A 123,643-nucleotide genomic window follows, 5' to 3' on the forward strand; every position below is an offset into this window, starting at 1 on the left:
CGCTCTTCTCCACGCCCCAAGCATAGCTAAATCATCCTTTGCTTTTCTGCCCCAGCTTATCCCAACGCTCTCCTGTCCTGGCCGGGCTGCGGAACATGCAGTCCCGCCGTGGCTCCCGCTGCACCAGCCGGAGATGGGACATGGCAGGTACAACATCCCGAACCGAGGCCAGTCTGGAGACGTAGCCCTGGTCCCCCTGGGCCAATCCAACCATGAGTAATCTCCGAGCAGCTGCGGTTGAGGTGCCTGTGTGCCGGGATCCAGCCTGCCCGCCCAGGCACCGCCTGCACCCCCTGGACCCGGCGCAGCCAGTCACTGCGCTGGCACGTCCTGCTGCTCCGCGCATTCCTCTCCTGCTGTAACATTCTGGGAGAAAACCACCCCTGGGCGACACAGGGCTTCGGGACAGGGTGCTCGGGATTTACAGCTCTCGAGAAACCTCCAGATTTAAACCTTCTAAAGGAGAGCTTTACCCCTCATTTTTAAACCTCAACCTTGGACCCGAACTGACCTTCTGAAAAACCCAGACAAACCCCTCTTTCTTTATTCATAATGACTAAAGCCCCTGTAAAAACAGCCTCTCCTCGGTGAGTGTTTGCTTACGGCGGGGTGGGTGGGGAGCCCGTCCCTGAGGGAGGCAGCGTGGGTGCGGAGGCTGCACGTTGGGGCCGACCTGCTCCCCGTGCCGATGCCCCCACCTTACCCTGCCCGCTCCCGCCGCTCCCCAGCCTGCACTTTGCTCCTGGCCACGCAAACCCCGCGGTACCGCCTGTGCGGAAAGCCAAGCTGCTATAATAAAAGCAGAGCCAGCAAACCCACACACAGCTTGGGAGTGCTGGATGGGGCAGGACACCCCGAGCATCCCTGCCCGCCGGCACCTCCTGCGGGCCAGGGACCCACGCTCCCACCCGCAGCCAGCAGAGGCACCTCGGAAGAGGGGCAAGCACTTAACTGGGGACAAATCCAGTCCTGATGCACCCTCAGCCTGGACAGGAGAGGGGATGGAGTGGTCCTGCTGTGAACCGCACGTGCACCAGAGCAGGTGACATCCCTCCTCCCAGTCTCCCATGGCAAATCCATCCCTGCAAAAGGCCCAGCTGTGTTAATGAGGCAGTTTCGTTAACCAGCCAGGGGCCTGGGTTGGACCCAGAGGCCACCCCAGCGCTGCACAGCCCTCCTGGTGAGTCCTGCCAGGTTGTGAACTGGTGCCCACAGCATCACCCCAAGTCGCAAGAGGGACGAGCCTGGGCAGGTGCACGGGTCTCTGGGGACACGCAGCACCCATCCTGCAGCATGGGGCTCCTCAGCCCCACCGAGGCTTCCAGCCGCCATCCAGGGAGGGCTCTGCTGATAGGAGAAACATGGGGGACACCCACAGCAAGGGTTTGGGGTGCTCGCACCAGTGCTCGACCTCCAAAGAGGCAACACAGTTCCATCTCACCAGGCTTTCTCCTCCAGCACAAGGCTGCCCTCGCCGGCAGGAGCAGCTCTGCCCTGCCCACAGCCTGGACGAAATGGACTGGGATAGAGATAAGGCAGCACAAAACTTGGAGGAATTAGACGAATAATCACAGAGTTCCTCAGCTTTAATGGCTACCCAGAATTAGTTACTTTCTTATGGGAATTTTCTTGGCTCTGCTCCCTTTTCTCTAGGCTTTTCACTTTGTTCCTATGAAGTGCCTAGACAGAAATATTACCAGCTTTCATGGCAAAAACTTATTTTAAATCTTTTTATTTCAACAGCCCGAGAGAAGGGGAAAGGGTGAACAAGAGGTTCGCAGAAAATATACTTTTTTCTCTCAAAATTTTTTCTCTCCATTAAAAAAAAATCTTCTTTCCTCAAAACCAGTTTCGCAAAGATCTTTCAACTGGCCCTAATCAATAGGGTTGGGTGGGGTTGTTTGTTTTTTTTTTATCATTACCTTGGCAGAACCTTTTCTTTAAAAGCTTAATTAAAGACATCCCTGCTGTCCCCTGGTTGCTCCTCTCCTGCTGCCTTGGTCGGTGAGGGGCTCGCGGGTGCCCTGGCCAGGGGTGTGGGACAGCCCAGCCCAGCCCAGCCTGGCCGGTACCTGCCCTCCACCTCCTCTGCTGCCGCCATGGGGCAGCCAGCTCCTGCACAGCTGGGGCTGCCGGCCAGCTGAGACCATTTACACCTCCTCCAGAAGGACGGTCCCTGGCCAAAGCGCCACGATGGATGCCCCAGAGGGAGCAGGCGGGGGGCAAGGAGGGGACACCCCTGCTCACAGCCGTGGGGACGCGGGGAAATTCCCCGGTCCCGTGGCCCCCAGCTGCCCTGAACCCCTCCCCGGCGGGGCCGGGGGCCACTGACCATTTCTCTGCTGGTTATTAGATTGTTCACGGCTCTCAGGTTTGTTTGAATAAGCCCTTTTGTTCGCTGGTGCTTTCCCACGTCCCTTCGTTCGCCAGGCAGTCGCGTGTCCCGAGTCAAAGAGGAGCCCTGGCTGCCAGTCCCCAAAGAAAGTTTTCTTCGGAGCAAGACATCTGCGTCGGAGGGAACCTGCCAACATCTGCCACACTTTCCCCCTTTTCAAGAGCCTTTCTTTCCCTCTTAAAAAGTGCAGGAACAGATGTTAAAAGTTGTTTTCTTTCTCCAGGGTGTGAAGTGTAGACAAATAGCAAAAAAGAGAACTCCAAGCAGCGCTAACCCCTTTCTCTTTCCCTTTCTTTTTTTTTTGGAAAGCCCAGTGAAAAAGGGAGGCTTTGTTTATGAAGGAGAATCCCCTTTTCAATGAAACCTGGCAGTGGGCAATGCAAAAGGAAAGCGGGAATTTGCAGAAAGCTCCCTTTAATGCTCATTTGCATTGGCCTGTTGGGTCCTGACAATCCCCAGCACAGATGTCAGCCTTCCCCCAAAGCCAGGGCAGCTCTCCCGCCCACCCCCCCGCCGCCTCCAAAATAAAGGCCTTTGCCCTGACTGAGAGGTGTAAAATAACTGTTTACAGCAAAAGCTGCTCTTCTTTTTCACGGCCGTGCTGTCTTACAAATGAACCTTGAAATGAGCTCGCCCAGAGCAGACGCCAGCGCGCAAGCCAAGGCTCTCGCCCCCCGAGCCCGCGGGCTCAGCTGCCCTGGGTGGGTTGGGCACGATGGACCCTGGCTGGGAACTGGGGGCCACCATGCTGTTCTTGGCCCCCCATCACACCTGGCTGTCCACTGCCTCCCCACCAGCCCCCCCTGCCTGCTTGCTCCATGGAAGCTGCTTTGCCGGGAGAGCCTGTGCGTGACCCTCTTGCTGAGCATCCCCCTCGCCAGGGAGCTTGGCAGCGCCTCACAGAGCGAGAAAAGCTGGAGGGAGGGTAAGGCAGAAGCAGCAAGTCCAGGCCGAGGAAGAAAAGGAGGGCGAGGGAGGAGGTGCCACCACCACAGAGACCAGAGAGACCTTTCCTGCTGGAGCTGGGGCCGGCCAGCCCCTGGGCCACCAACATGGGGGACACACACAGCACCCTGCAGCCGTGCCCGGCTGGGGAGGGATGCCAACGGGCACAGGAGGTGTTTTTCAGATCTTTTAGGCAGTTCTGCATTTGCTGACACCTCTGCCATGCTGGGTTGGGCCAGGAGAAGTCTCAGGCTTCCCCCTGCTGCCCTACCTGCCTTGGGAAGGTGCCTCTTCCTGCGCAAGGTGCTGGTGGAGTGGTGTTTGCAGGGGAACGGTGGACTTCTCCTCTTCCCCACCCACTGCCCAAGCCAAACCCGGCTAGAAGCTGTGTGCCCAGGTGATGGGCAGACGTTTCCAGCACCAGCAAAGTGCCCAGAGCCGGGGGTGCGCCCACTCCATGCCCCCCTACCCTGTGCGGGGCAGAGCCCTGCCCCAGCCCCCCACTGCCTCCTGCGCCCCAAGCTGATGGAGTCAGTGGCAATACGGATGCCTCGGCTACGCCTTCCTCAAATACCAGCAACACTCTACTTCCCCGGCTGGGCTGGAAAAAGCTTGAAAAACCAAAGGAGTCTTCGCTTGTGCGCAGCCAGGGCTGGCCAGCACGAGGGGCTCCTGCATGGAGCAGTGGGACCTCCTTTCGCTGCCTGGGCAGGGAACACACCTGAGCCGGGGAGCCCATCCCTGCTCCCTTTTCCTGGCACAAAGGACACGTTATTAACCTTCCCCTCCCAAACCCTCCTCTCCCAGTGCAACAACCACACCAGCCCGAATCAGGCCCTGGCCAAGTAGGACGCTTATAAAACCAGGTAACTGCACCCCAAAACCACCTCCGCCTGCAAGATGCCACGTCTGTGGACACCACTTCACAGCGAGCCCCGGCAACTGGGCGTACAGACATGCTGCAAGTATGTTTGCATTTATACGCAGGCAAACACCCACCCACGCGTCGTTGAAGCAAGGGACGCAATGTCCTCGCTTTTATCTCCGGGGTACATCCCCACCCACGGCCGGGGAGGGGGGGAGAGGGCTCCGCAGCCGCGGTGCTGGGAAATCCCACTGACAGAGATCGGGCCGGCTCGCGGTGCTTCTGAACCGCTGCAGCCGCTTCCTCTCCACTTCAATAAGGTGACACATTCGACACCAACCCAAAGGGCTTCACCTGGGGGACTCAACAGGCCACTGCCAAATCCTGCTCATTAGCAAAGCAACCGTCAGAAAGCAAAAGCACGGTCATGAAAAACGCCCTCATACTCTCCCCCTCCAGACCCCCCAGACCAGGCAGAAGTGAGGAAGCATAAAAGTGCATTCTCACCCTGTGCCAAGTCTCCTCCAAAGGCCCGGCTGCTCCTGCACCAGCATTTCAGAGGAGCCAACACAAAAACACCCTTCCCCCCAAAGCCACCCAAGCCTCCCTGCAGCACGGGGCAGGGGGGAAATCAAAGGAGTAAAAACCTATAGGACTAACTCACCTCTAGGTTCGTTTGCATCTGCAACAGCCTCTAAGTTTAATATTAAATTCTACATATCAGCCAAAAACTAGAAGAGTTGCATATTTCCTACATCCATTTGTGTGCAACAGAGCATTTGGGTTCCCAAGAGGTAAATAAAGTTCCCGTGTTTTCCCTAGAGGATTTCTACAATGGAAACAATGCTCCTACGGGCGTCTGCTGTCAACAGTTTTTAATCGATGATCATTACCTTGTAATAATAATTCCTGGGAGCAGGAACTCCTCGCTCAAGTACACTATTATTAAATTAAGAGGCTGCTTCAAAGATGCAAAATGGCCGGGGCTTGGGTTTAGCAGGTAAAAAGAGGAGACAGAGGGGAAAAAAAGATGGGTAGAAGGCACTTTCCCAGGTGTAACTCAACCGCTTCCCGGCTATTGTTTCCCTCCCTGGGAATCTGTGCAAATTGAGCAAGGAGCCATGCAAGCTGCTCAGAGCGGGCCCATTTTCCTTCCCTTCTTCCCTAACAAAAGATCCCTGCAAAGCCCGGCGTCAGAGGCTGGACATCTGTCGCCGTTTGGGGGGGCCGGCGTGGTCATTGAAAAGAAGCAGTGACCTGTCAGCTTTGATTGATGGCCACAAACCTCCGGGCTCGACCCCTCGTGTGGGAAAAGAAGTCCCGCCAAGGAAAGTCCCCTTTCACATGCTAATTCTGGGTTATAAATACAGCAGAGGAGCAGCCGAGCAGCAAAGAGCCCGTGGGGGAACAACGGGAGCGACCCACTGCCCGAGTGCCTCCTTCCCTTCCCGACCCGTCCTCCCGGCGCGTGGGGCGGGCGGCCTGGATTACAATGACGGCCACAGCCACCCACAAGCTGGCCAGCACCAAGGAGGAGAGAAAGGTAGGTCCCCTCCGACGGCAGCCCCATGCGTGGCACCTGAACCCCGAGTGCCAGGGCTACGGGCGCTGGCTGATGCTGGGATAAAGAAAGGGGACAGTTTTTTTTCTATATATATAGAGGTGCTTTCTCTGAATTTTAGCCGTGTGGGTGGTTTTTCTGCTTCTTTTCTCCGCCTTAGAAAGGCTTCTCTGTGTTTCATTGGGGTAAGCTCTGCTTAAAATAGAGTGGAAGTGAGAGAACTGGGAGCTGATACCATCTAAGGGACATCAGGCCATGACCAGAGCTGGAGACAGAGCACTCTCCAGCCGTGCCTTGTCCCTGCTGAGCATCCCCTCACCCTGCACCGGCTTCCCGCAGGGGATGGGGCACTCTGCCCTCGCTAAACTGCAGCAGGGAGAGGAAGGAAAAAAAAAAAAAAAATCAGCTGCAATTTTTCCTCCTCTTTTTCTTTTCTCTGCCAGTTAAGGAAACCCCTCATTGAGCGGAAGCGAAGGGAAAGGATTAATAACTGCTTGGACCAGCTGAAGGAGACCGTTGTGGGTGCGTTTCACCTGGATGTAAGTGCTCATTTTTATGCTGCTTTTTGTCCTTTTGCTGGTGGGGGATTGGTTTTTTTTTGAGGGGGGTGTCTCTCTCTTTTGGGAAACTGGGCATGGTACAAACCCTTCATTGCCTCTAACCGCTGCCCTCTTTCCTTATCAGCAGTCTAAACTGGAAAAAGCAGACATCCTCGAAATGACGGTGAAGCACCTCCAGAACATCCAGAGCAACAAGCTGATGGGTGAGTGCCCGGTCGGGGCAGGATGCTGACAGCAGGGCAGGATGCTGACAGCAGGTTTAATCCACTGGCAGCTTGGCAAAAGCATCTTTCAAACCTGCTGAGGCCCGGGCTGCTGGGGTTTGGCTTTCTCCACTAGATGGGGAGATGGAGCTGGGCACTGCTCAACCCACAGAAGGACTTTTCTTTTCCTTCCGGAGCCGCTTTCTGATTTTTGGTCTAGTTTTGCCCTTGGCAGTGGGCAGCAGGACACAGGGGCTGCCTGCCTGGGTGGCTCATGTCCTGCACCACCTTCCCCCTGTGCCCTGCAGGCGACTCATAGAATCATAGAATCATCTAGGTTGGAAGGGTCCTTTAAGGTCGTCGAATCCAACCATCAACCTGACACTGCCAAAGCCACCACTAAACCACGTCCCTAAGCACCATGTCTACCCATTTTTTAAATACCTCCAGGGATGGGGATTCCACCACTCCCCTGGTTGGATTCACCTTATAGTAAACTCCAGTCAGCCCATAGTCAGCCCAGTCAACGAGCCCCCCGGGAGACCATGCCTGGTGAATGCTTTTCAGCAGGAACGTGCCGGGTGGCTTTTACTCGCTCACCAACTCCCCTCGTCTCCTCTCCAACACAGCCGACTCCAAAGTGGGTCTGGAAGCCCAGCAGAGGTACAGCACCGGGTACATCCAGTGCATGCACGAGGTGCACAACCTCCTCCTCACCTGCGAGTGGATGGACAAGACCCTTGGGGCGCGCCTTCTAAACCACCTGCTGAAATCCTTACCCAGGTCTGGAGAAGACACATGCAAAGTGGCATTGAGGTCTTCAAGCCCATCTCAGCAGCCTCTCTTGACCCCCAAGAGCCCCCTGAGCCCGAAGGGGAGCACTCGGGGCACACACCCCTCACAGGAGCGCTTCTACCCAGCGGAGAACAAGCAGGCTTTGAAAAATTCCTTCCAGCTGCCGTCGCTGGCAGTTTTCAGCCAGGTCGATGCTGCGCCTCCCAGACAGGTCCTGCAGCCAAATTTTTCCCATAACAACCCTACAATGGGGTCATTAGATATGTGGAGACCGTGGTAAAGTGTATTTTAAAATGTTTATCCTAACCTTAGACACTCTTACGTATGTATCTTATAGATATGTTTCTTTAAAACACTTGTGGAGCAAGTCTGTTCCTGTAGGTGTACTAAAGACCAGGGTACTTCAAGCCGAAGTAAACCTATGTGTAGCCTGCATTGTAGAAGGCTGCTATTATTTTTTATTTATTTAATACACCTAAATTATTGTATAGACACCTCTCATGCTCTTTAGTGTATATTAATTATGTAGCTTTCTTGTCTTACATTCTTAAAATAATTAACTTCCTATTAATAAAAATGCAAGGCAACAAGCAGTGACTCTCTCTGGCATCAAGCTTACCTCCCAGATCTCACGTACGCCACTGAGATCACTTCGTTGGAAAAATGGCCGATCCCTTCTGCTTTTTATTTTTGTCATTATCCCTGTGCAGCTGTCGGAGATTCCAGTTCAGATTCTTGTAAAAATGCTGCAGTGGTTAGAAAAAAAAAGAGAGAGAAAGGGAGAGACTTGGTGGCTGTGCTGTTCCCAGCCGCCAGGACATCCTGACACGGCTGTTAAACTAGTGACCTACGTGTATATATGTATCTTACATATAGTTAAATTTAGGGATTATTTTTTTTGTTTGTAACTAAAAGTTCTAAATAAACATTTGGAAGGTAACGACTGATACTTCTCCCAGCCTCGTCCTGTCTGCTCTGAATAAACAATAACTGGGGATCTGCTTTTGTTTTCTTCTTTCACAAATGTTTTTTCCTAAACGCAGTTGAAAGAGATGGTTTGGGTTTTGCCCCTGATGCTTTGTAGAAAAAGCAGTGTGCACCACGCACACAGGCAGGATCCCCCGGCTCGCAGTAACACTTAAAAAGTTATGAAAGAAATCAGGAGTTGGGTTTATCAGCCTGGATCAATGCTTTGGCTTTTACTTATAAAGGAATCGCAGAGAGAATCTAAAGGGCAGAAGGTGAAATTCCCTGCAAATTGGACCAGGGAGACTGGGACAAATCTGCTCGGCTTGTTGACAACATTTGGTCCCAGTTTTTCATCTCAAAGGCAGTTAAAAGTTCTTCACAGTTCAAATAAAAGAGCAAGGAGCTCTTAAACAAACACCGCGCATACTAATTAATGGACCCCCAGTTCAGAGGGGCTCATTATGCAGCGAGATCTATTTGATGATGTGCCGAAGGAGTGAAAACCATCACCCTCTGAGTTTAGCATCTTTTTCTGTGAAGCTCTCCCTTTCATCCAGCCCTCTTGAAAAGTCATTAGGAGCGGGGGCATACAGGTGGCAGGAGAAACAACTGGCCTACACATGGTTGCCCGGAGGCAAGGCAGGTTTCTTCGGCCGTGGGGTCAGAAGGCAGGTAACAACACGGAATTGTACAGATCTTACCACAACCTCCGCTTCCATCCTCTGCCTGAAAATTAGGACGTCCCCCTTTACTGATGGGAAACTCTGAAGTGACCACCAGTCCAGAAGATACATCCAAATCATCCTACCACAAAAATCCAGATGAGGATGGGAGCTGGGGCCACCTGGGCACCTGGGGCCACGGAAAACCTGGGAGTCCTGGTGGAAAACAGGATTACCATGAGCCAGCAATGTGCCCTTGTGGCCGAAAAGGCCAATGGCATCCTGGGGTGCATCAAGAAGAGTGTGGCCAGCAGGTTGACTCGTTCTCTTCTGCCTCTTCTGCCCTCTATTCTGCCTTGGTGAGGCTGCATCTGGAGTGCTGAGTCCAGTTCTGGGCTCCGCGGCTCAAGAAGGACAGGGAACTGCTGGAGAGGGTACAGCAAAGGGCTACCAAGATGATTAGGGGACTGGAGCACCTCTCTTATGAGGAAAGGCTGAGGGACTTGGGTCTTTTTAGTCTGGAAAAAAAACAACTGAGGGGGGATCTTATCAACGCTTATAAATACTTAAAGGGTGTGTGTCAGGAGGATGGGGCCAGGCTCTTTTCAGTGGTGCCCAGGGACAGGACAAGAGGTAATGGGCACAAACTTGAGCATAGGAAGTTCCATCTCAACATGAGGAGGAACGTCTTTCCTTTGAGGGTGGCAGAGCCCTGGCACAGGCTGCCCAGAGAGGTGGTGGAGTCTCCATCTCTGGAGACATTCCAAACCCGCCTGGACGCGTTCCTGTGCAGCCTGCTCTGGGTGACCCTGCTCTGGCAGGGGGTTGGACTAGATGGTCTCCAGAGGTCCCTTCCAACACCCACCATTCTGTGATTCTGTGAAATGCAGCAAAGCACACAGAATACTCCCAGGGAAAACATTCAGGCAAAGCAAACCGCAAAATCCTGGAAGAGGAAAGACACTAAAGACCTTCCCAGTTTATGATCAGGCATATTGCTGAGTTTAGATAAAGCCCCCGTGCCACACAAGCCCCCATGGCTGGACCCACCAGAGGAACCTCCACTGCCCAGTGCTGGGGTCTGCACACCAGCGGGGCAGGCAGGAGGAGCAGATGGAGCCTGAAGTTTTCATTAACTTCTAGATGGTGTCAGTAATGCATCTCATGGCACTTGTGGCCACCTTATTGTTACACTGGGAGAGGCTGCGATGAAAATGTTTCGCTATAGTTCAACAGCATCAACTTAAAAACATACTTTCCCCCAGGAGCTGTAACTCCCCAGTGACTATAATTACCAGCTATGGTTACCGTGCTGAAAAGAGATCAGTCGGAAATATGTATTTCTCACCATTTCTGCTTGTTTACTTTGTGTGTTTGAGAATACTTTGTGGTTAGGGAGTTTTATTTTTTCCTGTTTCTGATCAGTAAGGGTTTTTTTCCTGTTGTGGGTGTGGAGGGAAGGGTCACATCGCAGCTGGTGAGAGAGTTTTAAAAATAGAAAAGTGAGACTGCAATAGTTGGCCAACAATCTCCAGGAACAGTTTTAGTACGAGACACTCATTTTTCATTGCCTTGACTTCAAACCAATGGTGACCTTTTATATGATCTCCCTGTCACGTATCCAACTAATGCTGCAGGAATCCGCTGCGAGTCACTGGTTTTCAGTGAAGAAAACATTTCTTCAGAAAGGCAGGAGGTTACTCATAGCGCTTCATATACACAAATTGCAGTTATTACGTGTGTTTGACAAAGGAACTCTGTATTTACTTCAAACCCACCCGGTTTTATCAAAACCAGGGCTGTACAAGAGCAGTAATACTTTGCTCTTCAATATAGGCACCTCTCCATTGACAACTGAAAAACGCATTGCCACCCACAGCCATCTCCTCCCCAGGAAAAAGGAGGCATAGAGAAGCTCCCCCAGCCAGCTGGCCAATGCAGAGGAGATAGCACTGTCCTCATAAATCAGTGTTTGGAGCTGCACCGTCACGCACATTATGGACACAGCAGCAGGATCCGTACAGATGCTATTTTCACATCTGCAGCAGGTGCCAGCGGCTGCGTCTCACGGCTGCTGGGGGTGCCACAGCGCAGCCCAGGGCTCGGTCCCCCAGCGCCTTCAAGAGTGCTCCACCACTGCCAGCTGGGACTGCACGCCCGGGGCACCGGGGGTTTGGAGGCACAGACGGCGGGGATGCTGCACACCCAGGTCTTCACCTGATGTGCAGGCTGGAAACGGCCAAGGCAGGCACCCAGACCAGATTCCTCGGCATGGGCACGGCCAGACAGACCTGTTTGCCAGCAGCGGTCACAAGATGCATCCCATCTCGCCCAGCACACACAGGGCTGGGACAGCCTGGTGCAGATCTGGGCTTTGTCCCCTGCCAAACGGCTGCTCCAGGCACATAGCTGTGAACAGAGCATTAAAAAGCAGAGGCCAGCTGCTATGTATACAGGGATGTAGGGAAGGCTGGACCCGAGGCTCGGGACCCTCGCACGCCTTTAACACAAAGCAATTACAGATTTATATAATAATGTAAACCCAGGTGGACAAAGTACTCACGTGCATATCAGCTCCTGCAGTCCCAGACCAGCTCTCACGGAAACCAACAGAACTCTCACTTATTTCTCAGAAAACGGGAGCAAATCCTTTCCCATTAGGAAAGTACAGAGGCTCATGGGTATGTAAGAGAACTGAAGGCCCTGCCACGATGTCTTCTCCCAGACACATGCAACCCTCGGGGCCTCCGAGCATCCCTGCCTTTTCTCTCACTCCTCCTCCCACCCCAAGGGCACTGGAGCAATGTTTTTCTGACCCACAGTCCCAGTCACCCACAGCTACCAGGCCAAAACGCTTTAGGGATTTAGGACTGGTGCTGAGCTCCTGCAAATCACTACCCAAGAGGGCTGAGCATGCTGCTTAAAAAGGGAACATGAGCCAAATTTCCAGCTGACCTCTTTGTTGAGTGCTCACTTTGGCAAAGATGAAACTCCGGGCTGCCGGCACAACCTCTCCAGGAACCATGGAGGGGCTCCTGGTCCTCCACATTCACAAGCGAGCAGTCTTGCAAAACCCCACACAAAATCAATTCTGGGGCTATGCATTTTCAAGCTGATTTGAACCACACTGCGGTGGCTGCGAGTGCTTGTAGCTCGCTAGCAAAGTGCTCCTTTTGAGGGGGGGGGGGGAAGCGAAAACAAACCCACCGACAGCACAACACCAAAGGCTTCACTTTCCCTTTGTACATGCCATCAGCCCACAGCTTCCAGTAGATACATTCCTGTCTTGACAGGGACACGCTCATTTTTCATCTCATGAGAAGTAATGTTGTGTTGAGAACCTAACCCAAAGTCTGTCACATTTTTCAGAGCTTTCACATAGCCATGAATAACGCAGCAGAAGCTGCAGCCAGCCCTGGGTCTGATGTGCGCTGATGAGATGTTTCATTTATAAACGGCAGCCCTGGTGAGAACATGGTTTCCTGCTCGAGGCGTCACCGCAGACCTACCAGAGCCTGGGAACTCGCTCTGCTTCTGAGATTCTCCTAACAGTCCCCGCATTAGGTGTCACAAATCCTACCACACATTTGGAGTTAAAAAGTACGTTAGAGCATTTTCATCAAGTTTTCTAGGGCTGACACCACCAAGGAAATGGACTTCTGCAATCGATGCCACATCTGCTGCCAGAGAGAGATCTGGTCCTCTAGCAAGAGCTCAAAGGGGCTCTTCTTTGGGGCTGGAGGACTGTCCCTTCTGCTCTGCAAACAGCAAACGCCCTCCAGGAGGGCAGGGAATGATGCCTCCTCTCCAGGGTCTCCTTCCCGAGGGGGCCAGGGGAAACAGCAGGGCAGAGGCTCTGTGGCTGTGGGAAAGCCACTCAGCAGGGAATGGTTTCGCTGGGGTAAGAGGAAGGATGGAGAAACCACTGCCGAGCTACCCCTTCCTTCACTAGGAGCTTCCTAAAATCCTCCCCTCTCTCCATCTGCCCCTGCCCAGCTCCCCTTGTCCTGAAGCCTACCCAAGCAGAAGTCTCCTGTGGAACGACTTCTCGCTCAAATGAGCATTAACAACACAATCTCGTTTTAAACCCGAAGCCCTGAAACTTTCTCTGTGTAACAGGCCTAAATAGTTCAGCTGTAAATTTGTTTGCAGAGAGGAAAAGCTTGGTGCTGCCCCATCAGAAATGCTGTCCTGTGCTGTAAGGGGCCACTTTTTCATAGCCGTCTAATAAAGCACTCGCCTCTTCGCTTTTATCCTCCATGGATACAGACATTCACGGCAGCTCTGGCAGGCTCCTGGCACTCCGTGTGTATTTAAAAGCACAGGACTTAGTCAGCTGCATGAAACAGGGCTTTACACAAACCATGCAGACATTGCCACAGTCCTGCGCAGGCTCCGTCGGGACCCCGCTCGCACTGACAGCCCGGCCACCGGCAGCTGGGCTTTGCACAGCATCCCGACGGGATTATCCAGGGACCCAGCCAGCCCCTGAGGAGCCATCTGCCACAGCCCCGGCACCCCCGGCCCCCGAGACAACACACTGCCACTCCCCCCACTTTAGCTGAGATGTTGGTGTTTTCCGAAGCCCCGGTGCTCACCAGGAGATGCATTCCCATAGGGAGGTGGAGTTCATACCATTCTGGGCCATGGGCATCATTTTTGGTGGCTGCTGAAGGGAATGGAGCAAACCCTGCTGGAATCACCTTCCTGTCCCTGTATGTCCCTCACCCTTCACTACAGGCTCCTACAGTAAAAATGTTTTTCAGTTGAAAAACTGTAAAGCCAGAAGCAAGCCCCACACAACCACAAAACTACAAGACGAGACATACCTCAGAGTGGCTCTGGAAGCCACTCCTTTTAGCCCCAGACAGCCAGTGGATGGAGCATGGATCACGCCAGGGAGCAGGTGATGTTCTGGAGCACAACCTGCAAGCAAAACTGAGCTCAGCAAAAAGCTTAGCTTTCCCCCAGCAACATCTCCATATGGTCACAGCACCTCCCACTGCTCAAGCTGTTTCTGTCTACCTCCTATGGACTGAGAAGGGAGAAAGAGAGAAATAAGCGTTTACACACAGTTCAGAAGAGCAGCTCTTGGGCAGGATGGTGCAGTGAGCCAGGAGAGCCATGGCTGAGCTCCTCAGGACAGAGCAGCTCCCACAGCAAGGGCAGAGCATCCCTGTGCAGGAGCCAGGACTTTCCCAGGTCCCACTGGGGCTGTGGGAAGAACTGCTCAGGAGCAACCACAAAACCTCAAACCTCTCTGCCCCCTGCCCTTCCCCTGCCCTACCCTAGCTAGCCTACGTGAGTATCAAAGTACAAAGCCAAGCACTTTAAGATATGCACTCTTCCCACTGGAGTGGCTGTGAGAACGAGCAATCCACACGGGATAGCGATCACATCACCTCATGCACTCCTGAAAAGTGCTGAGATATTATTTTGATAGGTGTGATGGAAGAACCGTCCAGACCATCGAACACAACAGAAGCAATACCCGGACAGACAGGTTCTCGAAACCAGACACGTTGCTGTCAAAATCCTCTGGGGAAAAGGAGACCAATGCCTCCCGGGGTTTCCCATAGTTTGACACTGCACACACATATGAGCACACACCTATTAGAAGACCTCTGCTGCTGTCCAAGGCTTTGTCTTCCCTTGTCCATAAGAATCCATGAGCAAACAGTGCTTTCCAATACAGACCTGAGATGCTAGAGGAAATCCCCAAGCCTACCAGTACAGCTTATCTCACCCACGGCTTTGGACTCGGTGTCGATTTCTCCGTGGTTTTTCAGAGCAGACACAGTTACAGCAGCCTAGTGCAGGGCAGCAGCTAAGCATGGCCCCACGAGACAGCTGATCGTGTTCTAAGCCCAACTCCCACCTCCACTTGCTCCGCACCTGAATTTTTCCACTCTCCTACCTGGGGGTGATGATCGTATCCATCTCGGAGATCTCTAGATGAAAAGCACTAGCAAGATGCCAGGGATTGCACACATTAAAGAGATGAGGCAGGACTTGAAAAGCACCTCTCCAACCAACTGTCATATGAATCACTTCTCCACTGTCTTCCCAACTCCAGCACTTGCTTCTTCAAAGTCCCTCCATACAAACATACCCTTGCTACCACTGGAGCCTTCCCCACCCTGTCCCAGCCCTTCTGCTGCTCTTGGCCTTGTCTGATCCACGCTCCCCACCAGACTGGCATCACCTACCTGCCTTCCTACCCTTCTTCCCTTGTCTTGGAAATGGCACGGTCAACCCAGGTCTTGCTATCTCATCAAAACTGCCCAGCTCACAGGATGCACAGCATCAGTCCCGTCTGAAGTCACCCTGCCGGCCGAAGTGCGTGTTCCCCGCCAGATCAGGCAATGTTTGTCCTCCTGCAGCTGATATAAAGGCAACATGAAAGCATGACGCTGTACCTGGGAAGATTAATTTGTGGATGGAAGATGCCTTGTTTTTGCAGAGTGACCCTTTGTTTCTTTCACAAGGAATTTTTTTCCAGCCCTGGCCCCTTATCAACAGGCTGGGTGGCGATGTCCGTATCAGAGCAGCGGGCTCTGCTCAGCATCTCTGCCCCTTCCTGCTGGAGGTGGTGAATCATCCGGAAAGCGTGTGAGTTGAGGTGATACCTCCAGATGGGCAAGAAGAAGCACGGAAACCTTGGCATTAATCCTGAAAAGAGCCGTTGTCTGTTCCAGCTGCTCCTCTGACAGCAGCAGGGAAACTGGCACTGCTGTGAGCACTGCGCCAGCCTGTTACATCGCAATACCCAGGTCAGTGGTAGCTGAAGGACAGAGCCCAAAGGCTCTGAACTTGGAGATGCTCCTGGGGGTATTCCTTGGCACCGTGCAGCTCCTGGCCGGGTTGCTCAGGCCGGCTTCGGTGCGGCCGGAGCACAGTGCCTGGCAGCTGAGCACGTCAGCCAGTGGTGCTGCCGGCAGCGAGGCAGGCTGGCACACCTCACCGCCCAACAAAACGCTTCCAACAAACAAGCCCATCGCCTCCCACAACCTGATCTTCTCCGGTGGAGGTGCTTTTACAACAGGAGAGGGTGGCAGGGACTTCCCGAGGGATCCCAGGATGGCTGCAATTACATTCCAGACCACAGCAACCCCAGGGAAACGCCAGCATCTGTCCTGATAGAGGTCTCAGCAGACAGAGATGGAGGAAGAAAACCATTTTGGCCATTCCCTGAAACACCTAATGTATAGAACAGCAGCCTGTGTTCTTCCTGATGGCCCATACTGACCCTACTGCAAAGGGTCACAAAAGGAACACTTAGACCTTACCCCGGCAGAGTGGAGCCTGCAAACACTTCAGCACAGGCCCTGTTGCAGTTGTAGGTGTAGGACACAAGTGTGATGACCTGTGGTCCCTGGAGAGCTACACTTCAACACCCACTTGAGGCTGCTACTCACCCGGGGGCTCAAGGTCACATAAGCTCAAGGGCAGTGTCTATATCAGCAAATGACTGTGTGTGATAGAGGAGACCGGTTGGCTGAAGCAGTTGGTTTTGAGGCTCCTACATCTCTCATTTATGCAGCTAAAGGATGTTACTTCCAGCTAGACTTAGTCACCTGGATCAAACCCCTGGACATGCACGAAGTTCACAGCTGTCCAGAGGGCCAGCTGCTGCTTCCGACCACCACATCCTCCCCCACAGCTGGAGAACATCTGGTGCAAGCTCAGAGCAGAACTTCTGATCTAGTTTCCATCAAAATGAGCCCAGTTTGTGTGCACAAAAACTGCACCGCCAGCTGACAGTGTGCAGAGAGTGAGGACAATTAGGAAATTTGCTTCAAAACCACACAAGTGCTCCAAAATGAAACGCCAGCAGAATTGGAGCCTATGATCTCTCAACTCCCACTGGTTGTGGAGAGAAATATGGCTACCCCAGATGGAGCCTAAAATGTTTCCATAAACTTTTGGTTCCACAGCTTTAATCCTACCCCCTCAGGGGGGATTTTACACACCTTTCACCTTTCATCCAGCTGTCTGTGTCTATATCCAGCTCCTGGCAGGCAGATCAGAGAGGCCTCGCCCAGCGCGCAGGCAGCTCTCCTTCCCTAAATGCAGGGCAGGCGTGCTCCAGCTGCCTGCAGAAAGCCGGCCCGCAGCACTCCTGGGGATCAGGAAGCAAGTCTGAGCGGGAAAGGATCTGCCTGCCACGGGCACACCCCTCTACCTGAAGGGCCACTGGGCTAACAGTCCCGAGATGCTTTTGGGTAGCGCCTACCTGTCCTCAGCCGGACGGGGTCCCATCGCGAGCAGGGGGTTTCTGCTCCACACCGGGTACCTCCGCAACCACTCGTGTGGTCGGGGTGGATCCTGACAGAGGACAGGGAGCTTGAGGTAGGTGTCAGGAAAGCACTCACGTCAGAGGAGCAAACGCAGGCTGTGAGGTCTCCCTCGGATGGACCAACTGGTGCCAGCTTGAGAGGACAGAATTCTACATTTATGCGGGATTCTGCCTGAAATGGGAAATACTACTTTCATCAGTCAAAGAGGAAATGCAGAGAGAAAAATGAACAACCAGGAGGGCAGGTACACAAGCCGTATGTTTTAGGACAAAAGCAGGCTCGCTCCAGTGCCCACATGTCTCTGCCACCCCCAGCCAGAGGTCCCAAGTCCTTCCACAGCTGGGACGTGAACCACAACAAGGTGGACAACATCTAGCTGCTTAGAGATATGGTTTAGTGATGGTTTTTGTCAGAGTTAGGTTGATGGTTGGACTCAATGATCTGAAAGGCCCCTTCCAACCTAGGCAATTCCATGATTCTATGATACCTCCCGAAAGGTGAGATGTCCTTGTCCCAGCCGTGCTTTCATAGCTTCGTCAATACCCTTTTCAGCCTTGTCGCCTCTTCACAGAGGCGGAGCAGATTCTGTCTGCCTTAGAGCCATGAAACATCTGTGGCCGAATCGAGTCCCCGGGGGTCTGCAGTGCTGCGTGGTGCAGGGCTGACCTGGTGGTGGTCTCTCGCCACTGGAACGCTGCTGCCGCCTATTAAAATTCCTTCAAATAGATGTGAAAAGCACCTCTCAAAAAGACATGAAGGCAAAACATGCTGATAATAAGGGACATAGCTCAACAACCAACATATTTTATTTGGCCCACCATATGTGTGTGTCTCTGTGTGTGTGCGTGTGTATATACGTATAGGTGTAAGTGCAGGCATGTGTGTGCACACCTATATACCATAAAGAAATAGCTGTCGGAATACTTGGGAAACAGAAAGATCAGGAGGCAGCAAAGCATGAGGAGACTAAAGCCACTACACAGAATAATTGCTTCTCCAAGAGCCTCCCTATGTTTTTCCACAATAAAGTCACCAAGACCGAGGGCAGAAGAACTAGCCCAAAGCAGCGGTGAAACCTGTGGCAGTAGAGCAGAGAGAGACAACCACAGGCGGAGGAATAAGTGGAGCATAAGGCGAGCAGCAAATCGCCCCGTACACGTTGCCATCAGAGTCCTGCCGTGGCATTTTTTGCTGTGTCCTGGCTTCCCAGGTATTCAGAGGAGTCAGAGATCAGCTCCTGGTGCGCCACTCAGCCCAGCACGGAGACAGTGAACCTGAGGCAGGTGGGAAGACAGGGCAGATCTCATTTTGGGCTTCCAAAGACTTACTGCACTCACAGGCAGGATGAAATGGCTTCGAGATTATGCAGCTTGTTTGCTGTGGAGAGGGGGCCTTGCCTCTTTTGAAGGAACATTTCACCGGTGCGAGAGCAGGAGAACTGCCATTTTCAGGAACAAGAAAAATAAAAATGCTAATTATTTCCATGCTCCCCTCCTTCTCCAGCACCCTCCAAACCATCAGCTCCTCCTCAGCGCCCCCCTCTCCCCAGCTCAAAAAAAAAAAAAAAAAACGTAATTTCAAGAGGTTGCTTTGCCCTGGCCATTCCTAGCGATAGGGCACGGAGTGTATACATTAAATGGAGGAGACGCTGCATTCCTGCGGGGGAGATAAGGAGGCGAAGGGGAGGAATGCTCTCCCCTGCGTGTCTGTGCACGACCCAGACCCAAACAGAAGCAACATGGGACTGGCGGCTCCCCAGCAGATGACTCTCAAAGCGCTTGAATGTAAGTCAAGGTGGCAAAAACGATCAGCCAAAAGGCTTGCAGACCTCCAGGAGACGGTGTGAGACCACGGCACAACGCTGTCTGAGGGCTCCTTGCACGCTTAAGGACCTGGGTTTCACAGAGAGCTCAGCTTGGGTGTCGGGTGCTGAAATATCTGGCTCTGGGGCACTCTCAAGAGAAACCCCCAACCTCAAGGTATGGGCACGTGAGCATGGGTCAACACACATGCACACGGTGTGTTCCCTGACGAATACTCTGCACCCAATGATGGGAAGCACACCACGCATTCCTGCTTCCAGACATGAGCAGGGATTGGCCATGCCTTACCCACAATGCAATGAATACTGGCTTAGGAAGCAAAGACCGTCGCCCTTCATCTCGAGATGCGGTGTATTGGCTGCCAATCTATTGATATGCATCCAGCTCCTCTCACCTGCACTTAACCAGTCCTGCTGGTGCAGCTATACTGGCAAAACTCCCCACCACAGCAAAATCCACCAGGGGAATCAACACATCAGACAAGCAAAATCAAGCTTCGTTTAGCCTGCGCTTTTATGCTGGTATAACTGGTAGGGATTTTGCAGTGAAGCAGACTAATTAAAATCAATGAAACAAACAAACAAACCAACCTTTGCCACCAACGTCCTGCACTGACAGCGTGGGGCTGTTTGGTCTGGGGCTCCTCTGCAAACAGGTACAAAGGACCATTTCAATGGCCAGTGAAAAACTCCCATCTCTGGGGAGAAAAACAGATGCAGAAGGTGCTTTGGCTGAGGTAAGCGATCAAAAATACTGCAGGCAGCTGGAAATGGAGAAAGACAGAGAAGCAGAGGAGAGCTCTTAGCATGAGTCTCTGCCCACCATTACTCTGGGACTGATGTATTTGATCTCCGGCCTGGACACCCGTCTCTAACAGCCAGGTTAGAGACAGGAATTTCCCCTGTTGGCACCATTGCTTGAAATACTTGTTACAACACAAGAGCGTCAGAATCACTTTAGATGAGTGCGGGAGCCCCCCTGACACTGCATCCCGCCCCATGGCCCAGGGGAAGAGCAGAGGGGTGAGCACAGAGCTGTTATTCCACAGCACACCACCACCCCCCTTACTTTTTCTTTTTTTTTAATGGTTTCCATTTGCAGATTGCCTAATTATAATCCCTGTATAGTGAAATCAGAATTAAGCAGGGACAAAAAACAAAAAATGAAGATTATGGAGACTTGAATTTCAGAGACCTAATGCGGAGGTTCCTATTTTAAGTCCGGTCAGATTTAGGGCTGCCAATCAAAGGGTCACATTTGCCTTCAAAGGCTGCTGTGCTATGAGGCATTTCCTGATGCTAAGCACCCTGATTTAGCTGCCCATTGCGGCGGCAGGCAGAGACCAATCACTCCGACATATCAAATACCCAGCAGCTCACTCCCCTTGTCTGGGGGATACATAAAAAAACATATTTGCCCTAACCTCATTTTCCAAGTGATTCTGCAGCCTCAAAGCGAAGGAGATGTTCTCCAGAAGAGCTTGCCCCTGGGGTGCATCGCCATCCCAGGGCGACGCAGCCATGGCACTGGTCTCTGCCCATCAGTGAGGACACTTATGTGGTGAGGGCCTGTATTTCATTTCCATGGTCTCCACTCTCTTCAGTGGAGGTTTTCTGATGAGCCAGCACAGCTAAGAGGGAGGAGATGGGTGAGCACAGACACGAGGTCCCTGCAGGGATGTCCCCAGGAAGGAGGAGCTCTGCCTGGGGCAGCCGCAGCATCGACAGAGCAGCCGGGGTGGAGATCTCCCCCATGCTTCCCCTCCACTCCCGTCACCTTGCCAAAGCTTTTACAATTACTTTTATGAGTTCCCTCAAGGGAATAAAAAGATTAAGGCATGAGTAAGGAAACCAGAGGCATGCGGAGTCTGGTCGCAGCGCAGGGGCTGGCTCAGGCTCCCACCTGCACTCGGGGGCTGCTTTGATGCCTGCAGCACGCAGGAACGCCTATTTTGACTCCTGGGGACCATTTTCTCCAGCAATTTTGCCACACCTTGTGCTCCCACCATGTTATCCTCCTTCACAGATCTGTCCCCGGACAGGAGCATATCTCACCTCATCTGCCCAGGGACTGCAAGCTCTTCTCAGCTCACATCACCAGTAGCTACTCATAGGGGGAAAAGCCATTTTCAAGAGTTGAGTTTTGGCACCCCAACCCTTCCCCAGGTCAGGGGAATTTGGGATTCTGACCTGGTCCAAAGTCTGCACAACAAACACGTTTACCAGACCCATGATTCCTCAGCTGCCCACAACAACTCAGCCCATGGGGAGCCTTTACTTGCTTTCTGGGTGGTTTCTTCAGTTGTGTTACAGGAAGACAGATTTGCAAAAAAAAAAAAGGAGGTGAAGTGTCTTCTGGAGGAGACGTAGCGCAGGCAGGACAGGGGAGGAGAAATTCTGCGCTGACCTCTCTGAAAGACCTCCTTTCGCATGTAATTTTGGCATGGATGACAACCAAACCTGCTGCGGGAGGCCAAAAATCATACATGTCCATCACTCCTGTGGGAAAAACAAGGATGGGAATGACCACCATCAACGAAGACTTCCCCATAACGGTTGTGCTCCACTTAGAAACAACCTGCTCTGAGCGACCCCACATCCCAACCCCAGAAGACGGGAGTCAGAAATCTCAGACGCCGAGATATTGACCATGAGCAGCCCTTTCCAAACTGGAATGGGAGGGCTCAACCAGTCTGTGAAGCCCTACAGTCCAGCTCCTTGTGCCTGCACGGACGGCCCACTGGAAAGCCTCGGCATGGGCAGGGTTTGCAACACCTCCCTGCTGGTAGGAGAGCACAGCGAGGGGCTCATCCACAGCGGGAACCCGTGGGGAACGTCCTGAGGGGGGGAGTGTTTCGGTGCAGTATGACAATCTATATTTACAGGAATACAATATCCATAAAAATACACCGGGGACTCGCCCAGTTGGCGGAAACGTGGCAGCTCCTGCAATTGCGCTCGACATACAAGAGATGGGATGCCAGCTAACACCTGCCTTGTGTTTGTACAACACCGCAGTACAACAGCTGCTGCATGGCCCCTGCATCCCAGACCGCTCGGAAGGTAAATATACCGCGTATAGGATAACCCAAAATTGCTTGGCAGCTAGGGCAAACGCCTGATGCTATTGCTGGGCTCTGAAAAGGACGAGGGGTTTTTATCAGTGCAGACCAGGTTCTCTGGGAGGCAGGCACCGAAACACTGATGCCCATGGGTATTTTCTACTCTGAAAACTGCATCTCTTCCTTCTTCCCTTCAGGTCAGTGTGTTATTTGCAAAAGCCTAGTGAGACCCTGAAATCACACTTGAACGAGCTCTAGGAAACAAACCTCCAGCTGACAGCTTGGCTGCAAGCACCAATTGCAAGAGCAATCGCTGCCTCTAAAAGCTGAGCAAAGCCAAATTTCAGCCCAGGTGAGCTGCTGTGAGGCAGCGCGGGCACAGAATGTGTTGGGTTGGAAGGGACCTTTAAAGGCCATCTAGTCCAACCCCCCTGCAGTGAGCAGGGACATCTTCAACTAGATCAGGTTGCTCAGAGCCTCATCAGGCCTGGCCTTGAATGTCTCCAGGGATGGGGCCTCCACCACCTCTCTGGGCAACCTGGGCCAGTGCCTCACCACCCTCAGTGTAAAGAACTTCTTCCTAATGTCTAATCTAAACCCGCCCTGCTCTAGTTTAAACCATTGCCCCTCGTCCTATCGCTACATGCCCTTGCAAACAGCCCCTCTCCATCTCTCCTGTAGGCCCCCTTTAGGTACTGGAAGGGGCTCTAAGGTCTCCCCGGAGCCTTCTCTTCTCCAGGCTGAACAACCCCAGCTCTCTCAGCCTGTCCTCGTAGCAGAGGTGCTCCAGCACTTTGATCGTCTTCATGGCCTCCTCTGGACCCACTCCAACAGGTCCATGTCCTTCTTGTGCTGAGGGCTCCAGAGCTGGACACAGTACTCCAGGTGGGGTCTCACCAGAGCGGAGCAGAGGGGGCCACAGGCATAGCAGGGGCCAGAGCATACGTGGCCCTGGCTGGTACCTCTGTACAGAGCAGGACCTGGCGGCTGCAGGCTGGGGAGAGGGATTGCGTGCAGATGCCATTCTGGTTTATGATCTGGAGAAAGGAGAAACAGAGTCATTCAAGAGCAGAGCAGCCCTTCGGTGTCCTGAGGGAGAACACAGTCCCGCACCACCACGCAGGACAGCAGGGCCCTGCCCTCAGCTCTGCTGCTGGTTTCTTCTGGAGTAACTCATCTTCCCTTTGCTCGTCTCCTGCATCTGCAGCCCTTTCGCCACCTCCCTGGTGCAGCCGGGCTGGCACTGCCCCCCCGTCGTCCCCGCTCCTGCATGAGGCGGGGAGTACTTTGCCCCGTTCTCCTTGAGAGTGCAAGCGAGAGGTTATCTCACATAACCCCAAACAAAAGCTCGCAAACTTTCCCCTGGGTATTTTTAACTGCTGTTTGAATGATCGGTTTCTCCCCTGGCCTCCTTTGCAGCCTGCATCAGGTGTGAAAGGCAGTCATGCCAAGCAGGCTTTGGACCATCACGGGGCTGGCTTTTACGAAGTACTTAAGCAAATGAAGAGCAATAGAGAGAAATGTCCCAGGTTTGCTCCGAGCAAGCCAGATTCTGACAAATTACAGCGCAGAGCACTTAGTCCACACAAAGTCCTGCTAAATTTAGTGCAGCTAGACTCACTGAAACACCAGGTAGAAGAAGATTCACAAGTGAATACACAGCCCTGGGAGGCGTGACGGATCCTGCCCGCATTTCCATGGGACAAGAGCTAATTTAAAGTCAGAGCTGATGCATGAATATTTCAAGAGGATCTGCTGATTCCGGTGTGCACCTTTAGTGTGGTTTCAGGAGACAGATTTCACCAAGAAAAAACGGGATGAACTGAAAGCAAAAACCTCAACGAAGTGGTTCCACGAAGGATGAAACCATCAAGCATCCACAGACGGGTGCCATGAGGGTGCGGGGTTCCTGCTGCCGAGAGGGGCTGAGGTCCCACTGCAGCGTGTCCTGCAACGCGGACATGAACAGAGTCTCTTTATTTCCCCCCGCCGCCTACTGCTCCATCCCTGAGGAGCAGGGGCACCCAAGGTGAGGTGGGCCTTGCCCACCCCATGGCCCACGCGGACGCGCAGCTGAGCCCCGACGGGAGTGGGGCAAGACGCCAGACGCTCCCACTTCAAAGCCCAGCCAAGCAACTGGCGTCTGTTGGCTTTTATTATGCCGCTATTGCTCGCGGGGTGAATTCCAGGTGGGGAACGTAACGATAGACAGGCTAGGATTGCCTTGCTCATGATAAAGTTCATGTGCAATGTGTAGCCCATAAAGAAGAAACCTCTGGAGTCTCATCCTGAAATTGCTGCTCTGAGTCACGAGGGTTTGCGCAGTGCGGACCCAAGGTGTGACAACTGGCAGCGTTTGTCACCTTTGGGGAGAAGGTGGATTTTTAGCCCAGTACTGGAGATGGTAAGAATATACCAACCAAGTTTCCTCCTGTTAATGGCTGGCTCGTCTGCTGGAATCCTTGAGCGGTGTGTTGATTGCAAGTAGGGTGAGTTGTGGAGCTGCTTCTTCCAGATGGAGCTGAGCAACCCAGCCTTTCCAAATCCATCCCCCCTCCACCTCACCCCACAGGCCGGAAGGAAGAAAGAACAAGGGAAAGGGATATACATAAAGGAATATCATGGGCCGTCTCTCAAGAAGTAAAAGTACAGCGGCAATGTGCTCCGCTGGGACGGGACGGGTCATGACTACATCTGCCAGGTGCCTACTCTGTGACTTCGGGGGAAGTTATGTCATTTCTCCACCCCACTTTTCCAGTCTATGGAAGTATTTAGATGAAAATATTTGCAAACTAAAGAACAAAAGTCCTCTATAAAAGATAGGCGTGCTCAAGCCCAAGAAACTTCTGTTTGCTGCATTCAGAAAAGGGCTGTTTCCTTTGGCCACAGCTCTTACATGCCTCTAAAGCCCAAAGGTGTATACTGGTCTGTCAATCCTCGCAATGTGACACCACTAAAGCGTACAGCGAAGCAGAAAACAGCATCCAAATACTATGGAGAGCCAAAAGTCCCCCTACACTATACCAACAAGCAGGTGATAAGTGAGCAACCACACAGCCCGAGTATTCGGGACTGCTGGCACGTCTCTATCAGACAGTGACCCTGGGGACTAACATCCCGTGAGGATTTTCAACAGCAGAGGCAGGGCCCGACGTAACAAATCACTCACTGGCTGGCAGCACCACTCAGATTTGGCACTGTGGCGGAGATAGTAGCAGAGATATTAGTACCCAGGTGTGCACATCTGGAGCAACGTACAGAGGGAAGACACTCAGACCCTTCCCTTCCTAAGCCAGGCTGGGCGTTGCTTGGGTCTCCTGGGGCACCGAGCTAACACTACTTGCACTGACATACCCTCAAAAAAGCTGCAAATATGCTGCTGCTTTGCTGGAGTGAGAGGCTGGCGAAAGGAGCAGGGAGCGTGAGGAGTGCCTGAAGGCAGCCAGAAGCGAGTGTATGCTTAATCAGCTTAGCCAAAATAGATCAATAGGCACCAAAATGGGAGGGTCCCCTCAGCGAGCCACGCAGGCAGCAGACAGAAACCCTCTGGAAGGAATGGAATGTGCAAACGAGCAGCTCTTCCCAAGATATGATCTGAATCAACCTGAAGCAGCCCCAGCCAGATGCACCATCTGCTCAGAGCATTCCACAAGGACATCCCGGTCGACGGTGTCAAAACCAGCAGAAAGATCAAGGAGCACTAATACAGAACATGCCCCGAAGCCAGCCGGCAGGGAGAGATCACGGCAGACCTCCAAAAGGACTGTCTCAGGACCATCCCTCCCGCTTGAGCCAGACTGGAATTTATCAATGGCATCGTACACACAGAGGTGTGACTGCCGCTGTAATGCAACGGCTCTCTTGGAAGAGAGGAAGGAATGGCAGAATGGACGTCAGACAGCAGCTGACAAATCATCCAACAAAAGAGACGGCTGCCGCGAGACAGAAGACGAGACATCCAATTTTAGTGCTCCAACAAAACAATCCAGCAGTAAGGAAGCCCTGGCAGAGGATACAGTTTCACAAGTATCATTGGTACGCTTGCAAGCAAAGGGTCACTCAACCAGATCATAAGGGTAGCAATAAATTCACATCACACTTCGAAATTTCACCTACTTGGTGTGGTATCCAGAGAGTTCCCATAAGGTGCAGGATGTGATAGAAACATGTGGTTCGTGAGTGGGGATGAAGTCTGATCTTATGATCTGCTGCGTATCTCTGGAAGCGGCAGGTTACCCCTGCTTTGCTTTTCCTCTTGTCATCTCCTGCAACAACAGATGTAATTTTCGAGTGCTCGTGGGCAGACAACGCAAATCCTCCTGGTCCTGTGTCACCCAAAGCGAGCCAGAGCTTGGGAAGAGATCACTCTCGCCCTCACCCCAAGGACCCACCAGTGTGCACCACTCCCTTGCAGACACCCTCACTTCCCTCGTCTCTCTGGCCTCCCTCATTCCTCAGGTGTCCGAGGTCCAGCAGACTTAAGAGCAGTCCATCCCTGCTCTCCACAATCCTGGCATGTGGGGAAGGAACACAGACCAGGCGATTTTCTCTCTGCGCCTCAGCTCCTCCGTGTGTTTCACGCACCGAGGTGGCTGTCCGAAATAAAGGGGGGAGTAGAGGGAGCCATATTACAAACCCAGCTTTCTTCCTTAAGGATTTCGGAAGGGGACAGGCATTAATGGGGAAGATGAGAATTATCCCTCTTTTCCTTACAGCATGATTGGAACTAGATGATCTTTAAGGTCCCTTCTAACCCGAACCATTCTACGGTTCTATGATCAGCAACAACACGGATAACGTCTGAAACAGGCAGCTCGGGGCGTTGGCTGGACACGTTGTTGGTATTTTAGGAGTAAGATGATTCAGTGCAAGAAAAACAAACAAACAAACAAACAAACACACACATGCTGGAGGCCAGCCAAAGGCCAATTAGAGCTGCACAGCATTTGCCAGAAAAGCCCCCTGCTGAGCTACAGCTTACCCTGGCAGAGGGAGCTGTCTGTCTGTCCAGACGAATCACATCCCCGAACAGCTCACCAGCAGCCCAGCGGCAAGAGGGCTCTCCTGGGGGACAGCCCTCGCCGCCCCCTCGGGACACCCCCAGCAGCACCCTGCAGAGCCACGTGCACTTTCTTTTTAACCCCCCGGAAACAAGGCTATGCTGAGAAAACATATTCAGGCTGAAGGAGAAGCCACTTCTGGCAACTTGGATTTTAAGGAAGGGATGTGAGAATTTTACAGGTCTTCCTGGAAAAGCTGGAGCGTCACCAGCTGTTTGCAGTATGGCCGGGGGACACTGAGCCGGCTCAGTGCCACCGAGTACGCAGCCGCTCAGTAGGGCTCAGCCTCACGACATCGTCACGCTTGGCTTGTTCGGTTGATCTCATTCATATACAAAAACAAGGCAGGCCCTGGGAACCCAGTGTTTTTCCTGTGTTTGAGGTGCGTTTTGAAAACCTGGTTCCAACTGCATTAAAACTGAATAACTTGGCAGAGAGTCTATAAAACAGACTGTATTTCAAGACATAGCAAGAAAGGAAGGTGGTTCATGCAATTATGCTGACAGTAAAATGCTGCACTTAATTATGACTTCAGCAACGATGACATATTTGTGATGATTTAAGTTCAAGATCTGCAGATAAGAGGACATGGGTAAACTGGGTTCCCTGGACTCTCTTTTTTCCTTTCCTCTCCTCTCCTCCCCTAAGAAAACGATCGCGCTGCAAGCCTCAGTCTCTTCCTCCGCCTCTCAGTCCTCCCCAGTAACGTTTGGCTTCTCTAGCTAAATTTAACAAAGGATCAAGCAAGAAAAAACCTGGGCCAAGGTGAGAGGTCCTACCACAGGAGTTCACCTTTTGCTGGGATGCAGAAGAACAAAGTATGGACATGAAGGAGAGAGGGTCCAACAGATGCCACAAAGCCATGGGGAATCAAGCTTCATCACTCCCAGAAAAGCTTGCTAGATGGCAAGTGTGGAAGGAGACTTTCTCCTGGAGGCTCACAGTACATCACAAACGATATTAAAGATAGCTCCACGTCACCCCTCCTCTCTTTCACTGGCTACTTGTATGGCACAAGTGCTAAAGAGCTGAACCCATAACAAAGAGGCAGCTTGTTACCGCTCCAGCGTCTCCTACACACAGCACTGCACACACAACGAGAGGCCTTCTGCTGCCACAGCAAACTTTGCCTTGCTTCTATTCCAAAATTCAGAGTGGCTTCAAACAAATTTCCAGCCACCTTGGGCTGCTAGAACAGCCCCCTCCCCTCGCACCCACCACCCGGCCAGGGGGCAAAAGTGACTCCTTTCCACAACTACCCCACTTCCCGAACCGACATTCTTTATATTGAGATCATGCTACCCTAGTAGGCTGGAGCAAACAGCTTCCATCTAGATCTGGGTTACCGTGTCAAACAAAAACCACCAGCTATCTACATCCAGAAATTCTCCCTGAAAACTGACAGCATGCTGCAGTCTTACCAGCATGAACAGAGCGACTGAAATGCCTGTTGGAAGGGACCTGTGGAGGTCTCTAGTCCAAACCTCCTTGAAGCATGGCCATCGCCAAGAGTAGATCAGGTTGACCGTAGCTTTGTCTCACTGAGCCTCAAAAGCCACCCAGGCGGGAGATTCCCTGACCTCTCTGGGCAGCCTGTCCCACTGCTGCACCACCCCCGGGGCACAGAGGGTTTCCCAGCATCTGATCTGAACCTTGCAAGCTGCGTTGTGTGGCCGCTGCCCCTTGGTTTATTATCTACCACTGATGAGAAGAGCCTGACTCCACCAACTCTGTAACTGCTCTTCCAGTACTTGTGGGATGTTGCTAGATTCCCCTCAGCCTCCTCGTGACCAGACTAAACAAGCCCACCTTCCCCAGGTCTTAACCACGCTGGTAGTTCCCTAACGGACCTGCTCCATGTTCTCACAACCCTGCTCACCCCGGGGTTCCAGAACTGGATGTTACCGCACTTGCTGTTGGCACAAATCCCGACTGTTTTCCATAGTCTGGCACTCAGCATTTCTGGAGCTCAGAAGTAGCCTGAGGCTGGGTAGTCTTACACAGGCAATTTCTATGCAGCAGGACCACGGAAGAGGCATTGCAGTGAAATACTGGCAGTCTAGGGTGAAAAGAGAACTTTTAATAATTTGCAATACAGAGCAATACGATCGCTGAGCATTGCTCCATCATCTAGTGATGAGATGCTCAAATGCAAAGCGTGTGGGTCCAGGATGTCGGCCCTGCTCACGCTGCTGCACTGGGACAGCCATCTCCTACAAGTACCGACTGATGTTTCTCCTGCCCGCCCCAGGGACTTACCACACACCATGATGGGGTCCCTCTAGCCTTGGGCAGCCTCAGGTAGCGGCTCGGTTTGGAAAAGGAACAGGGAACTCTGATTTAGACCAGAGGTTTTCGAGATCATTTCCTCCTTCACATGAGTTTTGTGCAAATAACTTTATTGATACAATAAAGAGACAGACAGCACTAGCGTAAATCAGTCAATTGCCCTCCACACACAGGCCTGAACACAAACATCATAAAGCCTTTTCCTGGGAAACATGACACAAACAGAATAGAAGCACGCCTTGGAGTCAGGACCCAAAACCACAGTTGCCCTCTCTTAAACCCTAGCCCACAGCCCACGATCCCCTTCCCTGCCTTCTTTCACAATCCCAAGAGGTGGTTTTGCCTGGCCTGAAAGGAAAAATTGAAAGCAAGTCTCCTACTCGATGCAGCACCTGGGTTTGCCAAGAGGCTACGGCAGCAAAAGCAGTACCCACCCTGATAGCAGCAGTGCTGCTCACGAACGCGGTGTGTGCCCACCCGTACCAGATGGGTCTAGATGCAGAACGGACGAGCGCCTGTCTGAAACCTTAAATCAGCTCCACGGGTCAGAAGGGTTTTAGATAGACCCACACAATGTCTCCTACTCGTAACTTCCAGACAGCTTCTTGCTAAGCACGTGGATTTGTTAGACCTCCCTTTCAAGACACTTAGCTGTCAGACGCTATGTTTAGACGGTAGATGTTTAAGTTCCTTCTTGGAGCTCAACTCTTCTCTTTTCAACTCTCTTCTTCTATATAAAGCCATAACAACTAAATGAACACGTAAAACCAAAATAGTCATCATAATAAAGGAACTTTTCCTAGAAGGGAAAATCCTAGAAAACAGGAAGGGATTTTTGGAGAGATGACTGTGTCAGCAGAGCTGGGGGAAGACACTGAAGGAAACCACATGCTCTGGCACTCACAGTACCTGCTAAACACAACCAACATGACGGACAACAGGAACTTGTGACAGCTTCTTCTCACTGCCCTTTGGATTCCATTTATCACCAGAAGAGTTTTCCCAAAAATCATGACATGCTTTTGGCAGTGTAGAGAACACTAAGGAATACATGAGTATCAGCTGATTGAGGAAAAGCAGCAGAAGAGCATGATGAGAACCTCCATGCATTCATCTGACCCAGCTCCAGAGGGTGCAAAGCTGTCCAGGAGAGACGGGAGGAAGAAAGGTGAGAAACTGAAGGAGTTCAGGATGCCACAACGTGTGACATGACCAGAGCAGAGGCTGTAATCACAGCACCAGGCAGAAACATGCTCAATAGTCATCTACCACTCCCACGTGCCATCCCCTGCCCTCCTGGGCTTATTGCTCTTCACAATGATAAAGAGCTGGCAGGCAACGGGGCAAGCATGCATCCTGCTCAAACAGAAGGGCCCTCATCTTGTGGACTCCGGTGCCAGGCCCTGGGCCTGCCTTCTTGCTCCATGAGGAACAGCATCAGTGTCTCTGAGGACTCCCTCCCAGAGGATGCTGTGACCTGTTGATCCTCTGCCCAGCAGAGTCACATTCGATCCTGCACTGCCTTGGTCCAGCCTTGCTGGTCTGTCACCTACGGTCGCCGGTGCCCTCACTCTGCAGTAGTTTCACTGTCCAACCACCACGTTGCAGGTCCCTGCCTCTCCGTTCTTATTGAGGTGAGGCCAAGGCTCTTCCCAGGCAGCTGGAGGAGGCAGCTGAGCCCTACCTGCCCAACCTGGGCTGTTTGAATTTCAAGCACTGACAGGTAGGGACTTGCAGTTTTGCCCATGCTTTCCATAATGAAAGTCCCCAGAGGATCTGTTTACATTGACATCTAGGGTCAAGCCTGAGGGTTGACTCCACCCAGCTTAAACCTACCTCAGAGCTTGCACTGAAGCCATCCGCTCTGTCCTTCCTGATCCTCCAGATGAGCTCTTCAAGGAATCAGTCTTGTTTCTCCTTCTGGGACTGTCTCTAATTACGGGTGTTAGAGACAGGAAGTGGGCTCTGCTCAAGACCAGGCGACTGCAGGTTTGGTGTTGGCCAACTGCTTGAGCTTGCATCTTGCAGGTGAATGGTTTCATCCCAGGCACACAGCATGGAGGCGTGGGACTCACAAGTTGATTTCTTCTCTAATCTTGAAGTCTGGCAAAGCTGTGCCAGAAAGCCTCCAAAAGCAAAGCTAAGGGAGGTGTCAGAGTAGATGGCCAGCAGAGCAGCAGCTGGAGGTGTCTCTAAAGCCAAGCTTTAGCGATTTCCCTGCTATGGCCTGAAACCACATCCCTAACATAGTTTGTGCTATATGCCCCTATAAGCCAGGGGCATTTCATAGACCACCTGGAGCAAGGGCCACCTTCTGCAGCTTCTCCAGCGCGTACCTCTTGTGACACAAATGCGCTTAGGAAGTCCCCAGCTGCAACCCAGAGCCTTGGCTCCCCAACATCTTGCTCTTTGAATTCCTTGTTACTCACCAAACACTTAATCAAGGACAAGCAGCTCTTCAAATGCCTGGTCTCCTACCTTTGACTGCCCTACTTTTATCCGTAGACAGTTTAGACAGCCCAGTTGTCAAGTGAGCTTGCTGGGATCCAGACAGCTCAGCAGCTCTGGGGACAAGCAGCCCTGGCAGACCACATACTGCTCCTCTGAAAGGGGCTGGAGGGAAGGAAACCAAGAAGAGTAACTGAGACGGTGTACCAACGTTGCCCGCATTTTTGGTTTGTATGTTGTTTTTCAGAGCTGCCCTCTAATTACAGTTTTAGGCTGTATATCATTGGGGTTTTATTTGACACAGCAACTTGCACTAGCCTCTAGTGGATCTAGTCCTACCACTTTGTTCAGAAGTCCCTGTTTGTGCATGTGTGCAAACTTGGCGTTTGCCTTGTCTATTAATTGCAAGGACACAGAAGCTAGGGCTGTGCTAAGAAATTTTTACTGGAGTTTAGAGAACATCAAGTAATCTCCAGAAGCCAATAAAATGGCTTCCCCACCAAAAATAGCCATTTCAGAGTCCAGTTAAACTGGATTCTGAATTCATCAAGTAAATGAACCCCTTCCTAATGTGCTCCATAAACCAAGGCATGCTGTAGAGGATAGCGTCACCCTCTCTCCAAAGCTTAAAAGCAAACTAACCACCAAAATAGAATAAAGCATTTTTAATTCTCCAGAAACAATATTGGTTTATATAAACTAGCATTTTTTTTCTCTTTTAAGTCACCTTGCATAGCATAAATAAGAGCCCACGTTGATGTTCCTGACTTCCTGTGATTCTATTGTTCTTTTCTGAGCTTTTTTGCTTTTCTGATTTGTGTCTAGTCACGCGAGCTGGCTACAATGCTCTGTGCCTATTGACACGGGCATAATCATGGGGACAGCAATTGCTTCTTACAGATTTTGGAGGCCCAGCACCTTCACTTCAGCCCTCTGAAGGTCTCTTCCATCACCACCCCATGACTGCTGAGAGGTGAGTGGAAGTTCTGAGCAGCCACACACAATCGAAAGTCAGCGCACAGAAAACAGCAGGAAGACATTTTGCATTTTCCTGCAAACACCTATGTCCCACTGGAAAAAGACATGAAGAAAAATGACTATCCAAGCAGAGGAATGATGTTCTCCTCTGCAAGTTGTAATCCTCCATCACGTTCACGATTCCTGGGAACAAAACAAGCCTTTGGGAATGGGAGAGCCAGGCAGCTAATGTTCACTAGCCCCATCCAGAGAGATTGTCTACCCATAGTTTGCAATGTTTTTGAACGCTTTTGCTTCCACCCCATTTCTGACACCCACAAGTAGCCCAAAGGATGTTTACTGGGACTGTCTTGCAGCTCCGTGTTGGCCTCCCAGTTGAACGGGAGGCAGCGGGTTTCCAGCCAGCATCAGCCCCTTGCTCTGTAGCTGACTGGGTTCAACTGTGCATGTCCTGTGTCAGAAAGCACCTTGTAGGCGTTATGTCTCTCTGTGCTGAAGTTACAGAGCTTTTTCTCAGTCCAAGTATTCAAAAACATTATGCTCCTCTTAAACTGTGCAAAGCTTCTCCAGAAAGAAAGAAGGGCAAATACATATGGAGAGGAAGGAATGACAGCACTCATCACCTCTTTCAGATCTGCTTACTAAGCTTCCTTCACGCAATCTCCTGCCAGGGCCTTCCAGCATCGTTCTAAACGATGGCTCCTCACCAAAATGGACGTAAGAAGCTTCTGCAGTGGATTAAGGGACTCAACCACCAATATAAATCAGCTGAGCAGTATACCAAGGCTAAAATCCACTCTAAACTTAGAGTAGCTAAAAGACATCCTCTCATCCTCTTCCACAGTGCACCATAGACCAAGTCCTCAGAAGGGTCCTTTTCCATACCATTAAAAGGAGTCTGGGCTATAAAGCGTCACCTCCTTGGAGAAACAACCAGCCCCGAGCGGGAGCATGGCACAGTTAAGACAAGATCCACAAATATCTGTTACGGTGATAATGTCCCAGGTTGTCCATGGATACCTCCAGGAAATGCATCTGTGCAATTTGAGGTATCTCTTGCGATAGGTTCAAAGCCAGTATTTATACAAAACACCAAAAATGGGACTCTCAAGTAAAGGGGATTGGTCTCTGCCTGTAAAACACTTCTCATTTTGATTTAGAAAAGACCACTGTTTACCACAACTGACCATAGAATATATTCTGTTATTGCTAGAAAGGCTCTCACAAACGTCCCCCCTGAGAGCACAGGGGTTTTCCCCCACTTACAGATACATCATTTGCCAGGTGAATGCAAACCCCTGAGAGACTATGAGAGCAGGCATTTTCGAGAGCATTTCACAAAACACGGGGGAGCAAAGTTCAGAGCCTGATTATGCACACGTTAATCTGATAAAAATAAAACCTGTGTCCTGTCAACAAACGTGGAGGGTCATTGCCAGAGGTACAGCCTGGGAGTCACCCTGGCCACGCGCTGCACGGCAGGAGAAATGTGCTCTGAAGGGCACGCACTTAAAACAGCTTTCAGCCTTAGTCGGGGTCATGTTTAAGGGGTTCAGCACCTTCTCTGAAGAGAATGTACTTTAATGAGGATGCCTGTAAGTCATTTAGGAACTAATGAAAATTAGAGAAATAATATTAGAGAAATCAAATAGAGGCTTCCCTGGAAACACCACGAAACTGCTCCCTGAAGCACCACAGGCAGACTACTGTTTTTTTAATTCAACTGACAAAACCTCTGTACTTGTTTCAGATATTTATTCTCACCTCCCTGAAATAACTTCCACAAACACGTCGTGACCAAGTGACAGTCCCTCTAACCTCACGAGACATGGGACCCCGCCTCAGTCACTGATAAGGGACCGCGGGCTACATGGCACGAGCTGAAGCAGTTTGCAATGATGGCAGACCTGGGAGTCCTGGTGGACAACAGGATGACCATGAGCCAGCAATGTGCCCTTGTGGCCAAGGCGGCCAAAGGCATCCTGGGGTGCATCAAGAAGAGTGTGGCCAGCAGGTCGAGGGAGGTCATCCTCCCCCTCTACTCTGCCTTGGTGAGGCCACATCTGGAGTGCTGAGTCCAGTTCTGGGCTCCCCGGCTCAAGAGGGACAGGGAACTGCTGGAGAGGGTACAGCAAAGGGCTACCAAGATGATTAGGGGACTGGAACACCTCTCTTGTGAAGAAAGGCTGAGGGATTTGGGTCTCTTCAGTCTGGAAAAAAGACGGCTCAGGGGGGACCTTATCAACACTTCTAAATACTTAAAGGGTGTGTGTCAGGAGGATGGGGACAGGCTCTTTTCAGTGGTGCCCAGCGACAGGACAAGAGGTAATGGGCACAAACTTGAGCATAGGAAGTTCCACCTAAACATGAGGAGGAACGTCTTTCCTTTGAGGGTGGCAGAGCCCTGGTACAGGCTGCCCAGAGAGGTGTTGGAGTCTCCTTCTCTGGAGACATTCCAAACCCGCCTGGACGCGTTCCTGTGCAACCTGCTCTGGGTGACCCGGCTCTGGCAGGGGGTTGGACTAGATGGTCTCCAGAGGTCCCTTCCAAGCCCTACCGTTCTGTGATTCTGTGATGTATGAGTTCCAACGTCTCGCTACCAGAGTCCAACAGGTTGAGAGGAAAGAATGACAAGGTAGTAGGAGTGGTGCACAGGGTTTTGCTGGGGACAGCCCCCCAGTGCACAACACCCATCCATCACTCCCCCGCAGGGAGAGGCTCTGCTGTCCTCACTCCTTGCCCAGCACAGCCCCCCACCACGTGTGGCATTCGAATGTACCTTTGAAATGGCAGAACGCAGGGCCCATCCTCTCAGCCAAAGGGGAACCTGAGCCTCCGCAGGCAGCAAACGCTGTCTTGGGGCTCTTCTGTAAACGGACATAGGACCCTTTTGAACGCTACTTATTAGCACCATGGCGGGCGTGAGCTGTTCTGTGCCCCAGCCGATGAACAGGAGCGCTGCTGACAAGCCTGCTGATAAATAAAAAAAGGATAGGAAAAGCCGTATCGTTTGTGAAAGGGGGCAACAGAAACTCAGCGCTCAAGGCAGCAAGTGCAATTTGCAGTAACAGACAGATTCAAGTCCAAGAGCAGCTCAATGGTGATATTCAACTTGATTTTCCTCATAAATATCTGCTTTTAACAGCTGAGAAATCAATAGCACTGAAGGCAACTGGGATCAAGCTGATGGGGAATGCTGCAAACTTCTCCAAACAGCCTTCCTCGTTCACTTCATTTATCACCTACAGCCCTCGGCTCTCCCAGCACCAGGCATGCTCCCCTCCACCTCGGTTCTGTAAGCGGGACTAATTTTCATGAGAGACAAGGCAGGAGACTAATTACAGTACGCATTTCATTTGCGAAGGGACCCCAGGGAGAGGAGGAGGGGGAAGATAGCTCTCTGCTTGCTCCGCCACCTAAACACTTTGTATTTGTTAGTGTAGAAATAAGTCTGATGACAGCAAACTGATGCCTAAGGAGCAATTCGCCCATTAACCTAACATCCGCCACAGTTCACACCCACCAACCATTTATATGCACCATTAATATTTATAAGGATGACGTGCCTCTTTGACAGGAACTTGTGCCTCCGACGACAACAGATGTTATACCATTTATGAAAGAAACTACTCAAGCATTTCCAATGGACCTTGTCCGTGCTCATCATGTCTTTATTCCGTGCTCTGATTATATTATCCACGGAGAGCCTGGGTGACCTACTGACTCAAGCCCGGGAACACGGATGGCAGCACACTTGCCTGCAGAGTCCTTAAAACTTTTCAGAGTTGCATTATGTCTCTGTGGGGCTTCTTCTGGGAGATGGAGACCTTTCCAATGCACCTGATAGCTCAAACAGAAGCATGTGAGGCATTACGTGGCAGATTCCGTCATCTCATGAGGGTTTGCCACTTACTGGGGCCTCCAGAACACAGGGCAAGTAGCTGAGGCTGCAGGATTGTCTCCCACAGTTACCTTTGCCTCTATCACCGCAGCTGCATTAGCGATCATACAGGATCTACAAAGAATTAAAACCTGTTCTTATATGCTGTGCTATACTGCTCTACGCATGGACTTGCACGAAATCACATGCAGCAAGGCACTGATCCCATTATCCCTGCTAAAACTATGCTGCTCCTCGGCTAAACTGTAATTTATATCATGTGTGGGACCACCAGCCTCTGGCAGGAGGGAGCCCCCTGCTCTAGCAAAGATTAAACTCCCACTCTCCATGGAGGAGAAAGCGGACCCCCATCAGCAGGCAGCAGGATGGGTTCAACCTGGAAAGAACGATATGGGAAAGTCGATGGGTTTGCCGAATTCTCCTTCAGGAACCACCGCACACGGGCAAGCACTCAGGTATGAGACAAGGCATCTAAGGAACATTTTCTTTTATTACATTGCAGTTGACATTTCCATTAAAATGCATGAGGTTATCATGAATCGCTTCACCTGATGTGACGGAACTTGCTTAAAGTGGCACAAAAATGTCACATTATCCCTGTAGGCTAGAGCAGATAGCCTGCAGTGTCTTCCTCCTCCAGAATGGCAGCTCTAGTAATGCCCTGATATTTATGGCACATACATTTTTAATGCCCAGCGCAAACGGCTCCAGCATTTGTCAACTCATTTGACCTGCAGCTTTTCAAAGAAAATACAAAAAGACATGCTGCAGAGCAAGAGCTAGCAATGTATGAAATACCTTGCCATCAGCACCCACCAAGTCAGCACAGAAATAGGATGTTACAGCCACGGCCAGCTCCCTCTGGCCATTCTTGGCCAAGATTTGCCAGCCCGCTGGAGGAGTCTCCTCGTGCATCCGGACGTCCTCACCCTGTGCCCGTGGCTCCTCACTGCTTACAAACATGCAGATTGTGAGAAATCATTGTGAGAAATCAGGCTTGTGAGAAATCACTGCTGTTCGGCAGCCGCCAGCATTTCATCACCGAAGTCCTGACGCATCTGAACAACGACCGAGGTGAATTCGGGAGCTCCTTCACTCATGATTTTCCTAGATTGACACTGCAGCATCTCCAACCTAAGTTAGCTCTGAAACACAACCAATGCAAACAACTGCAGTAAAGAGGCCTGACAGATCTGGGGACTGCATCTGCAGCCACAGCGGTGCAATGGTTCTTGTGTAAATCAGCAGAATTTACACCAGCGTAAAACCCACTGTTTGAGCATCTCTGATTACATACATTAGGAAAAGCTAAGCTTTTTCTAAAGAGAAAACAAGCCCACAAACTCTTGGGGTTCATCTTTTGCACGTGATTACATTCAGTGTGTTACTGCAAATTTTATAAACGTGTGTGTAATCATGTGTTTTTACACACGTCTGCTGACCTTACATATCTAGCTTTGGTTCAGAACAAAGATGGCTCCTTCAAAATAATGACACCCATTACTTTGCTGTAGTTTGCACCCATACAATTATCTTTTTTCCTTCCCATTTAGGCCAAGTATGAATAAACTACAGACAAAATGCAGTCACAGGTGTCTCTACTTGCTTAAAGACAAAAAATGATGTGCCTGGCCTGGCCTAAACAGCATTTCTGCTTAGTCTGCATTAATGGTATCAATGAAAAGGATGATCCAGTTTCCACACTGTGTTACATGGGGTGTTGGGTGCACCAGAAGTGGAAGGAGAGACTCAGTCATCCACCCCCAAGTACATCCCACTCTGCTCCTGCCAGGTACAAGGAAATGCATCACCTACAGAGCAAGTTCTTTGCCAAAATCCAAGCATCGTTACTTTAAAATAAAAGGAAAAAGCATAATGGAAATACCTTTCCAAAAATAAAATCTCCTGTCCATTGCAATACAAAAAGCAGAGCGGTCTGAGCTTAGGTCTCCATCCAAGATGTCCCATCTACCGGCTTTATCTCCCACGCACTCCTCTGCAATGGCCATGAGAAGATGGTGATGAACGTCTCTATCCCAGCGCACTCGTTGATCAGACGTGGATTAGCATATTGCAGGCACAGATGTTTATACAGCACTTGGAAGGCAAAAAGAGGCATTAAGTAACAGTGGGACTCAGCAAGAGCTACCCCGGTCTCTCTCGGCGCACGTGCCATCACCCGCTGGACGCGGGGGACGGGTCAGACGCCAGCCTGCAGACGCGGATCAATAAAAAGCAATAGCACCGGGGTGCCGGGGCTCTCTGCCAGGCCGCGGGCGCAGCAGCTCGCACCGGACCTCTCAGCAGGGAAAAAACTCAGCACCACCAAAACCCGAGGGTTGTCCCTGGGCAAGTTTTGGGTGGTGAAATGAAGCGGGGGTACGCCGGAGCAGGAGAGGGGCTATGCCGGACACGTACAGGGAGGCAGGCGCGCGGCTCCACCGATTCAAGCGGCGGACGCGTCTCCCGTTTCCTCGGGCGGTAAAAATATGACATGCTTTAGCGAGAAGAATAAAAGGAGGGAAACAAAGGAGCGGGAGCGAACACCTGTCGCTCCCCTCGGGGACGAGCCCTGACGCTTTTATTCGCCTCGGCCGGCCCGGGAACTGCAGCTGCCAACTGTCATCAGCATCAAGTTACCGGCACAAAGCCGCCCGGCCCGGCCCTTTCAGCCAGGGCAGGCGGAGGGACGCGGGGCCGGCACCCAGCAACCCACGGCCCTCGGGTGGGCCAGTAGCCCCCGCCCCGGGCTGGGGAAGGGCCGCACGGCCTCGCCTCGACGGAGAGCGGCCGCGACACTGCGATATGGCCCGACACCAGCCCCTTCACCTCCGGGCAGAGCGAGAAGGCCCGGCCTGAAAAGCCTCCTCATCCATCCGGATGGGGACAGGACAAATAGTCCAGAACCACCGACAGCCCCCGCTGAGGCCTCAGAGCAGCTTCCCGCCCAGGTCGCGGCTGACACGGGGACACACTCAACGCCCCGACAGGCTCCCCAGGTCTTTGAGCCCACAACATGGCGGCGGGTTGGGGGGCCTGCGAGGGGGTGGTGTTACTGAAGGTGACTGACGTGCCGTACAGCGTCGAGGCCGCGCCGCAGGCAGCGGGCACGTCCCCTCCTCGGCCCCCCCGGCCTTGCCCAGCCTCCGCGCCGCCACTACCCCCGGGGAGCGAAGAGAGCGGAGCGCTGCCCGCACGGGGCCAACAATGCGGGCGGCCGACGGCAACCACAGCCTCGCCCCCCCGCCCCGCCCCGCCCCGCCGCAGACAAAGCGCCCACCTGCCATTGGTCCGTTCGGCCAACGCTCCGGCGCCTGCCCGTGCGGCGCGGCCAATGGGCTCATTGACATGCAAATGAGAGGGTATAAGTAGGACGGCGCGGTGCGGAGAGCGGAGCCGGAGGAGAGCGGAGCGGGCGGGCGCTATGGCGCCCTCTTTCCGGCCCGGCAAGGGCCGCCCGCCGCGGGGCGACGATGGCTGCGCGGAGGCCCGGGCCGACAGGAGGGTGAGCGGCGGAGGGGCGAGCGGGGCGGGGGGCCGGGCACCGGCCGGGCACCGGGCTGACGGCGTTGTTGTCCCCGCAGACGAGGAAGCCGCTGGTGGAGAAGAAGCGCCGGGCGCGCATCAACGAGAGCCTGCAGGAGCTGCGGTCGCTGCTGGCCGACAGCGAGGTGAGGCGGCGGTGGTGGGGCGGGCGGCGGGGCCGGGCGGCAGGGCCCGGTGCCGTGCTGACGGCGGGGCGGCGGGTCAGTTTCAGGCGAAGCTGGAGAACGCGGAGGTGCTGGAGCTGACGGTGCGGCGGGTGCAGGCCGTCCTGGAGCGCCGCTCCCTCGGTGAGTGCCGGCGGGACGGCGGGGGGGGCCGGGCCGGGCCTCGCCTCACCCCGCTCCCCTCTCTGTCTCCCCCCGGCGCAGAGGGCGGGCGGCTGCAGCGGGAGGCCAGCGAGCGCTTCGCCGCCGGCTACATCCAGTGCATGCACGAGGTGCACACCTTCGTCTCCGGCTGCCCCGGCATCGACGCCACCACGGCCGCCGAGCTGCTCAACCACCTGCTGGAGTCCATGCCCCTCGACGAGGGCGGCTTCCCGGACTTGATGGCGGACGTTTTGGCAGATCCCTGGCCCGGCAGCGAGGCGTTGGCCGCGGCCAGCCTGGCTCTCCCCGCCTCGGCGCCCTCGCCTTCCCCCAGCGAGGAGACCTGCTCCGACTCGGAGGAGGCGGAGGCCGAGCCCGGCCAGACCTCCGCCGACGGACTGGACGCTTCCCGGACGCGCGGCCTGCCTTCGCCCAGCTTACCCAAATCCATGTGGAGACCCTGGTAACAGAGGAGCGGCGCAGGAGGGGACGCAGACCTACCTAGCAGGGAGAGCAGCGGGCCCTTGGCTCCCCTGCCAGCAGCTGCGGGGCCGTCGGGCCTGTGGCTGGCAGCGCGGGGCTCGGGGACTGCATCCATGGCGCTCTGACGCTGTCATGCCCTGGCAGGCTAATAGCTAAACGCGTTAACATTTCATCCCCGTGTGCGTGCGGCATTTTGTAACGTTAGGGGTTGTTTTTATGGGGGGAGGGAAGAGGGGAGGTGGTTTTTAGTAGCAAAGCTCTTCAGTGGATACACAGCAGTTATTTTCTAACCTTATCTCTTTCTCTTGTGGCCCTTATAAGTGGCCCAAATATCACTACCTTTTTCTTGTAAGAAAAAGCCCTTGTACATTTTAAGTCGTGGTGGTTAACTCCGTGAGAAGCTCGAGTTAAGCCTGCATGCAGAGTTTTAAGTGTTCTAGTGATAGCAAAGATCCCTGAAAGGGGTTGGTGTGGCTAGCATCTGTACGCAGTAGCAGTCTAGAGTCTCGCCTTCAGTGAAGGGAGAGAAAGCTAGAAACCTGGCTGAATTAGACGAACATTTAAAGAGATATTGGTGGCAGGGTGCCTTTTAGAAGTGAGTGTCTTTATGCACATTTTGCTTTTAGCACATTTGAGTTTATTGTGACTTTATGTATATTAGGGTGTCAAATGTTTTTATTTTTAATCTTTAATAAAAAAAATACTGAATTCACAACTGATTGCATGTATTGTGGAGTGTGGTGCCCTTCTAACCGGTTAAAAAAATTAAAAATACAGTTCCCTATTGTTAAGTATTAACAAAAGTGTGGAAACAATGCCAGTAATTAAGCACTTAATGCTTGTACTAAGCATTGTTAGCTCAAGTATTGGAATTCAAATGTTTCTTTTGTTTAATACTAGGAGACACCTAAGTTATTGCAGTGAGCAAGGTCATACTGGTGGCGGGTTGATCTTAGGCCACGGATTTCAGGGCTAGTTTATCTGGATGCCAGTCTCAAACCTACTCTGCTTGATCTGCCATCTGAAGGCATTGCTCATAGAGCTACAGGCCTAACTTCAGAAGTGCTAGGCAAATCCTGTCCTGGGGCATGACTTCACAGGGGGGTTGGTGGGGTTTGGTTTTTTTTTTTGCTTTGGTTGTTTAGAGGTTTGGTGGGGTTTGTTTGTTTTTTGTTGTTGTTTTTTTTTTTTTTGCTCTTGAATGCAAAGTTGAATAGAGTGTGCAATGGATGTGGAAAGTATTCTTTAAAATTAAAAAAGTGTTTCTAGGGGGCTGGGGTACACTCTTACAGCTTTCCTGTGCATGAGGTTTGACACCTCCCCTGTTCCTGCTTCTGGGAGATGCCAGGTTATTTATGCTGTGATAATAGCTTTCAGAGAGCTGTCATTGTAAAGAGAAAAACAAAAAGGAATGTAAAGTTGCTTAATACGTGGAAGTTCCTAAACATAGAACAAGCAAGAAAGGAAGCAACCTAACTACCAAGGGACTAGACATGTAACTTTCTTTTGTTAACAACCCTATGGAATAATAAAAATGGAAACTAAGACCTCTCCTTTGTAATTTTCTTTAAGTTACCTGAGGTGGGTGTTCCGATTCAAAGATGGCCATCAGATTTACTTGGTTGTTCTCATCCCCTTTTGTCCTAAATTCTCTTTGAACTGGGGGAAGAAGGGCAAAAACCAGCTCAGCAGAAGGAGGTGGGAACTTCTGTAGTGACCTTTCTGCTTTAGGGAGGGAGGTTAGCATTTTGAAGTGTAAATGAAGGAGGAGCCTGAGACACTTGCACTAAAAGTAACACCCTACACACAAGATGACCTCTCGAGCCCCAGCGCAAGGCCAGGGTTATTTTTATGAAGCTACTTCCCCCATGTGTCAGCATTTGATACTTCAGTCTCCAGTTCTGCTTAATTAGGCCAGGTAACAACAACTCACCATAATCACACACGGCAGTTCACGTATTACAGAAAGTATGTTACCCTGCTACGTTAAGACAGAGCCCCTTGCTTTTAACATCTAGAAAACGCCCCTTTCTGTAAGGTGCTCACGAGGGAGGTAAAGCCACAGCCTGTTTCCTTAACAGCAGCCACCACAGCCCAGCCTGTGGCTCACAGCAGCACGCACACACAGCAGCCTCAGGCTGCAGACACTTGCCTGAGCTGGCTGTCCTCAGGTGTGACATCCAGGGTTGATCCCAGCCTGCTGCAGCCGCTCCATCCCCTCTGCTGCTGCAGGAACACCAGAGGCAGCTTGGCTTGGCTTCATTTCCATGAGATGAAAGACCCCCGGGTTAGGGCTCTTCTGTAACGCTCCTGTGAAAGCAAGTGCAAATCCTGACACTTCAGTGACAGAAACACAGCCAAGAGTCAACAGAAAAGTGCCAGCTTTGGTTCAGCAGTGGAGGGGGAGAGGCTAGCAGCAAAGTCATCGCTACTAAGCAGCATTGCAGACACATTGCTTAACTTTTCCTGTACTGGCCCTGGAGAACAGGAGCTGAAACCGGCCTTCCCCATTTACCTGCTCCTTTCCCATTCCTGCGTATGTTGCTGCTCGTGCTGTTGCACTTCCCACACCTGGGATAACCCTCACCGGCTGGTGGGCCCACACAGCTCCCTGCACATCCACCATCATGGCTGGGGACCTGGCCGCATCCCATCCCATGCCATCCCCGCTGCTGCGGAAGCAAACAGGCAGAGGGGCTGCGAGCTCGCCGGCCACGGCCACCAGGCCAGCTGCTCTCCCACAGAGCCACAGGAGAGGGATAACAGGTCTTTCCCCTGTGCACTCCTCAGTCCTGTATTAGCGGAAAAGAAAAAGCCAGGTCAAAGCAGTGCTATCAGGAGTTTTTTAAAAAGTGTGAAAAGCATTTTAGAAATTGTGTTGGCAATATGGCTTTTTTTTCCCCTCTCTCTCTCTCTAAATCCACAAATTAGGTTCACAGAAAGTTTACATCCTCTGATTAGGTGTTGCTGTGTTTCTCCATTTGCATTTCTGTACCTTACTGCAAAGGTGTCAAATCTGACACTTTCCTGACAAAGGCAGGAAGAGGTGAGGGTTTCGGGGGTGGGACAGGGGAGAGGGCAGTGGGGGGAAAGGAAGGTTTCCAGCAGCTCTGATGAAAAACCAGGGAAGCCTTTTCAAGTCCTTCTTTATAGAAACTGCCTTTATTCTTTTCCATTCCAAAGTAATACAAACAGACTATCTGATCTGACAGTGCGCCGCCTTGCAAGAGGGGAGAGGAGCAGCACACTAGCAGGAGGACTCTCGTTTGATATGCAGTTGAAGAATAATAGAAAGAAGGGCTCATTTTCCCCTCTCTTTGCATGTCAGTCACTCACACCTGTTGCAGGGAAATACTGCTCCCTGTTAGACCAGGTCAGCTAGGAGGACTTTGGTTCAAACCCTCTCCTAACCTCTTGGCAACACATACCAGGTCTTTTGTCAGAGTTCCGGCCAGGAGGCAAGATCGAGCTTTCGGATTGTCCAAATCAACTCACATCTTCCTTTGTCTCCCACTAGCAAGTATCATGTAGCTCTCTACAGAGTTTTCCTCTCCAAATAAATGTTTCAGTCTCTATTCCAATTAAAAAATAAAACAGATGAAAAAAAATTCAGTCCAGCCCTCAGCAGCAGGGTTAGGGGATGCACACAGACATCACGAGGGAAATTTCTGTGAAGCAGACAGTTCGTTCCTGCCTGTAACACGGAGAGCAGCCTACATTCCTTACTATCCAAGATGCTGTCATTGGCAGAACGTTATCGAAACAAGTCACAGACAAGGAGGATTTATTTCTATGGGAAGCGTGCTGGGATGAATGTTGGTTAATCCTGGCACCCAGAACCTTGCCGTGTTATGGTAAACTCTCCATAATTTGCCCCACCAGCCATGGCTTGGGCCATGCTCACTTGGACCATGGAAACACACAAGCCAGTATGGATGGGACCCAGGAGGAGAACATCTTCTTTCTCCCCGCACAGACACAACAGTTTGAACAAGGTTATGCAGGAAGCATATGGAAAAACTCAAGGATCCAAACAATCCACTAATCCAGCTGTCTTAATCAGAAGCCCATCCTTCCTCTGCTTTCTAAGACATATTTTCATTTTCTTGTATGAGATGCCTGGTTCCAAGTTGCATTTATACTCTTTTTTTTTTTTTTTTTAATAGAGGTTTCCTGTCACCCCAGTTATCTAAATGGATAGTGTCACTAAATTGTGCACTTCAAGCCTCTCAGGCTTCTGCACGAGCTAAGCTAAAGAAAAAGAAAAGGGGAAAAATAGTCTCTCTCTTTTTAGCTCCCTATACAACATTAGCATTTCATTATTGTTTTCAGCAACTACAGTTCATTGGACTACACTTTAAGAAGGTTAAAAAACAAAACACAAAGCTGGTGCAGAAAACATTCAAATATGAAAATACACTTTACAGGAAGAGACTTGAAGCTTAATTTAGTTAAACAAGATGATGATTGAGGGTGATTCGATTAGTTATACTGCATATGTTATAATATACGCATGTTACATTGCTCACTTACCAGCTGAGGAAGTCATGGGTTCAAAAAGTCTTTCAATCCAATAAAGTAGAGCCTTAAATGCCAAGAGCTAGATACTGGGTCCAAGCTGTTTGAAATGAGAAGGAAAAAGATTGAAATTAAGACACTGGAAGAAGCCATGAATTTCCCATCTCTTCATGTCCTCAGGTCAAGTGAGACACGACATCTTTCCAGAAGCAAATACAAGTTGCTTTGGTTACAAACAAAGACCCACTTCGTAAAACAAGAACATACAAGCAATTTTATTAGATGATTCCTTCTGGCCTTAGATTTCCTACGTATGAAATGACCTCAATTTGTGTTTTTTTAGTTTTTACATTTATCTCAGGGTAAAATACAGGTTGAAGGCATGGTGAGTAGTTTTCTTTGCATCTGGGAAAGCGCAGGCCCAGGGCATCTTCAAACATACGTTTGCAGACAGCTTCAGGAATCGCCGGGATTCACTCACCCTCAGCTGAACTCTGCAAAGCTCCTAGACCATTTAAGTACAAAGTAAAGCAGCCTAATTTAAAATCACCACCAAAAGAGGCACGCTTTAAAGTATTCTTAAAACCATGTTCCCATTGAGAGAGAAGGGAAATTACCGGGCATCCCCCGGGAGCCTGCATATCCACTCAGATACGTTTCCAAATGGGCTGCAGCTTCCAGTGGCCCCCTGCGGAAGCCTTGCTGAGTTTTGGAGTTTGGACCATCCGTGGCTGAGAGGCACACTAGCAAAACTTTAGAATTTCGTTCTCCCTAAACTGATTTCACCAGAACCAACCTGTGCTATACAAAATCATTATAAAGCCCCTTCTACTGTCACCATGCGACAGCCTTTGCAATCGGTGTTCCATAGATTGAGAAGGAGGGGGGAAAAAAGCCCAGAAGAGACACATCAACTCCATTATCAGCCCCATCAAACTTTTCCACCAACCGGGAGAGGTTGTTCACAGCACCTCTATGCCCCACCAAGGCCTGAATCGCTCAAGTTTCTAGCGAGTTTGCCCCCTTCGGGCCTGCAAATGGTGTTTATGACCAGCCTTCATAAAACAAGGGTGTCTTCATTACTCACAGCCGACCCCCAACATGGGTGGTATCTACCCTACACATTGCCCCTTTCCAAAACAACATACACAGATTCCTTTCCCACTCAAGGCACTCTCAGCAGACGCCTGCAGAGTACCAGGAGTTCAAGACTACGTTACACACATCTGAGCCTGGTCCAGGTTCTCTCTATCCTTCACAGAAGATTAACCAGTCAGAAAACAAGTGTAATTGAATCCCTTAGGCCAGACAGCGGGAGCGCACAGCTTCTTACCAAAAATCTAGGATTCTGGAGCAAATCTCTTCTGAGTAGCTGCTACTCTCACCACGTCTGAAAGCCTCCCACTCATTAACCCTTCCGTTGAACCAGCAGTTTCTCAATAAGTCAACACAGGTTCTCAGTGAAGTCCCTGACAGCAACCTACACGTGAGCAATGACGTGCTCCTCAGGAGCTCTGGGATGCCTGTACAGAGCACTCAGGATGTCCTCTAGCTCCCAGAAAGATTTATATGAAGTGACACATAATTTGGAAAGCTTCTGAATATGCTTGATCTCCCAAAGAGGGTTTTAAGACCCCAAGGGCACAACTACTCCCACATCATACCCTACACGCCCTGTGTGGCTGCACAGAAGCAGCTGCCCAGAGCAGCACTGCCATGGGGACAACAGGGACAACCAAGTCAACCAACAGGTCTACGCAGCTGCTTTTCTGCTGTGATGCGTTATCAGCAGCACTCGGCTGCTTAGCAGTCACCACGTTGGCTGTCACCGGGCGCAGCCGGTCAGGGTGACTCAGTAACAGCGGCACAGACTGCACTTTCAATTGCTGCAGGAAGCAGGAAAAATGATTCACATCCTTTCAGCCAACGCCGAACCAGAGCGTCATTCCAAGGCTCCAAAACTCCGGTGACAAAGGGAGTCTTCAAAACACAATGCAAAAACCCAAGATCCTGATGCTCCGTGCTTAGGAGTCTGTTTCCACCCTCGCTCCTTCCCAGAAGCACCACTCCTCCATTTGTGAAATTATAATCTATTTCCCTAACCCCTCTAAGAAAAACAACAAAACAAAAACCTACAAAAAAGCCAACAAAACAAAAACCCACCAACAAGATTCTTACCTCTCAGCTTTTTGCAGAAGGTCTATTGGCTGCATTTCCAGGGAGGACAAGTAGTAATACCTATCTGCTTGCTTTAACACCTTGGAACCTATTTATTTTTTTAAAAATTTTAAAAGGTGCAATGAAAATATTATTATACTGATGTGCCAGTTGTTAGAATGACAGCCAGTAACTTTTTGCTCTTGCGCAGTTCTAGCAAGGCTTCATAAGGAAAGAATTATCATCTCAGGGTTTTTCTGAGGGGGGAAAAGGAGATAAAAAGAGAATTTGCCAACTAATTGCCTGCATCTTTTGTGGGTTTATACAGTTACACACCAATTTACAGCTGTTACAATCAATCAGTTTATAGCACAGATACAAGGAGGGAAATATTGCAAAGCAGCTGATGAAAAAGCTTTCCTAATGCCAGAGGAAAAAGGGAAGGGGACTACAGTGAAGGTCTCTCATTTAGACTAACAGGGAGAATGAATCTAAAAGGCCAGAGCATTTCCCCATCTCTCATAACTGTCAAGTCTTCCCTGAAATCAAGGCTCAATCAACTGCTGCTGAACGCTGCCAGTGGTTTCTTGTGCTTTAATTTGTATTATACATGAGATTCAAGTAAGTACACTCAAAGCAAGCAAAGGCTTCTCTGTTTTCTAGGACGGAATCTGCCGCCGGACACTCCTCCCTCCATCCTCTACTCATCCAGTCTGGATTTAACTCCAGAATCACATTAACGAAGGACTGGTCACACGCCTCTCAAGGTATGGGTTTTCCTGCCTAACTGGCCAGTTCAGCTGAGAAAAATCTTCTCAAAATTTATGTTCTGAGGTCTCCTATAGCTAAAATATTCTGAGACTCAGATATGGAGTGAAACACAAAGGTTTTGCATAAATTGCAAGTGTTGATGTATCTAGCGTCAATGACAGATGTTTATGCTCTATCTTCTTGCTGTATTTGGTCACCCAAACAGGTTTTGTAAGTCCCATCCAACCCTGAACACTTCAGAGATGAGTTCTCCTTGGCCAGCCTAGCAATGACCACTCTGACTCAGCCACACACGTGCATGTTAAATTAATAGATGTAAATGACACAGGCCAGATGGGAAAGGGAATATGCAAACAAACATAAAGAAAATCACTGTCATGCAAAATACATAAATCAGGGGAAAAAAAAAAGTTACATGCATTCAAGTATTGTTTTGGTTTGCTTGTGGGTTTTTTGTTCTTCGCCTTTTCCTCCCAAATAGCATGCTTCCAATCGTACTGCCTGCCTGCTTTGGGAAAATGGATCCCTGCAGTGCTGGCAATACCAAGGGAATTCTCAAGTATTACCTCCCTCCTTGAATACATTGGGTGCCACACCAGGTACTTTCAAATCCCGTATACACAAAGAGGTTGACCCTTTTGGCTGGCAATCCTACTGTTAGTTACTTTTACAATGCAGCATATATAGGCAGTCACTACATCGTCATTCAACACATTCAATCACCTGTAACAAACAGGTCCTTGCCACAAGAACACAGCGATGGGTGGCCAAGCAAGAAGTAAGGGATTTAGCAGTGGATCCCAGTTTGTTTCACCACTTCTGGGAAAACCTATCAGTTTGTGGGGAAGCCTCCAGCAAAGCACATTGCCTTCACCTTTACTTCATTTCTTGTGGATGAGAAACCCAACCAAAACTGCTGCTCACAATACATTCCCCCTAGAAATGGTGTGGAATCCTATAGTGTGATGGGGAGGATTTGGCCCTCTGGCCCAAATTAGAAGATTTTGGCATCTGGTCCTTTCTGTTGCTGAAACACATCAGTGTTCAGTCTTGCTCCATTTTCTGTCAGAATCCCACTGGTGGGCAGAAAAATCAGGCCTGCTGGAAAATAGCAGAGTAGCCTACCTGGTGCCACTGGTTTGTTTTCTGTAGTGCTTGTAACCATGGCATCTGAGCAGCAAGAAATAAAACACATACCTTCAAAAGCGGAAGGGCTTCCACTTCCCCTGTCCTTCCCCTGAAACAAAAGAGCATCATTTTTTACATGTTTTGTACTTACTGGTTTTGTTTTTAGAGAGCTTTTATTATCAAGAAAACTGCGAAGACAAAGTTATTTTATTAATTGCTCTGAATAAAACCAAGAAAACCAAACCAAAATCCAAGTGGCCCAATTACTTATTTGGGGTTTGGTTTTTGAAGACAACAAAATCTGAAGTGTCTGGACACACGATTTTGATTTGACTCAGTTTCTAAACATTACCTTAGAGTTCAGATCCGTACCGAGACTCTGACAGCTCAGGAATGTAGCTTAGCAGAGAACCCGGGTGAACACAGCCCTTCGCGGGGCTGGGTTCTGCAGCTGTAGCTTCTTTTGCCAAAAGCTCTAAACATCACTTTTCTTCTCTCCTCCTCATTCCCACTCCCCCCCACCCCCCGCCCCCTTCTTTTTGTCTAGACACAGGGCAATTCCAGCCTTCCCTGTTTTGACAACTTTCTGGTTTGTTATGGTCACAGCTCATGGAGGCACACAGCTTTAACCCTGTGCCTTCCTTTCGTGTCTGGATTTTAACAACTCCCCATCTCCGTTCAACTAAACTGTTCCTAAAGGTCCAAATACCAACATGACTCAGGAGACATTTGCCTCCATCTCTTTCTCAAATTCTCTGACAAGGAACCACTATGTCTCGCCCAAAGAAAGATAAAATTGTGTTTTGCTGTTGATAAAACTATTTTTAAAAAGGTAGCGTTAAGCGATTTCAAAGATGAGGCAGTGCCCTTTGGAACTGTGTTATTATCCTCTTCCTCCAATTCTTTCGTGAAAGTCACAAACCAGAGTGCAACGACCCAAATGTTTCCAGAGCAGCAAACTGTCACCTTCTATATATAGCCCAGGTGTCACAGTTCAACCCTAGTCTTATCTAGGAAGCTTAGAGGTATGGAACACACAATGCTTAGAAGGCTGCAGATACATTTAATTACAGCAATTTACTCACAGTAAGTTTTGGCAATTGGCTTCAAGTCACTGCTATGTGCGTTGATAAAGTCCGCAAAGTTTGGGGAAGGCTGTTAGCATCCATACTCCTGGGAACGCTCCTGCAGAACAAAAACATAGAGATTTCTCTCACACCCTCCTCAGTTGAAAAATAAATTTTGTATCTGAAAGCTTTAAGCCTTCTCTGGAAACGCTTGAATAGCCAAGTTAGACTGCATATATCACTAGGTGATAAATACCATCTGCATTTATAGATGCTTCTTAAAGCACATTAGAAAGCGCTGCTACACCTCCTGGACCTAATTTACTGCCAGCTCTTTCAGACACATGGAGGATTTACATTATAGTGACCAAGATATCCTGACCTCCCTCTGCATTACTTCAGTTTGTCCCCTCGGAAGGCACTGTGGGCAGCACCAGTGTTCAACAACTTCCTGAGCATTTGGACCCTTTGATCCTGTTAAATACATTCAAAAAAACTCTACCTGTAAAGCCACTGTTGTCAGCATAATGAGTAAAAGTTAACACCATAAACTTCACAGGCCTATGAACACTAAATTAGGTGACAAAGGCAGTCGTATATCACTTCATCAAACTAATTCTGTCAGTAGGTGAAATCTGTGAAACCATTTACAGTATGCCGTCTGGATAAATCATTCTGCTGTGAAATCGATTCAAGACTATCAACGGTTTACTCAGATTAGGATATAGACAGCCTTATTTTGCTAGTCTGTTAGCCAATATTGACTACCAGACAGCTTTTTAAAAAAAAAAAAAAAAAAAAGATTATCAGACAGCCTTTTAAAAAAAATAAAGCAAACAAACAAACAGATTTTCCTCAAAAATCCAAAGCAGAAATCCCTGAAAAGTCTATTCTCTATGTTTAAGACTTAGTCATCCCCTCATAATGGCAGAGTACGTACAGGGAAGGGATTTCAGGTGGACTGGTAGGAATAATACAACAATGCTGTACGTAAGTGCTTTCATAATCAGGCCTTTAGAGTTGATCTCATTTAAATTCACTGCTCATGTAACACAAGGTAATTATTATAAGAAGAATGTTAAATACACTGCCTGACTACACCCAAAGCTTTAGGAGCCTCCATGCGAAGCAGTATGGTAACCATCTTTTTTGTATACACGTAGCTAAAGGCAGTGGAAGGATTTCCTAGTTCTTTACATGATGTGGGAATCCACGTTCACTGTTGCCATGTGATTTCAGCACTTACAAACGTCAACACAATTCTAAAATATATGCATTTATATTTGGATTTGTCTCTGAAAGGAGGGAAAGGAGAAGAGAACTTCAAGGCAACTGAGAGGAACAAAAGTCTTCCAGCCTTCAGCTGCCTGCAGGGCGGTGGAGTTTAGGAAGAGGTACGCATCTTCCTAGCTATCGGATCTGAACAGAAGGCACTCGCTCCTCCCCATCCTCCCCTGCCCTCCTGGCCCTCCACTGAGCAGCTGGCACAAAGTCTTCACTATTCACAGCCAGGCAGCAGCTCTTCAGAACACAAAAAAGGAGGGGCTTGTAAAGACAACTGCATATAGACACTAGAAATAACTCCTGATCGCCACATTCTTCACATTGTCGCTTCCTTCTGCATTGTGTCACACCATATGCTTTTTTAAACGCACAAAGCGCAATACTTGGGACGCTGCTTTTGGTCCCAGGCTGGTAACCGAGCCTCTGTACGAGGGCCTGAAGGCCCAGGCGGAGCATCCCTACAGCTTGTGGGGCTCAGTTCAAGGGCTGGGGCTGTTACCGAGCCTTCCGCACTACTCCGGAGATCATCCTGCAGACAGAGTAGTTTCAGGCCATTCTTGGGAAAAACCATACCCCGATGCACACACACAATTTTTTCTAGAATTCCATTATTTTCTGGGTAATTTTATTTTTTTTGTAAATTAAAACCTGATTTCAACCTGAATTGTTGAAATAATTCAAGCAGATTATAGTTATTACATTGCACAATAAAACAATACAACAAAGTTCACAAATACCATCTGATACTAAAATATACTGGTTGGTATAGTAAGTTACACTTTGTTCGGTTGCTGCAAAAGAAAAATAACAAGATGTTATTTTATTTCTTAGAATTCTGTATTGCTGCAGAAACAAAATACCTATTTTAGGACTCTAGAAGCAACAGCATCTCTGCATTGCAGCGATTGCCACTCCTAATTACTTAGCACAAATAAGTTGGTCTGCAATCTAATTAGGCATTTTCATCATAAATCTCTGGTTTTACCAAAATCAGAAATGCAACCAAACCATGAGAAAACAGTTTTCCACAATATGGGAAGACAGATTTGTCAGTAATGAAAATTCAAACTGGAACAGAGGTGGGAGAAGTTTAATATAAGCACAAGAAAAGCACTAAGGCCAATTTGTGTACCAGCTTCAGCCTTTATACTTTCCAATAATTTTATATATGCTCCCAACAAAAATGCAAAAACCTACAAGCTGGAGAGATGCAGTCAGCAGGAGCTCAGGTCACAGCATACAGAAGGGACAGATGGTTCAGATTAAATCCTTAGTATAAATGCCTGGGCACAATCCAGACCGGGGATGTGGCTCTTACCTGGGACGTTGAAAGAACTAAGTCTGTCTTGCTGGGGCCCCGCAGAGCTGAGCCACACCAGTCCCAGCGCTCGTCTAAACCGGAGCAGAGGTAAGCACAGGCCGCCCAACCCTCCTTCTGCTTCCTGCAACAGGGAAAATTAAAGATTAAAGCCCACTAGAAAAATGCATTTGCTAAATTTATCCAGTACTTGTATGATTGGCTTCCTGGGTTTTCTGGTTTCTAGGTTTGGTTTTCTTTTGTTTCCCCTATGCGAAAAGGCACAGGATTTCAAAGGGAGTCAACAGAAGGGAAAGCCTTAGACCTTACCTTAGACAAGCAATGGCCAAATACATTTAAAAAAAAAAAAAAAGTATAACTAATACTTTCCTGGACAGAAGTAGAGCTTTTGAAGTTGACAGTGCAACAGCAACACAAGCGATTTACTTTTAGACCATTATAACAATGTGAAGAGGGTAATAAATTAATTATACCCTTGTTTTATTGTATTAATACGCAGATTAGCGAGAGAGAAGCACACCTTAACAAATCCTGGAATACCAGGAAATTCTAATCCATCCTCAGATTTGTCTCTTTTTGCCTAGTTAAAACAACAAATGAAAGGCATAGTAGTATGGTCCTCGAAGGCTGATGGTGAACGGCTCCCTCGCCAAGCCATCTCCCCCGGCTGCGGCAGGTGCTCGAGAACAGACTCACTACTAATTTCCCCATTCCGTACGACACAGAAATCATTGTACCCACCACTGGAAACACATCACAGTTATGCTGCAGTACCTGCTCATTTTGGTTAACCCAGTGCTGAAAACAGTTCTGGGTTGTTTTATCATTTTGTGGGGTGTTTGGTTTTGGTTGATTGGGGGGGAGGTTGTTGGTTGGATTGGGTTTTTTTTTGTTGTTTTTATTACAGATGTAAATACCTGTCCTGTGAGTAACAGAAGCAAAGGGCCTGCCACCTGACCTGCTCTTTCCTACTGCCTCAGGACACTGGAGCTCTTTCGCAATGTGTTCTTCAGCGAAAAAGCATTTTCTTTAGTAGTGAATGGCAAGTGTTTTCATACTTGCATATCGTCCACGAAGGTATAAGCAGTATTCACATGCTGCCACAGCAGCTTCTTTTTGTCTGCAACTTACTAGATACAATCCAGAGCCTGAAATACTGCAGAATTAAATCCCATCACACACACTCCTATTGCACATGGCAGCCTGATGCACCTCAGACACCTCTGATTTTTTCAGCACATGCCAAGACAAATACCCATAATTAAGAGTTCAGTAGTTTCAGTTTCTTCCCACTCTTATACTCCTCCTTTTCCACTTTGGAAGTCTGGCAGAAGTTGTTTTTTGGGGTTGTTTGGGATTTTTTTTTTGTGTATGCAGTGTGGTTTGGGGCTTTTTTGTTTGTTTGTTTTTTTAAGATGTACCACTGAAGCACACTGACAAAGTTATTATACACCTTGTGTACCATCCCCCAAAATACTGTCCTTTTCCACAGCCCCTAAGAAAAAGGAGCTGATGAGCTGTTCATGACCTCATTCAATAGATCGAATATATTTCTCAAGCTCCTAACCACTTGTGAGCAAGTAAACACTGGAATTCATGGAAATTACACCTACAAACGTTATTCTCCTTTTAGTCATCTGTTTGTCACTTTGCCAGAAGCATGCAACTCATTTCACCGCGTTCTTTGAGTTAGAGGCTTATCAATCCATTAGGTGCTTTCCACCTTGCTAGAGAGACAAAAGAACAATCAAGGATCTTAATTCTCAGTAAGGAGAACATTATTTTTTTCGCTCCAAATTTATCGCAGCTGTTACGTGGACTAAAATATGATGCTTTTCAGTAGTCCATTTCCCTTTTCCAAGCAGAAAGTTTGTATTTGCATTCGCTATCATTGGGCCAACAGCTCTTCATTACGAATTTTCTTATCACCTTATTTGAAATTCAAGTCACAGATCTCTTTACATCAAAAAACGTCACAGCAAACTCAACAGCCCCAAAACACAAGCAGCTGAACAGAGGAAAAACAGGGGTGGCAAAACTGCCAAATATGATCACAGGACACCAGTGACGCCTAGGGGCTACTGAGATGGGAGAAAAAAAAGACTGCTCCCAACGGTTGCAGTGTAAAGCAAGCCATTATCTTTGAGTGCTGACAGAAGGCACATCACCAAGGAGAAGTACATGAATACCTGGAGCTACACATAACTTGGACTCTTATTACATATACAAGTGCAAAAAATAGAAGCAGAAATAACTGTGAAACATTACCTGGTAATTTACTGCATCACCAGCAGTTGAGTTCTCCCAATGTCATATATCGATTATCAAACCTGACATCCAAATGTCAGCACAATACCTTCTCTACTGAGTTGCACAGATACCCTGTACATGTGCACGACACTCAGATCTGTAGTTCTGTAAACTTTTTCATCGATACACCTCTCCTCTGCGTGTTTAGCTAAGCAAGGAACCAAGGTGCTACTAGGACAAAAGTGTTTTCAGACATCACGTATGCAGAACTGCTCACATATTTAGGGTCAATTCAGAAGACTTCAGAGGGACTCAGGTGGTGTGTTGAGCAAGCACACTTTAAAATGCATGGCTTGGCAACGGAGTGCACAACACTGCAATTCTGCCCTTGGTGTGAAGGCAATTCACCTGTGTGGTGAACTGTTTTGTGGTGCAGAAACACCTGATTTTGCAGCTCAGAAATATCTGGGTTGCTCACAACTAAACTAGGCTTTGCACTAGCTTGTTCTGTTTAAAAAAAAAAAAAAAAAAAAAAACAACAACCCACAGAGCTCTCAAAACACAATCATGGAGAAAGAGACATAATGAGGGTCTCATAACTTGAGTACCTCCTCAACTGGAAGAGCAGTCCGAAGTAGCATCTCGCACCCACTAAAATACATCACTGCTCAAAGTGAGAAAATACAAACCTTCCAGCCCCCAACTTTCTCCACTCATCAGAGTATAAAACAAGAACAGCACCAGGAAAGTACACTAGCTTGATAACATGACACTTCACACCATGACAAGCCTAGTAATCACTGTACAAAGCAAATTCAAGGGGCATAACCAGAACTGTCCACCTCTAAGCTACCAGTATAAAACCACAGAGGGCTGCAGGAGAAAAGGTATCCATAGCTGCCATAAAACAAAGCAAAAAGGGCATTGTGTCTTCAGGTGGTTTTGAACAACACACACAGAGAGCCCAGCTGCATACGCTCTTCCAGATAGTAAATCTGTACATGTTTTCAGAATGACTAGTCAATATAAAGATTCAACTTCCATTTGACCACTAAGTGACCTAAGCTGACCACTAAGGTCACACAAGCTGGCAACAGTTTTACTTCAGGACAGTAAGCCACAACTAAAAACCATAGCTTGCAAGTTCTTCAGTTTGAAATACCAGTTCACATGTCTTCAGTAATGCATCTATTTTTGCTTCTTACATGGAGCAGAAGGCTCAAGGAACAAAAAGGCAACTAAAAATATATCTGTTTTATTTACCAGTTTTCTAAAAAGCAAAGTCATAAAAATTAGTCACAAGTGGCAAAACCATAATATATTGCACAGTGTACAGAAAACATCGTTGACATGTTGACAAAGTGTCATCACAAATAAGTCATCTTACAACAGTTTGGAAAAATTACAGCTTCAGAATCTTATCTATAAATGGAGGCATGTAGATTTAAAGTTACAGGAAAATATTTTAATACCACCCTGTAAATGCAAACACTTTAAGGATGCAAGATTAAGTCCATAAGTAAGCACATCCACAAAATGCTCTAAATATACTTTTCTCTTCCTTTCACTAAGTTATGGTTACAAGATGGTCACTTAAAAAAAAAAAAGAAAGAAATGAGAACAAATAATAAAAATTAAAAAAAAAAAAACACCAAAAAAAAGCATGCTAAAGCAAAGAAGTTCAAAGTGGTTGAGAAGTCCCTGAAAATAATTTGTATAATTATGATGCACTCCTTTTATATAAAGCTTTTACTTTTCCCAAACCCTGGTCCAATTAAAACTATTTGTGTTCACATGTAAAAATGGAATATATTTAATATGTTGGTATAGCTGCACTGCTCCATTTATGATTAAAACATTTAATACATCGGACTTTAACACCAACATTTTAAAATTTCTCATTCACTTTATATTTACATATATTGAGGTTTGACCTTGCTAAACTATTAAAGACAGGAATCAGATCTCGCTGAGTAGTGCTTCACACTACATTTAAGATACTCGTTATTTTTAAATTGTGATTCTACTTGTTTCACAAGTTCACACACTCTGCTATCTGCGGAACCTGTCTCCAACGCAAGTTTCCTTGTGACACTATCGAATTAATACCCAATTGCTTTACACAAATTATTTCTTCCACTAAGCAAATACCAGTCACTTCTGCATGTTTTTGGTGTCAGATATAACTTCACATCCTCTTTGTATGCAAAGAGAAATATTTTTATAGAATGAAAATAACCTTAATTTCGTTGAATAGAAACATTATCCTGATAAAAAAGGAAATGCTTTCCATGAAAAATATTTTAAGACAAACATATCAAAGTTAATTGAATTTCTCTGTATGTTTTTCACCCCAAGACCTACAACTGACATCTAGCAATACTGCAACTAAATGTCCTTTAACGAACCAAAACATTAAAGTTGTTCTTTTGTGTTCTCTTCCCACATCCAACATGTATAAACAGCACAAGAACATAGAGTACACATATTCAAGTCAATACAATCTCAGAGGCATTAAAATTAAATCCTTTACAGCAAAGGATTCCAGCCACGCTAAGGTTTTGATTATGCAATTCAAATATAGTGAAAGTCAACACTATTCTCAAAATCACTTCTTTTTTTATAAGCACTATCTTCAAATGACAAGAGATATCTAATCCTCTCTTGCCACATACAAGTTTCATGTTTGTTTAGCCACACAGGAAAAACTGATGGTTGACCTCCTGACAAAACAAATCAGAAATAAAGGTTAAAGTTATACCAGCTTTGTCTAACAGTCACTGGTGCATACACTGTCATCCTCTCTGGTCTTAGTTTTTAAAATCTTTGAGGATAAAGATTTCTTGTGTATAAATTCTCAGAAACGATGCTTCAAGGTAATAAAGAGTTCATAGTTTGCAGCGTCCATTTAAATAAAAGGCTACAAAGTTGTCAGCACTCTTCTATACTTTCTTAGACATTCACATAAGTATTTTAACCCAAGACCATCTTACAAAATTAGTTCAACATTTCTCTTAGACAAAAAAGGTTCCTACATTCAAAACTATACGAAACAAACAAAGAGGATGGGATCAACTGGTATGAGAAGGGCAAGTGTGAATTGATTTGCTTGAAGGTTTTTTCTGCTACTATGCTGGACCACTTCAAATATTAAGAACAATGCTAAAGAGCCACTACGCAGAATTGCTAGAATAATTTATAACACTGAATTATTACCAAAAGGAGATTTGAAGAACCATATGTACGTAAGGGGATTTTCAGTACTCATTAACCCACTCTACAAAAACCAGTAGGCATCAATGAAAGTTTCTCTAGGTTATAAAGAAATACTTGAGGCATAAGTGCAAAATATGAGTCTTTCTTTTTCAAAGAAAAGCTATACCATCTTCAACAATGTCCTTACTGGGAAGAGATTGCCACCATTTAAAAAGAGATTCATTCACAAATGACTCTTCTAGAGCAAGAAAAACACATTTGTTTCTATAAACCGGATTCATCTTGCTGGATACAAGATTAAAACCTCTATGGATCATCACTGTAGTTTTGAAGCAGCTTTGAAAACAACAGGCTCAAAGGCTATGTTTGTTCTTCACTGACTTGACCCAGGGAAACCAAGTTATTTTCCCCACTGTCTTCAATCATTTCATTAAGGTCCATTTCGTGGATTTCTTCATCATATGATGTATAAAAATTGCTCTGTATATTGTCCTCACAAAAAATACATTCCTAAAAAGAAAAATATGGAAACACTCATAAGTCAAAGAAAAAAAAAGCTCTTCCAAACAGTCCATTTGCACATGATTCCTGATTCCAAGGGAACCTTTACATCTGTGCTGCAACTACCAGATAAATTCCACTCCCCAACTTTCCCACACACAATCATTTTATATCTTGTAATAAATCAATACAGGTACTTGAGAACTCTACTGGAAGCAGTTATAATGCTGACATTTTACATGCACTTCCGATCACCTTTTCTTCCATTTGATTGCTAACCCTGCAGTAATATGCTCATGTCAGTTGCAGTGCTTAAGAGACTGAAGCAACTGTACACTTAAGCAAGTTGAGTGCTATAATATTAACGTTGCAGTAAAATTAACATCGGGATTCAGGTGCCACTGCAATTCTGTTGCACTGACTTCTGAAATACTCATGTGCGAAAGAGAGCCTTTGCGTTTGATAACTTATATGCAAAAAAGCTACAAATGACGGAAAGCTTAGGGAAAAGAGAATGCAATCACGTATTTGTGTGTGAATAAGTAAAATAGACAAGAAATAAAACTACAAGGATGCCTTGCTTTGTTTTGGTTTGGGGTTTTTTTTTTTTCTTTTTTTGCTTTACAAGCCATCAATCCACTTAAGAGAACGAAGGCAAGAGATGATCCTGCATGAGAAGTCTGATAGAAAAAAAAAAAAAAAGAAGAGTGTACTCCCATTAATTTTGTACATTCTAGAAAGGAATGGGCGTAAATTTCTGTGCACAAAATAGAGATTTATTATTATTATTTTTTTTATGTAGTGAAGTTTCTGATTTGGTTAATAAAGGATTTCAAACAGATACACAGAAAATTAGAAACAGGAAGGAAATTTGTTACACTGTATTCACCACTACTTTGACGTCCTCATTGGAAAAAAGACTTATGGTAAATTAAATCAAGCCAGAAACCACTGTATAGAAGTTTGAATTAATTTTTTTTTCTCTGCATAATTGACCAAGCTTTCATAGCAACAGGAATGGAAAAGCCTAACATAGGCAGCTAATAATTTAAGCACTGTTAGACATGCAAAAGTAACTAACTCATTTAAACTTACGGAATTAGCAACAGTTTTTGGCAGTCCACCTTGCTGGATCCACGGATGAACTTCAATAAGCTCTCTTTTTTGTTCTTCTGTAAATTTTGGCTGTAGTTTCTGCATTTGCTTTAATTTCTGCTTATCTTCTTTTAAAACTGTTTCCAAATCTCTAAAATAAAATGTATTTAGAAATTCAGCTTCAACAGTTTCTGGGCTTTTTGCCTATATAAGGTTACACAGTCAAATACTAACATTTTTAAAGACTATTTTTGTTCTGGAATGCTAAGCTTACAAATCTTGTATTAGAAGAAAGTTAAGTGCAGTTATTTCAGCAGCTTTCTGCATTTGCAGACAACTTTAACACATCTCTGCTGGCTCACTGTCTTTTCAAATCCCATCAGTGAAAACAGTTTTCTTAGACATATTCAGGCAGCATCACCAGTGAAACCAGGAACTCCAGTTTCCCTCTGCTGCCGCTGCAGCAAGTTCCAAGTTCCCCTTCACTGGAAGCGCAACGCAACACAGACACTAAATGCACATATGAGATACTAAAGCAGAAGTAGTAAGATAGGTTTTAAGAAGGTCATCTAGAATGGATTAAACTTCAGGACCGAGAGGGAAAGATGAAGAAAACACTGCTCTATTTCAGCAGCCAAAGTTCTCTCTCCCCCCAATACCTCACTTTGATTCAGAAACTTAATTAACCCCCGCACCACACCAAACATTTACAAGCTGTACACCTCTATAAAAGATGACAATAGAAAGCAAGTTCCAAGAAACCCAGTACTGTTTTGGCTCCTTACAGCATACCTAAGAACAGGTTGGTTTTACAGTTCTATTCTTGGTCAACATGCTCTGACAGCGAGCTTAACTCTTCCTACCACAGTATCCTGTTTTAGATCTACCATGTTCTCGTTGGCAGGCTTTACTCTTACAGTCTACTGGAATTCCCATCTATAGCTGTCAACCCTTCAGGCTACAAAAACTGAGAAATGCCAAGGTATTTTTAAATCTAGGAAAAAAAAAATAAATCTAAAGCTCTTACGATGTGTTCTCTATTTTTCCTCCCCCATCATCCCTGTGCTTCTGTATTTTGAAAGCTTGTTTTCCTTCCCTTGCAAAAGGGTTGTCTTTACTGAAACTTCCTATTCCTTTCAAAATACCATTTGCTGCTCCCAAGGAATATAAACAAGATTAAAAAAAATCTGCAGACTTGTCACCCCCTCTCCCCCAACATCTGCTCTTTGCTATTGAAGCAAGGAATTTTTTCTTATTTTTTTAAATAAAGTTATTGCTATTAGATACCTTAGATTAGAAACCTCATGATTTTTACCTTCTACTTCCTTGTCCTATTTGAATGGGAATTTGTGGAGAAGAATGAACCTGTGGAAGTCAACAACCCAGGGGAAAAAACAAAACCACACGGCAGAGAAAGCAGCGTGCCACTGAATGTGGCATCTCAAGGACAACGGCCAGGGAGTACAAATCTTCCATGCTACAGACCACCATTAGATCTAAGCGTACTTGCCAGGATCTATTAATCAGACTACAGGATTTCTAGACAAGTAGTTACAAACCACTAACTATAAAACAGCTTCAAAAAATATAGTTAATTTCAACAGACGTAACTGATCTAAAAATACAGGGAAACCTAATCAAATAGTTTTTTAGTTTTTGAGAACTTATTGTGTAGTATACAAAAAACATAAAGGAAGCATGAACTCTTCTTGACACTGAGCTAAGCATTAAAACCAATTTACTTCCATTGAGACAGAGATTCACATATATCTTTCCTTTTGCACACCCTGCTCCCCTCAACATATAATACAGTTCATGAAGGACTACAACATTGGAATTACCGTGAAGGTATCTGGTAAGTCATCATAACAGTGTCATCTGTGTTTGCCATCAAAAGCCATATAGGATCCTGAAGGACATATTTAATGAAGTGCTCACTTTCTTCCATTTCTGCCTTCATTTTGGTTTTATGATGATTTTCTGAGGAATCAATACTCCCGAAGTATTTGCTGGTATGACTAGTTTCACTACTACCTTTAAAAAGAAATTTAAAGTTTCATTATAAATTGTCAAATACATAGATTAACTGAACACTTCTGAAAACAGACAAGATTAAAGAGAACTGAAAGTATAAATACAACCACGATTTTATTTCATTTTTTAAACTGAGGGAACTTCCACCCCACAGTAACTGCATCAGTATTTTTAAAACTCAAATTCTTAAGCTAAGTCTCTGTTCAATTTCAACAGAATAATTAGCTTGCTTCAATTAAGAACCCTGAAGTGAAACATGAAGGAGTACGCTATTTTCTCTTCATTATTCTGTCACACCTACGTAGTAGCTTACTAGCTATTTTACACACACTTGAAAAAGGTTCTTGTCCTGGTTTGAGGTAAAACAGAACCAATTTTCTGATCTGTAATTTTACTTTTTAGCTGGACCTCTTCTAACTGACTAAAGTCTGAAACTAACAGCATATTGTTCAGAAACTGTTTGCTCTCAGAGTGGTAAGACCTGACTATACCAAGGAATGTTATGCACAGAGGCTCTTGCTTATACTTATTGCTATAACAACCAAGGTCAGCTAACTTCGCTGCTTGCCCTGTTAGAGGGTTGGAAGCAGAGAAGCGTAGAGGGGTCCCACCTGCAGGGAGGAGCAGACGGGACAGGTGACCCAAAACTGATCAACAGGGTATTCCATCCCATATGCATCACGCTCAGTATAAAAGCTGAGGGATCAAAGGGGCAAGGCTGCTCTGGCTTGTTTTTTCTTCAATGGCCGATGTCTGAGGAGGACCCTGTCTGTTCATCTGCCTTTGATCCCGATCCGAGCATTTCTGACTCTAGCTCCGGAATTCAGCTCCTGTCCGTCGCCAATTCCAGTCTGGGACTTTCCCTGTGTCCCTGTGTTAGGGAGCTGGGTACGGTTTTGTATATATTGTATACTTTTTTTTTAATTTTTATTATTCTATTATTATTTACTATTTTCTTATTTATTTTCATTAGTTTAGTTCTTTTTCTAAACTTGTAAATCTTATCTCTTATCTTATCTCTTCCTCTCCTCTCTGAGGAGAGAAGGGGGGGAGGGCCATCTGTTGTTCTGATTGGCCAATCCAGCCAAAACCACGACAGTTCTATACTGTAAATCCAGCACAATAGAAAAACTTTCATGTTATGTAATAAAAAAAGAAAAAAAGAATAAACTATGCAATGAGAATTAAAGACAATAAAGATTTTTACATAAAGCACTTTATGTTCAAGTGGTGGTTGCAATACTCGTGCTCCAAGTTTTCTAAAATGCAAAGAGAGTACCTGCTGCCAGTGTTACCTGTTCTGCTCCCTGACATGCCGCAGCCATTGGATCCAGACCCCAGAGACTCAGCAGCTGCAGATACACCACTCCCTGAAGAAGCTGAACCAGTGCCTGAACATGCATCTTCTTGAAGTAAAATGTCAAGCAGGACACTAGACATGGAGAGTGCGTCGCTATTTTGAGCATCCATTGGAGATTCAGCCTAGTGATAAGAAGGAGAGGGGAAAAAAATAAAATTAACCAAAAAAAAAAATCAAACCCAAAGCCCAAAGACAAGGCTATTTCATTACTAACCATTTACATTTAGTATTAATCCATTTCACTTTATATTCTAATATGTTTACACAGTTATTCAAAGACAGACAACCACCAATAACACATGCCAAGACCAACTGAGGAATAATGAAGTGGACTGATAGACAACTGGTCCTTCAGTAAGACTGATATTTCAATTTAATTTCTCTTTTAAAAAACATATGTAGTTTAGTGAGGAAATAAGGAAGGCATTTGCTATTCAGTCTTGACAGTCCCTACTGTCCTGGACAAGTCAGAATTTACCCAAGCCACCTAAGGCATACTAGCAGTTGCTCCTACTATAATCCACCTCAAAGAGACTTGCATCAACAGTCCATCACCGTTCCTACTCTCAGTGCATGATGAGAAGGAAGAAGGTGTTCCCAGATGCAAGCTTCCTAGGCAAGATAATTTATTTGTATGCTTTTGATGGAAAGAGCATTAACTACGCTGATTTCAAACATAAGCAAAACCTCACTGTAAGTCAGTTTGAAGATTAAATACTAGAAATTATGGTTGATGGAACTTAACAAAATACATAAAAATGGAAAGAACTAGCTTTATTCTTAACAAATTCCTGAACAAATGCCCGTATTGTCCTCATTTTCCAGCAAGAGATGAGGAAATTACAGAAAGTTACATTTTGCAGGTTTCTAAAGAATAGGAACTAACAGTTTGAAGAAATTCAAAGAATTTGCCAGCAAAATTGTTACTATTATGTTTTGTTACCAAACTGTTTTTATCCAGGAGAGGCACTGCAGAGTATGCTGTAAATTACAGCCTGTCACAGATGCACATTTATATCACAGCACAAGCCAGAAGTCCTTAGAGATAAGATTTCAGAGATGTTATGTAGTCCACAGAATACATTAGTCCAAATATGGCACTGGATGCATATATCCCTGAAAACTTCTCCGTAAGTGGCATTTACATGATTACTATGATAGAGAATATTTTTTAATGAAAGTCAAATTTATTTGCTCTCAACATCATGAGATAACAAGCATGTTAACAACAGAACATAGTAAGTTTTTGAACTGTATCCATTAAGTTTGGAAGTTTCTCTAGAAAACACACCGATATAGCAAAATCCATTTCTTTCTGTTCTCCCTCCATTCATCCCCCTTAAGGATCAATATGAAGAATATTAGGTAAAATAAATCATCTGGAAACTAACCAGGGAGAAAAGTTTAACATGGAGTCTCAATGTTTGCCACAGTGTGGGGAACAAGCATTTTCAGAAGTTTTTCCTTCCTCCTTTTTAACTTCTAATGTAGATACATGCTTATGACTCACCACGCAGAGTCATCTAATCAGCTGCTAGCATCAACACTAATAGTGCTTTTTACTGATTACTTACAGTAGTTTAGATCTCAGACATGCCGAAAAGACGCCCCTTCCAATGCCTACTTTCCTTTTATCAGCAGCAAACCCACGTTCTACTTTGTAACTGCACCATTAGATGCAGAGACCAGTTACAAACCACAGTAGAAGAAAAGCTGGAAGGAGGAAGGAGCCAGTCTAAAAAGTTTTAGGCTGCAACTCCATCCCCTCAGTGACTTGGCATTTACAAAGATACTCTATGGTGCCTTTAGAACACACTAATATTAGTCTACATATTTATGTCATAGAAACCTTTATGGATATATTACTCCACCTGAAGTTTCTTTAAGGTTATTTGTTAAACTGATTTGTCAAATTTAAATGAGCCAGGAAATAAAAAAACCCTGAAGTTACCAAATAGCTCAGCACAGTTTTAGTGCACCAAATGAAACAAAAATAAACCTATGGCCTGCAAGTAATAATTCATTCTTCCTTTTCTTTGGTTGCTTGTTTGTAAACAAAGATGTGATTTTATTTTAAATCAGCTCCTTTCAGACAACTTATAGATTATTTCCCCCTCCACACAAATTCACTAGCCCAAAACTTTTGCTAAAAATAAAGTGCTCGTATTATTTTAAATCTATTTCAAGGCTTTTCAATGGGCTTATCCATATTCATGGATTTTTTTAAAAAGCAGAACAAAACTGGTTTAGGATGTATTTCCAAGCTTCCTAGTGTAACTTTAGAACAACAAGGTAGATTTAATTTTTACAGGTTAAGACTATTCTAAATGATTGGATTTCATGTTTTATTCAAGTCTGCTGAAGTTTGAATTTACTAACAACAATTGTGAGTCCATCTCCTGGCATTATATTGACCGATTGCTATCTATCATTAAAAAATAGGTCCCACGAGTGGAGATGACTGAAAACAATGCAGCACAGACAGGAAAACAGAAGCAGGGGGGGAATCCATTTTAGGTATCTCTACATAGTCACAACTTCAGATATGTTCAAGAATGTGATGACTTTAAAGCAAACAAACAAACAACAAACCCCAAACCCATCAGCATACTTACTGGTACGGATCCCTTTCCACTACAGTTATCAGTTGTCATGATTTTGCCTATGGCTCCTTCCTCACTTAAAGCTCCATGTAAACCCACAGGAGGTCCACTTTCAGCAGTTTTTGTGGTTTCTTCTAACTGTAGAAGATTCAGAGGAGAACTGCACCTTGACTGGAACAGAGGTGGCGAAGCCTGGTCTTGAGGACCCACTGACTGTGGAGTGCAGGAACGGGATGGCTCATTTCGTGGCTCTGTGACAGGAACCTTTTCACTCTCTGCTGGTGGATTATAATGGAATGGCTGTGTTGGAAAAAATGCCTGTTGTGGGAAAGGGCTGGGTGTAGCAAATGGCTGTGTCGGAAATACTGTCTGTGAAGGGAAAGTGGAATGGGCAGGGAAGTTGGGTTGGCTGTGGTAAAGCGTTTGAGGTAAGTTATTGTTCATCTCTGGGTAGACATAGTTGGGGAGCACGAGAGCTACAACAGGTGTCATGAGGGGTGCAGAGAACTGGGATGGTTGCATAGGACAAGTATTTCCAGAGTCTGTCAACTGATTAAAACCAGAGAGTGAAGTCTCAGGAGCTGGTGGCACAGTCCCTGCTGCAGGAAAAACAGGAAGTGGATATGCAGGCATAACAGTGGGAAAAGACATCGCTGAATAGCTCGCTTGTGAAGTGTCTGATGGTGACCAAGCAGTAGTATTTAAACCTTGAAGGGGGAACCGATGGGGAAGCTTAGTTCCAGAGGTTGTACTGTCTGAAGACTCCTGTGGTTTAATGCGCTTCGATTTCCTGTTCTTTCCACTTTTCTTCCAAGGCTGTTCCATTCCAGAAGTGGCATTTCTTTGTCCACGGCCACCTGCAAAAAAACCCCAAACATCAGGAAGGATCCTACTTGCAATCTGATGTATCCCTCTCACCTTGTCATCCCTAAAAATTGCTCAAAACCGCAGTTCTGGACTTAGCCTACCCAAGTGGAAGCATTTGGGAAGGGGTCAGGTTCACTTTTACCTCTAACACAAGAGTTGAGCTAACCAGGCAATAAAAACCATGCTGACACACTACAGAAGAACAGAGCAGCAGTGGACCAATTCAGGCTCAAATGTGTCACCCAAACAGCACAAAGCTGCAAAATAGTGGCCCCCAGCAGGGCAAACTTCTATAACTCCAGCAATTACAATGAAAGCAGTATGTGACATGGCTGGAAGCATTTCTAGAGAGTTACGGTCATGCAGGTCCATAACTGAAAAGGTGAGTGGGGGAGGGGAAGCAGAAGGAGATAAAGTACACATAAAGAAAAGAATTTCCTGAGGGCAAAAAAAACCATGCTACCTTTACAACCTTATTTTAGAAGTCTGCACCAAGCAACTCTTCCCTAGGCAAAGGCTGTCAGTTCATCCAATTACAGGCATAAGGAAATCCATAAAATATCTTCTGGCACTAAAATCTGCTCAAACTTTTAGTTTGTCTAAAGCTTATTTAAGATAGGTTGAAAGCTTATCAAGTATAAAGAATGCAAGCGGACTAAAGGATTCCGGAACAGGTTTCCTAAATCAAGGACCTGCATAACTATTAAATAAAAAATGAAAGATAAGAATCTGCAAAAAAATGCTTAGCAGTGTCTGACTTCTGTTCCAAGTCAAGTAAGGACTGAAATGGGAACAAAGGCAGATCAGTATCAAGCACTTCTGAAAATGCAATCCGGAGTTCCTAATCCTAATAAACAAAACAATTTCACTATTACAGCTAGTCTGTTCCGTTTCCATCCCACTGATCACATTATTAATTTAAAGGCAACCAAACAATCTGATGATTGTTTCCCTGATTACACAATAGTGGGAGAAACTGGATGTAAAAGAAAGGGGCTAAAAACAAAACAAAACCACAAACATTAAAAGAAGACAGATGGAAAGACAGAAGGAAAAGAAAAGCAAGGGAATACAAGCATAGATATAGTAAAGCAAACACACTAAAGCATGGGTTTTGTCCCTTGAAAGTAGATGCATGACATTAATACTATAACAAACAGATAAAAATCAAAACATTAGTTACTAAAATGTCAGTTATTACATTAAAAGCTATATTCTACTCTCCATCTTCAAGCAAGACTTATTAGAAAGAATTTTTCTCTGGACTTTAAAAATAGCATGCAACTGTCACTATTCGCAGTGGCCCCACAATACAGCTAAAAATGGAAATGCCCTCTCAACGGGATGTACCTCCTATATAAATTCAAGTTTTATCATGAAAACTATTGCCATACCACGTTCACCAGGCCGTCCTTTTGGTTTATCTTGTAAGTAGTAATTGCAGTGGGACTGAAAAATATTAAATTTCTTGATTTCTTTAAACTTATTCAAAAAGCTCTGCTCCTCTTTTTGCGTATGTACTGCAAGGACTTCCTTTGTAAGTCCCAGTTTTTTAAATGGCTCCTTTTCTTGATTTACATGCGCAGAGCTAGATGGAGGGGCAAGAAGTTGGCCATCTAAGAGTTCTGCTCCACTTGGACCATCTTCTATCATTTCTAGAAATAGGAGGAAAAAAAATAAATCAAGATGAAGTAAAATAAGCTTTGCATAGGCATTTTTAAGCTATTACAATTCTGTAATAATTTTGCTTTAAGATACAAATTCTGTCTCTATTTTTTTCCAATTCCATAGGAACATTTTAACTGTAAGAAAAATGTAAGTCACAAGCAGATACTAGCTGTTCACATCTGAACTTTAAACTTGTGGCAAGTGCCATTTTGGAGAAGATTTATTAGCAAAAATCATACCTAATTCAGGTTGTGTTTTTTTGTCTCCAACATGAACAATGGTGCTACTGTAGCTGCACTGACTTGTGAGAGAGACAACACTTTCAGGCTTGCCAGGTAGGGCCAAAGATGTCAAGTGAGCACCAACCACTGGAGGACCATTTGGTTTACCAGATGCCTTCAACACAGCAGGATCTATTAAAAGAAATAAAGTTGTAGTTTACTGAACATAAACAATAGCAAATGCAAGTTATATGTTGCTAGGGCTGCAAAACAGTAGAGGCTAAACTGTGCCTGACAAGGCACAAAACAAACATTTTACTTAACTTTATGCATTCCACCAAGAACGTTTTAGGAACAGAATGACTTCTCAGCAACAAAATCCAATCCTCTACTTTCACATACAGCCAAACCAAATCTTTTCGATGAAGGACTTTCTGCTTTTTCCTAGTCCTCACTCTTCTTTCATGGAACAGTTTTGGAAGAAAGTTTTAGTCTTTTTCCAGACTAAAATTAAGTCCCGCCCAGCTCCCATATTGTTGTACACTAATCTCTGTCATTAGCTTGTTATCCTAACAGCTTTGCTCCAAGCATCCACCTATTTAAATTCTCTCACCTGAAAGCAGTACACAATAATCCAGCAGAGGTCATACCAGTGCCTCATAAACCAGCAGTAAGACATTCCTTCTGTAACAGGAATACTTGGCATAACATACGTTTACGAACTAAAGTTTGCCTTTTTCCTGACTAGAGTATGCTGGTGGCTTCATCATTCTCAGTCACGAGTGCACCAAAAAAATAAGTGAACCCACATCTTTTCCTGTCAAGTACAACTGATCAGACTCCAAATGACAGCAGTGTTCCTAATTGCACGATGCTAGTTCCACCATTTCTTCCTCTCTAATTCTCAAGGCATCCCAATTCCCTCTACAGACATTTTGTTCCTTTGTATAGTGATACCTTCCAATTTGATTCTAAAAGCTGCATTAGAACTTCTTTTTGAAGTTCATCAAAAGGAAATATAGACAAGATCATTCCCCAAGACCAATTTTGGAGAAACTCCACTAGATACTTCCCTTTCAGCCTCATATAATGACGTGGTTGTATCAGCAAGTATCTCATTTATGTATAGTTCTTTACCAGTCTCACAATTCTTGCACTAACCAAACAGTTACATTCTTCACTTTAGCTCCCCATCCAGACAGAGACCATATCAAATGCTATACCTAAGTCCTAAAAGATTACGTTAATGTTTTTGCCTACAGCAGACTTTTTAGATAGCTATCCTCAGTAATCCCCATCTTTTATTTTCATGGCGGAACAGTCCTTTCAAATGGGTTCTTGTGCCTCACACAACACCAAGTGAAGTCTGATGCTACATTTTATCATCTCCTGTTCCTTTTCTCTTTTAATGTCGACAAAGAAGAAACAGAAGTGTAATATGCACATTTTTGTTGCAATTAATTAGCTGCCAGGTTCTTCAGCTGGTTGTTCCTACAAGCCTCAACCATGAAACAAAGTTTTTTATGTTTGATAACGATTCAAGTCCTAAAACTCAAAATCCTGCTGTATGTAGAATTTTGTACGCTATCCTACGTACAACATAAATAAGCTTATTGCATCTACGATCCATATATTCAATCAAATACTCAGTATTTTGATTGTAGGGAAGATTTGCATGATAAAACTTAGATCACCAAACTTCTAGCGCTGAGAAAGTGACTATGAGGTCATGCGTAAGCTACATTTGAGGTTATTCTGCAAAGAAGTAACATCCAACTGGCTGCTAGCAAAAATCAATCAAGAAAAAGATGCGATGTAGAGATACCTCCCAAGGGCTGCATACCATTATCAGCTGGTTTTTGTTCATGAACTCCAGAATTCAGTGATGCAACACTTGATGAAGCTTCACATTTTCTTTTTGCTGTACCAGGCACATTACAACTCTCCAAGTACCTAAAATACAATGATTTAATAGTATTAGATATACAAGTCTTAAGTCTAGAGATAAAGAGTAATTTACACACTGGTTGCTTACCTGATGACACTGTCCAAACAGCTAATCTGTTGATAAGAATATACGGGTTGTTCTTTCCAAGCCAACTCTTCAGTAGTCACATTTTTAGGAGTAGCTGTTCCTGCAGTATCCTTTCCCACTACATCTTTCACCTGGCCACCAGGACCACTTTGTTTTTCTGTGAAAAGAGATACTGCTATTATGTAATTATGGCATTAAATCCTTGCAAATTCCCCTAAAAGCAACACTAAAAGTTCTCATTTATACATATTTCTTAACAGGTCACAAGTTAACCACTGTAAAGCAAGTAAGTGGTTTGCGCACTAATAGATGAACACTGTGTAAATATTTTCCTGTCCTTATGGATTCTTGGAGGTGTGAAGTTTAGTTACGTTGATGCATATGGATCCAAAGGGAATAGATATTATGGCTGTAAGAGAATAGATATCATTAGAGTTGAAACACACTCAGTATGGGGACAAGTCTAGCGCCCATAAGTTATAACAAATTACTAGAATAATAACCTATTAATGTATGCAGAATTTAAATCTTATTAGTAAGATTGTCATTTAGCAACTTAATTCCTGAGGTTACAATACAAATAAGAACGACAATATCCATAACGTTTTCCTCCACCTAACAGAAAAGATGTTTGACTTGTATGCAAACATCAGCTACGACTAAGGTGCTTCAAAACAACATCTTTAGGACATGCCTTAACCGTGTGTTATACCATTATCAATTCAGACATAGCTGAACACAATATTTTCCTGAACACAACAGAGAGAAGACAGAGGACAATCACTTGAATTGATGAAAATGCTGTCTTTATGCATTGATTAGAATTAAAGTAGAAAAAAAGATCCTACTGTCATATTATATAAGGCACCGGTGCAATAGACTAATACTTAGATTAACTCGCTAATGTCTTACCTGCAAAAGGCTCTCTCTTATATTCCAGTTTTGCTTTATTGTCCGTGAAAATACGTTGTCCTTTATTTTTGACCTTACGGGCATCTTGACAAACCTCCTGAAAGCGGGTCATTAAAAAGAGTTATTACCAAATTCTGATTAAAACATCATGCATAATGATTCCTCTGTAAACTAATTCTAACCTCAGTTAACCTCTATCTTACAATTAGTCGGATCACCGGAGAAATCCTGATGTACAGAATTTTATTGGGCAGCAGCAGAATTTTGGGAATTGGAAAAAAGAAAAAATATAAAGTATGTCTTTGTAAACAATTATTCTAGGTCCTTCCAACCTAGGCAATTCTATGATTCCATTTTGTTTAATATGGTTGAATGACTTGGATAGGCAAATATAAAAATATATTATAAAGATGACTCGAGAAAAAAAAAAAAACAACCCACACACAACAATATCACTTGGTAAACAAAATATGGCTACTAAGACAGAGAACTTTTTGTGCTAGAAGTTTAAACAAGCACTGACAGGATATTATAGAACTATACTATAACAATCTTCACTATCTGTGGAAACAGTGAAGGAAAAGTTAGGTATCTATTTCCCTCAAAACCAAGATGTCCTTCAACATTACTTTTCTGCATATCTCTGAAATGTAGTAAGTTATCTGTTAAATAAAAAAAAAATCCAGAGACTTCATCTGCTTAGGCCACTAGTGGTTAAGGACTAGAAGCCAGGAAAGTGACCACCTTGGCAAGAGCAGCAGTCTGCCATGCCTGATCACAGAAGCAGAAGTCAGATTTGGAAGAATTAGCCTATAAGCAATATAAATAAGTAAAGGAAAATTTTGGCTTCCCAAATTAAACGCGACTCAGGGAGCTACACCAAACTTGGAAAGAACAACATCAGGAAAGCCAAAATGACTAGAGATGTTAAAAAGTACAGCTCCTTTGACTGCAAACATATTCAGTACATTACTGTCTGTCTGATTTACTTTGCCTATGGAATAGTTCTGTTAAGCATAGGCATAAATTTAATGCTGCTGTTTTGTTCAGACTGATAGAATTTTAGAAATTACATATCACTATTAACTAGTAGCAATGGCCCAATCAACAGTAAAGTTAAGTTTTAAGCCCAAGAATTTTTTTATTTTATTCCATTCCACATCACATAGTGTAATTTTGCAAACACAAAAAGCGATCAAGGTATCACTTGGTTATGCAGGTATTACTGCATTTTTATCTTCTCAGTTTCGTTTGGCAAAAGAGTAATTACAGACTTTCCCCTCACAAAAAAAAAAAAATCTGCTTCCAAATATCCAGCTAGTTTTCCCACACATATAACAGATAACAGACATTAGAATAAGTTAATACACTGTACAGGTTTAAATACACACAGACTTTCACGCCTATAACAATGCTTCAGTACCCTGAGACTTCATCTACACCAGAAAAGTTTATTCCCCTGGACAGAAAGTTTTTTTCCATGTTAAACAAAACAGAAAGACGACTTTTTCCTTATTCTTTCTTCCATCCTTAATTTGAAAGAGTTATGCTAAAAGTAAAAAAAGCCCACTTTTACTAGTTTGTTTTTTGCCGCATACTTGAATAAGAAACCCCAAACCTACCGGTTTATCCTTATGAGCATCTTCATTATTATTTCCTGTGCTGTCACTGGAGGATGCCACGCTCATTAAGTGCTCATGTGAACCGTTGCTACCTAGACTTCCATAGCCACTGGATCCACTGTTGTGTACAGGCTGTTAACAATAACAAAATATATATACACACACACATATATACATACACACACCCCCCTCAGCACATCCGCTTTAAACAAAACTGAAATCGTTACCACTAATTCCATGTGAGAAAAAAAGGATTTATTTTAGTGGGTGTGGGTTTTTTGTGAGGACTCCTAACTGCATGAAATCTTTAAAATACCAACTGGAGCTTTAACATACTTCAGTAAGTCTTGTCTGGTAATCACGAGTGCAAGTAATTTCCAGGATTGTAGCCAGAAATTCCAGTACACTAGTTGACAGCTAAACAAAACATCACACAAAGATAAACGCCCCTTCTTCAGTGGGAAATGAAAAGGGTAACATTACAGCACATGCTGTACCTGCAATAATAGTCGATAGATTTGCTCAGTGATTTCCTGAACACTGGGATGAAGGATTCGATCCTCTGTGTAGTTGGGTGCGGCAAAGACGTCTTCATTTAAGGGACCTCTGCATAAACCAAAAATATCACAGCTCATTACAAATGCAAATATTTCAATCACAGAGAGACCACAACTTCAATTTACCATCTATATGTAGTAAACAGAATCTGATGCTTACTCGATTGCATCTACAATCTTTGAATCTGATAAGATACATACCCTTAGTCACTTTGAGCATGACTTCCCTCTTCTGAAGCAACTATTGACAGTATTAGCAGAATTTGAAGGACTTCATATTTCTTTTTAAAGCAGTTACTATGTCACAAAACCCAAGTTTAAAAAGGAAGCAATTTGTATGTGTGACTTTTTTCCCCCCCTGAAAATCCCTTATGTCTTTCTTAAGGATCACTATGTAAACCCAAGGGGAGGAAAAATAAAAATAAATATACAAAAATATCTTAAAGTCCCAACAGTTTATTGACTTACGTCCTAACTTTGTGTCTTCCAATAATAAATGAAACTTTTCGACTCCAAGGATTGATGAAACTGGACCAGCTAGTGTCCATGGTTATATAATCACCATTTCTAGTGCAAAACCTGATCGGTGAATAGTCAAAAGGCTGTCCTCCATACTGAAGTACTGTATGAACAATTCAAAAAGAAATTTCAATTTAATATTCGCACAATTCTACTTAACGAGTCAAGATTTTACAACGAATTGCAAAGGAGGAAGATGATATTTGAAGGAACAAATACCAGATACGTTGATTCATTTAGAAATGCTGGGCTACCAGAATAAGCAGATCTTCATAATTTAGTATATTTACTATAATTTACTTGACTATGTCAAGAAAAATCACCTTCAGAACGCAACAAGTTAAAGATGACTGAAGAAACAGCTTTACGTTTTCAAAGTTTAACAAATTAACATTGCCAGAATGGCTCTTATTTTCTTCTCCTCTATGAAATAAGAAAGATTACCATTTAAAGTGTGACAACTTCTATCATTGCATTCCCAAGAAAATTTTCTTTATGTATGAAATGTTCATTTACAGTTAATTTGTTTACAGCACACGCATATGCTTCACATCAAACATGAAATGGAGAGATTTCTCATTGTCATGTATTTGCATTAAGAATCAAATTGTAGAGTAAAGAATTCGGTATTTACTTGCAGAAAAATTCACAGCCACAATTGATTTTCACCTCCTACTTGCTGAGGTTTTTGTAGCCATTATTATTAACTTCTAAAAAAAAAAATAATTATATTTATGCCACAGTAAGAGATTACATACTTTTTTTGTGAATTGCTAGCATTAAGGGTCTGTCATTTGGGTGAAGGTGCACCAAGACTGGTGTTCCTATTAAGTCCTGAGGTAGGTATCCCAACAGAGGTACTGCTCTGGGGAAAGAAAAACAAAAACAAATAAAAATAAAAATCAAGTCGAGTAAGTGTATATTTAATCTTTAGTATGTTTCCATTTTAAGTTTTCTTCGCTCTTTTTCCTATAAAGAGAATGAATAATTGTAAGTTTAGATTTGGGGAAACAGCAGTGCCAACTTAATAGCAGTAGTACTCTTTGAACAACCGGGTTTTTGTTTGTGAGGTGGCTTGATTTTTTTGGTAACTTTACAAAACACCACCATTAGACTAAATCAAGGAGTCTGTTACAGCAGTTCTGTCTTTTTTTATGCTGCCTAGAGGATAAATACTTACCCTAATTTTAAAAGAGCATTAATAAAGTTTAATCTTGTAAAACTCTCTTGAAGGTAAGCAGTACCCCAATCTACGGGCTGCAAGCCAAGGCTAAGGATCACAGGATTACTGTAGCTGAACTAGCAACAGGGTAGTTGACCAGGACTTTCTCACAGGCAGGTCAAGAGTTCAACTCAGAGTAGCTGCAGGGAAGCAAGCTTATTAATTAAGATAGAGAATTAAAAGTAACATTACTGAATTCCTGCACGTTATCAATGACCAACTACGATGATGTGAACAACTAACTAATGTGATAGTTTTCATTGATTGCTTCCAGCATTCATATTAAGGAGAAAGAGTGAAAGTTCACAAGTGTCGCTTTGCACCTTGCCCTGGAAGCTAAACACCAAAAATATGTTTTGGAAAAAAAAAATGCATTAAAAGTCAATACAACTCAGTAATGTTTAAGAAGTTGCCAGATGCCAATGAATCATCTGGTAAACTGCAAGCGCTGTATACCTTTCCCCCAGCGCCATTCACTGACAAAGGCCCAGGAGCAGACAGATACTCAGGTACCTGAATAGCTTTAATGAAGAGCTTACCCGCAGTGCAGCACACACACAGGTTCTGTGTTGTGTTGGAACTCAAAAGCATTATGGGACAAATGCCCTCAACATTGCATTTCCAATAACCCACTGGGATTAGACCAGTTACCCAAAACAGAGGCTGAGATATTCAGGGAAAAATAAGGATAGCAACTAATGCCTTATTATTGAAGCAATTAGTTAAATAATGAGTCTTAAAAGCTTGTGGAAGATCTCAAGCAACAACTTTACAAAGCTGAAACTCGTACCAAATCATATCATTTTGACACATTGACATTTCAAAATGCTGCCAGGTTCAAAGCACATAAAAGTTGTGCCGTTCAAAGAGTTTAAAATACCAATCATCTCTGAATGACTTCAGTTAGGACTTCATCAAATAATGTTCTAAGAAGTAGAAGAAAACATGAGGTTTTGTTCACACTGCTCCTATTTTTTGCCACCTGCTTTATGAAAGCCGGGCAAACTCTACATTTGTTCGTGCTGCGACAGAACACCTACCCTGAAAGGGATCAAATTTTAAACTGTTATTTATCAACCTAGTTATAAAGAAAGATGCAAATGTAGTCACTTCTAATGCAAAACAAGCAAACAAAAAAATTCCCTATGCATTTTTTTACTGATATGAAGATAACTGAAAGAGTCAGGGATATAGAATGTTAGACAGATGACTAGAGATTCAGCTGGGCTCGCCTGTTCCAATGAAGAGGCGAGCTAAGGAATGATGCAGGAGCTTCCCGCAACTACTGTAAAGAGGAGTTACAAAGATGGAGTTAAATTTTCTTGATGGTGCCAGACAATAAAACTAGGGGCAATGGCCCCAGATTGCTGTTTGGAAAGCTTATGCTGGATGTCAGGAAAAGTTTTTTAACAAAGCGAGTAGTGCAACACAGGAACAGTTTCCCATACCGATTGGGTAATCTCTGTCCTTGCAGGTTTTCAGGCATTATTGAGACCAGGTCGCAGCTGACCTAACCTAGAACTGGGCAACAGTTTCATCTCAAGCAAAAGGCTGGAAAGAGAACTCCAGCATTCCCTTCCAACCAACATTTCTGTGATCTTATAATGCTGTATTCGAGAATACTTAATTTACTATCTACTAGAGGCAGTACCTCAGCATCATTATGCTTCCTATAATGAATAACTCAAAATAATTCAGAGTTTAAGTTAATAAACTAATTTTATGAATGCAAATGCACATATGGCATAAAAATGGCTGATGAGGAGAGGCAGCAGGTTTAGTTTGTGTTTTATAGAATGACATTTAAAGTGCCAAAACAACATGAATAAGATGTCTCTTTATACTCTTATTGCAAGTTAAATAGGAAATCGCTTTAAATTCATCTACTAAGATTACTCCACTATGAACTCCACAGAAGTCCTTACACCCACCATACACATCAAGTATCAACTATATTTCAAAGACAAATACATACAGGAATGATCCACTTAATTTCAGGAAAATATTTATTTTTACCTATTCTCTGCAGTGATCCACTTGCAGAGTTAGGCCAAATAAGCATTCTAACCCATGAACACATACTGATTACAGAATTAACTTCATTTTATGCAAGTCAGACAACAGTTTCAGCACTACATTATGAATAATTCTCACTCAACAGCAGGTGTTCAGTTGTATGTTTTTAAATATCAGACTCCGTTTTCTCTAAGAACCTATTGTTTTGTGTATTCCACCTAAATATGCTAATTCCACCTAATAATTCTGGAGAGTTATAAAGATTAATAAACTGCATATGCATATCTTGGTAAACATTTATCTGGCTGCCAATGCTCTTGGGAGTTAAATAATTAAAAGCAAAATTAACCATACATATCGCAAGAACAGAAATAAGTGAAGCAAAGTCCTAATATCAGGCCAAGATGTAATCGAACCTCACTGTGAGTGTTCAAAAATGGTATTTGAGAATAAGTGTTAACACCAGAATAACAGGAAAGAAGCTTCCACAGTAGCTATAGAGAAGGGATTTTCCATAGTCACACCACCCAAGCCCAAGAATAAGGGCAAAGCTCTCCATTCCTCCACTCAGTAGTATTGCCATTTCTGTTAAGTGACTACTGGAAATAAATGAGCTGGGGGTGCACAGAGGAAGGGAAGCTTTACATTGTGTCATTAGCCTATTTGGAAAGATAAACCCACCCTGCAAAGTTGCAGTTGGCTTGGAGCATTCTTAGAATGCTTAAAAACAAGAGGAGGGGAGATCTCAGAAGTCAGATGCTACTAATTTAGTTTTCACTAAGGAGAAAAAAAAAAAAAAAATAAAATCCCACATATAGCACATCAGAAACCATCATGAAGAAAGTATCAAATAAAACAAGTGAAGAGAAAGAGAAAGAAAGGGAAAAGGCAGCCTGTGCTTTCAATTTGGGAACAAGTGAATTCTCTAGTCAAGTCTTCAAAACACTATGATATTCCAAAGTGCTTCCTTGTCCTTAAAAGCTTGTTGAGATTATCGCCTCCTCCTCAGCCAAGTACACTCCTGACTCTGAAGGAGTATCTGCCGTTCTTTTGATAGACCTCATCTTTCCATCACCTAAACATCCTTTGAAAGGCCCCAGGCAAAAGCGATTTGGAAGACTAAAGGAAAGCTTGGCTTACACCTTAATCCCTGAGCCTCCGTGTATGCCTTAATATCACAAGCGGCATATTTGGTTCTACTCTGAAAACTGAATACTTACTCTAATCAGCTTCCATGACTGCCAAAGCAATGTGAAGTCTTCAACCAGTAGAATTTTAGTAGTTTTTGTATACAGACAACAACAGCAAGAACTACGAAGACTAGTTTGAACTGAGAACATAGAATATATTTTCTTTTTTTTTTAAAAAAAAGAAAAAAAAGGTCTAATGTTGCATTTAAAACACACATCTCTGGGTGTATCTGGGCCAGCACAAAGTGACAGCAGCATATTGTTTGTTATTAATCGGGTCAAACTTAAAAAAAAAAACCAAACAACAAAACCCAACAAAAACCAAAACCACCTAAAAATCTCAAACAGGTAATGATTCTTAGCACAGGAATTTTCCTGACTGTGGGTTTCATTCATTGAATTTATGTCCAGATTTGCCCCAGATCAAAGGAAAATGGAAGAACAAGTTGTGAGCAGGCAAATAGTTTTCCACTTAAATACCACAGTGTAATGCTTTCACGCTTAGTGAAAATTGAGGGAGGTGCATTTCTTGGGTTAACTACTCTTCAGTAGTCACATAATTTAACCACACACAGACATCTTAATTAAATCCTAAAAACACTTGTAAAGATACTGGATAGCTTGCTTAACAGTAAATGAAAAAAGAATATTTTTTGTAAGTTACCTTTCGTCTACATCCTGGAACAAACAGGTCGGTGTGTGTGTAGTTGTAAAAATTCTTTTGTCAGGAGGAATTCTGGGTGCTGAGAGAAAAATAAAAGCAGATTAACAAGTGGGGGGTCTTTGCATACATAAAATACTTCAAGCTATACTGTATAATACTAAGTCTAAATGTCTAAAAGCACATAGGAAAGCAGCTTGCTAGCTCACAGCCTCTCAAAAAGGACAAAGAACAGAACCAGTTATCTTTCACTTTAACAAAACCCGAGATCACTGACAGTAACTCATATAGTTGGCTTTCTTAGGCTGAAATTCTGTTGTGCTACCCCGTATGGAAATACCTGTAGCAGAACACAGAACAGCTCTTAGAACAGGAAACCAAACAAGCCTTTGTGCATTCAAAGGATTACCTTCATAACCAGAATGTACTTTTTCTGCAAGCAACACACAGCAAAGCTGGTCCTCTGCTATTTCCGGATCTTGCACTTTGATAAGGTAAGGAGTCATCCGAAACGGGTGATAGCAAATCTCATTTTCACGCTCCTTTCCTGCACTAATAATTAAATGGAGTTAATTATTTCAACAGATCAATCTTATGTTAAACAAAGTTTTAATTCACCTATTGTAATTTCCTCATGACACAAGGACTGCATGATCGCTCCTAAAATAGCACGCAAGAACTTAACTTTCTGAATTCTCTTTTTTTTTTTTTTTTTGGTAGAAGAGAAGCTAATTCTGATAGCACCCTTTGCATACCAACTGCAATAAAAAAAAAATATTGTCCTCTCTACTGCCCGAAATAAAAAGATCCATAATTGCTTTAAATGGAAGTTTGATGGAAAAAAAAATACCCACCTCCTATGATAAAGTTATTCTGTTGATCCAGTAATCCTAATCTGTGACATTACACCCTTCAGAGGGATGAATTTATAGCTGTATTTTATAAAGACTGCTATATCCCCTCAGTTAACATAAAGACCTTCTTTTACTCAATATTTATCCAATTTAAACAGAACAAAGACTCAGAAATTCTTACCTATAATAACAGTTATTTACTTAGTAAGAATCCAAAGCATAGTAAAGAAAATAAAAGCCATCTACACAGTGACCAAGAAAAAAAATAAAAAATTTGTAATATGTTTATAGCAACACAGCTACAATAACACCAACAGTACTTTTATAGTACATCCAATCCAATGCTCTGGAGCAGTGCATTGTGTCCAATTTGTTTACTTTAGCCATACCCTAACAATCAGTATTTATTTACTCCAGAAGTAATTGAGTAGTAGGATGCACAATTTTTGGTTTTGAAAATGCTACCAGAGAGGCAATAAGCAGCAAGAAATCAAATTGCACAAGAAGCACGGAGTAAACTGCCAACATTTCCTAAATAAAAGCAACTAAAGGGAGTGGGGGCAGGAAAAGAAGGAAGAAATGCAAAACCAAAGGAACCGTGTCATCCAGTAACTGCAAGAGAGACAAGTCACCCTCATGCATCTTTTTCTATGGAACACTTAAGATAAATTTAAGCTTAGACATTCGTCTTCTAGAATGAAGGAGACCCTGTAGCAGGTGCCAAACAGTTTAATTAACATGAACTAAGAATTTCCACAGCAGTAGGAGATACCATATCAGCTTCCTTTATGATGCAAAGGTCAATAGTCACCCCAATTAACTTCTAAGATGCAACTTCCTGAAATCACTTTGCAGTTTCCTCTGTAGCTTCTAGGAGTTAATCAACCAGAGGACATGCATATGTTTTGCCTTAAGTTCACATTATGGAAAAGTAAGAAACTTATATACCATATGGTTCTTATAAAAATAAAATACTTTTGTAATGCATGGTTTCATAATATAACACTAAGCTTTATAATACTGTTGTCTTACCTGATGCGACAGAAAAAAGATTTCTCTTCCATGCAATCCTGGGTGGAAGACTCTAAAAATATTAAACATATTTCATAACGAGTTACAAATTACTATGAGATTATGATAGGTAAAACAAAAGTTTTTCCTTATGTGATAAAGGCAGAATTCTTTAAAAAGTTTATGTTCCCTGAAGTCTCCATATGTATTTGCTAAACAATGTACTTCATAAGCAACTAAATCTGAATGCCACTCAGATTCTGAGGCTAGCATGTGAATCACAGCTGCTTGCTTATTAAGCCTTTTGCCAAAGCCGTATCTAAACAGTTCTTCAGTTTGAGCTGTTTACTCTTATCAGCTTTCCCATTCTACTTTATAGCATCGACCAAAAATGTTTGATTATCTGGGACACCAGAATTTTACCTTTTTCCTAGAAAGGCACTAGGACAGCTAGATCATCAAATCCACTTACCACCCCGCCCTCCCACAAAAAAGCATTTTTCATGATGGCTTCCTCTCACCTTTTAAACCTCTTTCCCTCCTGTTCCAGAGTAGCCACAGACTGATTTTCAAGGCAAGGACTGGTCTTTCATAGGCCTCAGCGCACAATACTTTTAGATATTATATTCTGTGGCAGCTGCTAGGATAATGTGCATAATAGTTCCACTTACTGCACTTTTGAGATTTAAAGCTATACATAAACATAATAAAACTACAGAAAATGTTTCAGAAAAAAAATTTGCATAACTAAATAAGATCTGCAATTAGGATCAGATGGTCAGAATTCACCACTGACCCTGTTTTGAGCCAGAGGTTGGACTACAGTCCTCAAAGGGTCCCTTCCAACCTGTGTTACGTATGCATTACTTAGTATATATTTATTGCTAATTGTTTTTTTCAGATTAAACACAGCTCCACACTCTGCCTTAACTTAATAGACTTAGTTTAAAATGCATTGGAATTTCAAACATTTAGAGCAGATGTTGAATTTCAAGTGTTTGGTTAAAATAGTTGGCAGCTATTTCTCAATTCCTAAGAGCTGTAGCTACACTAGTAAAACAATCCTCCCACAAACAAATATCAAAGTGCCCCATGACCTCTGATCCTTCACCATTAGCATCCCTAACATCAGTTTTCTAAGGCTAAAAGAATAGAGATATGATTACATTTGATGAATGCAGAGTGATGGTAGCTGAAGTACATTTTTATACACTATAATCAAGGTGTCCAGTATTCAAAAGGAAGGAGGCAGAATATTATCCTCCTTATATCTGAAGAAAATATATATTAAAGAAAAACCGTGGTCATCTGATTGCTAGTAAAAGTGGAAAGCAAACCCACTATTCAGCATGAATACCTACTTTGTTTTCATTCATCATTTGGATGAAAGGGACACAAGAACCAATAAAGAATGAAATTCAGAAGAGTTTAAGCCAACACACAAGCTTTGCTGATTTATAAAAGTGTGTTATACATCCAGTATTGTTCAGAGATGCATCTGTGTAATACCCTCAAAAAGTGATGAAGACAGATGGAAGGATATTAAAATCAGCTCAAGTATTTGCACAACAAAGTTCAGAGAAAAATGTGCTGTTGAGACCACTCACCAGCTCTATTGCAAATATTCCATGATGGTAATCTGTACGGGGTAGTAGATGTATAGAACACACTGACATCCTGAGGTGCCAAGAACTCCACAAATTTGGCATTTTTAAAATAACCCCTCTTACAGCGGAGAATAGAAGAAGCTTGATCAGAGATGTACAAAATTTTCCCAGAAATCAAAGAAACAGCTACTGCGAACATATCCTAAAAACAAAAATCTCAAATTATTTAGACAGTTTAAAACATTCTTCAACCCAGTATGTATTTCTTAGAAAAACACTTAAGATATAAAAGCATTAATAATTTCAAAATAAAAATTAAGGAAGTAATGTTAAACCGCATCAGTTCAGGGAGCAATGAAATAAAATTAATCTGCTTAAGAAGTAGACAGATGGTACACTTTTTGAACTATGCAATAATAATACAGGAGCATCTCACTGGTTACAAGCCCTAAATATCATTGCCTAAAATTTTATGATGCAAAATAAATTTATGAATTAAGAATTAAAGAGCTTTCGGCTATAAACCTGCACATTTTCCTTGTGCTTGTTACAGGCTTATTTTACATTTATGAAATTCAACTGTTTTGTGAAAGGCTTTTTATGTTAGCTTGTCTGTCCACTGCAAAATGAAAAAAAGTGCTCTAAACCACTTGGTAAAATAATGAGTAGACAGGTGGAAGAAAAGTTCCACACAAGCATACACACACTCCACTCATATCGTTTCACGTTGCTTTTCTTGACATAGAAGAGTTTCCTGCGTCATAACTTTTAGTGCTCTATCCACTAACACTATACACAAACTTAAGAGCTGTCGTCAGAACACCGGTTTCACAAACTCGGATGCTTCAGATCAATTGAATAATGTTTATGATATTTGGCTGAAGTTCTCAGTTGTACTCTAGACTTCCTATTTATTTTACCTTTTGGGCAATATTTGCTACTCATAGATACAACAAAATGCACCTACTTCAAGCTAGGGAACATCCCCCACCATGACATTATTTTATTGATTTCAGAACTTCACACATTCACGCAGAGGCTTCAGGGGGGAAAAAAAAAAAAAAAATAGGGGAAGGTAGTCTAGTAAGTTTAGATGCAATTATTTTTTGAAGACTCCATAACATATCCCTAAAACACTGGTAGTGTGGAAAATAAATTAAAAAAAATAATCAGACTATCATTTTACTGCTAAAAACTATGCTGATTGTCATAGCTGTTGTTATCTAGATGAGAGGACACAGTGTCACTGTGTCACGCAGTACAGCTATACCAGCTGCAAAGACAAAACAAATACCACAAGAGAATACAACAAACAGCAATTCCAACACTTTCATCACTTTTCAGTTACATTAACACAAAGAACTGGTGAAACATCAAATGACCCCTACTGATAAGGATAAGCTGAAACAATTCACAGGTGTGCCTTGACTAAAATTTGGAAAGAGTTACTCGCCAACTTTAGCAGGTGTTCTAAAACGAAAGCTAATGATGTCTCACAGTGCATTATATCACATGGTTGTTGAGATACGTCACACCATCATCTCTAAGCACAAGGTACAATTCAGAGGACCAAGGAGTTTAGAGTACTTATTTCCCACCTAACTGACAGAAAAAAAGCTTAGATCAAGGTGCTATCGACAAAGTCTGCAAAGGCTCAGAGTTTTTACTTAACATTCCCCAGAAGGCAAAAGCCAGCTTCTTCAGCTTATTGGCCTAGCTACCAACTCTTACGTTGTAAAAAGAAGGCATGCCTGAGAATTCCAGTTCTAGAAAACATTTTCAATACACACTGTAGACTTGGGTCACCATACTCACCGCATTTTTCATGATGTATTCTGAGGTTATAGTCTCCACTTCTTCCACCGTGTAAGATGACACATTGAGTCCAGCAGGCTGGGATTCGTTAATCATCAACAATTGGTAATACTCCTCGTTGGCTACATGAGAATATTAAACAACTTATATTAAGAATTAAAAAAAACCCTCATCAATAAACATCCAGCCTGGAAGCAGTAAATGGACAAAACCATTTTTGGCATAAGTACAGAATGGACAGTCGGGAAATCGAGGTACTATTCCAAATTAGTTTTTCCTCCGCTGAGCTTCCTCAAAATGATCAAAACGATCATACATTTTGGTCTGTTTGACAGTTCAAATAGCTTGACACTGTAAATTGTTTTCAAATTATTTTTCTAACTCAAAAAATATCAGTAAAATATCAAGCATCTAGAAAGTGGTTTTAACTCTCAAAGGAACACAAGTTAACACAGCCAACAAGTGGGAACACCATGAAAACACCTGTTTAGAGAGGTTTTCAAACATAATAAACTTAGCTTTACACAGACAATCACATTTGAATTCCTATTTTAAATGTTTAATTTTATTCAGGTTGGCATTATCTAGGTAGTATCATACTTGATTACCTTTAACTTGCTTAATGCTTTTAAGGGCATATTTCAACGTCGTTAGGACGCTAGATTTGCCTTTAATTCTCTTTTCAGAAGGAAGGTGAGCTTTCAGCTCTTGTAATGTTTTCAGCAGTTCCTTTTGTGTTTTGGCTTTAGTGGACTGCTCGCTACTGTAAGATTAAAGACAAAAAATAAAATGTCACTTGAACACTTGAATTGACACACCATCCTCATAGAGGCTTACACTTGTCATGTAACTAAATTTGTACAGCTAGCCATGTTAACTTCTCCAGTATTTAGTATCAACATTCAGAACTCATAATAATTCTTAAGTTAGCTAGAATCATTTAAAATTAAAGATTTACCACCTGAAGTCTTATTGCAAAATGTACTCTGTAAGTGCAACAGTACATATACCCAAGCACCAAAGAACTTTTTTTTTTTTTGCCAGTCTCCCTCCTCCCTTTTTAGTGGTATTTTCCTTAGTTCCTTTCAAATTCAAACTCATAGAAATGTTCATGGACTTCAAAGGAGAGAAGCAGGAGGTCCATTCAAGTCTTCACCTCCTGTTCGAGCAGGTTCTCATAAGAAAGGTCCCTGAAAAGGGAATGGCAGTGGGAGAGCATCAAGTTAACAAAACAAATGGAGAAATCCTTGGAACAATGTATCCCAGTTAAGCATGGCAATACATTAAATAAGACACAGAAACTTGACTAAGTATGTAGGGTAAAGAATCAGAGAATGATGGAGACAGAAATTGCATTCAGATTTCTCAGGTGCATTTTCAGAAGTGCTGTCTCAGTGTAGAAGGTCAAACTACAGAGATTATCAGTGCCAACGTCAGAAAATTATTGCCTGCCTTTGCAGTTCCTGAAATCTCTCCCCGTTATTAAGAGGTGCTGACAAAATCAAAAAGGAAAAGGAGGCAAGGGAAGGAGGCAGATGACAAAGATGAGTGACAGGCGGGTAGGAAGCAGTTAAAATGAAAAAATCACCTTGTCTTTCTCATTGGCATAGATTTTAAAAGCTAATCAGTCACAACAATCAAAAGAATTCTAGAGCTTTTCTTAAACCTTCCTGAAAATAAATTATTTCCCATCAAAAGGAAGGTCTTCTCTTACCACCTGATTGTCATGGCTGGTAGTCTCTAAGAAGTTACCCTAAGTACCACTGTAGAAACAATAGTCTTGGCAACCGCACTGCACTGCCCTGCCCTGCCTGAAGGGCTCAATAAAGTGGCTTCAGTTTCCAGGTAGTTTTCAAGAGGATTTCTGAACTTTTTTCTGGGAAGTTTGAAAAGTTCTTCAGATAGGTCAATCATCTGACAGGTGTTGGGCATATTTCACCAAAAATGCTTGGAAAGCGACAAAGCTGACTTGTACTAGCGAATACACGTTGTTCTTGCTTGCATCACAATGTACTATGAGAAAAACAGCATTCACTTAATCAGTGGTCATTTTGTACTGAGAAATAATGGCAACGGTAAGACAAAAGAGTATAGTACTCCCTTGAGAAACATTATGTTCATTATGTCCATGCTGTATATTAAAATCACATTTACAACATGGCTTGACAGTTTGGACTGATGCAATCAAACAGGGCCTTGTTAATAGAAGAACCCTCTCTGCTGGCAGTAAAGAAGAAGAGAGAGGGAAAAGATTATGAAATAACCGAGCATACTGCTGGTTTTGTGCTCTCCAAGTATGCTTCATGAGAATGGCCAGACTCTTTTGCAAGAAACAAAACCTTTCCAAATTAGCCTGCAGCAGCAGCAAATATAGAAGACAGGCCTCCTTGGAAACACAACTCATGTTTTTCCTTAAAGATCAGTAGCATCAGGCACTGTAGCCAACCACAGGGAAGGCGTGACATAATAAGCAAGTTCTATAAAGACAGGAGCTAAACCTAAAGCTTACCAGCCTACTTTAGTCTTCTCTTTAAAGATCGTTCCCTAGATATCCTCAGTCTCCCATTCCCAAAAGAAGATCAGATTCTGCTCTGTAACCCTCTAGCACTGTGCCTGACAGCTAGGGAAAACGCTGTAGCATCCAGATTCATATTTATTTCTGAGCAGACAGCTATTAGTGAAATTTAAAATAAAGAGTTATCAGAAAAAATGTAATGAGTAACCTCCCAAAAATCTTGCAGTGAAGAAAATGGAATCAATGGGAAAGGAAGATTAATAAATGCCTTTAGTTCACTCTGTCTTTCATACTAAGCAAGATGAACCCCTGAACACAATTTCCAATTGAAAATACAGCATGAAACAAGATCTCCAGGTGCCTTCAAGGCAGACACAGAAAGTAAGTTCATCAAGCACCAAACGGTGCAAAAGGGTAATTTTAATTTACCACTTCTCTAGGAACTGCATCAGGTAGAAACACTTTCAGGTAGGTACACGTAGATATGGGTCTATAACATCGGTACGCTATAGCTAGATATCCTTGATCTGCTCAGGATCAGGTTTTGGTCTCCTGATCAGAAGCTGACTTAAAGAAAGTCAGCAAGTACAGTAGGGCACTCTGAAGTGTCCAGATTAGAGCCTTCAATGCCACCAGGTTGCTCAAGGCTATCGGGGTCAGAAGCACAGTTCATACAGAGGGATTCCTGCAGCTGATGTTGGTTTATCCTTACAGACTTGAGGCTTGAATCCTGGCGAATGGAACACAGGAGAGGCAGATGATATGGCTGCTGGACATCAGAACACATCCAACTCAATGGGTGAATTCTGATGTTAAAACACTACTAGGTTGTCCTCAGACAAGGGCTTCAGACTAAATTCTGAAGAGTGGAAAATTTAAAGAAAAGCATCAAAAAAACCACTAGAGCTGAAGCAATATTCAAAGCGAACCACAAAAATAAAATTACAGACTTAAGCTACCCAATCAAAACAAAGTAAGATGACTTCAAAGGTTATCGCACAACTTGCATGGAACAGTAAAAAAAAAAGCTCTCATTCAACCAAGTGGTTAATAGGACATGCTACCGATTATGGACAGGAGTAGAATCAAAAATAGGATTTCTTGTGTATTCCTCTAGGTTTAGCCAAAACAAAACAAAAAACTAGAACACAAGACTATTTAGTTTTCTGCATTTAGCGTTACATACATGCAAATTACTGAAAATATATGCACATTAATTTACCTGCATCCACTGCTAGACTGATTGTGTTCAGAGTTTGCAATCATCAGACTAAATGCATTTGAGCTTGAACTAGAATAAGGAAAGATAGAAAGAGATAATTATTAGTAAACCTAACAACCAACTTCTAGTTCATTTTAGCTTTATATTTTCCTATTAATGATGGGCTATCTAGAAACAAAACTCAACAACTTTAAAAGCTTCTGCCTGGTACAGTAAACGGAAACTACAGCCGTTATACATTTAAGAAGGTTGTTCTTACTGTAGCTTTGCTCTGTACACTAAGCTATTATTTAAAAGATGAAAATAGCACAGTTGCATCCTTATGCAACTGACGCTTTTTGATATACAATTATAGAAGCTGGTTTACAAAAAAACATATAAATAAGGCCAATTAAACACACGATGATGAGAACAAAGATTCAAATTAAGCTGGCCCTGTGGAACACTAGAGACCTTCTCTTTATGAATTATAATATATTACACAATTTATATCATAGGAGAGTACAAGTTAACTAGAACACTCAGCTTCAATCTGAAGATACACTTTATACTGTAGTTATTATTCAGAAATCAGATTCAAATGAAAAAAGCCTATAGTGATAAAAATAAGTTATAGTTATTTAATAGTAGCTACTACCTTTTATGACAGTCTGAAGATTCCATAAGCATTGCTGAATCTTTCCCATTTTCATCAGATTCATGTCCATGAGAATCATGCCCACTCGAGTAGTTCTCATTTGTGTCATTTCCACTGAAGTCATTTCCACTGGATCCACTGCTCATTTCAATATCTTCCTGAAGAACTTCATGAGAGCGTTCAGGCTTTGTCTGATTTTCTGAATCTTCAGCAATCATCTGGCTATGGTTATTTGCAAGTCCAGAATAATCACTCATTTTCTGTTGCTCTTCTAAAGCGAATGACGAAGAAATGTTTTCACTGATAGCAGGTTGCTGCTCAGGGTTCTGCTCCTCAGTGCTAGAGTAGAACCCCCTGAACTTGATAGAGTCCATGGGATACTCATTAGAAACACTGCCAAGATCAAGAGCAAATCAAGCCATATTCAGAATTTTCTCTCTACACAAATTCTGTTTAGAAGTACAGACCCACAAATCTGAGGAAGAAGGGAAGGAAGAAAAAAGAAAAAATCATTTTCTTGTTTGCCTTTGCTGTCAAACTTCTTACTGACTGAAGAAATTAAGTGGTAAGTGTTATTCATAGTTAGTATATTCAGCATTTGAACAGTGAAAAGTTTAAGTTAAATATAATTGCAAACCTAACTGTTTTCTCATGGAAAAGCTTATTTATATTTTAGTAAAAACCCACACAAAAAGAGGAAGTGGAATACACATGAAAAACTCCTTAAAAATTTAAATATTCAATCCAATAATTGAATAAAAATATTTTATTGAATATTTTTTAATATTTGATTTTTCAAATATTTTATTGAATATCTGAATGATAATTGAATAAAAAAATCAATATTCAACAACATTAAATATTGTTTTCTATTCTCCTTCTTAAGAGTTGACAATTTTACTGCCTGGATTTGGACAATAGCTATTACCATCCTTAGTGAAACCATTCCCCTGGCTTCCAGATTACCTTGACAAACAAAAAGATTACATTCAGACATCAGAGGATTTCTTCCTTAGTTTGGAGGTTGGCTGGGGTTTTTTGGTTGTGGGTTTGGTTTTTTTGGTTTGTTTTTTTTTTTTTTAATCCATAGTCTTGTTTTTTTCTTTTAAGATCGGTTCTGCCATTTTCACTAATTCTTCATTTCTTTCTTTGTACATGGGTAGACAGGCCGAACATACACGGAACAGTAGGAACAGGGAAACTAAGTACACAAACCCGCCTATTTATCAACAACATTTCTAAGACACAAATATGCCTGAGAAGAATTTTACCTACCAACTACCACAAATTCAGGGGGGAAAAATGCATTGTTTAGAAAAGTAAACTTAAAACATACAAACAAAACTTCCTGCTTTTAAAGCAAATTCTAGTGCACCAGACTCAAAATCAGAGTATATACAGAAGCGAACTAAGAACAGACTAATATTAAAGAGCCCTCAAAGGAGAAGTACTAGAGAGCAGTTCAACTTTGTGAATAAAATAAAGATATTTAATCTGACTCATTTCCTCAACTATTTCAGCAACCCACAGAGACAACAATACTGCAAAACCATGAACTTAAGATTCTCTGAACAATGTAATTCATCATCAGGAAAAAAAAAAAAGAGGGGTTGTTTTTAAAACAGAGCTATGTTTATTCCTTCCTCTTTGTTCCTTTAAAATACTCAAGATTACAACTGTTGACTAATAAACCTTTGACTGGAATAACATCAATGAAAAAATCTGCAACTAAGTTTTGCTAATACTAACCACAGCAGCTTCCTTTTAAACACAAATAAATATATATAATTTTTTTTTAAAGCCTGTAAGAGAAAACATGAACTTAATTTAAAACACACTATGATTCAACTTCCCTCCCCTCCCTTGAAAAAAAAAAATTGAAATTATTTTCTTACCCTAACAATTGCTGTTTTTCCAGACATTTTACATTTATTTTGAGTTTTTAAGAAGAAAACAATACTTGTCTCCCTGTTTGGCCAAAGTAATATGCAAGATACCTGTTTTCATTTGAAAGAAGAAGCGTAGTTTAAAGACATTTATTTAAGCTATCAGCAGTGGTATACAAATAAAAATAAATAAATAATTCTTTTTCTTTACAAGATTATTCACTAGTACTTCATTATAGGTAATAATTTAAAAACCCCTTTGGGTAGAGTAAAATACACTGACATTTTACTTCAGTAAATGTATTCACTTCAGGTACTCTAATCCACACTAAATAGACATCCTGTTATGCTGTTGTATTGAACAGTACATTACACTGTAAATTACAGTAAATTACACTTTAGTACCTCTAACAGTTTTTTCTGGACTAAGTAAGCCACTTCTATCTTAAAAATTACGTAACTGGAACATGCAATAAAAGAATATTTACTCATAGATGAAACTCTAGCATTATTTCACAATGGCCTATACTCTAGTGGCCAATGATTAACTAGCTCAGACAGTTCATCTCTGATTTAATCTCTCTGATAGACAGAGCTCACACTTTCACTTGCCTTACTTAGCTAGACATTTTAACGAAGTTCTGTCCCTGTATGTAGTCCAGTCTGGCCACACATGTTCCTAATGAGCCTGGCTGGTTGATGGTACCCATACTATCTGCAGTATCACGGCCTGTGCTTAACAACGCAGGGCTACCCACAACTCATTTTGCCTGAGACTGACTGCAAACAACAAAGGGCTCAGGAGAGTGAATACAGAAGGTGGCACTGGAAATACCTATATGGACAGCACATGAGACAAACCTCCTGTTACCGTAAAGGTAAAGAACATTTCATAAATGTGTTAATCCATTCTCACCCAGGAAATGCTCTTACCACTACTTCAAGTGCTGCAGAAATAAGAGCATCTGTCTGGTTAAATAACTGAGCCCACCCTCAAGAAGCCATTTCTCATGTGTCATTTGTACTATTATTTCTCAGAGGGTGCTGAGGCTGTAAAGTTCTATAGAAGATACATTGATTAAAGGTACCCCAGCACACTACTCAGCTAGCAGTGGGATGGCTTTTTACCTTCTCTGTGAAGGTTAAAAGTAACCCTGGAGATCATCTACAGCATTTTGTCCACTTCAAATAAGTGCCTTACACACTCCAAAATTACACAAATTAACCCCGTCATGATTAAAATGAAGCTTTTGGAAAAAAAGTCAGCCACAGCATCACCTGAAAAGGAGGTCTGACACGTAGGAATTTAAGGTGAGATCGAACATTCCTCATACTATATTCTGTGCCCAAGGCAGGGGTTTCCTCCTATTTTGCTGACCAAATGCTACTTAGAAAAAGCTTTAGAAACAAGAGAAAAATATAGCCATAACAACACTATCTGCTAGTAAATTATGTTACATGATTTCAAGTGAGAGGGGAAAAAAGCTCTCAAAAAAAAAAAACAACCTCAGCCAAGCTCCAAAACTCCCAACTCTGGGCTGCTATACATAAATCCCTTAAAGAAAGCCATATAAATCACTATTGATAAGTTGATAAGCATGAACTGCCAAAAGACAGGCTCTTAGCATAGCCCTAAATTCTCTAAAGATACTTAGCCCAATATTACAGTAACACATGTATCAGGAAAATTGTGTTATTTATGGTAGGAGCAATGATTGTACCATAGCTTTCCTACTCTGACTGCAAACATTTTGCATTTCAGTCTTTAAGTGTGAGAAATCTCTTCTCCTGAATTATGAAGATAAAAAGTATTGCATATACCATAGTATTTTTCTAGCCTCAAGAGTTGTCCGCAACTCTTTGTTGTGTTTGTCATGTTGGAGCACCTCTGCTATGAAGACAGGCTGAGAGAGCTGGGGTTGTTCAGCCTGGACAAGAGAAGGCTCAGGGAAGACCTCATAGCAGCCTTCCAGTACCTGAAGGGGGCCTACAGGAAAGCTGGGGAGGGGCTGTTTGCAAGGGCATGTAGCAATAGGACGAGGGGCAATGGTTTAAACTAGAGCAGGGCAGGTTTAGATTAGACATTAGGAAGAAGTTCTTTACAATGAGGGTGGTGAGGCACTGGGACAGGTTGCCCAGAGAGGTGGTGGAGGCCCCATCCCTGGAGACATTCAAGGCCAGGCTTGATGAGGCTCTGAGCAACCTGATGTAGTTGAAGGTGTCCCTGCTTACTGCAGGGGGGTTGGACTAGCTGGCCTTTGGAGGTCCCTTCCAACCCAACACATTCTATGATTCTAACTCCAAGCCTTTTGGAACAACCTTTTCTTAGAAAACTATTTCCCCAAAATCTTTTTCTGTAATCTTTGGAAGTTTAAGAGTCAATGAAGTTTGGCCATAGCTATCATGTAGTCTTACAATTTGAAATTCTGAGATGTAAAACCACTTACAAGTAATTTTTTCCACCTCCAAATATCATCTCTTGTCTTGTCTCTTCTTTCCTTGACACCTAGGCTAGCTTCTCCCAGGTATTTGTAGAGAACTTCAATAGTCCTTCTTTAGGTGGGAGAGAATTGTTCTCAATATATATATAAGCTGCCCAATAACTTTTGAGGAATTTCCTGTGCCTCCTTGAACAAGAGTTGAGTAATTCAATGACAGTAAGGATTTCAGGGGTTTTAAAACTATTTTTATTTTAAGCAATGAGTTCAAATTAAGAGAATCACCAACAGAAAAGAAACAGGTACTGGCCTATATGAGATACCACGTGAATTTTCTTCTTCTTGACACCCGGCAGAAACTTGTGTCAGAAAACACTTAAGCTGTGTTACTTCTCTTTCTAACCAGCAACACACCAGAGCTTCTGCAGATTTGCGCACAGTAAGTGGCTACATTACAGTGACTACAATACGGAGCCCACAGACAAAGGTGCCAGAAGCAAAAATGAATATCCCAGTAATGGAGAAGATACCAGTTTGATCTTTTTAAAGGTATCTTTCGAGAAGACTTGGCTCGACTCCTTGAGGTGGAATGGTGTCCTTAGGCAGGACTGGAAGACTAATGTCACTGAAAGTCAGTCTTGCACAAAATTTCTTCTGTTTCAAAATCTCGAAATCCTCAGTGCCAGAGGCATATACCAGAGTAAGAAATACAGGAAGAATAAATAGGAAGGAACAAGAAAAACATTATGATAGACTTCCAAGAGCTCCTGGGGAAAGAAGGAAGGAGTGTTTCTAAAACAAGAGCTTGTATAATAAATAAAAAAGCCAAGATCCCTGACAGTAGGAATGCTAATATATTCCATAAATTTGGAGAGATTTTCTAAGAAGAGATTGGAATAACTGTGAAAAAAGAACAGGCTGGCAATTACCCTACACCATGCTCTATGCCTGTGATTTAGGTAAGAACTGATGCATCTAGCCAGACTTCACTCTCGGACAGAGGAAGACCTTAGGTGGAACATCTGCATGCATATCCAAGCACCATGCAAACACTTCAGGAGCACGGAGGGTCAGCCATCCCAGAGAGATTAATTAACGTTGAAACTAATCTCAGTGAAAATGCCATAATAAATTGCACATATTCATCCCACTTACATGCTCAAATAAATTTCCAGTCAATAACCAAACAAGAATGAAAAGGCAAAAGCTAGCATGCTTTCCCAGTCTGGGGTTCTCTCCCATTACCACCATTTGAGGAAGGTAATTGCACCTCATACCAAGTTCAGTAAGCAAGTGCAGACAGTAACACAGAAACAGAGGAAGAGCTCTTTTAGGTTTATCTTCAGAAAAGTACATTAAGCCAGTTTTTTCTTCGTTTTCTGCTCCATCTTTCTAAACTTTTAAGGGAGGCTGTCTATCTTCACTCTGTAAATAAAAACTTCTTTTAAACCTTAAATTGGCACCAGTTAAGCTTGATTTTAAGGCAACCAGCTCACAAAAAAAACATTCTACTCTGGGAATTTTGCTCTGTCTAGAAAAGTGACTCTGGCAAGGACTGTAACTCTTTAAGATCCTGACGCAGTGCATGAAAAAGGCAACATAATTCCACCGAGCACTAAGAACAAATGTAGGCATTAATATGCCAGGTTAGATGTGCAGAAAATGTCTTCTGGTTATTCATTAGCTACAGTAGCTCCTTTATCCTGCAGTTAAGACAATGGAAACAGCCTGAACTTTAGTGTCCCTGGAAAAACACACCAAAATATGTATAGACAAATACTTGAAGCAATAACGGCTTTATGCTTTTCTAAAACCCGCTTAAGAAGGGCTGTAGAACACCACAGAGGCAAATTTCTTTTGAAACTGTGGCATTTAAACTCAAAAATCTTGTTTCAGCAGAGATGTGATTACATTCAGAGAACACATTTTTCCAGATTTCTTTTCACACAAAAACTATCATGTCTAGTACTGGCATTTAAAGAATGAAAAACTAAAAATCCAGAGTCAAAATTATCTAATTCAAGAGTCTAAATTTGTAATTAATATGAACTTAGCAATATCCCCAAATGAAGCAGGAGGCACACCACAGTTTATGACTACACTTTAGACACGTGAATACTTGGGGACCATTAACTGTATTAGTACCAATACGAGACATTCTTAATGGTCAGGACTCAATTTTACTGAGGATCTTGTAAACAAGAAGAGTTTCCACATGTCTTCTGGATGATTGCTTTGCAAAAATGGTAAAAGTTTTCTCATTTGTATGACAAATAACGAGCAGGGGTTTAATCATATCATGCAATTTCACAGAAAATTGAAAATTAACATCTACAATGAATGCATTCTCCCTGTGCAATTAGACAATAATTAAATGTTTGGTAGTAGCAAAACATTAGGAAAAAGTGTTGAAAAACAAACAATAATCCAACAAATTACTTGTCTAACTGTACAACTTCACCAGAACAATTAACAGAATATCTTCACTATGACACTTTCTAGAAAGGGGAAAGAAAAAAAGATAGCAGTATTCTCAGACTTCACTATAAGAAAAAACAACAGAAGATGCTTAACAATTTCCTGCAAGACTTTCTTTTTTAATAGATACCTCATCTTACTGCACGCCATCATAAACAAGTTTTGCACTTTTTCTTAACAAGGAATGAGGTGTAAGTCAATTTTCTACTATGTTAATAAAATTATCAACATCTAGAATAACACAAGTGCTTCCACAAAACCTGAATTTCACAGCATTCATTTCACAATTTGTTGATAAGGATTCACCTTTCTGTTCAAGGGAATCCTGAGCACAGGACTGTTATTTAAATAAAAGTCAGTGATATTTTTATAAAGGTGATCCTAACTAACCACTGCTTACAGCTGCCACTTTAGAACAGAGGAGGTAATGAAGACATAGCCTTGGTCCAGAGCCATCCAAGTGCCACATTGATTTTATAGCAGCACCTATACAGGAAGAGGTCAGCACTTGCACCAGGCCGGGGCCCTTGCATCCATAGTAAGGATGCTTCCAACCAGGTTGTTTCCTCAGTGAAGAAACTCAACTCCAAATTTAAGAATAAGTATGGGTTTAGGCTAAAAATATTTTAGCTTCAAGATAATCTAACTCCCAGTTTATACCCAAAAAATAGTTCTCAGTGAGTATGTATATGACTGAAATCACAGTTCTAAAATAAACAAACACAGAACAATATATTTTCTGCACAAGCTCTAGGTAGATGGGAAGGGAAGCATCTTTCTACTAACATGAATCGTAACAATTATGCATGTTTCTTACCTGTTTTTTCTATGAAAAGTTGGTAAAAGTGTTTATCAAGCTCCCTCCCAGCTAGCATCAAAAGCATGAAGTGCCTAGGGCCAGAGTCTCCCACATCCATTTAATTCTTGTCTCATCCTCTTCTACTGGAAATCTTTGACCATTACAGAGTCCGGACACCTCTATAACTATAAAATATAAAAGAAATACCTGGGCCCCCCAACAGTGTCCTCTTCAAACAGATAGGACAGAGATGCTCACAATTATGCCATGCCTATGCAGATAAATGTTGGTTAAACATGAAACTGTCATCCAGCAGAAGAATCAGATACAAATTTTCATTTTAAACACTTCTGGTCTAACATAAGGTCTGACTGAGTTTTAAAATAACAGAATCTTCTACGCTAGCTAAAATAACCCTTCCAATTCACTATCGGTATGGTATTATCCTATGTACATTGGTAGTATGTACACAGTCTGCATGAACTGACATAGCCACTAAGAAGGAAGGGCCAACCTCTCCAGCAGATAATAGAGCAAAATGCCTGATGCAGTCCACAGGAGCTCCAAGTGCTTAAAAAGTTTGGTTAGAATACCATTTTAACACCTCATCTAAACTCATCTACATCGCTGAAGGCATGGTATGAGCATTAAAGATTTTACTAGGCAGTTACAAAATTTCAATTCACAGAATGGCTGAGGTTAAAGGGGCCTCTGGAGGTCATCTTGTCCAACTCCCTGTTCAGGCAGAGTCACCTAGAGCAGGCTACCCATGACCACCTCCAGATGACTTTTGAGTATCTCCAAGTATGGAGACTCCACAGCCTCTCTGGGCAATTTGTTCCAGTGCTCACTCACCCTCATAGTGTTTAAAAAAAAAAAAAAAAAAAAAGTGTTTCCTTACATTCAGAAGTCTGTACTAATGAAGTCCACCAACGCTATTATTCTTCCTAATAAAAACAGTTTCCCAAGAAAGGCACCAGGAATTTTCAGCAGGAAAAAGAAAATCTGAAAGCTCTTCTATTAAATGTAGGAAGCTAAGTCTGTTGGTACATGCCACTGCCACGTTAATACAAAGAAATAGTAGAATAAAAATCAGAAGATCAACATTTGTGTGGCAAACAATTACATCACTTTAAGTGCTTCATTTGAATATGCAGAAGGAATGTTTGGAACAGTGTTCAAATCCCAAGCTAACCATTTTGGAAGACAGCCCATGTTAACATGCCTTAATTTAAAATGCTGCACGTCTACCAACTGTTAAAAGTACATTTGTGTTGGCCAGACTTAAGGAAGAATTTATTCACAACATTCCACTCTGCGTAACATCGCAAAGCTGATATGAATTCTACAAATCTCAGATTATGATACAAATCTGTGTACATTGGTTCTTCAAATATTTTGCCTCTGTCTTTATCATAAATTGATAAAACAGGATTTAAGTTATAAGCTCTCTATCTCTGACCATGAGAAGTGTTAGAAATTGCTGTATCTGGAGCTACTTGCAGATTTCACAGTTTTTAGCTTAGACACTGAAGATGTGGAATGTCTTTCAGGACTAGTTAAATCCTGGTTTAAACGACAGTTCTTCCAATTCCCTCACACTAACTTATGTCCCTGTAACTTGTATTTCCTTAATGGAGTTAAGTTTCTAGCTTCACTCATCAAGATCTACACAAAATTAGCCACGATGTCTTGCCTGACCGTTTATGAAGTGGCATAACACTTCTCTAGTTTGATGACCTCTATCATGACATTTTCATAGATAAAAAGAGTAAAAAAGGTTTAACAATGTCTAGGTTTAAAGAGGATATTTGCAGCAGCAGCATGTACCATTTTAACTGGGTATCATATTGGCTTCATCTATTTAATGGATTTAAGACAACATTAAGAAAAAACAGTCCTTGTAAACTACCTAAAATTCTCCTGATAAGCCTTTCTACAATTTAACTGAAAGCTAGGACAAATCTACACCAAAAGGATTTTTATCTGAAACTAAATACAAGTTATTCAAACCATGCATTTTATCAGTTTGAGTAGAATTAGAGGCAGTTAAATCTAATCTTCTGCTTTTCTATTATTTATCAGAGGAAACGTACAGGTGACTGAGTATGCCCAAATCCCAAAGAACTGAAAGAGTTCATCCAGGTATGGCATCTCAAGAAGGTCTTTGATCTCAAGAGGTATAATTTGATCAGTATATAAAGAATATAGAACTTTTAACAACATTTCCTTCGATACTGAGATATAGCTATTCTAAGCATAGAGGACTTCAAATATAAGAAAAGAACAAACAACCTGCTTTAGGGAACACACCTGTATTACGGGATTGAAGCCAAGTTCACCTTCTGTAGAGAACTGAAGTCACACCTGCAGCATTGAAAAGAGAACTTTGTCAGCATTAAGAACCTATTCAAATCACATTTTGTAGCCATAGAAAAACAGGTTTCACTATAGTATTAATCCTAAATACCTCACTTACAATTTCATCTGTATTGCAATATTACAGTACTATCCAGAACTGCTATACTTCCCTTTCCGGTCTTGGGCCAATATTGTCCCATCATCAGATCACGTATAACAAAAACACTCGAATAAATATTCTTTGCATCACAGATGACATGCCTCCACCATTCTCCTCTAAACTCTTGGCTGTTTCCTTTTTTTGCTTTAATAAGCATCTTTTTTTTTTTCATTTTCAAAATATTTCTATAATTCTGACCATCTATTCTGCTTTCTTAATCCACCACACATTCCACGTGAGTTGTAATAAGCTTTTTTTATCACCAGCTTCTCACACATTGAACATAAACATGCCTGAGTCAGTATCTCTGGTGCCATGCATTCAACTTCTGAAACCGAGATTAGAATAGTATCAGCCTGTTAGAAAGTAAAGCACAACTGGCCAAAAAATACTGTTGGTAGCTATGACCTGCTTTCTAAATCAAAGCTTAGAAGTATAACATTTTCCTTTCTCCTCCTGAGCTATCATCCCAATTATCTGAATAACACTAGCTACTTTGTTTTCTGGACCGCAGAATTTTCCTCATCATTAAAATTTCTTAACACACGTGCAAGAGGAATCAAAAGACTGGAAGTTCATTAATAAAATTCTGCACAGCAAACAATGCAGATGTAGCACTCGATACTGGATGCTACACTAAATTTCAGTTTCCTAAAGATTTAGAGAAGCTGCATAATTTCCATGTGCTTTGTGACTTGTACAATAGGTCTTTAAAAATGTAATGCTCTGAATATATTTTTATTTTTCAGCATTCTGACATTACAGCTCAAAGGAAGCATACAAAGCAGTAACAACAACACCACCCCAGTTCAGACTCACCGAGAAAGAACTGCTATTATAAAGCACTTTCTTGGGGACAACATAACACACTCACCTTAATGAATGCACTAATCATGATCTTTCCAAATCTGAAAGTGTCATCAATATATTCCTGTTTAAAAAAAAAAAACACAACACAAACCAAGTTTTATAAGCAAGATAAAAAAATTATTTATGAAATAAATCAAGTCCATTTAACAATGCAACACAAGTCCAACCATGTAAAACATGTATGCCACAGATGAACAGTTATAAAGACGACAATACAAAATAAGAGGAAATGCCGGAAATTTTACTGAGAAAAATATTTATTATTATTTTAACCTAACTTCTAAATCGGTTTCTTGAGCAATGCACAGAATAACTATTCACTGAATTCTGCTCCCTTTATAAACATAAGAAAATCCCCAAAATTCCATCTCCATGATCTTCATATATTGTTAGAACATTGTTTAGATAACACAGATATCAACACAGTGTCTTCTAAAATCAGCCATTCACTCACCTGAGCATCCAAGCTGAAGAATGAGTATTATTTAGTATAAAATTTGGGATTACATATTTGAAATCAAGTTATGTTTCTTCTTCCACAGATTACACCACCAAAATACAAATTCTAAATTAGCCTTAGCAGATGAAAACCTCTTCAGAGAGCTAGTTCAACTAAGCAGAAGTATTGACATCACAACCAAGACTAGTTTCATATTCCAAAATACAAGTATGCATTATTAAAGCACAAGCTGTTCCCAGCTTACTAAAAACTTATGCTTCTTTTACTTATAGCTGTTAAAAAAATATATATTAAAAAAAAATTACAGAAATAAACTCCCTTAGCTATGTCCCTGAGGGCCAAACAGGGAAAAAAAAAAAAATCCCTCAGTCCTCAAGTGATGGTTCTTAACTGGACCCAAGCTTATGTCACCAGTCACTTCTATTCCTGAAGCACCCACAGCACCACTAGTATTTAATTTCCTTCCAGTTTTAGATTGGTTTTGTTGTTTTTAAAGCTGCTTGTTCTCCATGTGGAGTAAGTAATAGCACAAAGTTAGCCTGAGGTAACAGGACAAAGTCAACCCAGTTTTACTATGAATAGCACAGTACACTGTTGAATTTATCAAGTTGACCTCATGGATGGTCAATCTCACCTATTGGCTGTGCTGACCAACAGAGGCCAGCTCCTGATTCATCATTTGCTTTCCTGTAACTATAAGAAGCTAAGTACCAAAGTAATCTTCCCCTCTCCTCCTCTTCCCCCATAAAAAGCAAAGCCACTCCTCCATCATCTAGCAGCAATTGTTCTCTTCTCTGCCAGACCAGAAGCCCACCACCCATGCTCAAGTCTCCACAGTGGATCTGGATGGATCATCCCCAGCAGCCAACAGAAACTGTCTTTTTCAAGTTTATTCCTTCACCTTGAATAATAAGCCACGGCCCACAACTAATTTTAATTGACAACAGGTTGGTTATTTGCCATAAAGAAAAAACAAAAGTAAGCACGTTAAACACAGTCTCCTTTACCTGCCCCATGACAATTTCTAGACATCCTTCCAGTCTCACAATAGGTACCTTCTTAAAGGTGAACTAGAATTCTTTGTATTAACCATGAATTTAAAACGACATTCGAATTTCTTTGTAAATAGAAAACACTATTCTCTTCCTGAATGGAACTGGAGAAATTATTAAGCAGAAGACCAGCAGTCAGAACTCTCTAATGTTTGCATATGTCAACACTTGTCCTTTTTAAACAAAATGACAAAAATTATACATTTAAGGAAGTGTTGTCATGGAAATGAGGGAAAAAATTATCACACCGCACCATGCTGTCATATATTTCACCTTTATTATAGGTGAAACTAGATCTGAGTTATCTACAACACTGTATTTCAACTTTAATATTGGTTGATATTCCCATTAAGCAGTATATTTACACACCTACTGCTCCCCTCCCTCAAAAAAAAATGGGGCAGAATTTCACCATGGGATATTACATTTACGAAAGTTCCAGTCTAACACTGCTCTTCAGACATTGCTGCAGTTCATAGCCAGTTAAAGATTTCAGTCAGAAAGAAAGTCCCATTTTGGAAGACACTGTGCCAAATAAATTCTCTGGCTATTGCTAACACGGCCCCCATCACATCAGTAATACGCTCCACAAAGCATGGCAACCTAACAAGCACGATGTACTTGTCCTATGAGCTCGCTATATAAGAGCTTGAGTCACAGAGGAACCCATAGTAGAGATGTAATTGAAGTCAAAGAAATGCCTTATATACTGGAGATCTTTGTACAATTAAAGAAACTAAGTATCAGAAATGTAAAAGTACATGTAATAAGGTCAAGCATAAAAAACATACTAAGATACAAAAGCTGCAAGGAATAAGGAGTATAGGAAGCAAAACCAACAAGAAAGAGAAGTACTGGACATCCTTACCACTTCATCTTGTCTCCCTAAGCTTCAATTGTAAAAAATAACAGGTGTTATTTAACATTGAAGTGCCACTGGTTTAGGACAGGACGTTTGGAAGGCAGTATAGCTTTGGTTCTACTTTTACAAAGCCGGTCCTACTTTTAAAAGCCATCCATACAAGAAAATCTCTAACTATTCTGTCTATAAGAAAAATCAAGCATTAAGAATTACCACAGTACACTCAAAACCAGCTGGAAGCAAAACTCCAAAGGTGTTTTGACGTACTAATGAGCTCTTTCTCACTATCACATCTTTTCAGGATGAACATCGGTACCACTTGCACGGAGCTTCTGCATCCTGCTCACACAATCTGCAGAATAACCTCTTTCTCTTGCCCCAAGAAACATGTTTTCTGTGTATTTCAGTCCACTTGTCAGGTAAATAGCATGTCTCTACCCCTTCAGCACCCCCAATGAAGTTTTGCTTTCTCATGGGAGAAAATGAAGGAAAAAGGAAAATCACACTCCCTATTTATATATCTCAAGGAAGGTAAATTTAGCCTTACTTCTTATTGTGTCCTACAAGCAAAGTTGTCTAAATCTGACTATCAAAAAAAGTCAGAGAAATCAGGAGGCTCCTCCAGGACTACCACACACTACTTCAGCAGCAGCTGAAAACCTCTGTACAAAAAAAAAAAAAAAACTTTTCTTGACCTTACAATAGCTTTCACACACACAAAAAAACGCTCATAAACTCACTTGCATATGTGGATAAGCAGGGAAAACATGCTCTTCAGAACCACTGCCTGTGCAACTTGCATGAAACTTAATACGCTGCTGCTGTCCCTCAGGAAACGCTTCAAGAGGGAGAGAGGACCAAGTAAGAGGACTCTCTACTGGATTGGTACAAGTCCAGCGCAGGCATTCAGACATAAAGACCCTATCTACACTTAAAGGATAACCTTAGAAATACAAAACAAAAGCACAGAAGCCTGATGTGCCCATGTTCCAGCACTGCTGGCTGGCAGAGTACAAGCAGGCTGCACGAGCACGCCTGGTGATGTACTAAGCCACTTATTAGAATACCAGATCACTGTGCGTATGCTCAGGCATGTGGATACCCATGTGTTCGGGTGCTTGCCTACTACACATGGTTGCTGGCTCACTGTCAGCACAAACAGACCGTGCTCTAACGAGTAGTTTCAGGAGCCTCTCCACAGCCTTTACAGACATCCCCAGACCATCTGACCCTTCTTCATTTTGGTCTTCTCTGTATTTCGCAAAAGTGGCCTGGGGTCACAAGAAAAACCAGCAACAGATCACAAAGCCATTAGCCCATAAAGTGTACTTTTGACTGCTGCCTTCTCTTTTCCCGTGCCCTTTGAACATGCTTCACAGAAGGAAGTATCTCACCTGTAGCTAAAAAGAAACAACCCCCCAAAAGCCCCTCGACGTGTCAGAAGGTGGAGTTGTTCTTTACTAACCAACAACTAGCAAGCAAAAGGTTTGCCTTACTACAACAGCATATGCAACATTAACAGCCTGGCCTCCGCTACAGCAGTGGTTAAGTTTAAGGCAGTGGTAAAAACAGGAGAGGATACAGACACCTTTTACACAGCACACAAAACATTAGCGCCATTACTTTCAAGACCACCATTTTCTGCATCCAATCTCATCCATAGCCAAAAGTGCAAGTCCAAGCCCTTCAGAGTAATAAAACTATATCACAAAGAATAATGCAGATATTAATTGACCCATTTGCTGTTCAGTGCTTGCCAAGCTAGGTTAACATAACAATATTCAAGCAGTTTAAAACTTGTAGAATAGGGATATAACTGGATGTTGAAAGTAGCAATGCAGCGACACAACCCAGTTAAAAATCTCTGTAATCCACCATCGTCATAGAGGAATTCTAGGCCATGCAACCAAAACTGGACACAAAAATTCCTTTTCAGAAACACCTGATTATCCAGTAATTATGATGTGGTAACATTATAATACAGTGTCTACAGGACGTTCATGCCAAGTGTTACACAACCCCTTGCTAAGAACATGATGTTCCCTTTTAACATAGGCCAACCATAGCAACCCTATATAAAACACTACAGTTGATCTAGACTAGTGATAATTTACTTGTTCTACTGGCTAGTGGTAATCTACTTGCTTTTAAACCACACCAAATATACTTGCTCATGTGCTCATACTTTATGGGGTTAAAAAAGCTTTTCTACAGTAAAGCACGTTTTAATATTGTAAAGATGTTAGAGAAATAAGGGTGTGGCAAGAACCCAGGAAAAAGAAAATTAGTTTATCAGTCTGTATCTAAACCAAACACTTCCTGGTCATAATAAAGTCTGAGGTAGGAGAAAAATCCAGAACTCTACTTCCAATCAGTTTCCCCATTTCATTCTATTCTCATACTATGGATAAATTCCACCAAAAACTCAGTTTACACAAAAAAGGTCATTCTTTACAGGGAAAATTTATTACCATAAAAACGTATTGTCCAGGGACAGGCTCAGGTAAGTTTATCAAATAAACTGAGTTGTTACATATTTTAATCTTATGACTGAGGGGGAGGGGGGAGTGGAACAGTAAAGTATCAGGCTAAGAGCTACCACTATATGCTGTCTCTTTAATGCCTTTCTGTGTTGATCCAAAAGGAGTAAGAGTAAGCTGTAAAAATGAAAATTACTTAGATTTTTCACAGACAGCATTCCTGTATTAAAACAAATATAAGAAGCCTACAAGAAGTCCTACCAACTGACAAATAAACAAAAAGCCCAGCAAAACCATGTAGTCTTTGGATCATAAACGAAACCAGAAAACTTGCCAAATCTGAAGAAAGTGCATGAAAGTCAAAATTCTACTTTCCATCCCTTTACCTTCTACACTAGGTCAAGCCAAACTACACTTTACTTCTTCACAGTGCAGGACAGGCCACGCTCTTTCACTGCACAGCATTGGACGCTTACACTTATCACCAAACTAAAGCATTCTCCCTTCTGCCTTGAAATAAACACCAAAATCCCACCAAAACAGAAGGACATTACTTTTTTCTTCTACTCTAGGCCAAAGGCCCTCTCTTTTCCATTACGTCTCACTAGTGAGGTAAAGCAGCCTGCAGTCTGAACAAGGACTCCACACCTCAGGGTAGCACCCTCATCACAAGGCTAACAGCAAGTCTTGGACAAAGTGAGGACACAGTCCAGTTCTCCAGTGAAACTTCCTCACTTTGCAGAAATAATGCAAGTTTCAGTAAGAAAGGGCAAAAAGAAAGATCCCAAGAGCATGCAAACACACAGAGGCATAAGCAAGAAGGAACTTGATGTTACAGCACAACAATGTAGGCACTTTTCCTAACATAAATCAAATTCTAGGCCCTGCTCCCAAATTTTGTATTCAAGAGCCACTGTGTAGAGCGCATGAACAGCACTGTACCCAAGGCTGAAAACATCAAAGATGCACACAGACACCAAGGCACCCTAGAAGGTATGAAAAGTTTGAGTTTCATCAAGTTCAATGCCCTCAAACCATCTAACATACGATAGGATCCATTTATGGAATGGGGTCACACACACCATCGAGGCCTTAGCTGTCTTCTTGACATCCTCAAGCTTTATCAACAACTCTACATTATCAAAAACTAGCCATTTGCATTCAAGTAGCTACTCCTCACTGCCATCATTGTGATCAATTTAGATTTTATCTTGACAACAAGCAAAAGCCAGCTCCAAAAGACAGCTGCAGTTTTGACAAACGTTAACTAGCATTAACTGTCATCTGTGAACAAACTCTGTGGTTAAAACATACTGACAACTTGAAACTGTTTCTCTCTATACTAAATAAGTTTTTTACTCCACTTTTGACTTGACCAGACAATCTTAACAATAGAATCATTACAGAATTTCCACCTTTTCCCCTTTACTTATAAATGCATGAGTGACAACTATCCAATCTCAGATGTACAAGATGGTAAACCTCAGAGTCTAATATTTGGAAAAGAAAAAGAAAGACAGCCTAAAACCATAAACAAACATGTTTCTTCAAAATCCTTCATATGCACCGTCAGCCAAGTTACTGTTTCACTGGAATACAATTTCAAAGTGTTTTAGTTTTCAACTACCAGAGACCTCATACTGATATCTCTGGGGGCTTTTTAAGCTCCTGGGGTACACAGAGCAGCATCATGCCCTATCCTAACCTATTACAACAAGTCAGTTGTAAAGTGTCAGTTTGACTGTTACCATCCTGCTCATCTATTTGCATGAAACTGTACTTACATAAACTGTTTTGTAATCACGCATGTAATAGCATGCAACTAATGTCAACAGCGGCACAACCCCACGGTCTCAAGGAACAAAGTGTCCTTGCAACCATGGGCAACACCAAAAAGAAATGCACGGCACCTGTTGCCTACCCCACCTGTAGCTCCCGCATCCCAGCAGCGCCCTGAGATTCTCTGACTTACTGCCACACGATTCCTCACGTGAAAAGAGCCACCCAGCCGGGTACGGCACTGTCCCCTCGTGGGGAGGGGCGCGGGGCCGCGCTCACCTGGCCGGGACACGCGTGCTCCCAAATGTGCCACCCGCGCCTATGTTCTCTCCCTCCCCCCAAATCCCCGACCTTTCGCACAGATGCGGCCGCAGCCCGCGCCCCGCAGCCACCGGGGACGGCGGAGCGGAGCACCGCGGCAGCGCCCAGGGACCGCCACTGGCCTCCCCATGGCCCGCGGGGCGGGGAAGTCACGGCCGCCCCGCCGCGCTCCTCCTCCACACCGGCCTGACCGCCGCCCCGGGCGGAGGCGGGCTGGGGGGCACTGCCGCCCCCCTCCCGCTCTGAGGCGGGGGGCGCCGCCGCCCCGACCCCACACAGGTCGGGGACCGTGGCACAGCTGCCCCTCGGAGACCCCAGCTCCTGCCCCGGCCTGAGTTGGGGAGGGGGGCGGGTGTGTCTGTGACCCCCCACCCCCGGACGCCCCCTCCCGCTCCAGGACAGGCTGGGACCGTGCCATACGCACCCCTGGATCCGCCCGTTCCGAGGAGGGGATCAAAGCCGGCGCCCACTTCCCTGCCACGGCCTGAGATGAGGGGTGGGCGTGTCACAGCCGTCCCCGTCGTGTCCCCCCCCCCCCGCCCCGGTTCGGAGGGAGCCCCTAGCCGCCCCCCGCCCAGCGGGAGCAGCGGCCCCGACCCCCGCCCCACCGGCGGCCCCGTCCCGTCTCCTCAGCAACGGGAGGGCCCCGGCGCGCGGGGGTTACGTAACCCCGGCCGAGCGGGCGGGGGAGCACCGAAGCCCCTCAGCCCCCCGCGGCCGCCGCCCGCCGACCCCCCTCCACCCCGCCGGGGTACCCACGGACCTCCCCGGCCCCGGCCGGCGGCGGGGACAGTACCCGGCGGAGCCCAACTCACCGCTCGCCCCGCGTCCGCCCAGCCCGGCGCAGCCCGGCACCGACTTCATACAGGCAGAAACGTGACTGAGCCCGAAGAGCCCGCCCCACCCGCGCCGCCATTGGCCGCCGCCGCGTGACGGCAGCGGGGGAGGGAGGTGGGGGCGGGGCGCGCGTCTCCCCCATTGGCTGCGCCGGACGCCGCTCATTTTACATAAGCCTCACGTGTGACACCATGTTTCCACCGGCAGCCACGATCGCCTCCGAGCCCGCCCCTCCCCCACCCCCCCTTCGCTCGCTGTGTTCCCGTGCTGCCGCCCCCCTCACCGCCGCCGCCGCGCTGCCTCCCGCCGCCTCCCGCCGCACTCCGTTCCGCTCCGCCGGGCCGAGGAGGGCAGAGGTTACATCACGCCTGAGGGAAAGCGGCTCTGCCCCGCCCCCTCGGGAGGCCGCCCGCGCGACGTCAGCGCGCGCCCGGGACGCCGTTGGGCGGCCGGGGCCGCGCGCGCTGGCTAGCTGAGGCTAGAGGGGAGGGACGCGCGGCCCCGACCGCCCAACGGCCGCGGCGCGCGCTCGGCGCCGCTGAGGGGAGAAGGGAAAGGGCGGGAGCGACGTTCCCCGTCCCCACACAGCGCCCACTGCGGCGGGGAAGGGCTGCGCTGGGGAGGCTCCCGAGCGCCGCCGTTGGCGGGGCTGAGGGGAGAGGGAAACCAGCCCAGCCGGGAGAGCCCTCGCCCTCCCGGCGTGAGGATATTGACGCGCTGCTGGCGGTGTGGAGGCAGCAGCGGGAGATGGTCCTGCCCGGGCCAGCCCGTGGCCTGCCGGGGGCTCAGTTGCCTTACATAAGGGAGAAGCGGCCGCATCCCGTTTCCTGGTGTTGCCACCCGTGCTGGGTGCACGCCCTGGAGTTTCGAAACTGACACCGTGTAGTGTTCAGCAGTTGCCGGGGTCACAAAGCAAAGTGCGGGTGTAGAGCTTCACCTTTCTCCGACATCATCCAGTTAGCATCAGTTTGAATAACTGCAAAAATGGTTAAATTAAGAGTTTTCGAGGCGTTAAAGGTATGTACTGTCTTCTCGTGGAAAACTAGTTCCTGATACACTAATTACCGTATGATGACTTGCCATTCCAAATGTATAAGAAGCAATTTTTCATATTTATTCCAAAAAATTAAATCTTTTCCCCTTTTACTCAGGCAAAACATTCAGACAGTATTGTCATTTCCCATCTTACAGTAAAAAAAAAATTTAAAATAAAAAAATTCTTGTGATGTTGGTCAGATAGGCTGAGGCCACTGTGCCATTCTAAATTGCGGCGAGAGAGAACCTGAGAATTGAGTTGCTACAGTTAAGCAGTGAGATTACCCACTGTTAAACAGTTCAGCATGGTGAGCGGCACTGTTCTAGTCTCCACATCTTCCAAGGCTGAGCAGAGCAATCAGTAGCTGAGAAATTAATGATAACTTATCCGTATTCTGAATTTCATTTATCTTCGCAGTCATAAGTGGCTATGCAAACAAGGAATGAAGGACATGGCAAAGCTCTGTCAGTCTTGGTGTGAATGCAGCAGTCCGGTGTAACAGCATTTTTACACTTGCTGCATACGTGCAATTGCTCCATAGGATGTAATGCAGTAGAGTGCCATCAGGGCTTCCACTGTTTATCTGCAAAATGAGGTTAATGCCGCTTCCCTCCCTCACTGTGCTCTTAGGGATAAGTCCATTAGGTACATAGATATTTAAGCTATGACTGTTACAGAAACAGCCTGTGAGTAAAGTACTGTGGAGTATTTTAACTCCTGGAGAGGAGAGGGGGTGGGCAGCGGAAGCATTAGGACCAGATTCTGAAACTGGATTTGTTGGCGATGCAGAAGTCAGCTTATCAGGATCCCATTCTTAGTTTGCACTTCTCTGAGGAGTCTAATTTAAAGACTAATCCTAATTAGATATTCTTTGTGTAGTTTGCTCAGCTTACTGCTGCTGTTAGGACTTCACATCCAAAATTTTGTCATCTTTTCTGCTTTAAGTTCTCTGCTTTAGAGTTGATTGGGCTGGAGGGAGGTAGAATGACATTCTTGGTTTCCATGGGATGTTGTTTTTCACATCATGTGCCAAAAATACCCATCTCTGGCTGTGTGCTAAGGGCTATAGCTCTTTATCACAGATGCAAGTAAGGCATTTCAACCACCAAGGCAAAACTTTGAGGTCCCACCCTGTCAGAGTGCAAGCGTGAGGAGCTGGAGGCAAACTATGGCACTGCACTAAAGCTGAACGAGTTTCCAGAACAAACAGAATAGGAGACACATTCATCACTGTAGCGGAGCACACCAGTTCTAACAGGCGAACAGTAAAGAGCCAGTACCTTTTCCATCCTAGTCACTACCAGAGGCATTACTGGAGTTCTGCTTATTTTAAAGGGATACTAAACAGTTATTTTGGCCAAGCTTACAGGAATAATTTTTAGGTTCTATTCCTGTCACTTTTTAGTGTTTGTAGCTTTCTGTTTAATTCATCAAAAACTAGGGTAAAGAGCATTATTCAAAATGTGATTGTGCATCCCAAACTAGTTCAGTGCAAATTTTTCTATTGTGCCAATTTTCTGAAAGTTGCAGTCATGTGTATAGATACAAGTTATTCCAGGCAACACCTGTGTGAAATAACAAGAAGGCAGGCATATAGCTTCCAGAGGAGCGAACATTACTACTACTACTACGCAATGGCTCATCTGCTAAGAAACAAAGCACAAGAAAATAGTTGCAAAATGCTACAGGACAAAATTGTTTGTTTTGATTTTAAGGTCACTCTAGCTAGTAAGTACCTATAGCATAAGGGTTTTAATAGCAGCGTGAGTAAAATATGGTTGTGTGTACGTACACAAAAAGTTTTAAAGAACACAAAGATTGTAACAAAAGCATCAAAATGATTGTGCGTTTTTTTTCCAGCTTTGTTTACTTTTCTGTATTTAGTTGTAACTCTTGGAGTTCTCATTCATATATAAGGGAAGCCCTTTATATACATCTGTTTCACCATAGAACACAACGCATCTTGCACAAATATTCATCCAAAGCAGCTTTTGGCTGGTGAGGTGGGGCACTCTCCTGCTTTAAATTCTGTCTGCCCCCCCCCATTTGGTTTCACAAGGCAAACATGGGTCTGTATGAAACGCCATGGAAGACAGCAGGCCTTCTTAAGTAGGGTCCATCCATAAGCAGGCAGGTTTGGGCCTTGCTGTTTTCTTTTAACTGCACAACTACCATTGCTCAAACTGCACTGCTAATATGTAGTTTCTGCATGCTATTGAGTCTCTTCCTTGCCTAGCTTTTTTTCCAGCATAGTTAGTATTTTTCTGAAATCACAGAAGATGAGGTCGTAGAACAAGACCTTTTCTTGTCTGTTTTTTTTGTTTGTTTTTTCTTTTGTTGTTTGTTTGTTTTTTACTGCAAGGATTTAACATGGGAAAAAAAGTAATTTAGAAAAGCTTTTTTATGAAACTCACCCTGCTTCTTGCACTTTCCAGTATTATTAAAACTTTACACACACATACAAAGAATGCTGAGCCTTTTCCCAGCACACTTTAAAAAACATAATTTTTACTTAACAAAAGTATTTCAATCAGTTCTGATAAGCAGCAACACATCAACATTTTTTTGGGAAAAAAAAAATCAAGTGTTCCAATGTGAATTAAAAAAAAAAAAAAAGAGAGAATTTGAGACTTCCTGAAAAACTGCCTGAGGATTGCTTGCTTGGGTATGCTTACTGTTAAAGAAATAGGGCTCATCTTTTTCAAGTAATTATGCTTCCCTATCCACTTGCAGAAACTACCTGTTATAAATTATACCACAGCACTGATGGAACCATATATTGTTAAAAAAAAAAATTAAAAAAATCAATATTTTGCAGCTGGAGCCCACATCTAATTCTTCATTTCCTAAGTCTAATTACTCATCATTTGCAGTGACGCTGACAGTCATTGATTCTTGCAAAGATCCGGAAAGGCTTTTTTTGCTAATGAGCAAACGGCGTCACTGTTACTGTCTGTACAGACAAAGGATGAGGGAAGGAAAAAACCCACCTTCCTCATGACCAGTGAATATATGGACAGGTTTTTCTAAAAGCATTACAAAGTGTAAGAACAAACTATAACAAGCAGAAAGACAGCAATATCCATGCAATCTTGAAATTTCTTTGACTAAAATGTAAAAGAATGTAAGAAACATGATAAAGAACTCCAACTCAAGCAGCAAGTTCCTGAAAAGTCCTGCAGCTCAGAAGTGCTTTGCAAAGGTGTATGGTTGTCCCCAGCCAGAAAAACCTTTCCTAAAGAGTTCTGGGGAATGTAGTTTTTCATTCTGTACCATTCTTACTGTTTTTTAGTTATTTTTATTAAATTCAGTTATTGTTGGCAACTTCAGTGTAATTTTAAGTTCCAAATAGCTTGAAAGGTGACACATGAAGGAGCCGTGCATTGTTCTGTATTAAAATGACTAGAAGGATAGAAATGGAACGGGTGTATCTATCTCATCACTGTAACAACATGTGCTGATCCCCAAGTCCATTAACAAGATTTCAGCTCTGAGCACTCAGGGTCCAGGATCCTGCTGTTTAGTGTGTATTAGCAACTCATTTTCTGCAGTCAGCCTCACAGAAGGCTGAAGAGAGCCTGAAATTTAATCCACAGTGCTGAAAAGGCATTTTGAGCTTCCTGTATAACTCAGAGAGTGCTAGTTTGTGATTTCACAGTCTACCTAAGGTGATCAAAGACCTTACACATCCACCAAAAGGAACAGTCCTACCACCTCCACTGAGTTAAAAATGAGAGATTATGCAACTGTACTGTCAAACAGATTAGGAAACTGATTTGACTAAAAACATCCCATGAAATAAGTTTTTGGTTGGATCACATCGCAGCCGCAGGAGCACAAAAGCCAAAACAAAACAGGATGGAAGAACACATTTTTGGATTGAGGCGAGGGTCCAAGGCCTTTTGCACGTGGAATTACAGAGTTAGGCACTTAAAATGAAATTTGCATGTCATTAGACTAGCATGAGAAAGCTAGTAAGAGATGCCAAACAGAAAAGTGCATCCTCATTCCTGCCTGCTGTGTTGGATTTATACATCCTCTTCTGCCCTAAAAGAAAGCAACTGCACCAAGTTGGACTTCACCATTCAAAACCATCCAGACTTAGATGGCAAAGACAGATTTCACAAGGTTTCTGAGCTGATCTGATGTTTTGCTTTCAAGGGAGGCAGTGCTGCTCTTCACCCCATCGTTGCCACCACTATGATCTTGCTACTATGTACTCATGATTTTGTGGTCTTGACCCTTCCTTTTGCCCACTCAACTGCTTACTTGGCCCCTCAGTGAGCCAGTTCAATTTGGTCATCTGTCAGAATGATTTTGAGTTAGTTTCTTGCCTGTTAAGCAACTGAATCTGATCGCTTGGTGAAAAAGTACAATTCTAAGTCCATGCATGGCATGAACAGGGCATGGGAAAGCTCTTTTAAAGGCAATGAGACAGCAGAATAACATTTACACAGTTTTTGATACCTGAGGCCCACTACTTTCTGGATTAAACATGGCCACACATAGCAGATGTCCTTGAGACAACTGGATTCCTCAACACACACCTAAGCAGCCAGGCCTATGACCTGATGCTGGGCCTGTAACACAGTGTATCCCAACCCTTGACTCCCCACAACCACCGATTCCTATGCACACTCTTGGTATTGGTTTAAATTGGTTTAAACCCTGTATTTACTGACCAGAGTCCGTTTACTGACCTCCATCCCATTTATGATCTCCTTTTGCACTCACTTCAGTAGAGTGAAGTGTTATCAGTCTCTTGCAAAAATGGAGTGAGACACACACCTTCCTTTAAAAATAGAATAAGGATAGTGAAACAAAATCCGGGTACTGGCTTCCCCACCAGTGAGCATTTATGCAATTTTTATTAAATAGGCATTAGATAAAAAAATAGGACTAGGTCTTGGCATGGGATTGGAGCTTATTCCTGGGTAAACTTCCAATCATTGTGCCAGAGTCCTGCTGCTGCTCTTAGCTACTAGGAATCTAGAGGCACGCTTCTTCCTTAATTTTTTTTCAATTTTAAGTAACAGATTATAACACTAATAGATTATAACAGAAACATTTGTAAGAAATTGGATGCTAAGTAGCAGACTAGCTAGAACCTGTTCCCAACACACCTACAGCTCTCCTCATCGCAGTCATAGGCATAACTTAAAGCAGACAATCAGACATTCCTTCTACTAAGAATACTAATTATAGGTCAGTGATTTATAGTCGGTGAGGAAGGAAAAGCCAACTTTTAAATGAGAAAGAGCCTCTTTCTGTATAATTCTGAAGAGTGTCTCTTAATTAAAACCACTTCATTTTCAAATTGAGTTTCCCATTACTGTTCTGCCTCAATTAGTTTTCCAGCGTTAGTTCATACATGAGCTGTTTTGAACTGAACGTTGCTGCTACTGAAGTCAGTGGAAGCTTGGTTTTGTTTTCAGGACGGGGTGTATACTGACTGGCTGAGTTTCCTTCAGGAAGAGAAGTCTGACATACCTGGCCACACTCCTGGAAAACCTGAAAAAGTAGGGATTTTAATAAGCCTTTCAGGCACTGCAGAAGTCCCTTCTAGACTAAGTCAATTCAAGATAGTTCAGTAAATAAAGTTTCACAGATTGTGTCCATAAATAAATTAGAAATTTCAGATAAGCAATGAGAACTTCTTTATTTTTAATAAATTAAAAGAAAAAGAGAAAGGACAGCTCACTTTGCACCCTGTCATTGATCCACAGCACCAAGGAGCGAAGGACTGATATAAATTCTCTTAGGATAACTCTCTTTGATTTAAATAGCTTTGGGAACTCCCTCTAAGAAAGACAGTAACTGAAACAGGGCAGAAATCTTTCCCATCTTTGTTGATTATCTGGTGTTTAATTGGTATGAGCCCTTTCCTCAGTGCAGCTCTAGGGAGACTTTCCTCATCTACCTGGTTTCCCAGGTATATAATTCCTTGGAAGTTATGTAGCTGAAATCCTTGGGGCATCTTATCTGTTATATTTGTAGACACTGACCAATAAATTTATCAGGTGAATGGGGAGAGGCAAGCAAGCAGACAGAATCAGTGAGCCTTATTTACATAGAAAAACACTAAAATATAGTACTTATTGTCATAACGAGGCACATTGTATCCACTTGTAACATGATACTCCATTAGCAGTGGGAGAACTTTGGAATTCAATGCTTCTGTTGTGTAACTCCACAATAAAAGTAATTAAACAAGTAGTTTAATTCAGTCAAAGGGAAAAAAGCAACAACCACCCTACATTCCTTAAAAGAGAAAGGTTAAAGGGCATACAAGGGAAGCAGAAATTAGTAATCCTAAGTAATATTAGCTAATTGTTGTTTATTAGAGAAAAGGCTGCTGTCATCTTAAAGCACTGTGCTACAGAAAAGCTAAGGAAACATATTTGAGAAAAAAGGGGTAGTTAGAACAAAACAGAAAGACTGAAAGAAACCTTACCTTGCCAAAAAAGCAGAGCCATGAGATATGCCTCCTGTAGGCAATTATAAAAATGCTGTAGGGCTCATGGTTTCCTTGGTGTCTGAGAGGAAAACTGGGTAAACATCAGGATTTCTCTTTTTTCTAGCAGGTCTGAAAAACATATCCAGCCGCCTTTCGGCCCTTTTATCAATCTGGGTAATTTACAATGATCATTACATTTTGTGTCCCCAGCCCTGCTCTTTCACAGTGCATTACTAACTAGCTGTTGTTGTTAATAATGCTGATAGCTGTTGCTGGCTTTGTTTAACACTGAAGAAAGCAGTGCTTAGTTAGGGAGGCTGATTCCTCTCATGCAGTAATAGTATTCTTGTTCTTTTTTAAATTAATACAGTGCAGGGAAACCAGTGACTTAGGGCAGCCTTAGAGTACATCCACATTGTGGGACAGCCCCTGAAGGCATATTCAAGCCAGCTTTAAAACTGTGGAAGCTCCCTGGATAGGTGCAAAGCTCAGTGTGGATGCAAAGCCCACCCAAGGAGCTCAGTCAGTGCTGAGGCATTTAGCCCATTCTACTAGAACATCCCTCCAGCTGGTCACGCAAAGCAGGCTTGGGCAAGCTGGTCTCTACTGCAGTCCTTGCAGCTGGTATCCTCCTGAGTGGTGGTGCCTAACAAGTTTGCCGAAGTATTTCCTTATGTGTTTTCCTGCTCATGTGACTACTAGAAAGAGGGTAATTTCCCTCTGCAGAAAAACTTTATACCTTTATTTTGTTAGTTTGCATATGGTCCCATCTGGGCTTCACTAGCAAGAGTTACCTAGGTCATGTTAAGAAGAGTGATAAAGCAACATGTGTTTTGACTAAACTTAATGGCTTGTATTTAAGTACTAGGCTCATCTACTTCAGGTGTTAACCAAAATTGGTTGCTAAGTTTTATCATCTCTGCCCTCCTAACTTGAATTAGTCCAAGGCATGTGTGCATCTCTCCTTGCAGCATGGAAGGCAAATTTGAGTTTCAGCAGAATTTCCACCCCCACCCCCGTATAGTATATAGTAAGTTACTTACTGTGTCATTTAAGCAACTCTACCAAACTGAATAACTTTAAAACTAAGCTGTCAATTTGTCCTTACCTGTATGTCAAAGAATTTACAAATCAGTCTGGCCAATTTAAGCCTTTCCTTGCCTTTACCTCTAGAAGGAGCAAAATAGGTCTGAACACCGAGAGAATCTGAGGTGTTTTGGCCTATGTAGAGAGGATGCGTGTGCTATTCTTCAAGGCACTTTAGAAAGCAAACTAAAAAAGGGAGAGTTTTTTAAATGACAGATTTTATACTTCACTGGAACCTAATAACCAATGAATCAAATTTTCTTGTCATACACTGACTGACTCCTGAGACAATATCTCCTCTTCTCAAGCTCTAAAATGCAATCAAAATGCATTGTGTCACTATCTAAAAGCCATTACCTCACTGCAAACTTGATCGTTAGAGCTTGGACTCAGGCCCCTCAGAAATACAGATCAGTGCTCAAGTGCAGAGACATGGCACTCCACAACATGTCATGAGGCTGTTACAAGTAACCCTGCCTCAAATCTTGAGATGGAGCATCTTGTAATTCACACTGAGTTATTGTGAATGTCAGTTACAGCAGCCAAATCTATTTAAACAAACGCTTTCCACAGCCGTATGGGAGATTACAGTACAATGAATTGTATAGGGAGACCATTAACAACATATACTTGAAAATTGCACTGTGCCCATCTAGATACAGCCATTACTGGTGAAGTGAATGCACTCTATTGTTTCCAATTTAGGGTGCCACTGCAAGTTGATTATGTAGCATCGGTCCACTACAATCAAATTGAAATAGTAGAAGACAACCTAGTATGAGGACTAGTGTATTGCACATGCAGAAAATTATGCTGCTATTTGCATGCTGTTAATAGCTTAATCTGAGATGAAGCCTCAGTTCCATTTATGTAATCGAGATTTGTTGTTGTTGGCATCAGTGGAGTTGAGATTTTATAATATCAAATATATTTCACAAATAAAGTTCAAATTTTCAAAGTTTACCCTGGTACATTATAATTTCTATTATCTACTTTCTCAAAAAGAGCTTTCTTTACCAAAGTGATATACCACAGGGTGGAGAAGGAAAGACATAGTAGGAATTAATTTCTTAGGCCCTTGTTAAGAAAACTCAGTGTAGAAGTTGAGCACTCTTAGGTATGAAGTCACATAACCAACCCTTGATGGCTTGGTCAAACTAGACACAAATCTCCTTATTTGCAGAACCCTGTTCTAATCTCAACACAATTATTATTATCATCATCAAGGATGACGATCTCTCCTCAGCACACCAACATTTTGTATTTTTAAAGCTTTTTGGTTTTAAATCCAGGGCATAGAACTGTTCATTTGTTAGTATTGGTATTAGTATTGTTAGTAGTGGCATGTCAGTATCTGCTGCTAGAGGTGATTACATTGTGAGGGCTCAGACATCATCAGAGAAGATATAATGGTGGAGGGACAGTTGTTTCCAATATGCTCCAAATATGCTTCAAACACGCAGCAGAGTAAGCGGCATGCGAGAACGTGGTGCAGAGCTGACTGAAGAACTCTTTGTTCTCCCTTCAGTTCTAGTTTACTGGCTTTGCTGAAACCAGTTATTAAAAGGGAAGGTAGGGAATGTTCTTAAATGAGTCATGTTTGTTCTATGACTGTCAGACTACATCTGTAACTGGTTCAGTAGCTCTATTCAAACGGTGAGGTCATTCCCATGCAGCACATGACACAGGGAGCCTTTGTACAGACAGCTGCAGGCAACATGCTTCATATTGGCTCCTGACTTAAGAGATGTTCCATGAAGGGATCAACAGGTACTACCACATTGATGCAGTGTTTTCTGATGCTTGCAAGAGTACAAGACAGACCTAAAACACATGAGAAACATAGAGCCTTTCCTTCTAAGAGAAAGATGCATTTATATTACACACTTGTTTTTTAAACAAGAGTTGAAAGAGTTTATTAAGGACAAATGAGACAAACAGCCCTGAGCAACACGAAACCCGAGAATGCCAGTATGTAGGAGGCAGCCCTGGAAGCATCATCAGGAGAATACAAAGCCCTTGATGGCTTAGTCAAAGTGTGCAACCATTGTGGCTAGACACAAATCTTCTGATTTCTTTTTTCCATAGAGGAAGTGGGGAATAAGAGTTAAATGCAGTGACTTGAGAAGTAATAGCTCTTGTAGACAAGAGGGAGAACAATATTTAATTCAGCACCATGAAACGGAGAAGAGGTGGGATGAAGCAAAGATGGAGAATGAGACAATGCCAAAACCACAAAGAAAAAGACCACTAAGTTTGAGAGCGCTTGAGAAATTTGAAGCCTGGGCTGAAGTAACTGATGTACAGGACACAAAAAAGAGATCTGAAAAACTGTTAAAACAAATGCCAGTTACAGCAGAATGGCTAACCCAAGGGGTGGAGAGTGCATCTTAATTCCCTACAGACAAATTGTGACCAAATTTGTTTTGCATTTGAGATCGGGTCTCATTGTTAGTCTACGTTGGCATCATTTGTGAAATAAATTCACTAGAACCATACACGGTGACTGACAGTGCTCATGCCGTCACCAGGCGATGTCACCTGCATCTGTGTGACATTGCTTGGGCCGCGCACCAGGGGGTGGTGACAGCCCGGCCCGGACTCAGTCAGGGCGCAGCAGCAGACTGCACGACCGCCCAGCTACGGCCTGACACGGTCTCTTCCCCCCACGCCCGCCCCCTTAAGGCCGTTTTAAAAGCAAGACAAGATTTCTTGTTAAATATTTATTTAATTATTTAAAGGAAAACAAAGTTTAAAAGTCAACCTGCTATCTGGCATTGCAGACACCTAGTGATGTGCCCACTGTTGTCAGCACATTTTATGGAGGGGGAGAGCGGTTCCACAAATCTCTACCAGAAGCTCCCACAGATTCTGCTACAGTCTGCAAAGTTAAAACAATCAGGAACAGAAGCCACTAGTTTCGGTGTGTTGAGGTTTTATTTCTTCCTCATGTCTGGGTCAAATAGAAGCAGACGTGTTATATGATGGAGGGCTTGCTTTTAATGGTTATGTGGCTTTTTGCTTCTTCAGACACACATCATTTAAGTACGCTGTGTTGTACAGCTATACAAGGCTGAAGAAGAGTTCACACTGCACTTAATCATGTATTAATGATCTAACTGCCCAAGGAGAATTTTTTTAATAAAATCCAGACACAGGGGTAGTTGTAAGATGGCATTGTCTTAATGGCATCAGACACTTCAATATCCTACATGAGAGCCGATAAGTTCACCGATTATATCACAGAGGCATGCACTGTATGTATTGGGAAGTCTTTCCAGGCTCCTGGTGAAACTGGGCTACAGAGCAGGTGTTTTCTAGGCTAAACAGGAAAGCCAAGGAAAGCTCATAATGGGCACAGCACCACCAAAATGCAGCAGTGCTGCTTATACAGCCAGCTTGGCTTTCTCACTCCATAAGGCTTTAAGTTCTAGACTCAGCTGCAGAAGAACATGTGAACTGGCTCTTCATCTAAAGATGGGCCTTGAGGATACCACTTTTGTCTACAGCTCTCCAGAGGTACCTTTTCTCATCAACAAAGACTGCTACTGTATTTTTTCCATCTAGCTGCTAGCCCTAGGCATCTCAAAAATAATAGCATTTTCAACTGGCATTTGTGTCCAAAGATAACAGAGACGTATGAGTAGTCAAGAAATGCTTAAGCTGGTGAGTGCAGTAAGCAAGACTTTTACTTTTGGTATATTAACACCTCTGGGGGGAAAAAAAAAGTCACTCAAACTTTGAGACTTTTGAGTGAAACAAAATACTCTGAAATGCAACTATTAGTTGATTGCCTGCCATAGGCAGTGTCTCAGGCCACCTAGCATTCATCTGGCTAGGCATTGGAGGCATCAGTAGGATTTGTTTTGCTGGTAGAGGCAGGAGAATCTGGATTAAATTAATCCTTGAGGGTATTGCTTACTACTGTTTCACCAATGATAATTTTGTTGGTCCTAAACTATAGAGGTAAGATATTAAAAAAAACCACAACAGGTGTAACACAGGATGATTAGGATCACTGCTGTGGGGTTGGGAGGGTAAATGCAGTTATGAAAAATACTAATATTGTAGTAGAATATTTCAGGTTTTTTTAATACAGACAAAACAAAACGTTTGTGCCACCACATACAGCATTTAGCAAGCCTTTACTTGGCTGTGTGATAGAACTGGCAACTGTGCAGAGATGGACTGTCAGGATGACTAAGGAAGACATGGGCTAGTCCAACTGAAGAAAAATAGCAACGGAAGTCTAAGAATTATACCTTGTTTCCAGATAGTAATCAGGACATTAGAAGGAGTTTTCTAGCCAACTCAGGAATGAAGTTCAGTTCAAGCTTTCTAGAGTACTGAAGGGGGGGCTAGAGTGCATACAGTTATCAAATGGTGCCTGATAAGCAGATGGAAGGGTGGCAAAACTAATCCAGACAGTTCCTGGTGATAAAAAAGATTGAACTTTATCACCGCAACTTGCAGGTGTCTCCAAAGTGCTTTGAAAGGAGATGGAATTGTTCTTTGCCAGTGCAATATCTACATTGTAATAATCCCATACTTCAAGGCTTCCTTTGTCTAGAGAGCTATATAAAACTGGTTTACTTTCCCAGCTCCTCAAGCACTATTAACCCGTGTTCCTTGTGGCATTACAGTTTCGGATGCTTGCTTTCTCCATCCTATTCACAGTTAAACTATCTCACCGGATTCTGAGCTGAGAAAAGGAACTCCTCCCCATCTTCCTGATCATTTGACACAGACTAGGCAGAATTTTTGGTTTTTTCTCCTCTGTAGCTTTCTTGGACCATTAGGAAGGAAGTTTAACAAAGCCTGAGTTGGTGCAGGGCTACATGATGCTGGCGACACCCTTGATCCATACAGTTCTTTCAGTGCACTGTCATTATGGCTTACTACTGGTTATATAGGCATGCACTCCATGGTATTGGGAACTCTTTCCAGGCTCCTGGTGAAGCTGGGCTATGGAGCAGGTGTTTTCTAGGCTAACCAGAGAATATGTAAACCACATGATGCCATATTGTACATTTTCTAGTAAAAAGAACAACCTGACAGTTATTAGATAAGCACTAGAAGTTTAATTATCAAATCCACTGACTACATTCAACAGAGTAAAGCTGCATTATGGCCAACAGAGGGTAGAAAGGCCAGGCTTACTTGCTGTTGTAAAGCAGTTCAGCTAACAGCTGTTAAATTATAATTATTCTGTTCAGATGCTAAGGGAGAAGGCAAGGGGTTTATTTCTGCAGAATCATTCTAAAAGCTGCCTTAAAAGTGTAATAACTCAGTACGTTTGGTACCAGGAAATCCCCACAGTAAGAAATTCCCACAGTAAAATGTATTTAATATGTCTATCACATCATGGTAAGAGCTTTTGGTGATAGGTGCCCAAACCACAGGTGGTATTACAAGGTTATGTTCCCCTAGATTTGAAATACCTGGGAAAACAAAAAAAAAAGATGGTTTGGTTTTATAATAGTCATCATCACTGCCTAGCTGTCTTATATAGAGCTCTAGCAGTCTCAAGATTACCTGCTTTGCTTCTCAGATTGTAGTTCTGACCATCTTTAGTCATGTGAGACATTTTTTTTAAATTTTATATCTGTCAGGAGCACTTAAAAGCATCTTATTCATTCACTCACCTCCGTGTACTTCAGCTTACAAAGCAAAGTATATAGACAGTCACTTCAAGGTTTGTTTTGTCTTTGGACTATTTTCTATTGACTTTCTAAAGCACATGCAAATCCCAGAGCTCATCACCCCACATAACTTAGTAACCCCTAAGAAGCACTCCTTACTTTTGCTCCCCAAACTTCCATGAATTATGCAAATCTGCTATCTGAACAGCATGCAAAAATACATTAGATTTTTCATGTAATCTTACTGATTCTGCCATATCTACCTTAATCTCTCCATTACATTACACATAATTTCATTTTCACTTGGTTTTATCATTTGCTAGAATTCTTTGTAAGCTCAAAAGTCAGAAATGGAGACATTTTGTTTCAACAAAACTGAGCTAACTACACAGCCTGACTGTAAGAGTGTTAATGGGGTATTAGCCCATTGTGCTTTCTAAATTATTAGCATAAGCCTCATTTTGGCTTTGATCAGTTTCCTATGTTATTCAATATCACATTCATATGCACCAATCAACCTAATTCACCATCTCACTTAGTCCTTATTTGCTATATCATGTAGACCAGAATATGCGCTATATGAAATCAATGAGTGCTTTTTCACAGCTGCCCCTTACAGATTCAAAGCATCCCCAATTTAGCGCCAGGTATGCTAAGAGTTACCAAGGAAAAATTTATAGTTTTTCTAAATGAAGCATTGTCATACAAGAAGGCATCTTGACATTACCTGGTTTTGGTGTGTTTGGGTGGGGAGAGACGATACTGTGCCCTTTAAACGTGCTGAGTTGATTTATAACAAATTTAGAAGAGTTGTTGAACAACGCCCCATATGCATAAAGGTGCAGAGGTACCCAGGAGTTACTGGGATGCTTATATATTTTAAAATGCAGGTGTAGTCACTAGGAGGGGGAGAAAAGCAGCTTCCAACTCTTGTCCCGTCAAAGAGTTTAGTTACTCATTAGGAATAATGATGGCAACAGTTACCACGCCCCATTAACCATTTACGCTAGTGGCCAGGACCAGCTGTTCCAAGC

The 123,643-nt window shown here is 43.9% G+C and overlaps 3 protein-coding genes and 2 long non-coding RNA genes across 21 annotated transcripts; 2 read left to right on the forward strand and 3 right to left on the reverse strand.

The window, feature by feature from the left end:
* The first annotated feature begins 5,697 nt into the window (after positions 1–5,697).
* On the forward strand, positions 5,698–7,604 carry LOC128911747 (transcription cofactor HES-6-like). The gene is made up of 4 exons (XM_054207101.1): positions 5,698–5,748; positions 6,210–6,305; positions 6,451–6,529; positions 7,159–7,604. The coding sequence occupies exons 1-4, from the start codon at positions 5,698–5,700 to the stop codon at positions 7,602–7,604; spliced, it is 672 nt and encodes a 223-aa protein (XP_054063076.1).
* Positions 7,605–40,179: 32,575 nt separating this feature from the next.
* On the forward strand, positions 40,180–42,699 carry LOC128911734 (transcription cofactor HES-6-like). Of its 2 annotated transcripts, XM_054207074.1 has the most exons (4): positions 40,180–40,320; positions 40,400–40,486; positions 40,567–40,648; positions 40,730–42,699. In XM_054207074.1, the coding sequence occupies exons 1-4, from the start codon at positions 40,240–40,242 to the stop codon at positions 41,134–41,136; spliced, it is 657 nt and encodes a 218-aa protein (XP_054063049.1). In that variant the 5' UTR covers positions 40,180–40,239; the 3' UTR covers positions 41,137–42,699. The 2 variants fall into 2 exon arrangements, with proteins under 2 accessions (XP_054063049.1, XP_054063048.1); XM_054207073.1 differs by having other exon boundaries at positions 40,567–42,699.
* A 41-nt stretch (positions 42,700–42,740) lies between these two features.
* Positions 42,741–44,866, reverse strand: LOC128911735 (uncharacterized). The gene is made up of 3 exons (XR_008467150.1): positions 44,581–44,866; positions 43,668–43,944; positions 42,741–43,462 (listed from the first exon to the last, which is right to left on the reverse strand). It is a non-coding gene; the product is annotated as an uncharacterized LOC128911735 (long non-coding RNA).
* A 4,889-nt stretch (positions 44,867–49,755) lies between these two features.
* Positions 49,756–53,535, reverse strand: LOC128911736 (uncharacterized). The gene is made up of 3 exons (XR_008467151.1): positions 53,396–53,535; positions 50,812–50,911; positions 49,756–49,835 (listed from the first exon to the last, which is right to left on the reverse strand). It is a non-coding gene; the product is annotated as an uncharacterized LOC128911736 (long non-coding RNA).
* Positions 53,536–56,884: 3,349 nt separating this feature from the next.
* Positions 56,885–108,708, reverse strand: PER2 (period circadian regulator 2). Of its 16 annotated transcripts, none has more exons than XM_054205229.1 (27): positions 108,672–108,708; positions 100,602–100,658; positions 99,520–99,573; positions 97,225–97,477; positions 91,501–91,602; positions 89,606–90,080; positions 88,969–89,037; positions 85,840–85,994; positions 85,232–85,353; positions 83,417–83,618; positions 81,831–81,882; positions 80,354–80,496; positions 79,948–80,026; positions 75,614–75,720; positions 74,805–74,958; positions 74,277–74,385; positions 73,780–73,911; positions 72,158–72,254; positions 71,246–71,417; positions 71,036–71,163; positions 69,229–69,402; positions 68,716–68,976; positions 66,467–67,311; positions 63,787–63,973; positions 62,299–62,491; positions 60,458–60,608; positions 56,885–59,371 (listed from the first exon to the last, which is right to left on the reverse strand). In XM_054205229.1, exons 6-27 carry the CDS (start codon positions 89,977–89,979, stop codon positions 59,222–59,224), a joined length of 4,056 nt encoding a protein of 1,351 aa, XP_054061204.1. In that variant the 5' UTR covers positions 89,980–90,080; positions 91,501–91,602; positions 97,225–97,477; positions 99,520–99,573; positions 100,602–100,658; positions 108,672–108,708; the 3' UTR covers positions 56,885–59,221. The 16 variants fall into 16 exon arrangements, with proteins under 16 accessions (XP_054061204.1, XP_054061201.1, XP_054061208.1 ...); XM_054205226.1 differs by having other exon boundaries at positions 97,225–97,385; positions 108,672–108,698; XM_054205233.1 differs by lacking the exon at positions 108,672–108,708 and adding an exon at positions 108,367–108,460 and having other exon boundaries at positions 89,606–89,998; positions 97,225–97,385.
* Positions 108,709–123,643: the final 14,935 nt, after the last annotated feature.

The sequence above is a fragment of the Rissa tridactyla genome, chromosome 6 (assembly GCF_028500815.1).
Source record: "Rissa tridactyla isolate bRisTri1 chromosome 6, bRisTri1.patW.cur.20221130, whole genome shotgun sequence".
Taxonomy (NCBI): Eukaryota; Metazoa; Chordata; class Aves; order Charadriiformes; family Laridae; genus Rissa; species Rissa tridactyla.

Coding starts and splice junctions, on each gene's coding strand:
- PER2 (XM_054205229.1), bottom strand. CDS start 89,979: ATGGACTCTATCAAGTTCAGGGGGTTCTACTCTAGCACTGAGGAGCAG. Junction 69,403..71,035: donor TGGTATGCAGCCCTTGGGAG/GTATCTCTACAT, acceptor TTCTTTTAATAG/ATCCTGCTGTGTTGAAGGCA. Junction 68,977..69,228: donor AAAAACACAACCTGAATTAG/GTATGATTTTTG, acceptor TCCTATTTCTAG/AAATGATAGAAGATGGTCCA.
- LOC128911747 (XM_054207101.1), top strand. CDS start 5,698: ATGACGGCCACAGCCACCCACAAGCTGGCCAGCACCAAGGAGGAGAGA. Junction 5,749..6,209: donor GCACCAAGGAGGAGAGAAAG/GTAGGTCCCCTC, acceptor TTTCTCTGCCAG/TTAAGGAAACCCCTCATTGA. Junction 6,530..7,158: donor CCAGAGCAACAAGCTGATGG/GTGAGTGCCCGG, acceptor TCTCCAACACAG/CCGACTCCAAAGTGGGTCTG.
- LOC128911734 (XM_054207073.1), top strand. CDS start 40,240: ATGGCGCCCTCTTTCCGGCCCGGCAAGGGCCGCCCGCCGCGGGGCGAC. Junction 40,321..40,399: donor AGGCCCGGGCCGACAGGAGG/GTGAGCGGCGGA, acceptor TTGTCCCCGCAG/ACGAGGAAGCCGCTGGTGGA. Junction 40,487..40,566: donor CGCTGCTGGCCGACAGCGAG/GTGAGGCGGCGG, acceptor GCGGCGGGTCAG/TTTCAGGCGAAGCTGGAGAA.